The sequence below is a fragment of the Pongo pygmaeus genome, chromosome 19, assembly GCF_028885625.2.
Source record: "Pongo pygmaeus isolate AG05252 chromosome 19, NHGRI_mPonPyg2-v2.0_pri, whole genome shotgun sequence".
In the NCBI taxonomy this organism is placed as follows: Eukaryota; Metazoa; Chordata; class Mammalia; order Primates; family Hominidae; genus Pongo; species Pongo pygmaeus.
This window is the reverse complement of record NC_072392.2, coordinates 15,728,058-15,872,236: the sequence shown is the minus strand read 5'-3', so window position 1 is coordinate 15,872,236 and position 144,179 is coordinate 15,728,058. Positions and strand designations below refer to the sequence as shown.

The 144,179-nt window shown below is 38.2% G+C and overlaps 1 protein-coding gene, 1 long non-coding RNA gene and 1 other non-coding gene across 4 annotated transcripts in view; all 3 read right to left on the bottom strand.

Annotated features, from left to right (window-relative positions):
* LOC129016518 (uncharacterized) overlaps window positions 1-20,388 on the bottom strand; it is a 24,040-nt gene extending 3,652 nt beyond the window's left edge. The window contains exons 1-3 of one of the 2 annotated variants that reach the window (XR_008494862.2): window positions 14,120-20,388; window positions 10,216-10,346; window positions 1-7,251 (exon numbers count right to left, since the gene is read on the bottom strand). The exon at window positions 1-7,251 is cut by the window's left edge and continues 3,652 nt beyond it. This is a non-coding gene — a long non-coding RNA (uncharacterized LOC129016518). The remainder of the gene's footprint in view (window positions 7,252-10,215; window positions 10,347-14,119) is intronic. The other variant, XR_008494863.2, reaches the window with a different exon arrangement.
* Window positions 20,389-42,197: 21,809 nt separating this feature from the next.
* LOC129016517 (coiled-coil domain-containing protein 144A) lies at window positions 42,198-130,444 on the bottom strand. Its single transcript, XM_054455829.2, has 18 exons — window positions 128,677-130,444; window positions 126,391-126,461; window positions 114,233-114,481; window positions 112,076-112,149; window positions 109,924-110,760; window positions 107,735-107,871; window positions 99,280-99,313; window positions 98,852-98,993; window positions 92,148-92,361; window positions 87,846-88,029; window positions 87,163-87,291; window positions 84,174-85,127; window positions 82,464-82,601; window positions 60,684-60,977; window positions 59,895-60,115; window positions 58,255-58,465; window positions 50,431-50,473; window positions 42,198-48,943 (listed from the first exon to the last, which is right to left on the bottom strand). The coding sequence occupies exons 1-18, from the start codon at window positions 129,018-129,020 to the stop codon at window positions 48,807-48,809; spliced, it is 4,413 nt and encodes a 1,470-aa protein (XP_054311804.1). The 5' UTR covers window positions 129,021-130,444; the 3' UTR covers window positions 42,198-48,806.
* LOC129018471 (U6 spliceosomal RNA) lies at window positions 127,516-127,623 on the bottom strand. The gene has a single exon (XR_008495294.1). It is a non-coding gene; the product is annotated as a U6 spliceosomal RNA (small nuclear RNA).
* Window positions 130,445-144,179: the final 13,735 nt, after the last annotated feature.

The following is a 144,179-nucleotide window of genomic DNA, read 5'->3' as shown; positions in this document are numbered from 1 at the left end:
TGTCAACTATGTTGACTGTAACTGTCTTGATTCCATTTCCTTTGCCCTCAACCTTAGCAGTCAAATGGGGCATATTTGGACATGCTGTGGTTGATGTTGACAGATTTTTGGCTTATTAGTGGGCTTATCAACAAGATGGGCAGTTCTTTGCAACTTTTTGGTATCTTTTGTCTGCAGAAGACATGACAAATGACTACAAGAGTTCTCCATCTTTGATATGATGAAGTGTTTGCCATTGAATGCTTGTGTGCTGTTTCCCCAACACAGGCGTTAATGACTATGCCACAGCTTGTTGTCCATACAAACAAATCCAATGCTGTTCACTAGGGAGTGGGATGGAGTAAGGCACAGCATAAACCCGAGTCCTAGTCCCAGAAAGCAGAAGTGGCAGCAGCAAGAGCCAAGGGCCACCACAGAAAAGTGGGGAGGGGCTGTCCCTCCAATGTCTAGGGTCCACACCCATGGCAGCCACAGGCTGGCAACCAGGCAAGAAGAGATTTGCCCTGAGCTGGGAGAGTTTGGGGAGTGCCTTCTCCACCAGCAGCAGCTCACAAGATTCAGGACATAGAAAGGGCTGGGCAGCGGGTGCGTGGTCCACCCTTCTGCCTGACTCCATTGGTCACGAGTTTTCTAAGTGAATAATATGATTACAAAGAAGACGGTTTTATCACATTTCAAGCTTATACACCATTTACTTCAATTTCCTTTATATTATTATTTATTTATATTTCTTTACTCTTGCATATTAATAGTGAGTATGCTTGTGGTTCCCAATATAAATGGAAATGGTACTAGTATTTTGCCATTGTAGAATGACATTGTTTATTCATTTTTTGAAAAGTGTTTAAGTCATTTCATTCCATTTCTAGTATACTTTTTGTTAGAAATATCTATCAATTATTTTTCTTTCATCATCTATTGAGATGATTGCAATGCTTTTCTCTTTTAAAATGGGGATTGCACCATTGAGTTTTCTGAGACTGAATCTCTTTTACTATTGCATTTATTTGCTTAGGTTATATTTTTCTTATGTTTGGTGACTTGTCTTTGCAAATACATTATCCAGATGTTTTTCCATTTCCATTCATATGTAATATTTTGCACCATTTATATGTAATATTTCCATTTCCATCCATATGTAATATTTTGCACCATGAGGGTTTAGTATTAATGCTTTGCTAAATTAATAAAAATGAACCATTGAGAGTTCCATTTTGGTGCCCTGTGGTCTGGAATTATTTTAAAACCCATTAAAATTTAATGATATGTTCTGTAAAGGTTAGCTAGAACTCAGCTATGAAAATAATCTTATTGCCTGTATTACTGTAGCTGATACTCACCTTTCTGATATGATAATTCATCTATTCAAGCTTAACACTCCTGGAGTTATTTTTTATCTGTTTTAAATTTCATTCAAAAATACTCTCTCTTCTTGGTCCTTAAATTGATTGGTAAAAATTGCATGATGTATTCTTAAAAATTGCGTGATGTATTCTTAAAAATTGCATGATGTATTTATTCTTTTTTCAATCTCTTCTGTAGTTGTGGTTCTTTTTCTTTACTAATATTGTAGTTTCACTTGGCTTTTTTTTTCACTTACTGAAATTTGAGAGCAATTTATTTCACTTGTATTTCCAAAATTTCACTTTTGGTTATATTTATTTCTTATATTGGTTTTATATTTCCTCAGTTTTTCACTGTAAATAACATTTTAAAATATTTTAAGACAAGTGTTTTTATTTTCTTTTTCTTATTTCTTAACAGAAATACTGGGTTTAAATCTGAGTACTTCAGCTTTAAATAAAAGACTATCACTCTGTTTCTCTTTAGCCTTGCCAAGAAGGGTCCTTTTAAACCGGTTTCTCCATGACGTATTTTTTATTTTCTCTTTTTTCAAAAATGTGCTTAACTTCTAACATGTTTTTGTTATCTTTTACATATTTACTTCTATTTTTGTTGGAATGTAATTAAAGAATATGGACTATACACTCAGCTTTTTAAAATGTTAAACTTTTATTTGTGTCTAATACATGATCATTTTTGTAAATGTTCCCATGTATAGTTGAATAAAATCCATATTTTCTATTTGAGGTATTTAAAGTTCTACTACCTAATGCTATCATATTATTGCACCCCAAAGCCTAAAATTGTATAATACACAGTAAGAACTTAGTGGATACATAAATTCTGCTAATTTCTTTACTTTTTGGTCAACCAAATTGGTCAAAATCTGAATCAGATTATGGCAGAGAATGCTATTTGTCCTCTAATATCTATTATCTTTTTTGCTGGGCACATGGCCTCCAAGATAGAATCCAAATGCCCTAGCCTCCCTTGGAGTAATGTGAGGCCATTAAATTGTGTCCAGTAAGATGTCAGTGAAAAACATGTAAGGAAATTCTGTGCCATTTTCTTAGGAATAAGCTACTTTCCTTCTGCACCGTCTTTCTCCCTTCCCAAGTGATTAGTTTAGAAGAACTTGGTGGTGGTGAGCCAGCTTCTAGCATGCAATCCAGAGACTGCGAAGGTTGTAGAAGAAGCCCAAAATACAGGTTGACTTTCAGAAGCAGAGATAACAACTATCCTGTACGGTTTACCAACAAAAACCTTTTAAAAAATTGTGGCAGAAAACAAGTAACAGGGAACTCCCAGTTTCCAAAGCAGCAGATAAAAAGCTCAGAAGTCACCACTCCTGAACAGCAAGTAAAAAGAGAACAAAATGAAAAATAAACAATTCTAACACTTCTTAGATCATCAAGAAAGAAGAGGTACAAGATAAACCCATGCTCCCAAAATTGGAGCGACAGAGAGGCAGATACAAAAAAACCAGATCTTACAGGAGCAGAAGCCTCTGTGGGAACAGGCTCTGGTACAGAAAAACCTGAACTGTAATTGTTGAATTGCTGATGGCTCAGTGAGGACAAGTCTGAGAGTAAATGCTTCAGGCGGACTTGAAAATCAGCTCCCCTGCACCCCTCTCACCCACAGACACATACTTTTGTGTGTTTTATTGTCTAGAGTTCCCCCAGGCTGTCTGAGTGAATTTCAGAGAAAACTCACCCTTCTGCTTTTGGAAAGTAGTGGAAGGGCAGGGGATGGAGAAACAATTTTGAAATACAACAGAGCATTCTGTTCTTCATAGCATATTGTACTCTAAGGAGAAGCTATGTAACCAGAGCCTAACTTGCTGGGGTTTTATGGGAATCAACTGGTCTAAATTGAAGGCAATACCCAACTCCAACCAAATTTAGCATCCTAGGTGACTGCAGAAAAATATCTAACTCCAGCCCCCTCAACTCATCATGTTTCACCTAAAAAGAGGGTGTGGGTTACAAAAAGTACTCGTGAAGTTCACAGTCCAGAGGCACAGGTTCACCAAAATAATGAAATCTAACCACAGGACTATAGAACAATTCCTACCCCCCACACCTTATCACCACATTACCAAAGCCCTGTTTACAGCAGTTTGCTACACACAGTGCATCAAGCAAAAATTGCAAGGCATACTAAAAGGCAAAAACCAACCAATCAATCAATCAGGTTGAAGAATTATAAGACTGAGAATTTAAAACAACTGCAGTTAATATGCTATAAATATTAATGGACAAAACTGACAGTATGCAGGAACATATGAGTGAAATTTTTAGGGTTTTTCAGGTATACAATCATATCATCAGCAAAGAGAGATAGTTTGACTTCTTTTCCTATTTGGATGTCTTTTATTTCTTTTCTTGCCTGATTGCTCTGGTTAGGACTTCTTGTACTATGTTAAATGAGAGTAATGAGAGTGAGCATTCTTTTCTTGTTCTGGCTCTCAAGGGAAATACTTTCAAATTTTGCGTATTCATTATGATGTTTGGTCTGAGTTTGACGTAGATGGCTCTAATTATTTTGAGGTGTATTCCTTTGATGCCTAGTCTGTTGAGGGTTTTTTATCATGAACGGAGGTTGGATTTCATCAAAAGCTTTTTTCTTATCTATTGATATGATCCTATGGATTTTGCTTTTAAACCTGTCTATGTGGTAAATCACATTCAGTGATTTGCATACGCTGAATGAGCCTTGGATCTCAATAATAAAGCCTACTTGGTCATGGTGAATTAACTTTTTGATATGCTGCTGGATTCAGCTTTCTAGTATTCTATTGAACATTTCTGCATCTATGTTCATCAGGCATACTGGCTGGATGTTTTCTTTTCTCATTGTATCTGTCAGATTTTGTTATCAGGCTGATGCTGGCTTCATAAGATGAGTTAGAAAGGAGCCTCCTTTACAGATGCCCTCTCTCACCATTCCTATTCAACATAGTATTGGAAGTTTGGGCCAGGGCTATCAGGCAAGAGAAAGAAATAAGGGTATTCAAACAGGAAGGCAGGAAGTCAAATTGTCTCTCTTTGCAGATGAAATGATTGTATATTTAGAAAACCCCATCGTCTCAGCCCAAAATCTCCTTAAGCTGATAAGCAACTTCAGCAAAGTCTCAGGATACAAAATCAATGTGCAAAAATCACAAGCATTCCTATACACCAATAATAGACAAACAGAGAGCCAAATCATGAGTGGATTCCCATTCACAATTGCTACAAAGAGAATTAAATACCTAGAAATCCAATTTAAAAGGGATATGAAGGACCTCTTCAAGGAGAACTACAAACCACTGCTCAAGGAAATAAGAGAGGACACAAACAAATGGAAAAACATTCCATGCTCATGGATAGGAAGAATCAATATTGTGAAAATGGCCATACTGCCCCAAGTAATTTATAGATTCAGTGCTATCCCCATCAAGCTACCACTGACTTTCTTCACAGAGTTAGAAAAAAACTACTTTAAATTTCATATGGAACCAAAAAAGTGTCTGTATAGCGAAGATAATCCTAAGCCAAAAGAACAAAGCTGGAAGCATCACATTACCTGACTTCAAACTGTACTACAAGGCTAAAGTAACCAAAACAGCATGGTACTAGTACCAAACAGATATATAGACCAATGGAACAGAAAAGAGGCTGCAGAAATAATGCCGCACATCTACAACCATCTGATCTTTGACAAGCCTGACAAAAACAAGCAATGAGGAAAGTACTCCCTCTTTAATAAATGAAGTTGGGAAAACCAGCTAGCCATATGCAGAAGACTGAAACTGGACCCTTTCCTTACACTTTATACAAAAATTAACTCAAGATACATTAAAGACTTAAATGTAAAACCTAAAACCATAAAAACCCTAGAAGAAAACCTAGGCAATACCATTCAGGACATGGGCATCGGCAAAGACTTCATGACTAAAACACCAAAAGCAATAGCAACAAAAGCCAAAATTGACAAATAGGATCTAATTAAACTAAAGAGCTTCTGCACAGCAAAAGAAACTAGCATCAGAGTGAACAGGCAACCTACAGAATGGGAGAAAATTTTTACAATCTGACAAAGGCCTAATATCCAGAATCTACAAAGAACTTAAATTTACAAGAAAAAAACAAACAACCCCATCAAAAAGTGGACAAAGGATATAAACAGACACTTCTCAAAAGAAGACATTTATGTGGCCAACAAACAAATGAAAAAATGCTCATCATCACTGGTCATTAGAGAAATGTATATCAAAACCACAGTGAGATACCATCTTGCGCCAGTTAGAATGGTGATCATTAAAAAGTCAGGAAACAACAGATGCTGGAGAGGATGTGGAGAAACAGGAACACTTTTACACCGTTGGTGGGAGTGTAAATTAGTTCAACCATTGTGGAAGGCAGTGTGGTGATCCCTCAAGGATCTAGAACCAGAAATACCATTTGACCCAGCAATCCCATTACTGGGTATATACCCAGAGGATTATAAATCATTCTACTATAAAGATATATGCACACGTATGTTTACTGCAGCACTGTTCACAATAGGAAAGACTTGGAACAAACCCAAATGCCCATCAATGATAGACTGGATAAAGAAAATGTGGCATATATACACCATGGAATACTATGCAGCCACAAAAAAGGATGAGTTCATGTCCTTTGCAGGGACACGGATGAAACTGGAAACCACCATTCTCAGCAAACTAACACAAGAACAGAAAACCAAACACCCATGTTCTCACTCATAACTGGGAGTTAAACAATGAGAACACATGGACACAGGGAGGAACATCACACACCAGGGCCTGTTGGGGGGTGGGGACTAGGGGCTAGGGGAGGGATAGCATTAAGAGAAATACCTAATGTAGATGACGGGTTGATGGGTGCAGCAAACCACCCTAACGCATGTATACCTATGTAACAAACCTTCATGTTCTACACATGTCCCAGAACTTAAAGTATAATAATTAAAAAAAAGAAAGCAAGGAGCCTCCTCTGCAACTATCTTTGGTATACTTTCATTAGGATTGGTACTAGTTCTCTTTTTATATCTGATTGAATTTGGCTGTAAATCCATCTGGTCCAGGGCCTGTTTTGGTTGCTATTTTCATTACTGATTCCATTTCAGAACTTGTTATTATGATTTTCAGGCTTTCAGCTGATAAACAACTGTAGTAAAGTTTCAGAATACAAAATCAATGTACAAAAATTCGTAGCATTTCTTTTTTTTTTTTTTTTTTTTGAGACAGAGTCTTGCTCTGTCGCCCACGCTGGAGTGCAGTGGCGCAATCTCGGCTCACTGCAACCTCCACCTCCCGGGTTCAAGCAATTCTCCTGCCTCAGCCTCCCGAGTAGCTGGGACTACAGGCGCCCACCACCACTAATTTTTTTAATTTTTAGTACAGACAGGGTTTCACCGTGTTAGCAAAGACGGTCTCCATCTCCTGACCTCATGATCTGCCTAGCTTGGCCTCCCAAAGTGCTGGGATTACCGGCATGAGCCACCGCACCCGGCCAAAAATTAGTAGCATTTCTGTACACCAATAATATTCAGGCTGAGAGCTAAATAAAGAACACTATCCCATTTACAGCAGCTACACAAAATTGAAGTGACTAGGCATACAGCAAACTGAAGAGGAAAGTTACAAAACACTGCTGAAAGAAATCAGAGTTGAACCCCCACCCCCCCAAAAAAGGAAAAACATTCCATAGGTCATGGATTGAAAGAATCAATATCATAAAATGGCCATACTACCTGCGTTAGGCTGTTCTTGCACGGCTTTAAATATCTGAAGCTGAGTAATTTGTAAGAAAAAGATTTAGTTGGCTCACGGTTCTGCAAGTGATACAGGAAGCATATTGGCATCTGCTTCTGGAGAAGCCTCAGGAAGTTTCCAGTCTTGGTGGAAGGCAAGTGGGGAGCAGGCACATCACACGGCAACAATGGAAGCAAAAGAGAGAGAGAGACAGAGTTGGGGTGAGGTGCCATGCACATTTAAATGACCAGATCTCACAAGAAGTCTATCACAAAGACACCAAGCCATGAGTAATCTGCCTTCATGATGCAAGCACCTCCCACCAAGTCTCACCTCCAGAAGTGGAAATTACAAAGCAACATGAGATTTCTGTGGAGACAAATATCCAAACTATATCATTTCACCCTGGCCCCTCCAAAATCTCTTGTCCTTCTCACACTGCAAACTGCAATCATGCCTACCCAAGTCTCCAAATGCCTGAACTCATTCTAGCATTAACTCAAAAGTGCAAACTCCCATCTAAGACAAGGCAATTCTCTTTGACCTATGAGCCTCTAAAGTCAAAACCAGGTTATTTACTCCAAAGGTACAATGGGGGTGTATAGGCATTGGGTAAACATTCCCATTCCAAAAGAAACAAATTACCCAAATGAAAGGGGCTACAGGCTCCATGTAAGGCTGAAATCCAGCAGGGCAGTCATTAAATCTCAAAGCTCCAAAATAATCTCATTTTACTTTGTGTCACAAATCCAGAGCACACTGGTGCAAGGGATGGGCTGCCAAGCCCCTGAGGCTGCTCTCACAGGCTGGAGTTGAGTGCCTGTGGCCTTTCTAGGCACAGGATGCAAACTGCAAATGGACCTACCATTCTAGGGGATAGAGGAAAGTGGCCCCCTTCTCACAGCTTCACCACACAATGCCCCAGTGGCGACTCTGTGAAGGGTCTCCAACCCCACATTTCCTCTCCACACTGCTCTAGCAGAAATCCTCTGTGAGGCGTCTGCTCTGGTAGCAGCCTTCTGCCTGGACACCCGGGCTTTTCCATACATCCTCTGAAATCTAGGTGGAAGCTGTGAAGCTTCATTTACTCTTGCAGTCTGTGCTCCTGCTTAGGCAGGAGTGACAGTGGCTAAGATGTGGGGAGCAGTGTCTGGAGACTGCACAGGGCAGTGGGGCCCTTGGACTGGCCGACAAAATAGTTAGGTCCATTTAGGCCTCAGGGGAAGAAAGAAAAAGGCCTGCTAGGCCGGGCGCAGTGGCTCACGCCTGTAATCCCAGCATTTCGGGAGGCTGAGGCAGGCAGATCACCTGAGGTCAGGAGTTCAAGACCAGCCTGACCAACATGGAGAAACCCTGTCTCTATTAAAAATACAAAATTAGCCAGGTGTGGTGGCACACGCCTGTAATCCCAGCTACTCGGGAAGCTGAGGCAGAATTGCTTGAACCCGGGAGGCGGAGGTTGTGGTGAGCTAAGATCATGTCATTGCACTCCAGCCTGGGCAACAAGAGCAAAACTCTGTCTCAAAAAGAAAAAAAAGAAAAGAAAAAAAGCCTGCTGTGACGGTCTCTGAAATGCTTTTGAGGTCTTTTTCCCATTGTCTTGGCTGTTAGCACTTGGCTCCTTTATACTTACGCAAAAACCTCCAGTGCATGGTTGCTCTACAGGCTGACTGAATTATTCTGCTAAAAATGGTCTTTTCTACCACATGGCCAGGCTGCAAAATTTCCAAACTTTTATGCTCTGCTTCCCTTTTGAATGTAAATTCCAACTTTAAGTCATTCTGTTGGAAGCAGCCAGGCCACCTCTTGAATGCTTTTGCTGCTTAGAAACTTCTTCCACCACATACCCTATATACCTGCTCTCAAGCTCAAACTTCCACAGACTCCCACGGCAGGAACAGAATGCAGCCAATCTCTTTGCTAAGGCATAACACACATGATCTTTTCCCCAGTTCCCATTAAGGTCATCATTTCTATCTGAGACCTCGACAGCATGGTCTTCACTCTCATTATCAGCATTTCGGTCACAACCATTTGGGAACCCAAAATACCTGAGACAGGTCTCAGTCAATTTAGAAAGTTTATTTTGCCAAAGTTGAGGATGTGTGCCCATGACACAGTCTCAGGAGGTGCTGCCAACATGTGCCCAAGGTGTTTGGTTCTATACATTTCAGGGAGACATGAGACATCAGTCAATATATGTAAAATGTACATTGGTTCTATCTGGAAAGGCGGGATGACTCAAAGTGGCAAGAGGGATTCTGGTTCGTAGACAGATAAGAGATAGGTCATAAGAGGATTAGTTGAGTCTTGTGTTAGTTCAGTCCCTGCAGTTAACTTCTGTTCTGCTTGATAGTCATAAACATTTCAGCTTTCCATGGGAGCCCTGGAAGTTTTTTCCCTATTCTAGTGTCACTATCTCAAAACCTGCATTCCAGAGCACCTGTCAGAGTCCTATGCTGATTATAAAACCACCTTTTGAAAAGGACAAAAGTAAAACAACTATTGATGACAAAAATCTTTTAAAAAGTCATAAAGACACAGTAACAAGAAAACTTGGTTACTTCAGTGGCATACAGCAATTTTACACAGAAGAAAAGGCAGGTTTGCCCTAAGCAGTTCTGAGCTTGACTTTCCCTTTGGCTTAGTGATTTGGGGGCCCCAAATTTATTTTCCTTTCACATATTTAACCATTCTCTATGAAGTTCAAATTTTCCCTCATCTTCCTGTCTTCTTCTGAGTGCTCCAAACTCTCCCAAACTCTACCGATTACCCAGTTCTAAAGCTGCTTCCACATTTCTTGGTATCTTCATAGCAATGCCACACTACTCAATACCAATTTTCTGTATTAGCCCATTCTTGCACCGCTATGAAGAAATACCTGAAACTGGGTGATTTATAAGAATAGAGATTTAATTGGATTATGGATCTGCAGGCTGTACAGAAAGCATAGTGGCATCTACTTCCGGAGAGGCCTTGGGAAGCTTCATTCCCATCTTGGCAGACAGCAAAGAGGGAGCAGGCCCATCCCATGGTGAGAATGGGAGGGGACAGAGAGAGAGAGAGAGAGAGAGAGAGACTGAGGTGGGGGAGGTGCCACCGCATACCTCTAAATGATCAGATCTCACAAGAACTATCATGAAGACAGCACCAAGCTGTGAGGGATCCACCCTCATGGTTCAAACACCTCCTGCCAGGATCCACCTCCAGCATTGGGATTTATAATTCAACACAAGATCTGGGTAGAAACAAATATCCAAACTGTATCATTACACAGACAATTTACAGATTCAATAGTACTACTTTCAAAGTACTCCTTTCAAAAAAATATCATTTTTTGCCAAATTAGAGAAAAGTATTCTAAAATTCATATAAAAGCAAAAAAGAACCTGGATAGCCAAAGCAATTCTAAGCATAAAAAGCAAAACTGGAGTCATCACACTACTCAACTTCACACTACTCTATAAGGTAACAGTAACCAAAACAGCATGGTACTGGTACAAAAGCAGACACATAAACTAACGGAAGAGAATGGAGAACTCAGAAAGGAAGCTGCACACCTACAATCATCTGATCTCTGGCAAAGCTGACGAAAACAAGCAATAGGGAAATGATCCCCTGTTCAATAAATGGTGCAGGGATAACTGGCTAGCCATATGTAGAAGATTGAAGCTGGACTCCTCCCTTCCACAATATAAAATTATTTACTCAAGGCCGGGCACAGTGGCTCACACCTGTAATCCCAGCACTTTGGGAGGCCAAGGCAGGTGGATCACTTGAGGTCAGGAGTTCGAGACCAGTCTGCCCAACGTGGTGAAACCCTGTGTCTACTAAAAATCCAAAAATTAGTTGGGCGTGGTGGCACACATCTGTAATCCCAGCTACTCTGAAGGCTGAGGCAGGAGAATCTCTTGAACCCGGGAGGCAGAGGTGGCAGTGAGCTAAGATTGCGCCACTGCACTCTAGCCTGGGCGACAGTGTGAGTGAGACTCCATCTCAAAATACATAAATAAATAAAATGAAATTATGCACTCAAAATGGATTAAAAATTTAAATGTAAGACTTCAAACTGTAAAAATTCTACAAGAAAACCTAGGAAATATCCCTGACATCAACTTTGGCAAATAATTGTTGGCTAAGTCAACAAAAGCTATTACAACAAAACCAAAAATGGACAAGTAAGACCTAAGCAAATTAGAGCTTCTGTAGAGCAAACTGAACTATCAATAGAGGAAACAGACAACATACAGAATGGGATAAAATATTCACCCCAGCTATGCATCTGACAAAGTTGTAATGTTTAGAATCTGTAAGGGACTTAAGTCAACAATCAAAAAAAAAATAATCCTGCTAAAAGTGGGAAAAGGACACAAACAGACACTTTCCAAGAAAAACTATACAAGTAGCCCACAAACATGAAAACATGTTTATCATCACTAATCATCAGAGAAATGCAAATCAAAACCACAATGAGATACCATCCCACACCAACCAGAATGACTGTTACTAAACAGTCAACAGCAGACACTGGTGAGGCTGTAGAGAAATGGTAACACCTACACACTGTTGGTGGAAATATAAATTAGTTCAGCCACTGTGGAAAGCAGTCTGGAGATTTCTCAAAGAACTTAAAACAGGGCTACTATTGAACTAAGCAATCCCCTACTGGGTATCTACCCAAAACAAAATACTTCATTCTACCAAAAAGCCACATGCTCACGGATGTTCATCACAGCATTAATCACAATAGCAAAGACTCTGAAAAAGCCATGAAGATAGAATATTTGAAAAAATAAAAACACTGATTTTTGTTATTCTTGAATGATCTAACATACAACAGTTTGTTCAAAGTGATAGCAATGTATTTGATTATGTATGCTTATGTGTGTGGTAAACCAAGAGTATCTGGGACAAGTCTCAATCAGTAGGATGTTCATTTTGCCAAGGCTAAGGACACACCTGTGACACAGCCTCAGGAGGTCCTGACATTTTCCCAAGGTGGTCGGGGCACAGCTTGGTTGTATACATTTCAGGGAGACATGGGACATCAACCAATATATGTAAAATGTACATTGGTTCCATCCGGAAAGGCAGGACAACTCAAAGTGGTGAGGAGCCTTCTGGGTCATAGGTAGATAAGAGACAAATGGTTGCATTCTTTTGAGATTCTGATTAACCTTTCCAAAGGAGTCAAGCAGATATGCATTTATCTCAGTGAGCAGAGGGATGATTTTGAGTTCCTTGTCTACAAGGAAATTCCTTGTGGACAAATTGTGAGAAAGGTATGCAGCTTTTTAATCTTAGTAACTATCTTTTTAAGGAATAGAATGGGAGGCAGGTTTGCCCCAAGCAGTTCCCAGCTTGACTTTTCCCTTTCACTTAGTGATTTTGGGGTCCCGAGATTTATTTTCCTTTCACTGTGTGAGTGTATGTATTTTTTAAAAGAACATATATATTATATATTCTTATATTCTATATTCTCATATAATATATATATATTCTTATGCATAATTCCAATGAAAGACAGCAATGATATAAAAGACAGGGATGAGGATTTAGAATTATGTTTTTATCAGGTACTCACACTACCATGAAGTGGTATAGTATTATTTGAAAGTAAAGTTGAATTAGTTGTAGATGTATATTGAAAACCTTAGGGCAACCACTTAAAAAAGTAATGAAGTATAATAACATGCTAAGAAAGGAGAGAAAATATAGTCATAAGGAATGCTCAATTAAAACCACAAAAGGCAGAAAGGATGAAAGAGAAAAACAGAAACAAAGAACAAGGGGAAAAATTTAAAAAGTAACAATTTGGTAGATAGTAGATATTAATCCCACTATATCCATAACCACTTTGAATGTGAATGGTCTAAATGCATCTATTAAAACACAGATATGGTCAGAGTGGTTCAAAAAACAAGAACTAACTATACATTGTCTATAAGTAGCCCTCTTCAATATAAAGGCACATATAGATTAAAAGTAAATGGATGGTGAGAAACATACATTGTGCTAACACTAATGCAAAAAAAAGGCAGGAGTAGTAGATATTAGTTTTAGACAGAGCCAACTTTCACAGCAAGGAAAGTTATCTGGGATAAAGAGGGGCATTACATAGTGATAGTGGGGTTAATTACCTAACAAGATATAATAATTCTTCATGGATATATACTTAACAATATATTATCAAAATATGTGAGAAAAATGTTAGCAAGAACTGCCAGGAGAAACAGATGAACCCACCATGAGAGTGGAGACTTCAACACCCCTTTATCAGAAGTTAGCAGATCCAGCAGGCAGATAGTCAGTAAGCATAGTCGAATTCAACAAAACACCTTCAATCAAATAAATATAATGGACATCTACAGACCAATTCATTCACCATTAGAAGAACACACATTTCTTCTCAAATTCACAAGGAACACATCAAGATAGACCACATTCTGGGCTATAAAACACACTTAAACAAATTTTAAGAAACAAAAATCTTCTCATGACTGCTCTCAGGCCTAAACTAGAAATCAATAACAGGAAGGTAAGTGGAAAATCCCAAATACTTAGACACTAAACAATACACTTCTAAATAACACATGGGTGAAAGAAGAGATCTCAAGAGACATTTTAAAATATTCTTAGCTAAATGAAAATGAAAACATAACTTTTCAAAATTTGTAGGAGGATGCAATAGTACTTTGAGGAAAATTTATAGCACTGAATGCATATATCAGACAAGAAGAAAGTTCTTAAATCAGCCATTAAAACTTCCACTTTAGAAAACAGAAAAAGAAGAGTAAATAAAATCCAAAGCAAGCAGAGTAAAAGAAATAATGAAAATAAGAGATATCATTAAAATTGAAAACAGAAAACCAACAGAGAAAGTCAATAAAACCAACAGCTAGTTCTTTGAGAAAATCAGTAAAACCAATAAGCTACCTAAGAAAAAGGAGAGGGGACACAAACGTCTAACTTCAGAAATGAAAGAGGGAAATCACTACATCACCTACATACCTACTCGATGGATATTAAGGCCAGTTCCTAGAGATTCCTTTTCCTTTGATTGGGCCATGATCCCCTGGTTCTTTGTATGCCAAGTTATGCTTTGGCTGAGATTTGTCATTTAAAAAAAAACAACCATTTTTCTCATGACTGGCTTCATACAAGATAAGACCTTCACCAATGAGCCAGGCTATATATTCTGGAAGCTTCTCTAACCTCCCTGGGGATGTATCTTCTCTGGACGTGTGCGCATACTTTTCCAATCAGCAATGTTTGCTTGTTTCTTTCTCAGAAGCTCATAATCTCTTGCTCCTTTGGTGTCTGTATGCAGTCCCACAGGTTTTCTGGTGCTGCAACAGGCTGCTGAGATCTCCTTTCTTCTCAGTGGCCCCCACTTATTCAGAGTAGGTGGATTCCCCTTTAGTACTCCAAGTCATGCAAGACAGAAATCAGGCACTCAGGTAGCACCCTGAAAAGCCAGATTGTCAAACTTCTGTTCCCCTTTTCTCTTCCACTCCCAAGGGAGAAGCCAACAGTTGAACATTTTCTCCTGGTTACACCAAACAGTGCCCACTTGGGGAAAGGGCTGAAATTCAACAGCTTTTCTTGCCCATTCCAAGGCAGCTGTTCTTTGTTTTCCACTTGCCCGGGGTACTGATGACTTCTGGAGTTTTCATAAAGCCTTTTAGGTTGCAGTCAAGATGTCAGCCAGGGAGGGCTATAGTCATCCAACAGTTTGGCTGGGGCTGGAGGGTCCATTTCCAAGATGACTCAGTCCTATGGTTGTTAGCTAAAAGCCTCTCAGTTCCTCGCTACATGGACCTCCTCACAAAGCTGCTTCAAAGTCTTCACCACATAGCAGTTGGCTTTTCCTGGAGCAGTTGATTCCGGAGGAAGGTGGGAGGAGAAAACTGTAGTGCCTTTCCTTACCTCATCTCCTAAGTCACAAACTGTCACATCCACTTTTTTCTATTCACTAGAAATGTGCCCTAAATCTAGGCCATATTCAAGGGGAGACGATTTAGGCTCCACTTCTTAAAGGAAAAAAAAAGTTCAAATAAAGGTTAACACATTTTAAAATATACATAAAAATCACCACAAATATTAAACTTTAGTCATAAACATGTTCCAATTTACTCTATCCTTATATATTATCAAATGATTTACAAACCAAGAGAATGTCCAAATGCATTGGATTTAATATAGGCATTTGTTTTATTACTTTAACATCTATAAAGATAATCTAAAATGTGTACTTAAAAAAATTAGGCAGTTTTTGGATTCCTGTCTTCTTTCTAGTTTTCTCTGTGTCTGAAGAAAACAAGAGTTTATAATTTTAATTAAAGCTGGTAATTAATAAAAATAATAATTAAGACTATATTTGGTATAATAATTCAATCTGACGCCCACATTAAAAAATATATAAATAAAAATATAAAGACTATATTTGGTATAGTAATTAGAAAACATTAATATGTATACTGGCAAAGATAATGATAAGGGAAGTTAATTTACTAAAAACAGTAATTTAACATAAAAAGGTACATGTAACATATGTACTTTAAATTCAACTATGATTAATTATATCTTTAAATTAAGGTTGTAATTTCATTATGCATTTACATACTTATCAACTTATGCATGTCTAAACATATAAAAATATACTACCATTAATTGTTAAAGTCTGTGTGTGTTAAAGAAGAAATATGTTATACACCATATTAGTGGATTTACTCATTTTTTAAAAAGCTTACAAATGCAATAAAAATTGTTATTTGGATTACATACACAGAATGAAATTATACTTTGAATTTTTTTATATTGTGACCAAATTATTCTGTACTCAGATAACAGAGATTCCCTTTTAACAACAAAATTGTGTGGGAACTCTCTGTATTTCTGGTAAACTCTTCAAAGTTTTTGAATTTTTAAACAATATTCTAACATGAGTATTTAAAGATCATAGCTACTGATTATTTTTAAATATTGTTTAGAATACTTGTATTTTGTTTATGCAACTATGACTTACATTCATGTCTTGCTTCATCGAATTACTATTCTTGATGTTGTCTTTGCTTTATCTGGCCCTAAATATGCAATAATAAAATTGCCCAAATGAATTTTATGCCTGTACTATCACAAGATTTCCAAGAATAACCACCAGATGACACAAAATTGTGCTCTTTGACTTATAAATAGAAGAATAAAATAATGAGGTTTGTTTTGGCAACCTCCAAATTTACTCAAAAATGTTGTGAAAACTTTTATCAAATTTAAGACAGATCCCAGAGAAGAACATCAAACTCATTTCATTTTATGCCTGTGTTCTACCAGACCTCGAAAAAGAAATCATATGTCACTTAAAATTTTAAAAGCAAAGAAAAAGATCAAACATTTTAAAACTCATATAGGGAGTCTAAGATGATCATGACTGGATACAAAGTAAATACTGAAAAAAGTCAATGGCTTTCCTTGATATATGCTATAAACAAACAGAAAAAAGAAAACAGGATTATAATCACAATGGGAAAAACAGCTATCGAATTTATAGAAATGAAGTAAGAAATATATAAGATACACTTGAAGTAGTCAAGAAAACTTTCATAAACCTAAATCCTGAATTAGAAAACTTAAAAAATAGAGATGACCTTTGTCCCAAAGTTTATATCTAAAAGGCTGAAATTTTAATCACATGGCAGTTTGTGTGTGATTTGATAAAATATTTCAAAGTTTATGTAAAAAATAAGCCCATGTAAAAATAGCCACTTTTTGTCCAAAAGAAAAGAAAGAGAATAACAGGGAGTGGAGGCCTGCCTCTACTGGTTACCAGGGATATTACAATCCTAGGGTAGTGTGCTGATACAAAACACATTCATGGCAGTCAGACATGACTTATAGATAAGACTTTCAAAGACGACAAATGGAGCATTTGAAATCAGTAGAGAATGGAATTGTTTTGAGAAAGTTGGCTATGTGGAATTTGAGAAAACCCATAATAAATTCCAACTAACATAAAGACTTTGATATGAAAATAAAATCATTTCTACAAGAAAGTAATTCTTTATATCCTTGTAGTAAGTAATGCCTTTTACTTACGACATGAAATACAAATATCGTGAAGTTAAAAATGAACAAATTTTGCTACCTAAAAAGTAAAACCTCCCCTTTAAGCAAAATATTGATAAATAATGTTAAAGGCAAGTGATAGACTGGAAGGGATTATTTGCAATGTATGTAAAACAAAAAGGTAATATTTAGAATATATGTAGTTCATTCAAATTACTAAGAACTTGTAAAACACAGTGGGGAAATGGGCAAGAATATAATTAGGAACTGTACAAAAGAGAAAGCACAAATCACGTATTTACAAATGAAAAGGTGCTTCATCTGCCTAATGGCCAAAATGTGTGTTATAATATAACACAGAATTGCCCCATCTCATTGGTATACATTAAAAAATACATATCCAATACAGAAATGTATATGCCACTTCAGTATTTTTATGATTAATTAATATTACTTTTGTTATTCTCAAAACAAAAAAACAAAAAAAGTCAAAAAATGGAGTAAGAAAAAATATGGTAAATATTTGTATGATACGGGTAGGAGAAACCTAAATAAGACCCCAAAGGCAGAAGTTTAGAGGGAAGATTAATCGGTTTATCCATATGAGAATTTTAAAGTATTCTGCATGTTAAAAGGAATACTCGATTAGGAAGTGGAGAAAGATGGCTGAAGAGAAAGTTCCACTGATGGTAACCCCCAGGCAAGGACATCAAGTTAACATCTACGCAGAACAAAAACACCTTTATAAGAACCGAAAACCAGCTACCAAAACTGCCTCAAAGGGGTGGAGCACCAAGCCAGCTCTTGGGGTCCCAGATTCCAGGACCTGACCCTTGGATGGCATTTCTGGACCTGCCCTGGTCCACAGGGAGCCCACTGCCCTGAAGCATGAATCCCAGGCCAGGCAGCATTCACCACAAGCTGACTTAAGAGACCCTAGACCTTAAGGAAACATCAGTTTCTGGCAGTACTCCTCGTGGCTGGGGTGGTGATGGCTACAGCATGAGGCTTCTCTGCCTTTGGAAAGAGGAGGGAAGAGCAGGAAGGACTGTGTCTTGTGTTTTGAGGGCCAGCTCAGCCACAGTACAACAGAATAGCAGGTAGACTTCTAAGGTTTTGACTCCAGTCCCTGACCCCCAGACAGCACTTCTGGACCCACCCAGGGACTGGGAGAACTTGCCACCCAGAAGGGAAGGACACAGGCCTGGATGGCTTTGCCACCTGCTGACTGTAGAGCCCCCGGGCCTTGAGCAAACATAGGCAGTAGTCAAGGAGTGGTTAAGGCAGACCTTGGGCAAGACCCAGCACTGTGCTGGCTTCAGGTCTGACCCAATGCAGTCATAGCAGTGGTGGCCACAGGGCTGCTTGTGTCACTCTTCCCCCAGGCTTTAGGTGGCTCAGAAGAGACACCATGACTCCGTGTGTTTGCAAAAAAGTAAGGGAAGAGAACAAGAGTCTCTGCCTGGTAATCAAGAGAATTCTTCTGGATCTTTTTCAAGACCATCTAGGTGGTACCTCTAAGAGTCTACATGAACCCACATTACTGGGCTTGGGGTGCCTCCTAAAGATTGCGACACCCAAGTCATTTCAAATACATGAAAAGCCTTTCCAAGAAGGATGGCTACAAATAAGCCCAGATAGTAAAGATATAATAAATACCTAACTCCTCAATGCCCAGACACAGATGAACATCTACAAATAAGAAGACCATGCAGGAAAACATGACCTCACCAAATGAACTAAATAAGGCACTGGGGACTCATTCTGGAGAAACAGAGATATGTGACCTTTCAGACACAGAATTGAAAATAGCTGTGTTGAGGAAACTCAAAGAAACTCAAGATAACACAGAGATGGAATTCAGAATTCTATCAGATAAATTTAACAAAGAGATTGAAATAATAATTAAAAATCAAGCAAAAATTCTAGAGCTGAAAAATACAACTGGCATGCTGGAGATTGCACCAGAGTCCTTTAGTAGCAGAATGGATCAAGCAGAAGAATTAGCATGAAGACAGCCTATTTGAAAATAAACAGCCAGAGGAAACCAGAGGAAACAAAAGAAAAAAAAAAAAAAACAATGGATCTACAGGATCTACAAAATAGCCCCAAATGAGGCAAATCTAAGACTTATTGGTCTTAAAGAGAAGGTAGAGAAAAAGATAGGGGTAGAACATTTATTCACAGGGATGATATCAGAGAACTTCCCCAACCTAGAGAAAGGTATCATATCCAAGTACAAGAAGGCTACAGAACACCAAGCAGATTTAACCCAAGAAGATATTTCAAGGCATTTAATAATCAAACTCCTGAGGATCAAGGATAAAGAAAGGATCCTAAAAGCAGCAAGAGAAAAGAAACAACATGCAATGGAGCTCCAAAAGGTCTGGAAAAACTCAGAATAGTATAATACTGTAATTGTGGTGTGCAAACTACTCTTATCATAAGTAGAAAGACTAAATAATGAACCAGTCAGAAATAATAATCACAACAGCTTTACAAGACATAGTAAATATATACAAGACACAGTAAGATATAAATAGAAACAACAAAGTTAGACAGCATGAGGAAAAAGTTAAGGCAATTGCTATAGCAATTTTAAATATATACACACCCAAAATGGCAGCACCCACATATATAGAGGGAATATTATCAGAGCTAAAGAGAGAGATGGGCCTCAATACAATAATAGTTCGAGACTTCAACACCCCATGTTCATCACTGGACAGATCTTCCAGACAGAAAATCAACACAGAAACATCATACTGAAACCGCACTATAGAACAAATGAGTCTAATAGATATTTACAGAACATTTTACCCAAGAGCTGCAGAATGTACAAGCTTTACCTCAGCACATAGACAGATCATATGTTAGGTCACAAACAAGTCTTAAAACATACAAAAAAATGAAATAATATCAAGCATTTTCTTTGACCATAATGGAATAAAAGTAGAAGTCAGTAATAAGAGGATTTTGGAAACTATAAAAATACATGGAAATTAAACAATATGCTCCCGAATGACCAGTGAGTCAATGAAGGAATTAAGAAAGAAATTTTTAAAATTCTTGAAACCAATGATAAATGGGAAGACAACATACCAAACCCCATGGGATATAGCAAAAGCAATACTAAGAGGGATGTTTACAGGTGTAAGTGCCTACATCAAAAAAAGGACAAAAACTTCAAAGAAACAATCTAATAATGCACTTTATTAACTGGAAACGCAAGAGCAAACCAAACCAAAATAGTAGAAGAAATAATAAAGACCAGAGCAGAAACAAATGAAATGAAAAATAACATACAAAAGATCAATGCAACAAAAATATGTTTTTTTGAAAAGTTAAACAAAATTGACAAACCTTTAGCCAGACTAAGAAAAAAAAGAGAGAAGATCCAAATAAATAGAAATGAAAAAGGAGACACTATAACTGATACTGTGGAAATTCAAAGGATCATTAGTGGCTACTATGAGAAACTATATGACAATAAATTGGAAAATCTAGAAGAAACGGACAAATTCCTGGACACATAAAACCTGACCAGATAGAATCAGGATAAAATCTGAAAGCTGAACAAATCAATAACAAATAAAAAGATTGAAGCCATAATAAAAAGTCTTCCAGTAAAGAAAAGCCCAGGACCTGATAAATTCACTGCTGAATTCTACCCAACATTTGAAAAAGAACCAACACCAATCCTGCTCATACTATTTCAAAAAACAGAGGAGGAAGGGAAACTTCCAAACTCATTCCAGGAGGCCAGTACTACCCTGACACCAAAACCAGACAAAGACACATCAAAAAAAGAAAAACTACAGGCCAACTTCTCTGATGAATACTGATGCAAAAATCCTCAACAAAATACTAGCAAACCAAATTCTACAATACATTAGAAAGATCATCCATCATGACCAAGTGGGATGTATCCCTGAGATGCAAGGATGGTTCAACATATGCCAATCAATCAGCATGACATATCATATCAACAGAATGAAGAAAACCATATGATCATTTTAATGGATGGTGAAAAAGAATTTGGTAAAATTCAACATCCCTTTATAATAAACACCCTCAAAAAACTTGATATAGAAAGAGTGTATCTCAGCATAATGAAAGCCATGCAAGACAGATCCACAGCTAGTCTCATACTGAATGGAGAAAAACTGAAAAAGCCTTTCTTTTAATATCTGGAACACAACAAAGATGTGCACTGTCACCACTGTTATTCAACACAGTACTGGAAGTCCTAGCTAAAGCAATTAGACAACAGAAAACTATAAAGAGCATCCAAATTGAAAAGAAAGATGTCAAATCATCCTTGTTTGCTAATGATATCATCTTATATTAGAAAAACCTGAAGTTTTCACAAGAAAACTGTTAGAACTGATAAACAAATTCAGCAAAGTTGCAGAATACAAAATCAACATACAAAAATCAGTAGCATTTGTATATGTCAACAGTCAGTGAACAATCTGAAAAAGAAATTTAAAAAGTAACCCCATTTACAATAGCCACATATGAAAGTAAATACCTGGGAATTAATTTAACCAAAAGAAGTGAAAGATCTCTATAAGGAAAACTTTATAAAACAGTGATGAAGGAAACTGAAGAGGACACCAAAGAATGGAAAAGTATCCCATGTTCATGGATTGGATTAATCAATATTGTTAAAATATCCATTCTACATAGTCAATGCAATCCCGCTCAAAATACCAGTGACATTCTTCACAGAAATAGAAAAAAAAAATCCTAAAATTTACGAGGAACTACAAAAAACTCAGAATAGCCAGAACTATGCAAAGCAAAAAGGAAAGGGCAAAACTGGAGGAATCACATTACTTGGCTTCAAATACTACTACAGAGGTAGAATAACCAAAACAGCATGGTACTGCCATAAAAACAGACACACAGGCCAATAAAACAGAATAGAGAGCTCAAAAGCAAATCCACACACTTACAGTGAATTCATTTTTGACAAAGGTGCCAAGAATGCACACTGGGGAAAAGTCAGTCTCTTCAAATAAATGGTGCTGAGAAAACCAGATATCCATACGCAAAAGAACGAAACCAGACCCCTATCTATCACCACCTACAAAAATCAAATGAAAATAAATTAAAGACTTAAATCTAATATCACAAACTATGAAACTACTACAAGAAAGCATTGGGAGAAAATCTCCAAACATTGGCCTGGGGAAAGATTTCTTGAGCAGTACCCCCACAGGCACAGGCAACCAAAGTAAACATGGACAAATGGGATCACATCAAGCTAGGAAGCTTCTGCAGAGCAAAGGATAAAATCAACAAAGTGAAGAGACAACCCACAGAATGGGAGAAAATATTTGCAAACTACCCATCTCACAAGGGATTAATAACCAGAATATATAAGGAGCTCAAACAACTCTACAGGAAAAAATCTAGTAAGACTGCCAATAACAAATGCTGGTGAGGATGTGGAGAAAAGGAAACCCTCGTACACGGTTGGTGGCAATGTAAATTAGGGTAACCACTATGGAGAACAGTTCCTGAAAAAACTAAAAACTCAGCTACCACATAATCCAGCAATCCCACTGCTGGGTATATACCTAAAAGAAATGAAATCGGCCAGGCACAGTGGCTCATGCCTGTAATCCCAGAACTTTGGGAGGCTGAGATGGGTGGATCACGAGGTCAAGAGTTCAAAACCAGCCTGGCCAAGATGGTGAAACCCCATCTCTACTAAAAATACAAAAAAATTAGCCAGGCGTGGTGGTGGGCACCTGTAATCCCAGCTACTAGGGAGGCTGAGGCAGAGAATTGCTTGAACCAGGGAGGCAGAGGTTGCAGTGAGCCAAGATCATGCCACTGCACTCTAGCCTGGGCAACAGAGTGAGACTCTGTCTCAAAAAAAAAAAAAAACAAAGAAATGAAATCAATATATCAAGGAGATATCTGCACTCCCATGTTTGTTGCAGCAATGTTTACAATAGTTAGGATTTGGAAGCAATCTAAGTGTCCATCAAAGGACAAATGGATAAAGACAATATGATACATATACACAATGGAGTATGATTCAACCATAAAAAAGAATGAGATCCAGTCATTTGCAACAACACAGATGGAACTGGAGATCATAATGTTAAGTAAAATAAGCCAGGCATAGAAAGACAAACATCACGTGTTCTCATTTACTTGTGGGATCTAAAACTCAAATCAATTGAACTCATGGACATAGAGAGTAGAAAGATGGTTATAAGAGGCTGGGAAGGATGGTTATCAGAGGCTGGGAAGGATGGAGCGGGGTGAGGGTAGGTGGGGATGGTTAATGGATACAAAAAATAGAAAGAACACATAAGACATACTATTTGATAGCACAATAAGGTGACTATAGTCAATAATAATTGAATATTTTTAAATAACTTTAAAATGTAATTGGATTGTTTGTAACTCAAATGATAAATGCTAGAGGAGATGGATGCCCCATTCTTCATGATGTGCTTATTTCACATTGCATACCTATATCAAAACACCTCATGGATCCCATAAATATATACACTTATGCACTTACTATGTACCCGCAGAAATAAAAAAAACTCACAAAACAATTAAAAGGCAAAAAAAAATCAAGAAAAAATTATTTCAAAATCAATGCCACACCACAGCCTCAACCACAGTTGAGATTATTCTTAGTTCTACCATGAAGTCTAAATATATCCTTGGGCCTCTGGACTAATATGAGCTTAGTATACCCTAGAAAATTCAAGACTAGTAAATGCAGCCAAACTTACAAAACTGAAGGATATTATTACATAGGGCTCTCATTAAATTTGCTAAGATTTAATGTAGTACCTGTCACAGAGTGAGCCCTTCACTGTTGCTGGATGTGGTGTAGCATAGTACTAAAGAACTTTAGAATTAGGCCATGCTTTTAAGAGCTTTCCCACTGTTTCTCCTCTCATTTAATTTAAAAATCTGCATGCTTATTTTAACTGTGTAATTATTCACCACCATATTTGTCTTGTAACACTAGCCAATCAACAATAAGGGATGAGAATCTCTGCTAATTAAACAAATTCCCTTCCTTTCTTTGGGAACCCAATTGAGTAAATTATTCATATAATTTTTGGTATTTAGGAATAATTCCTACTACTAATTTATTCTCAGTGGAATTTTGCACTCTCCAAATAAGGAATCAACAATGACCATAATAATTGGAGAGTGTCTAATTTAACAAACCCTCCTTTTTGATCAGTGAAGAGATTTTTTTAAAAATTTTACTTAAACATTTTAGATTTAGCCTTCGGCAATAAAATTAGTTAATATAGGGAATGTTTACTAACACACGCACATGCACACACACATTATATATATATTAAATTATATATATAAACAAACATTGGCATTCTACACTAACAAGTCATGTCCATAAAGAAATGTTAGTTTAGCATGCCAATTTAATATTGATCAAAATTGCCTGAAATTTTCAGGAAGAAAAAATATATATATAAATAAAACTTTTGGGAAGTTTAAGACAAGTTTGACTACATCTTGTGTATAATCTTGTACCTCTTTTTTCACACCAACTTAGCATGCTGCATGCATTTTTTAAAGAATGTTTTAGGTGGATTATGGCCATTTCTCCCCTCTCTCAAGTCTTATTTGATTGTTCTTCCAGAAACAATTTTAAAATTTGCAGAGTTACATCTGGAACAAGGAGTTTGGTTAGAGGAATTTAAACCTGTAGATCATGAAAGAGCTTATTCTGAGTTGTCATAGCTGACATTGAGTCTATGCCTAATGATGTAAGTGACGTGGATATTGTAATGTCTTTGAAGTTTTTATTCATAAACTGGCTAACGAAGTGATGTACTCATCTGTTGATAACTGAAAGGAAGAATGAATAAAAGCCATGTAACAATCTTACAGAAAATTAAATTCATCTTGGAATTCTTTGTGGAAATAAATTCAATGAGGTAGAACTTGGGGAAAGTTTTCCTGTAATTTATTGAAACCAAACTTGACTACAGCTTGTTGAGAATTATTAAGAGTCAAGCATGTTTCAAGACACTCATGGATTTGTGGGTATTTGAAGAGTAAGTACTCCTCTTGTGGCTAAAATATTTTGAAGATGGTCTTTGTTCAGCAGTAACCCAAGACTCAAGGCTCCCCAGTTAACTGATGATCCAGTAAGACCACAGTTCCTGTGATAGTGGCAGAAGGTGTCCAGCAAGGAGTTAGCAGCTGCTTGGTTGGCTTGTGTCATACTCCCAATGAAGGCAGAAACCAATGACTAGCACATAAAATAATTAATTCCTGTCCTCTTGTCACAAAGTAAAATTTTATTTCACCAGCTACGTTGGGGCTTAACAATTTCTCTGACCAAGAGATGTTGAGAGCTTAATGGGGCCCATTGAGCAAGACTATAGCACTAAGAAATAAACTGATTTTACTCTTTGGAAAGATATTTCCTGTTGAATGTAATGTCTTTTCCACCTCAGAATGAAAAATGATATTACATTGTAGCCTGATAATTCAGCATTCTCCATTCTGATATTTTCAGCAACTGCATTTCTTTCAACTGCTCAGAAGGTGGATTTCTCAGTGAAATAATCACAACAAAACCATCTCCTTACTGTACAATAAATGTCACCATTTTAAATCAAAGGCCAGAGAGCCTCCTCATGCAGCATACACTCTTTTTGCCTTGAAGAGTTTCCTCTTTGCTCTACACATAGGTATTTGTGGAAGCTGACTTTCTGGAACATTGACTTTGCACACAGCAACAGGGATGGCCACACATATGAAATATCATAACAGAACAGGATTCACCAGTGCATTCTTTTGAAAAAGAGGGAAAATTAATTATTTTTCAAACTCATTGATTTTAGCTATGGACAAATCTACAGAACACGATCAGGCAGAATTTCTGTAAATCCTGGCTAAGATTTAGAATGTGGATATGAATGTGATTGTTAGAATTACACAATAATTACTGTAAAAATTCAGGTTGGGGTTGGACACATATGATGACAACATCTCAGAGGCAAAGAGGGCCAAAGAGTGTTTCTTTGATGAGTTTCTCTAAAGGTGGCAGTAAAATGAATGGCTGGCAGTGTTCTACTTTTGACACATGCCTAGGGAGGGTGAGAGAATCATGGCACCCCCAGACCATTTCCTTAGTAGCCAAGATCAGCACTTCACCTAGAATGAATCCTCCTTGCTGGGGGCAAAATGTAGCAGGCATGGAGAGATGTTTGTCATTTGGTGATACCTGTGAGTGAGAATGTCTCAAGCTCTTATGAAGTATGATGCATAAGGTCCATTTCTAAATACTAGAAACATCTTGCTGTGAAAGCACATGATGTCAGGAGTTAAGAATTCTGATGATGCCACACAGGAAATCATGTGGCAATGTGATCACCAATCTTCTTAAATGACCTTGCAGATGGCTATTACTGTACTGCTGAAGTCCAGTGCCAGGGATTTATGTTTCCCCATTGTGTTATCAGCCCAGTACAAAGTATTGCCACAATTACAGCTAAAGGTGCTAACAGGAAAATTATCTTCTGGATGGATGCATATTTCTTCAGTCTCAACTTCCAAAAATTGGTCATTGAGCAGTGTGAGTTTCTTTCTATCTCAGCTCTCACCTTACTTCATTGTAGAGATCTGAGGTGTTATAGGGTGAATACCTCAGAGTTCTGGTTACCCTTGTGAAGTTCACTATCATAAACCATTTCAATAAGAAAGTATGCCTAATTTCAGAAATCAATATTGTCCCCTGATCTACATAGAGTTCTGGGTAATTCTTGCCTTTACATTTAATAATAGCTTCTGCTAAGCTTGCAATGTTCTGTGGGCTTGTGTCACTAATATGTGTCATCTGAAATGTGACACATGGCACTCCCATCAAAGAGGTTCTTGTCATGCCTGAGAGAACAAGTCCTGGATCAATGTAATTCACATTTCTTATTTTTCTGTAAGTCAACACTGTCACACAGTAATCGATATTTTTGGACTTGAAGGCCAAGATAAGTTGGTGAAATGCCTCGCACCACTTTGTTAGGTATTAAAGAAGTGTTCCTGGGATCTCTTCGTTTAGTTTTTTAATTCCCCACATGAATAAAACACGATGGAATTCCTTGGTTTCAGTTTTCATCATAACGCCTACTGTCATCTCAGAATCTTGACTTATTTCTGATTCCTGAAATCCAATATACTTGGAGTCACAAGGTAAATATTTATCAAGCTATTGAGCTAGTTCAAATGCATCCGCAAGAACTAGTAATAAAGGCACTTCACCAGGGTTCTCAAGCACTTGAATCATATTTGCTTCCACATGTTTTCAAGAAGCAAGTTATCATTACATTGTGTTTAATATATGTGAACACAATCTCTTCTAGTCTTCATTAAATGGTACCATATTATAAAGAGCCCACACATGTCAAAGTAGTTTTCTGTGGATTTTACGACCTTCATGTATATATGCATTTACCTTGAATAACCTGTTGGGAGCTGTTTTCAAACCTTCATAAAAGCATGGCCAGTTAAGATTGTGGCCAAATTCAATTAGAGATTTTTACCAAATCAAAAAGTCTCATACCTTTTGGTTGTAAGCAGGAGGACATTAAACTTCTTCACCTATAATTTCCCTGATATTTCTTTGGAAGGCTCTCTTATGGGGCTATTTCAACAAACAAAGCATTTTTTTCTTTCATTGGTTGCAGTTGTGATAGCCTAGATGAAACCAACTGGCTCTCAAATGTTCCTGAACCAATATTTGCCAGTAGTAAAACCTTCTTCAGAAGCAGTTTTCCCTGCCACTGTTGAAATCAGTTGCATTTTGGGCTCCCTCCTCACCAGATTCCCAATGCTCTCTTCAATGTCTTTGAACATTGGATCCATCATATAGCTCATATACTGTGATAAGCAGCTGGAGCTGATAGGATGTGCAGAAATATGTTTTCTCGAACTCCTGAGCCGGCTCTTCATGACACTTGGCTTTAGCTTCTTCCTCTCCTGATGAAGTACAGAACAAAGACTGTTAAAGGCTGCACTGCACACCTTTTCAAAGGACTCTACAGCCCTCAGGATTTCTGTTCTGAGAACTGCGAAATGCTCTAAAGATAAACTCTATTTTGTAAAAATTTAAATAACTCTCTCCAGTAAACTGCTTTTTACAGTAAAAAGTGGTCTTTTGTGGTTCTCACATATTTTTCACTATGTTTAGGACAATATTGTAAACTTTAAATAACATCATGGAAATCAGTTGAAGTGCCATGAGTGATACTGAAGGGCTCCCAAGAAGTAAAGTTATGACATTACAAAGAAAAGTTGAATTGCTTGCTATGCACCACAGACTGAGGTGTACAGCTGTAGCTGCCCACCATTTCAGACAGATGATTCTTCATCTCGGAAGCAGATGATGTAAACTTATGGTATCAATAAATACAGCATGGAACTATAAATATATGTCCTCTTCCTTATGATTTTCTTAAAAGTTTGTTTTATCTAGGTTACTTTGTGTTAACTTTTATTTTAGGTTTGGGAGTACATGTGCAGGTTTGCTATATAGGTAAATTGTGTGTCATGGAAGTTTGGTGTACAAATTACTTTCTGTCACCTAGATAATAAGCATAGTACCCAATAGGTAGTTTTTCAATCCTCACCCTCCTCCTACCCTCCACCTCAAGTAGACCACGATGTTTGCTGTTCCCTTCTTTATGTCCATATATAAGCAATGTTTAGCTCCCACTTATAAGTGAGAACATGTAGTATTTGATTTTCTGTTCCTGCGTTAGTTTGCTTAGGATAACGGCCTCCAGCTGCATCCATGTTGATGCAGAGGACACGATCTCAATCTTTTTAATGTCTGTGTAGTATTCCATGGTGTATATATACCACACTTTCCTTATCCAGTCTACCAACCATGGGCTTATTAAGTTGATCTAATGTTTTTGCCATTGTGAATAGTGCTGTGTGAACATATGCACGCATGTGTCTTTATGGTAGAATGGTTAATATTCCTTTGGGTATGTATATGCCCAATAATGGGACTGCTGGGTCAAATGGCAATTCTAAGTTCTTTGAGAAATCGCCAAACTGCTTTCCGCAATGACTAAACAAGTTTAAATTTCCACCAGAAGTGCATAAACGTCCCCTTTTCTCCACAACCTTGCCAGCTTCTGTTAGTTTTTGACCTTTTAATAATAGTCATTCTGACTGGTGTGAGATGGTGTCTCACTGTGGTTTTGATTTGCATTTCTCTAATGATTAGTGAGTTTGAACATTTTTTTCATAGCCTTGTTGGCCATATGTTATGTATTTCTTTTGAAAAGTATCTGTTCATGTCCTTTGCCCACTTTTGATGGGGTTGTTTTTTTTTCTTGTAAATTTAAGTTCCTTTCAGATGCTGGATATTAGACCTTTGTCAGATGGCTAGGTTGCAAATATTTTCTCCCTTTCTGTGAGCTGTTTACTCTGTTGATAGTTTCTTTTGCTGTAAAGAAGCTCTTTAGTTTAATTAGGTCCCGTTTGCCAATTTTTTATTTTCTTGCAATTACTTTTGGCATCTTTGTCATGAAGATCATTTCCAGGTCCTATGTCCTCAATGGTATTTCCTAAGTTATCGTCCAGGGTTTTAATAGGTTTTCATTTTAGATTTAAGTTTTTAATCCATCTTGAGTTAGTTTTTGTATCTGGTGTAAGGAAGGGGTCCAGTTTCAATCTGCATATGATTAGCCAGTTATCCCAGCACCACTTATTGAATAGAAAGTCCTTTCCCCATTGCTTTTTTTAAGTGGAGTTGTTGAAGGTTGGATGGTTGTAGGTGTGCTGCATTATTTCTTAGCTCTCTATTCTGTTCCATTGGTATATGTGTCTGCTGTTGTAACAGTACCATGCTATTTCTGTTACTGCAGGTTTGTAGTATAGTTTGAAGTCAGCTACCAAACTACCAATGACATTCTTCACAGAATTAGGATAAACTATTTTAAAATTTATATCGAACCCCAAAAGAGCTGGAATAGCTAAGGCAATTCTAGCTTACTTTTATAAGAATATAGTATATAATACATAGAATATACAGCATATATATTGATCAACTTTGTTATGGGTAAGGTTTCTGGTCACCAGTAGGTTGTTAATCAGGTCAGTCAGCAGTTACAATACAGGGAAGTCAAAATTTAGGCAAATTTTCAGCTGTGTGGGGTTCAGCCCCTCTAACTTCCACATTGTTCAACAAAGGTCAAGAGTACTGAAAGGGAAAAAAAAACTAAAATGAGCCATGTGTGATTCAACTGGAATTAGAATCACCAGGAAGAACTCATGGTTTTCAGTACATGCTAATATAGAAATATCAATGAATATAAGCATGTATGTTTGTATATTTATCCATCTAGCGGTATTTTTCTGCTCTGTTCACTGAGGAAGCCTATGAGCAATGACAACTCCAATAGCCATACGTATCTACCACAATTACTGCCCAGATATTGGTTTCTAATTACTGTCCCCTAAAGAAAGTCAAGGCTTCTGGAAAAAAATGAAAATGGCCGAGTCGAGGGCTGGGGCAGAGAAAATACAAGGTACGGTTGAAACAGCTTATGCCAGAAAGTAAGGAAGTATTCAAAGAACAATAGGACAGTTCAAAAAGACATGAACTCAGCTTGAAATGGCTACCACTGGTCAAAGCTGAGGGAACCTGAAGAGCAAAACAATAAATTTTCCCTTCTCCCCTATTTGTTGGTTGGTTTTGTTTTGTTTTACTTATCCATGTAGAAGGAATGAAAGATGAAGACAATCATGATTTGGCAACCACCATAATAATAACTGACCCAGAGAGTTAAGGCCAAGATGGCCGAATAGGAACAGCTCTGGTCTACAGCTCCCAGCGTGAGCGATGCAGAAGACGGGTGATTTCTGCATTTCCATCTGAGGTACTGTGTTCATCTCACTAGGGAGTGCCAGACAGTGAGTGCAGGTCAGTGGGTGAGCGCACCGTGTGCCAGCCGAAGCAGGGGCGAGGCATTGCCTCACTCGGGAAGCGCAAGGGGTCAGGGAGTTCCCTTTCCAGGGGTGACAGACGGCACCTGGAAAATCGGGCCACTCCCACCCGAATACTGTGCTTTTCCGACGGGCTTAGGAAACGGTGCACCAGGAGATTATAGCCCGCACCTGGCTCAGAGGGTCCTACGCCCACGGAGTCTCGCTGATTGCTAGCACAGCAGTCTGAGATCAAACAGCAAGGTGGCAGCGAGGCTGGGGGAGGGGCGCCCGCCATTGCCCAGGCTCGCTTAGGTAAACAAAGCAGCCGGGAAGCTTGAACTGGGTGGAGCCCACCACAGCTCAAGGAGGCCTGCCTGCCTCTGTAGGCTCCACCTCTGGGGGCAGGGCACAGACAAACAAAAAGACAGCAGTAACCTCTGCAGACTTAAATGTCCCTGTCTGACAGCTTTGAGGAGACCAGTGGTTCTCCCAGCACGCAGCTGGAGATCTGAGAACTGGCAGACTGCCTCCTCAAGTGGGTCCCTGACCCCTGACCCCCGAGCAGCCTAACCGGGAGGCACCCCCCAGCAGGGGCAGACTGACACCTCACACAGCCGGCTGGGTACTCCAACAGACCTGCAGCTGAGGGGCCTGTCTGTTAGAAGGAAAACTAACAGAAAGGACATCCACTCCAAAAACCCATCTGTACATCACCATCATCAAAGACCAAAAGTAGATACAGCCACAAAATGGGGAAAAAACTGAGCAGAAAAACTGGAAACTCTAAAAAGCAGAGTGCCTCTCCTCCTCCAAAGGAACGCAGTTCCTCACCAGCAACGGAACAAAGCTGGACGGAGAATGACTTTGACGAGCTGAGAGAAGAAGGCTTCAGACGATCAAATTACTCCGAGCTACGGGAGGATATTCAAACCAAAGGCAAAGAAGTTGAAAACTTTGAAAAAAATTTAGAAGAATGTATAACTAGAATAACCAACACAGACAAGTGCTTAAAGGAGCTGATGGAGCTGAAAACCAAGGCTCGAGAACTACGTGAAGAATGCAGAAGCCTCAGGAGCCGATGCGATCAAATGGAAGAAAGGGTATCAGCCATGGAAGATGAAATGAATGAAATGAAGTGAGAAGGGAAGTTTAGAGAAAAAAGAATAAAAAGAAATGAGCAAAGCCTTCAAGAAATGTGGGACTATGTGAAAAGACCAAATCTACGTCTGATTGGTGTACCTGAAAGTGACGGGGAGAATGGAACCAAGTTGGAAAACACTCTGCAGGATATTATCCAGGAGAATTTCCCCAATCTAGCAAGGCAGGCCAACATTCAGATTCAGGAAATACAGAGAACGCCACAAAGATACTCCTTGAGAACAGCAACTCCAAGACACATAAATTGTCAGATTCACCAAAGTTGAAATGAAGGAAAAAATGTTAAGGGCAGCCAGAGAGAAAGGTCGGGTTACCCTCAAAGGGAAGCCCATCAGACTAACAGCGGATCTCTCGGCAGAAACCCTACAAGCCAGAAGAGAGTGGGGGCCACTATTCAACATTCTTAAAGAAAAGAATTTTCAACCCAGAATTTCATATCCAGCCAAACTAAGCTTCATAAGTGAAGGAGAAATAAAATACTTTACAGACAAGCAAATGCTGAGAGATTTTGTCACCACCAGGCCTGCCCTAAAAGAGCTCCTGAAGGAAGCGCTAAACATGGAAAGGCACAACCGGTACCAGCCACTGCAAAATCATGCCAAAATGTAAAGACCATCGAGACTAGGAAGAGACTGCATCAACTAATGAGCAAAATAACCAGCTAACATCATAATGACAGGATCAAATTCACACATAACAATATTAACTTTAAATGTAAATGGACTAAATGCTCCAATTAAAAGACACAGACTGGCAAATTGGATAAAGACTCAAGACCCATCAGTGTGCTGTATTCAAGAAACCCATCTCACATGCAGAGACACACATAGGCTCAAAATAAAAGGATGGAGGAAGATCTACCAAGCAAATGGAAAACAAAAAAAGGCAGGGGTTGCAATCCTAGTCTCTGATAAAACAGACTTTAAACCAACAAAGATCAAAAGAGACAAAGAAGGCCATTACATAATGGTAAAGGGATTAATTCAACAAGAAGAGCTAACTATCCTAAATATATATGCACCCAATACAGGAGCACCCAGATTCATAAAGCAAGTCCTGAGTGACCTACAAAGAGACTTAGACTCCCACACATTAATAATGGGAGACTTTAACACCCCACTGTCAACATTAGACAGATCAATGAGACAGAAAGTCAACAAGGATACCCAGGAATTGAACTCAGCTCTGCACCAAGTGGACCTAATAGACATCTACAGAACTCTCCACCCCAAATCAACAGAATATACATTTTTTTCAGCACCACACCACACCTATTCCAAAATTGACCACATACTTGGAAGTAAAGCTCTCCTCAGTAAATGTAAAAGAACAGAAATTATAACAAACTATCTCTCAGATCACAGTGCAATCAAGCTAGAACTCAGGATTAAGAAACTCACTCAAAACCGCTCAACTACATGGAAACTGAACAACCTGCTCCTGAATGACTACTGGGTACATAATGAAATGAAGGCAGAAATAAAGATGTTCTTTGAAACCAACGAGAACCAAGACACAACATACCAGAATCTCTGGGATGCATTCAAAGCAGTGTGTAGAGGGAAATTTATAGCACTAAATGCCCATAAGAGAAAGCAGAAAAGATCTAAAATTGACACCCTAACATCACAATTAAAAGAACTAGAAAAGCAAGAGCAAACACATTCAAAAGCTAGCAGAAGGCAAGAAATAACTAAAATCAGAGCAGAACTGAAGGAAATAGAGACACAAAAAACCCTTCAAAAAATTAATGAATCCAGGAGCTGGTTTTTTGAAAGGATCAACAAAATTGATAGACCGCTAGCAAGATTAATAAAGAAAAAAAGAGAGAAGAATCAAATAGATGCAATAAAAAATGATAAAGGGGATATCATCACTGATCCCACAGAAATACAAACTACCATCAGAGAATACTACAAACACCTCTACACAAATAAACTAGAAAATCTAGAAGAAATGGATAAATTCCTCAACACATACAACCTCCCAAGACTAAACCAGGAAGAAGCTGAATCTCTGAATAGACCAATAACAGGATCTGAAATTGTGGCAATAATCAATAGCTTACCAACCAAAAAAATTCCAGGACCAGACGGGTTCACAGCCGAATTCTACCAGAGGTGCAAGGAGGAACTGGTACCATTCCTTCTGAAACTATTCCAATCAATAGAAAAAGAGGGAATCCTCCCTAACTCATTTTATGAGGCCAGCATCATCCTGATACCAAAGCCAGGCAGAGACACAACCAAAAAAGAGAATTTTAGACCAATATCATTGATGAACATTGATGCAAAAATCCTCAATAAAATACTGGCAAACCGAATCCAGCAGCACATCAAAAAGCTTATCCACCATGATCAAGTGGGCTTCATCCCTGGGATGCAAGGCTGGTTCAATATACGCAAATCAATAAATGTAATCCAGCATATAAACAGAACCAAAGACAAAAACCACATGATTATCTCAATAGATGCAGAAAAGGCCTTTGACAAAATTCAACAACGCTTCATGCTAAAAACTCTCAATAAATTAGGTATTGATGGGACGTATCTCAAAATAATAAGAGCTATCTATGACAAACCCACAGCCAATATCATACTGAATGGGCAAAAACTGGAAGCATTCCCTTTGAAAACTGGCACAAGACAGAGATGCCCTCTCTCACCACTTCTATTCAACATAGTGTTGGAAGTTCTGGCCAGGGCAATTAGGCAGGAGAAGGAAATAAAGGGTATTCAATTAGGAAAAGAGGAAGTCAAATTGTCCCTGTTTGCAGACGACATGATTGTATATCTAGAAAACCCCATTGTCTCAGCCCAAAATCTCCTTAAGCTGATAAGCAACTTCAGCAAAGTCTCAGGATACAAAATTAATGTACAAAAATCACAAGCATTCTTATACACCAATAACAGACAAACAGAGAGCCAAATCATGAGTGAACTCCCATTCACAACTGCTTCAAAGAGAATAAAATACCTAGGAATCCAACTTACAAGGGATGCGAAGGACCTCTTCAAGGAGAACTACAAACCACTGCTCAAGGAAATAAAAGAGGATACAAACAAATGGAAGAACATTCCATGCTCATGGGTAGGAAGAATCAATATCGTGAAAATGGCCATACTGCCCAAGGTAATTTACAGATTCAATGCCATCCCCATCAAGCTACCAATGACATTCTTCGCAGAATTGGAAAAAACTACTTTAAAGCTCATATGGAACCAAAAAAGAGCCCGCATCGCCAAGTCAATCCTAAGCCAAAAGCACAAAGCTGGAGGCATCACACTACCTGACTTCAAACTATACTACAAGGCTACAGTAACCAAAACAGCATGGTACTGGTACCAAAACAGAGATATAGATCAATGGAACAGAACAGAGCCGTCAGAAATAACGCCACATATCTACAACTATCTGATCTTTGACAAATCTGAGAAAAACAAGAAATGGGGAAAGGATTCCCTATTTAATAAATGGTGCTGGGAAAACTGGCTAGCCATATGTAGAAAGCTGAAACTGGATCCTTTCCTTACACCTTATACAAAAATCAATTCAAGATGGATTAAAGACTTAAACGTTAGACCTAAAACCATAAAAACCCTAGAAGAAAACCTAGGCATTACCATTCAGGACATAGGCATGGGCAAGGACTTCATGTCTAAAACACCAAAAGCAATGGCAACAGAAGCCAAAATTGACAAATGGGATCTAATTAAACTAAAGAGCTTCTGCACAGCAAAGGAAACTACCATCAGAGTGAACAGGCAACCTACAAAATGGGAGAAAATTTTCGCAACCTACTCATCTGACAAAGGGCTAATATCCAGAATCTACAATGAACTCCAACAAATTTACAAGAAAAAAACAAACCACCCCATCAAAAAGTGGGCGAAGGACATGAACAGACACTTCTCAAAAGAAGACATTTATGCAGCCAAAAAACACATGAAAAAATGCTCATCATCACTGGCCATCAGAGAAATGCAAATCAAAACCACAATGAGATACCATCTCACACCAGTTAGAATGGCGATCATTAAAAAGTCAGGAAACAACAGGTGCTGGAGAGGATGTGGAGAAATAGGAACACTTTTACACTGTTGGTGGGACTGTAAACTAGTTCAACCCTTGTGGAAGTCAGTGTGGCGATTCCTCAGGGATCTAGAACTAGAAATTCCATTTGACCCAGCCATCCCATTACTGGGTATATACCCAAAGGACTATAAATCATGCTGCTATAAAGACACATGCACACGTATGTTTATTGCGGCATTATTCACAATAGCAAAGACTTGGAACCAAGCCAAATGTCCAACAATGATAGACTGGATTAAGAAAATGTGGCACATATACACCATGGAATACTATGCAGCCATAAAAAATGATGAGTTCATGTCCTTTGTAGGGACATGGATGAAACTGGAAGTCATCATTCTCAGTAAACTATCACAAGAACAAAAAACCAAACACCGCATATTCTCACTCATAGGTGGGAATTGAACAATGAGAACACATGGACACATGAAGGGGAACATCACACTTTGGGGACTGTTGTGGGGTGGGGGGAGTAGGGAGGGATAGCATTGGGAGATATACCTAATGCTAGATGACGAGTTAGTGGGCGCAGCGCACCAGCATGTCACATGTATACATATGTAACTAACCTGCACATTGCGCACATGTACCATAAAACCTAAAGTATAATAATAATAAAAATAAACAAATTAAAAAAAAAGAAAGTTAAAAAAAAAAAGAGAAATCAATACATCTACATCTGCGAAATTTAAACATTAGGTGGAAATCAACATAGAATCTAAGAGAATAAAAACAAATAAATGAAGAGATGAACTTCCCAGGGGACACTGCAAAAAAAAAAAATAACTGACCCAACAAAAATCATCAATGAAATGCTAAATCTAATGGGTGAGATATTGAGAGTAACCAGATATTTACAGAGCCTCAAACTATGTTCACATAAGACACTGGTGAAATACAAAGGGTAGATAGTCACTTTATCATGGACAGACCTGGCAGATTCTCAACCAAAGTCAACACTGGCCAGTAATGGAGCCAAGTAACAGCATATGCCTCCAGATATGCTGCATTGGGAAGAACTCAGCCTCACTTGTGTGACCTTCCTGCCTGAATGGTATAATCTGAACTGAATCATGAAGAAACATCCTATGAACCCAAACTGAGAGAAAATCCACAAAAAACTGACCCATACTCTTCAAACACATAAATGCCATGAAAATCAAGGAAAGACTCAGGAATCATCCTGGACTAAAAGAGACTAAAAAGACAGAATAATTTGACACAGATCGACCTCCTCCAAAAGTCAGCAACCTCAAAGATCAAAGGTAGATAGGCCCACAGAGGTGAGAAAGAATCAACGTAAAAACGCTGAAAACTCTCAACATCATGGATTATGAAAGTCAACATCATGGATTGTAAAATCACCCATCTTAAATTATTTGGCTATAAAAAATATTATTGAGACAACTGAAAAAAGTAAAATAAGGTTTATGGATGAGATATTAATAGTAAACCATTTTTAATTTCCTGATTTTGATAGTTATACTATAATTATGTAAGATAATGCCTTGTTTTTAGGAGACACACATAAAATTATTTAGAAATAAAGAGGCATCATACCTGCAACTTATAAACCATTCAGAAAAAGTCTATATTATGCACCTACATTTATATTTATCTAGAAAGAGAAGACGAAAAGGGGGAGAAAGGATAAAGCAAATACAGTAAAATGTTCACATTTGGGGAACAGTATCCAAGAATGTTTTGTAGTTTTCTTACTATTTTTCTATAAGTCTAAAATTGTCAAAATAAAACATTTCTAAAAAAAATTGTCAAATTATAACCTATTAAATGAAATAAACCACAAGTAAATATCAAATCAAGTAAATGAATAAATTGAGTTTGATGAAGAACAGAGATATCTACATAGTCTCAAATTACCTCCCCACAAAATATTAATACTAATTAATTACAAGGTGAAAAAGTAACATTACAGAGGAGAAAGCTAGCAGACACCACTCTTTGTGATCAATGCCAACATCACCAGTAAGAGGGCAAATCAAAATTGTAGGTCACTCATGTTCTATGGGGCTAACAGAGCTCTAATTTCTTCCCGGGATGGAGTGCCTGAGGAGCGGGGCAGGCTGCCACCTAGGCCTTTCAAGCTTCTCAGCCAGTTCAGCCTGTGGGCCTTTGGACAGCCCAAACTGAATGGGAGCTGAAGGGATCCCCAACACAGCACAGCTGGTCTACCAAAAAGTAGCCAAAATCATTCTTTAAGCAGGTCCCTTATCCCATTTCTCCTGACTGCGGGAGACCTCCCAACTGGGGTCTCCAGCCACCTCCTACAGGCACTTTCGAGCCAGCAATAGGTCAGTACCCTGCTGGGCTGGAGCTTCCAGAGGAAGTGGCAGGCAGCCATCTTTGCTCTTTCACAGACTTCGCTGGTGATACCTCCAGCTATGGGAAAAATTGAGGCAACCAGGGTATAGTGTGAACCCCCAGCAAACTGCAGCAGCCCTGCAGAAGAGTGCCCAGACCGTTAAAAGAAAAACAAGCAGGAAACAACAACAATAACAATTTAAAAAGCCACAAAAACCCCATCCTCAAGGTCAAAGGTTAAGATAGACCCACAGAGATGAGAAATAACCCCAAAATCCTGAGGACTCAAAAAGCCAGAGTATCCCTGCAACACCTCTCCAGCAAGGGCTCAGAACTGGGTTGAGCCTGAGATGGCTGAAATGACAGAGTAGGCTTCAGAATGTGAATAACAGTGAACTTCAATGACCTAAAGGAGCATCTTGTAACCCAATGCAAAGAAACTAAGAATCATGATAAAACAATACAGGAGCAGACAGCCAAAATAGCCAGTCTAGAGAAAAACATAACTCACCTGTTAGAGCTGAAAAACACACTACAAGAACTTCACAATGAAATCACAATTATAACAGCAGAATAGGCCAAGAAAAGAATCTCAGAGCTTGAAGATGATCTTTCTGAAATAAGACAGGCAGACAAGAATAGAGATAAAAGAATGAAAAGAAATGAATGTCACCATCAAAAAAAATGGGATTATATAAAGAGAACGAATTTGGGGTACCTGAAAAAGACAAGGAGAATGGTACCAAGTTGGAAAACATACTTCAGCAGAGGATCCAAGAGAACTAACTTCCCCAAGTTAGTTCTAGCAAGACAGGCCAACATTCAAATTCAAGAAATCCAGAGAACTCCAGTGAGATACTCCATGAGGAGATCATCCCCGAGACACATAATCATCAGATTCTCCAAAATCTAAATGAAAGAAAAAATGTTAAGGGCAGTCAGACAGAAAGGCCAGGTCACCTACAAAGGGAACCCCATCAGATGAACAGCTGACCTCTCAGTGGAAACCCTACAAGTCAGAAGATACTGGGAACCAATATTCAACATTCTTAAAGAAAAGAATTTCCAACCCAGAATTTCACATCTGGCCAAACTAAGCTTCATAAGCAAAGGATAAATAAGACGCTTTTCAGACAAGCAAATGCTGAGGGAACTTGTTACTACCAGACCTGTCTTGCAAGAGCTCCTGAAGGAAGCAGTAAATATGAAAAGGAAAAACCATTACCAGGCACCAGAAAACACACTAAAGTACAAAGAACAGTGACACTATGAAGCAACCACATAAACAAGTTAGCAAAATAACCAGCTAGCATCATGATGATGAAATCAAATCCACATATAATACTACTAACCTTAAATATCAATGTGTTAAAGGCTCCAATGAAAGACACAGAATGGCAAGCTAGATAAAGAACCAAGACCCATCAGTATGCTGTATTCAAGAGACCCATCTCACACACAAAGAAACACATAGGCTAAAAATAAAGGGATGGAGGAAAATTTACCAAGCAAACAGAAAGCAGAAAAAAACAGAGCTTGCAATCCTAGTTTCTAACAAAACAGACTTTAAATGAACAAAGATCAAAACAGACAAAGAAGAGCACTACCTGTTGGTAAAGGGTTCAATTCAACCAGAAGAGCTAACTATTCTAAATATATATGCACCCAATACAAGAGCACCCAGGTTCATAAAGCAAGTTATTGGAGACCTTCAAAGAGACTTAGACTCCCACACAATAATAGTGGGAGACTTTAACACCACAATGACAATATTAGACACATCATGGAGACAGAAAATTAACAAAGATATTCAGGACCTGAACTCAGCTATGGATCAAGCAGACATGATAGATATCTACAGAACTCTCCAACAAAAAACAAGTGAATATACATTCTTCTCATAGCCACATGACACTTACTCTAAAACTAATCATAAATTAGGAAGAAAAACACTCCTCAGCAAATGAAAAATAACTGAAATCATAACAAAGAGTCTCTCAGACCACAGCACAATCAAATTAGAGCTCAAGATTAAGAAATTCACTTAAAAGCACACAACTATATGGAAATTGAACAATCTGCTCCTGAATGACTTTGGGGTAAATAATAAAATTATGGCAGAGATCAAGAAGTGCTTTAAAACTAATTAGAACAAACAGACAACATAACAGAATCTCCAGGACTCAGCTAAAGCAGTGTTAAGAGGAAAATGTATAGCACTAAATGCCCACATCAAAAAGATAGAAAGATCTCAAGTTAACAACCTAATATTACAACTAAAAGGACTAGAGAACCAAGAGGTAACAAACTCCCAAGCTAGCAGAAGACAAGAAATAACCAAGATCAGAGCTGAACTGAAATAGAGACACAAAAAAACCTTCAAAAAAATAAATGAATCCATGAGGTTTTTTTAAATTTACTTTTTATTTCAATAGGTTTTTAAGGAACAGGTGATGTTTGGTTATATAAATAAGTTCTTTAGTGGTGATTTTTGAGATTTTGGTGCATCCCTCACCTGAGCAGTGTACACTGTACCCAATGTGTAGTCTTTTATTTCTCACTCCCTTCCCACCCTTTCCCCTGAGTCCCCAAAGTCCACCGTATCATTCTTATGCCTTTACATTCTCATAGCTTAGTTCCCACATATGAGAACATATGACGTTTGGTTTTCCATTCTTGTGCTACTTCACTTAGAAGAATGGTCTCCAATTCCATCCAGGTTGCTGCAATTAGAAGAATGGTCTCCAGTTCCATCCAGGTTGCTCCTTTTTATGGCTGAGTAGTATTCCATGTGGTGTGTGTGTACATATCACATTTTCTTTATCCACTCATTGATTGATGGGCATTTGGGCTGGTTCCATATTTTCACAATTATGAATGTTGCTGCTATAAACATGTGTGTACAAGTATCTTTTTTGTATAATGACTTCTTTTCCTCTGGGTAGATACTGAGGAATGGGGTTGCTGGATCAAATGGTAGATCTACTTTTAGTTCTTTAAGCAATCTCCACACCGTTTTCCATAGTGGTTGTACTAGTTTACATTAGTATCAACAGTATAAAAATGTTCCCTTTCCACCACATCCATGCCAACATCTATTATTTTTAAATTTTTTTAATATTGCCATTCTTACAGGAATGAGGTGATAGCACTTTGTGGTTTTGATTTGCATTTCCTTGATCATTAGTGATGTTGAGCATTTTTCCATATGCTTGTTGGCCATGTGTATATTTTCTTTTGAGAATTGTCTATTCGTGTCCTTAGCCCACTTTTTTATGGGATTGGCTTTTTTCTTACTGATTTGAGTTCTTTGTAGATTCTGAATATTAGTCCTTTGTTGGATGTGTAGGTTGTGAAGATTTTCTCCCACTCTGTGTGTTGTCTGTTAACTCTACCCATTATTTCTTTTGCTGTGCAAAAGCTTTTTAGTTTAGTTAAGTCCCATCTATTTATCTTTTGTTTTTGTTGCATTTGTTTTGAGCTTCTTGGTCATGAAGTCTTTGCCTAAGCCAATGTCTAGAAGGGTTTTTCCAATGTTATCTTCTAGAATTTTTAAGGCTTCAGGTCTTAAGTTCTTGATCCATCTTGAGTTGATTTTTGTATAAGGTGAGAGATAAGGATCCAGTTTCATTCTCCTAAATATGGCTAGCCAATTATCCCAGCACTATTTGTTGAACAGGGTATCCTTTCCTCACTTTGTTGAAGATCAGCTGGCTGTAAGTATTTGGCTTTAATTTTGGATTCTCTATTCTGTTCCATTGGTCTATGTGCCTATTTTTATACTAGTATCATGCTGTTTTAGTGACTATGGCGTTACAGAATAGTTTGAAGTTAGGTAATGTGATGCCACCAGATTTATTCTTTTTGCTTAGTCTTCCTTTGGCTATGTAGGCTCTTTTTTGGTTCCATATGAATTTTGGGATTATTTTTCATCATTTTGTAAAGAATGATGGTAGTATTTTGATGGGAATTGGATTTAAATTTGTAGATTGCTTTTGGCAGTATGGTCATTTTCACAATATTGATTCTACCCATCCATGAGCATGGGATGTGCTGCCATTTGTTTGTGTCATCTGTGATTTCTTTCAGTAGTGTTTTGTAGTTTTCCACGCAGAAATCTTTCACCTCCTTGGTTAGGAATATTCCTAAGTATTTTATTATTATTATTATTATTATTATTATTATTATTATTATTATTATTATTTGTAGCTATTGTAAAAAGGGTTGAGTTATTGATTTGATTCTTCGCTTGGTCGCTGAAGGTGTATAGCACAGCTACAGATTTGTGTATACTTGTGTGTAACTTTGTATCCTGAAACTTTGCTGAATTCATTTACCAGTTCTAGAAGCTTTTTGGATGAGTCTTTAGGGTTTTCTAGGTATACAATCATATCATTGGGAAACAGCAATAGGCAGACTTCTTCGTTACCACTTTGGATGCCCTTGATTTCTTTCTCTTGTCTGATTGCTCTGGCTAGAACTTCCAATACCATGTTGAATAGAAGTGGAGAAAGTGGGCAATCTTGTCTTCTTCCAGTTTTCAGGAGGAATGCTTTCAACTTTTCCCTGTTCGGTATAATGCTGGCTGTGGGTTTGTCATAGATGGCTTTTATTACCTTAATGTATGTCCCTTCTATGCTGATTTTGCTGAGGGTCTTAATAAAATAGGGATGCTGGATTTTCTCAAGTGCTTTTTCTGCATCTATTGAGATGATCATGTGACTTTTGTTTTTTAATTCTGTTTATGTAGTGTATCGCATTTATTGACTTGCAGATGTTAAACCATCCCTGCATCCCTGGTATGAAACCCACTTGATCATGATGGATTACCTTTTTGATATGTTGTTAGATTCAGCTAGCTAGTATTTTTTTGAGGATTACTGCATCTCTGTTCATCAGGGATGTTGGTCTGTAGCTTTCTTTTCTCATTATGTCCTTCCTTGCTTTTGGTATTAGGGTGTCTATTAGTCTGTTTTGGTATTAGGGTGTGTATTAGTCCATTTTCACACTGCTGATAAAGACATACCTGAGACTCGGCAATTTACAAAAGAAAGAGGTTTATTTGACTTACAGTTCCACATATCTGGGGAGGCCTCAAAGTCATGGTGGAGTCAAGGAAGAGCAAGTCACATCCTATGTGGATGGCAGCAGGCAAAAAGAAAGAGCTTGTGTAGAGAAAGTCCTGTTTTTAAAACCATCAGATCTTGTGACACTCATTCACTGTCATGAGAACAGCATGGAAAAGACCCGCCCTCATAATTCAATCATCTCCTACTGGGTCCTTCTCACAACATGTGGGAATTATGGGAGCTAAACGATGAGAATTGGGTGGGGACACAGAGCCAAACCATATCATGGTGATTTTGGTTTCATCGAATGATTTAGGGAAGATTTCTGTTTCTCTATCCTGTGAAATAGTGTCAATAGGATAGGTACCAATTCTTTGAATGTCTGATAGAATTCAGGTGTGAATCCATCTGGTCCTGGACTTTTTTGTTGTTGGCATTTTTTAAATTACCATTTTCAATCTTGCTGCTTGTGATTGGTCTGTTCAGAGTTTCTATATCTTCCTAATTTAATCCAGGAGGGTTGTATATTTCCAGGAATTTATCGATCTCCTGTAGGTTTTCTAGTTTATGGATGTGAAGATGTTCACAGTAGTCTTGAATAATCTTTGTATTTCTGTGGTATCGTGGTAATATCTCCCATTTCATTTCTAATAGAGCTTATTTGGATCTTCTCTCTTCTTTTCTTGATTAATCTTGCTAATGTTTATCAATTTTATTTATCTTTTCAAAGAACCAGCTTTTTGTTTCATTTATCTGTTGTATTTTTTTGTTTAAATTTCATTTAGTTTTGTTCTGATTTTGTTATTTCTTGTCTTCTGCTGGGTTTGGATTTGGACTGTTCTAGTTTCTCCAATTCTGTGAGGTGTGACCTTGTTTACTTGTGCTCTTTCAGACTATTTGATGTAGGCATTTAATGCTATGAATTTTCTTCTTAGCTCCACTTTTGCTGTATCCCAGAGTTTTTGATAGGTTGTGTCACTATTATCGTTCAGTTCAAAGAATTTTTAAATTTCCCTCTTGATATCATTGTTGACCCAACAATCATTCAGGAGTAGGTTATTTAATTACCATGTATTTGCATGCTTTTGAGTGTTCCTTTTGGAATTAATTTCCAATTTTATTCCACTGTGGTCTGAGAGAATACTTGATATAATTCTGATTTTCTTAAATTTACTGAGACTTGTTTTGTGCCCTATCATATGGTCTATTTTGGAGAATGTTCCGTGTTCTGATGTATACAATGTATATTCTATGCTTGTTGGGTAGAATGTTCTGTAAGTATCTGTTAAGTCCATTTGTTCTAGGGTATAGTTTAAGTCCATTGTTTCTTTGTCGACTTTCTGTCTTGGTGATCTGTCTAGTGCTGCCAGTAGAGTATTAACATCCCCCACTATTATTGTGTTGCCAACTACCTCATTTCTTACATCTAGTAGTAATTGTTTTATAAATTTGGGATCTCCAGTATTAGATGCATATATATTTAGGACTGTGATATTTTCCTGTTGAACTAGTCCTTTTATCATTATATAATGTCTCTCTTTGTCTTTTTAAAACTGCTGTTGTCTTAAAGTCTGTTTTGTCTGATATAAGAACAGCTACTCCTGTTCACTTTTGATGTGTCCATTTAGACGAAGTGTCTTTTTCCAACCCTTTGCCTTAAGTTTATGTGAGTCCTTATGTGTTAGGTGAGTCTCCCGAAGACAGCAGCAACTTGGTTGGTGAATTCTTACCCATTCTGCCATTCTATATCTTTTAAGTGGAGCATTTAGGCCATTTACGTTCAATATTAGCATTGAGATGTGAGGTACTATTCTATTCGTAAGGCTATTTGTTGCCTGAATACCTGAAAACCTGGAAGCATTCCCCTTGAAAACTGACACAAGACAAAGATGCCCTCTCTCACCACTCCTATTCAACACAGTATCAGAAATTCTCACCAAGGCAATCAGGCAAGAGAAAGAAAGAAAAGCTATTCAAATAGGAAGACAGGAAGTCAAACTATCTTTGTTTGCAGATGATATGATCCTATATCTAGAAAACTCCATCATCTCAGCTCAAAAACTTCTTAAGCTGATAAGCAACTTCAACAAAGTCTCAGGATACAAAATCAATGTGCAAAAGTCACTAGCATTCCTATACACCAACAACAGGCAAGCCGAGAGAAAAATCATGAATTAACTCCCATTCACAACTGCCACAAGAAGAGTAATACCTAGGAATACAGCTAACAAGAAAAGTGAAGGACCTTTTCAAGGATAACTATAAACCATTATTCAAAGAAATCAGAGATGACTCAAACAAACGGAAAAACATATGCTCACAGACAGGAAGGATCAATATCGTGAAAATGACCACACTACCCAAGGCAATCTGTAAATTAAATGCTAGGCCCATTAAACTACTACTGACATTCTTTACAGACCTAGAAAAAGCTATTTTAAAATTCACATGGAACCAAAAAAGAGCCCAAATAGCCAAGACAATCCTAAGCAAGAAGAGCAAAGCTAGAGGCATCATGCTACCCAGCTTCAAACTATACTACAAGACTACAGTAACCAAAACAGCATGGTGCTGATACAAGAACCGACACATAGACCAATGGAACAGAATAGAGAACCCAGAAATCAGACCACACACCTACAACCATGTGATCTTTGACAAACCTGACAAAAGGAAGCAATAGGGAAAAGATTCCCTATTTAATAAATGGTGCTGGGAGAACTGGCTAGCCATATGCCAGTTGAAACTGGCAAATTGAAACTGGACCCCTTCCTTAACCCATATACAAAAGTTAACTCAAGATGGATTAAAGACTTAAATCTACAACCCAAAACTATAAAAATCCTGGAAGAAAACCTAGGCAACACCATTCAGGACACAGGCAAGGGCAAAGATTTCATGACGAAGGTGCCAAAAGCAATTGCAACAAAAGCCAAAATTGACAAATGGGATCTAATTAAACTGAAGAGCTTCTGCACAGCATTAAGAACCTATCAACAGAGTAAACAGACAACCCACAGAATGGCAGAAAATTTTTGCACTCTATCCATCTGACAAAGGTCTAATATCCAGCATCTACAAGGAACTTAAACAAATTTACAAGAAAAAAAACTCAACCCCATTAGAAAGTGGTCAAAGGACACAAACAGACACTTTTCAAAAGAAGGCATACATGCAGCCAACAAACAAAAAAACCTCAACATCACTGATCATCAGAGAAATGCAAATCAAAGCCACAATGAGACACCATCTCACAACAGTCAGAATGGCTATAATTCAAAAAAATAAAAAGATGCTGGCAAGATTATGGAGAAACAGGAATGCTTTTACACTGTTGATAGGAGTGTAAATTAGTTCAACCAGTGTGGAAGACAGTGTGGTGATTCCTCAAAGATCTAGAACCTGAAATACCATTTAACCCAGCAATCCCATTACTTGGTATATACCCAAAGGAATATAACTAATTCTAGTATAAAGATACATGCACACGTATGTTCACTGCAGCACTATTCACAATAGCAAAGACAAAGAATCAACCTAAAAGCCCATCAATGATAAACTGGATAAAGAAAATGTGGTACATATATACCATGGAATACTATGCAGCCATGAAAAGGAATGAGACATGTCCTTTGCAGGGACATGGATGGAGCTGCAGAACATTATCCTCAGCAAACCAACGCAGAAATAGAAAATGAAATACTGCATGCTCTCACTTACAAGTGGGAGTTGAATAATGAGAACACATGGACACATGGCGGGGAACAACACACACAGGGGCATGTGGGATGCTGGCGGGTGAGAGAAGGGAGAGCATCATGAAGAATAGCCAATGGATGCTGGGCTATTATTAATACCTAGGTGATGGGATGATCTGTGCAGCAAACCACCATGGCACATATTTACCTATGTAACAAACCTGCACATCCTGCACATGTACCCCTGAACTTAAAAGATGAAAATAAAAAATAATAATAATTGCCGGTCACCTGATAGAATGCAGTAAGAAGATCATGGGATAACTTCTGTGATACTCTTGCCAAAAACATTATCATCTAAATCTTATCATAAAAAAAATTCAGAGAAATCCAATGGAGGGACATTCTGTATTATTGGACTTTACTCTTCAAAAGATTTAAGGTCATAAAGGTCAAAGAAAAACTGAGGAACTGTTCCAGACTGAAAGAGTCATGACAACTAAATGAAATTCATGGACCTGAATGGGATCCTTCTGCTACAAAGAACATTATAGACAATTAAGAAAACTTGAAAAGAAACTGAGAATTAAATGAATTTCAAATGTATTGATGTTAACTTTCTGATTATAAAGTAGTTATATAAAATGTCCTGACTTGTGGGAATACCCACATATCAGATGTGATGGCATAATGTCAGCAATTTACTCTCAAATGGTCCACAGGGGGAAAGTTGTTTTTCCTAAAATGTGGAAATTTTCTCCAATTTTAAGACTGTTTCCCAAAAGTTAATCTAATAAAGACATGAAACAATAAATAAAAAAGCAAAAAGCCTTAGACAAACCTTATTTTTCCACAAGGAAAGATCTAAATAAATCAGTGCTTAAAATTAAAATTATCTAAGTTTGATTGCACTATAACAATTGTAATACATCCAAACTTTGACAATGACCACAGTACCAGTATACCAAAATGATGTCTATCTAAACTTAAATCTATCACTATATATTAAAGATAAAATTATAAAATACAAACAAGCCATCAATTGACTCCACTAAATTATTAATGGCAACTTGATTATTTGGTTGTTTAAACAGCTAACATTTGGGCAGTTCGAGTATGTAAAACTCAATAATACTGGTTTTCATTTGCAAAATCCACTTAAAAGTTAGCTGAAGAGGCCAAGAAACATTATTTAAAATACTATATAAATTTTCATCAGACATGTATAATATAGAATATTTCCCTTTAGTAAAAATGTTCACATCATATACTTAATGGGAAACAAAATATCATGTGAATAGCCCAGAAATAAAATTGCCTTATCTTTCAGAATATGTATTTTCTTCTTAAAATCTGTACATATTCTTTTGTTACTTCCAAAACTGGATCTTGATTCAGATTTTCCTTGTGTGTAAATCCTAGAGGAGAAGCTATATAGGATCCAGGTTCATATTTAGCAGCAGCTGAAAACAAAAAGCAAGAATTATATTATTATTATTATTATTATTATTATTATTATTTTAAGATAGGGTCTCACTCTTTCACCTATGCTGGAGTGCCGTGGTGTGATCACAAGTCACTGCAGTCTCATCCTCCCAGGCTTAAGCAATTCTCCTGCCTCAGCCCCAAGTACTTGGAACTGCAGGCATGAGCCACTGTGCCTGGCAAGTTTTTGTATTTTTTATAGGGGCAGGGTTTTGTCATGTTGGCACAGGCTGCTCTCAAACTCCTGGGCTCCAGTGATCTGCCTGCCTCAGGCTCCCAAAGTGCTGGGACTACAAATGTGAGCCAACATGCCTGGCCAAATAATTATATTCTATATATTTCATAGTTAACTAAGTGCAAGTCAGTAAAAAAGAGTTGAGAGCTTTTTCAGTGTTAACAAGAATGAAAAGTATGTATGACTACAATGCTAACTTATTATTAGATAAGAATCTGCCCATAGTTGCACACTAAATTAATGATCATTGTGGTTGTGTATCACAGCTTCTGGTTTTCTCATTCTTCATTCATTTATTCAACAACCACATGCTAAGGTACTAGACTATGCCCTGGAGTTACAAGATGAAGATGATACAGTCCACCCCTCAGCAATCATATGCTATAACCTGAAAAAGCAGACAAATAGGCAATTTCCATACCAAGTCATAGATACCCTGACAGGTATAAAACAGGGCACTATTGGAATGCAAGAGGGACACCTATCCCAGTTTTGTCTCGATATCGTAGGCTTTTTGGTGGAGGCATGCTTAGTGGATACCTGAAGGATGAGAAAAAAAGGTTGGCAGATAGAGTAAAGAAGCAAGTGCAAAGAGCTGGAGGAGAAGGACGAGCACTGTGGAATTCTGTGCAGTCCAGTTTGGCTGGATCCTAGAGCAAAGGGGCAGAGTACAGTAAGCGGTGAGAGAGAAGCCTGAGTAACTTGACAAGAACCAAATGAACGTGGGTGTTTATATTACATGTTAAGGAATTTGGAACTTTTCCTGAGGGCAAAAGTAAACCAATGACACTGTAAATGACTGGAGATTTAAAGTGTTACCTCTCAAGCGACTGCTTATAAACTGTAACTGCTTGAATAGGTTACTAGATGAGACTGGGATGTTTTGGCCTTAAAAATCACTACCATAACCCTGAGAAGCTGATGATGCCTCTGTTTTCTGAGAACCGTTTCTGTGTGCTGGCTGACAATTCCATAGGGATGGCAGAAGTGAAGAGTAGAGCCAGACTTCTTGAGCTATTTTTTTCAAGCTATGGAACGTGATGAATTCATGAGGCATAAGTATGCTCTTCATTATACTTGTTCAAGTTTTCACATCTTTCATTAGATATATATGAAAGAATATTTAATGTAGTATCTACTAGCCCAAGAATGGAAAGGGATGTTGTCTGCAGTTTATTTCAGATACATATTACTTAATCTAAATTTAATTCATAAATTTTGGTAACATACCTGCTACTTCTGTAGTTAGATCATTTTGCAACTTCTGCTGCATCTGAAATAAGTCAAATATTATTTATAACATTTAAGAAGAGACATTATCATAGTAAGGAGCATTAATTACAAAATGTGGCCTTTAAATAATACTTTTACAGACTAGACCTAACTTGAAGATTGCTTAAATTTAAAAAAATCATATAAATTCCTACCTATTTTAAGTTTAGATAATGGAGAACATATATGTGTTATGCTGTTTAGATTAATCTTACAAAAGTACAATTAATATTGGTCTGTTGGATCTACGTCATTTCAAAAGTGTGATGTTTTCCCTTATTAGTACAGAGGTTAAACAATTCAAGTCATATTTTGCAATGAATGCATTACTTCCCCATTCTTATCAAAACTCTGCCCTCTATCAAGGTCTAATCAGTTTTTCACTTTAATGAATAGTTCCTTAAAATGAACTCTCCATTCTCTACTTTTAGAAAGTAATAATCTCAAAGTATGTTCTTTGCTATTAATTCAGCACAGAATCTTTAATACATACTTGAAGAAAGCAGTATTGTTGTGATGCCATGTGAAAGTTCCACTGGCAAAAGATTAAAAATATTATGCTATTATGATTAACATTTCTTTATTCACACGGACACAAAGATTTCAGAAAATTTACATGAAAACAAGGATAAATATAGGTTACAGCCAGTTTTCAATCTTAGTTTCTTTGATTCATGAGTGTCTAGAATTAAAAACTAGGAAAACAATATAGTTATTTAACTGCAACTTTGATTTCTTTTCAGAAATTAGTACCCATTTTTAAGCATCTGACAAGTTATAGTTATCTACTTAATTATGAAAGGTGTGGGTATATTTCTAACTTATTGCCAGTGTCCCTATCTAGAGTGCTCTTATTTAAATTTTTTTTAGAATAGGTATTCTCTCACTAAATGCCTAGAACAGGGTCTGAGATAGTTTATGGTGATAAAGATAATGATATCTAATGCCTTTACAAATTTTAGGTGTCAAGTCAATTTTTTTGTTTTACTAACAGGTTTACCAATATTTTGAGACTCCTTTCCATAACATTTCTGTGACAAAAACATTATAGATAGGCTTTATAGAGTAAGTAACATGACAACAGCATTACCATCCAGGCCTTATAAAAGTAATAGTTCAAGAAATGATCCTTTTCAAGCTATGTCCCACAGAAATCTAAGGTTCCACAGAGGATGCAGATGGATTAAGGGATAAGAAAGTCACAGCTTCAGAGCACTGATCCTTCCTTTAGTCAGGCGGCACTACTTCTGTTTTCTATAATGTGGTTTTATGCAATTTTAAAAAGTTCCATTCTTAAAAAAAAAAAAAAGAGCTTTACTTAAACGTATGAATGTCACTGATTTAGTCAAAGTCCTTAATTTTACATAAGAAACAAAACAGGCTCAGAGAGACTGCAGCTTGCCTGAGGTCACAAAACCAATTAGTTACAAGGTAGGAGTGGGCTTCAGATCTTTCACTGAGCCTGGAGTTATTCTATGCCAGCAGCTTCCTTCATATTCAGAAAAGAAATACAGATTTTTAAAAATAACTCAGGCTGGGCACGGTGGCTCACACCTGTAATCCCAGCACTTTGGGAGGCCGAGGCGGGCGGATCACAAGGTCAGGAGATCAAGACCATCCCGGCTAACACAATGAAACCCCGTCTCTACTAAAAATACACAAAATTAGCCGGGCATGGTGGCAGGCGCCTGTAGTCCCAGCTACTCAGGAGGCTCAGGCAGGAGAATGGCGTGAACCCAGGAGGCGGAGCTTGCAGTGAGCCAAGATCGTGCCACTGCACTCCAGCCTGGGTGACAGAGTGAGACTCCACATCAAAAAATCATAATAATAATAATAAAATGAAATAAAAACTCAGAGAGTCCGGGTGTGGTGGCTCACGCCTGTAATCTCAGCACTTTGGGAGGCCGAAGTGGGTGGAATACAAGGTTAGGAGTTCAAGACCAGCCTGGACAATATGGTGAAACCCCGTCTCTACTAAAAATATAAAAATTAGCCAGGCATGGTGGTGTGCACCTGTAGTCCCAGCTACTCAGGAGGCTGAGGCAGGAGAATCGCTTGAACCCGGCAGGCAGAGGTTGCAGTGAGCAGAGATCGCGCCACTGCACTCCAGCCTGGGAGACAGAGTGAGACTCTGTCTCAAAAACAACAACAACAAAAAAGAGAAAATGCATCTATAAACTCTCATGATGCTCTATAATGTTTAAGCATGAGACAAAAAATAGTAGCTCTCCAAATTGTAAGTTATGAATCAAATTTAAAGAACAATTAATATCATAACTTCTGGCTAGTACCAGTCAAGACACTCAATTTATAAAGAACACATTTTTCAAACCGCAGAACAGAAAACTTGAAGGAGAAAATCTTTAGTTGAACCAAGCAAGCAGAAATTAAGAAAACTGTTCCTTAAAAGAACTATTCATTCTCCTCCAAATAAGATGTGGTTTAGGAAAATCAATCAAGTCAATTATCCATGTTGTGAGTTATTTATAGAAAAACTGAAAACACAAAACAGATTTCTCTACCATCTAGCATACGCTGTCCAACTTCTCATCATTAATTTGTACATACAAAGACATGGGATTAATTTCCATTATCACTTAAATTCAGCCATAAATGATAGGAGAACCTTCATTTTCCTGGCCTCAGGTTTCAAGTGAGGACTTAGACTCTCTCTACCTATAGCTTCCTCTTGAGAGGATATCAGATCTACCTAATGGGTGAATTTGGGCAAAGCACACAGTGTGCTTGCTTGGCTCAGGGTCTCTTTCAAAAGATGTGTCTGCCCACAGTGACATGAGTTCAGGTCTGCTGTCATTCCTGCAGTAAGCAGCATGCACCTGCGATGGGTGTCAAGCCTTTGTTTTCTCCACTTAAAACTCTGTGGGTTAGTGCCTAATCTGGGATAAAATACTGTGGCTGCACATCTGAGCCACATTCTCCCATTAGTTATCATGAGTCTGTAATAGAGCTAGTGTGTTGATGTCCATCTATCTGACTCCTGTGTTCTGAACTCAGAAGGGAATGAGGAGCACCATTTGCTGCCTATCCACCACAGCCTGAACAAGAAAGATGACTGTATAATACTTATAGAAATAGTTTCTTCTTCCTTGACTTTTCTAATCTTACCATACATTCTTCACAACTACCTCCACTTTAAAGAGGGGAGGAGTTAGAAAATTTTTTTAAAGAAATATAGTGAAATCAGTACCAATGGCAAAGTCCAATAAATACAAAGTTCACTCTTCAGCAATAACTTATTGACAGGCTACTGCTAAATTATACTTGAGATTACAGGCTGGAAAATAAGGAGCCAATAAAACTATAAAAAGTACTTCTGATATATAGGACAAAGGATCCCAGGGTTAATCTAGAATGTGAAAACTGTAAGTAAAAATTAGTAAAACATAGGCATAGCAATCTATTATTACTACAATGGTGTTAAGTGGCAAGGCCATGTGGCAGGCCAGGTCTCACTAACGCAGGCCTCCATAACAACTGCTTTGGCACTGACTGAGTAGTTAAGTTAAATATTAAAAGCTGAAAGAGCCAGTGCCCTTATACAGGCTGGAATGTAACAAAAGCCCACCAAGAGTCTTGCCTAGGCCTTTCCTGGGCCTTAAAGTATGACAAAATAATGAAGGAATTCTTAATAGGACCGGTTTGGTATTAAACAAGTTTTTTGGGGGATCTGAAGAAACTCCCCAGGCCTCCACAAATAAGTTTATTGGGGGTCTAATGGAACTCCCAAACCTCCATGATTTAGCAGGAGACAAGATAAGGGTAATCGCCCCAGCACCTGGACCCATTTAGATTAAATAAATTTACTGAAGCTCCAGAGGAAGGTCTTCAGGACTTAGATCTTAGTGATAGATTAAAAGAAGTTAATCACTTATGTCTACAGACGAATGCACACTTACATGTAGATATATAGCTTAGAAGGTATATAAGCTCTGGAAAACTTTGTAATTTTGTATTGGTGTGGTAATAATTTCCAGGCCTTCCTTGTAACCCTGTAACCGGTTGCAGAAAATAAAACCTCTCTTCCCAATTCATCTGCATCTCATTACTGGACCATGATAAATAGCAGCCCGACTCTCAGTTTGGTCTGGGAACAGTCAGACTCTAGACTTCATATAATGGGGTGAGAGATGCAATAAATGCTAAATGTCATGAATGTAGAGAAAACTTGTTTCAACAACCAGTTATAATATATTATTTCTCTGGTGTGTGATTTCATACAAAATTATAACCATTTTTCTTGAGGTTAGAGAAAATGCTGTGTACGATAGCACTTCACAGTAGGAATAGTCCAAAGTGTTAAAATCTTGCAAATAAAGGAGATGTACAAATAGATCCAATATTAGTGCTATTTTTAACATTTTGCTTTTGAAAACTGTAGTTAAAAATTTCTAAATATCCTGTTTTGTAATGCCCCACCCAGAAACCCACCCCACCCCCCACCTTTTTTTGTAAATCTCAGTTTAGATGGTATGTTACCACCTCCTCCTTGTATTAGCTGATGTTTTCCCATAGGAAATACTTAAGTTCCTAGCAACTCTAGAAGGCACCTTCTTTCTAACTCTAAAAATTCTGTAGACAACAGCTATATAAGAACTCTTCCAAGGTGTGATTATGGAGACATGCCTTTGTATCTTTTCTTTTTTTTTTTTTTGAGATGGAGTCTTGCTCTGTCACCTGGGCTGCAGTGCAGTGGCACAATCTCGGCTCACTGCAACCTCTGCCTCGTGGGTTCAAGCTATTCTCCTGCCTCAGCCTCCCGGGTAGCTAGGATTATAGGCGCCCGCCACCACGCCAGGCTAATTTTTGTATTTTTAGCAGAGACAGGGTTTCACCATGTTTTCCAGGCTGGTCTCAAATTCCTGACCTCAAGTGACCCACTTGCCTCGGCCTCCCAAAGTGCTGGGATTACAGGTGTGAGCCTCCGCACCCGGCACTCATATCTTGATATAATCATGCTTTTAAATCTCTTTTAGTAAATCTAACATGATTGGGCAAAAAATGCCCCACAAGGAAACTAGGTATACCTTGGAACTACTACATTAACATTAACTTTAAAACAAACAAATTTTCTACTTATCTAGAAATACTAAAAAATGAACACCCCCTTCCCCACAAAACAGAAATTAAAAAAAAAAGTTCCTCAAAAATCTTCCCTTGCATCACATCTGCTTTTATTTATTTTATTTATTTTTTTCCCCCACCCATGAGATGGAGTCTTTGCTCTGTCGCCCAGGTTGGAGTGCAGCAGCGCAATCTCAGCTCACTGCAACCTTTGCCTCCCAGGTTCAAGCGATTCTCCTGCCTCAGCCTCCCAAGTAACTGGGACTGCAGGCACACACCACCATGCCCAGCTAATTTTTGTATTTTTATTAGAGACGGGGTTTCACCATGTTGGAGGTTAGTCTCCAACTCCTGACCTCAGGTGATCCACCCACCTCGGCCTCCCAAAGTGCTGGGATTATAGGTTTGAGCCACAGTGCCCGGCCTATATCTGCTTTTTATACTCTCTCAGCACCATCTTGTAAAATGATACATTACCTTGTTTCTCTGGTGAGTATTGTGAAAGGAAAATATCTCGGGCCTCCAAAATCACTAAGCTAAAAGGAAAACTCAGGCTGGAAACTGCTTAGGGCAAACCTGCCTCCCATTCTATTCAAAGTTACCTTTCTGCTCACTAAGATAAATGCAGATCTGACTGTCTCCTTTGGAAAGGCTAATCAGAAACTCAAAAGAGTGCAACTGTTTGTCTCTCACCTGTCTGTGACCTGGAAGCCCCCTCCCCGCTTCCAGTCTTCCTCCCTTTGCTTCAAGTTGTCCTGCCTTTCCAGAGTGAACCAATGTACTTCTTAAATATATTGATTGATGTCTCATGTCTCTCTAAAATGTATAAAACCAAGCTGTGCTCCAACCACCTTGGACACATGTCATCAGGACTTCCTGAGGCTGTGTCACAGGTGTGTGTCCTCAACCTTGGCAAAATAAACTTTCTAAATTAATTGAGACTTGTCTCAAATTTTGGGGGTTCATAGTACTAATGAGAACATTATATCTGCATCTTGCTTAACCATTTACAGACGTATTTAACATTCATTTCCCATTAGTACCCAGTGGTACAATTTCGTGACTGAGGCATTTGGACGCTGATGATCTCATTTTTTTCAGAAAAATAAAACCTAAGCGAACAATATGATTAAAAATATCAGCTAGCTGGGCTCTTGTAATCTATGTATTAAAACAATCATTTAATGCATTCCCTTTTAAGCTATTTGGCCACAATGCTATCTAAGAAACCTTAGATTTGCTCTTCTATGATTTGTTAGGACACGAAATAGCCAGGTAAACACAACAAGGTTGAGGTTCATTCCACGTGGGCCTGTGCTACTTTTCTGTGTGCTAAGGAGATCATAAAAACATCAAAACTATAAGCCAATGTGCATCGATTGAAAATTTTAAAAACAACAATATACACAAAGAAAACTATTTATTTTTGTTCAAACAAATGTTTTATGGATTTTGTAATTTTTTTAAGAGACAGAATCTTGCTATGTTGCCCAGACTGGAATGCTGCAGTAGCTACTCACTGGAATAATCATTGTGCACTGCAGCCTTGAACTCCTGAGTTCAAGTGATCTTCCTGCCTCAGCCTCAGGAGCAGCTGGGACTACAGGTGTGTGCCACTGTGCCCAGCTTTTGTAATTTTCCCTCAGTTGAAAAATGGACAAATGTTAGACAAATACCTTAATCTGGGTCAAGCATAGTTGAACTACGTTTTGTTTTTTTCTTCCTTACCAACTCTATAGTTGATACAGCTCGTCATTCTTGGATCCATTTTGAAATCGCCAGAAATAGACTCTTATTCTGAGTGAAACCACATGGTTGAACTAAAAGGTTCCTGTTACATGTCCAGGGGAGATGTCCATGTGCAGCTTTACATGGAATTTGGGGTATTAAGAATAGAACTGATTCTGTTTGGTCACATTTGCTATTGAAGGACTCTAGATATCATTGCCGTCTTAGTCATCAATTACTCAAGTTATGGCCAGGTAGAGAGACATAACTTATGTGAGCTTTACTTTAAAAATACAAATATTTATTTGATTTAACTATTTCAAAACCACTGTACTATTGCATAGCAATAGACACATTTTACTAAAATTGGGATTAAAACACTATTAAGTGCAATAGCAATTACAGATGTACTCATGTAAGAAAATCACAAAACTTTTAACTTAAAGAACAGATTAATCAAGTGTTGCAGGTTTATATAACATATAAAAGTATTCACCTTGGGTCCTTTTAAATAATAAACATCCATGGGTGGTTAGTGTTTGGACACCAATCATTAACATATGATGAGGGGCAGAAAACCTGAGATGATGCAGAAAAACTTTAAAAGTGACCCCAGGCACACTATACCCTTTAAAAGTGAACCCCAGACAAACTAAAATCAATTAGTAAGACAAAGCACATCAAAGTAAACCTTTGGTTAAAATCTAACTTAAATGCAGTTTTTAAAGAAATTTAAAATATGTCAGTTTGGTTACATTTATTGAATAAAGTTAACAAAGGAGTAATCTCTTATGAATGAGAGCTCCAGAGACTTAAAAATAACTAAAATTTCTGTCTCCTCTCTTTATTAACACAGGTAATTATTACTTTTACTTACCATACACAAGCCAATTAAGTAACTGAGTATTTTACCAAATAACATATAAGAATTATATCAGAAATCTGAACGCCAAAGGAAAAAACATAGCTAACCTTCAACAAGTAGCTCTCCACGCTCTTAAGAGCAGATCTCTTTTTTCTTGGAATATGTTTTCTGTTGAGACCTTCACTGTCATTAAGATTTCCAATGCAAGGTGACTCTAGGACTGGCCTTGTAGTATAAGCAGTGAATAGAGATCTGGATCTGGTCTGCTCTTTCTCCACAGTAAGTTGCGTACTGACCTCTGCTATCATCTCATTAGTTCTGTGAAGATTGCAAAAGACAAATGCTTAGTATTTCCTTTTTTCCTAAATGATTCCTAAATGAGTTCAATTGTTCTAAAAGTTGCCATTAAGAGTAAATGGAATATACCATAAGCCGTGTTTTAACTCTAAAAATGTGTTAGAGCATGCCTACTGTATCCAATTATAGTTTTAACATTGTTCTAAAGAAGTACATATATTTCTAGAGGGATTTCTAACAAACAAGTAGTTCAAAGAGAGGGAGGGGACAGAAAAGACTATCAATGATGTATGCCTTCATAGTTAACACTTGTTGCCCATCTGGAATGACTCTACTTATACGATTCTTAAGGATGCCATTAGAATTACTTGTATTTCAAGGGTAACTCTGTGAAATGATGAAGATATTAATTTCCTTGACAAAATAACCATTTCACTGCATATAAATATATCAAAACATCAAGTTGTACTCCTTAAATATATACAATAAAAAAACTAAAAGTAAAAATAAAAGCTAGAAATACTTGTATTTAGTAAACCAGTTAGAGATTGTCTAAAAAACTCTCTCTCAAAGACATTTTCAAACAATTGTTTTCACTGCCCTTGTATATTTCACCCATTATCTGGAAAAAATTGAGCATTTGGCATTGAGGAATCATTCAAGGCGACTTTTCCTTGGGGAGAATAAGACTGCTGAAATCAAAGAGAACTAAAGCAGCATCGAGGACAATCAGCTCCTAACACTAGCCCATGTATCAGAGGCGGGGCCTGCCCTTTCTGTCTTCCACATACCCTCTCAGGCTGACCAAGGTGTTATTTTTTATCACTTAGTAAGTTATACTTCCCTTCAACCCTAGTTGATCCTTCTCTGCTTCACAAGTGTGCCTTTATGTGGACTGGAAAAACTATACAGGGCACTTCTTCTCAAGGCACCCTCTAATGATCACAATCAAGCAAAGTGAATTTACTGAGTGCCAGAATGTGCCCAGAGTAGTCGTACTCGACCCTTTCGGTTTTCAGCTGTCATCTTCCAGAAATTAATTAAATTCATTAATATTTTGAATTAAGGGAATCCTCACAAGCCATTTTTATAATGGTATCACTGTCTAAATTATGACGCTTCATAAATATTTAGCTGAAACCCTAATAGATCAGGTTAACTATATAAGAATATTAAGGGGTGGGGGGGAAGCCCCACATAAAACCAAAAAACAGGAGAGACAGGAACTGTCCTGGACTAAGATTTTAAAGGTTACGTTCATTTACTATTTTCAATTTTACTTAAAGGTTAAGTTCATTTACTATTTATAATTTACAATTTTCCAAAATTGTATGATCTAGTTAGCTTTCACTTCCCACAAATCTCATGAACCTGTCTCACTGAAAGTCATGCTTTTGAAGGCAAATTAATGAGCTTAACTTATTTTCTATGATTCTGCATATTGACTTACCTACTGAGTTCATTTGACAAGGATTCTCTAACTTTTACTTCTTCTAGGTAGAGTTCCTTATATCTTTCCAATTCGGTTTTATTACAGTCGGCTTGCGAAGTTTTTATTCTGGAGATTTCAGATTCCAGATCTTTGATTGTGAGTTCCATCTGAGTTTTTATTGAAGTAGTATTATCCTCCCTTAACTGTGCTAACTGTTCTTGAGATACTGCTGCTTGTTTCTAAAATAAGTTAAAAGGGAACATTTTAAAAGTAATTACAACCTGAATAATTACTGTGTATTTGTTTCCTTTTGTTTGGAGTCAGTGATTCAGAGAACAATTTTAAGAAAAATGTGAAGAAAGAAAGAAGCTCAAGCTTAAAATATTTATCACTGGTACCAACTGAATTAATAACTGAATCTGAATTGTTGAACAATTCTCCAAAGAATGACAGAACCAAGTTAAAATTTTAAAAGTGAACAATGTAACTTAAAAGCAGTTCAAGAGTATGGTATAATTTCTAAATCACAATTTTTTTTTTTACTTTTTCTATTAGTCTTGTTTTATGCCAACTAGCTTTAGTAATTAAATGATTCTCTAGTGAGAATTATTCTTATGGAAGATCAATTTAGTTATAAGAATGATGGAAACGAAAATATTTAAATGGAGAAACAAATACCACCTTCCTTCTAGAAGTCTACCAAACAAATTGCTGTAAGGAAAGTAGAGAAAACATGTACAATGTATATATCTAAAATAAAATTTGCAGCAAAATGAATGAAAGCACATTACAGATAAATAAACCAACCTGCAAGGTGAGAACGGCTTCGTTTAATTTTTCTTCTGTCTCCTTCCTTGCTCTTTCTTCAATCAACAGTTTATGCTGTTCAGCTTCACCATGTTCTAACATATTTCTCTCCATATAACTTTTGAGGTTTACTACTTCTTGTTTCAGCTGCTTCTTATTCTTCTGTAGTGTTTCACATTGCTTTTGTATTGCTTTCATAGAGAATAATGTCTGTTGAAGTTGAAGAACTTCATTCTCTGCATCCAGATGTAGACATCGTGAAGGTACAGTTTCCTGTGCTTCTGTAAGGTCAACCTGCATGAGTAAAACAATATAATTTGGTAATGAAGAAGGTAGACTGAGAATGGTCTAACAAAAAACTAATAATATATATATATTTTTTGAGATGGAGTCTCGCTCTGTCGCCCAGGCTGGAGTGCAGTGGCGGGATCTTGGCTCACTACAAGCTCTGCCTCCCGGGTTCAGGCCATTCTCCTGCATAGCTGGAGTAGCTGGGACTACAGGCGCCCACCACCACCCCTGGCTAAATTTTTTTTTTATTTATTTTTTATTTTTAGTAGACGGGGTTTCACCGTGTTAGCCAGGATGGTCTCGATCTCCTGACCTCATGATCCACTCACCTCGGCCTCCCAAAGTGCTGAGATTACAGACGTGAGCCACCGCACCCAGCCAAAACTAATAATTTTTGAAATAAATTCAGTTGCAATAAAATGTTATCTATACTGTTGTAGATTCATAAAACACAGACCGTTGAATTACTCAGAAAATTAAAAACAAAGTTAAAACCACCAGAATTCACAAAAATATATCCTTTACTTTCATCATCTTTGCCACACAACATTTGGACTTGATCTTAGACTTCTGTTATCCTATGACTGTTTCATGGCTTTCCTCCTTAAGTCACCCCTTTAGCACAAAGTCTCTTATTCCTTTAACCCACTATCATTCTCCATAATTTGCAAAGAAGTTTTAGGGGCATCATATTGAATTATTGGGCCTGAGTCAATAAATGGCTCCCATAATAAGACTCTGAAAATAAGACTCTAATTAATACATTTTGGAAAAAAAAGGATTCCAATACCATAAGCTTTTTGCTGAACTGCAAATGTCTTACACTAATTTGAGTTACATTTCAAAGAGTAATGATACTTGGAGTTAAGAAGCAATCACATCTCCCAGTATAAAAGTTCAAAGGCATGATCCATACCATTTTTCTGAAGAAAAATGTCTTAATTCAGTAGCACAATCTTGTAATTCACTGTTACTTTACACAAAATAAGGGAGCACATTAAAGAATGACAACAAAAAATTGCACTGAAATTTCAGTTGTGCTGAGTTGGAAAGAACAGCTTTCCTTTAGAGGAAATAATTATGATTGTTTTTTATTTTATAAAGGTAAGTGAAGTGGTGGTTTTAAAACATCTACAAATTGCTTGCCACTTCTCCCATGACATTCCCTCTCCTGAATACAAGCTGGCATTGACAACCGGTTTCTCCTGAACACAATGTGGCAGAACTGCTGTGTGACTTCTAAGGTTGGTTACAAAAAGTCACACAGCTTCTACCTGACTCTCTCTCTCTAGGGATGCTTGTCCTTAAAATGCAGCCAACATGCCGTGAGAAAGCCCAAACCACACCGTGAATCCTCATGTAGGTAGGTGTTCGAGCTGACTTCCCTACCTAACGTCCCAGCCAAAAGCCAGCTTCAAATGCCGCACAGGTGAATAAACAAGCCTTTAGATGATTCTAGTCCCCAGCTTTAAGTCACCTCAGCTGATGCCAAGTAAAGAAAAAGTGAGTTGGCCCCACTGAGCCTTGCCTAAAACTGCAGATTGTGAACAAAATAGATGTTGTTTTGAGACACTGCATTTTGTTATATACCAAGAAATAACTGATACAGATATTGACACTACATATGGATTGCACAACAACAAAACAACAAAAACTACTAAAACATGTAGGATTACCACTGGACCAGGAGCTAATCGGAAGCTGAAAGGACCTACAGAAGAATAAGCATAAAAACAAGAAGAGTTTTAAAGAGACTGTTAGTGGAAGCCTGATGGTCCTCGAAGAAGCTGGTAGGAAGGGCTTCAAGGATAGTGAAGAAAACGATACTGGAACCTGAAGGAAAGGGCACTGTTACTACACAGCTCCTGAAAGTAAAACCAATGCAAAAGATAAGCTAAAGAAAGACTACTACATATAAAAGAACCAGGACTTTCTAGGTTCAATATGCTTTTTATAGCCTCTCCACATGTCAGATTCCCAAATATAGACAGTCCTTGACTTAGCACGGTTAGACTCACCATTTTCTGACTTTTTATAATACTGTGAAAATGATATGTGTTGAGTAATGAAATGATATGTGTAAGCCTTTTGGCTTACAGGGGTGGTTACATCAGGATAAAGTCACTGTAAATGGAAATTATCGTAAATGGAAAACCCACCCATAACTTCTGATATTTGCAATTTATGATGGCCTATAAATTGCAAATATCAGACACAACAAATGCAAATGTCATCCAGACATAAACCTATCCTAATTTGAGGAGCATCTGTATTGCTGAGATAAATGGCCTCTGAGATAAGATCAAATCCAGGGTGCTGCCAGGAGAAAGTCTGAAGGTGAAGCCAAGACTGTCAGTGTAAGGCCCTATTTTAAGACCTTAGAAAGATTTAAGGTGGTGCCTCAAATTCCCTTAAAGATCTTAAAGGTATACACATCTTAAGGCACTGTGCTACTACAAAGAACACTGTGCTTCCTTCACAGGAAGCACAAGCTGAAGTGCTTATCTCAAAGAGATCGGGACAAGTGGTTTTTCCAATGATAAGAACTCAAGTAAAATTCACAAGAGACTCTAAGAGAATTATAGTAACAATAGCACTGCTTGCTAGCTTGGCTTAAAAGACACCAAGACAGTAAAAATGAAAAGAGGCCTTAGGACCTAAGAGGTTCTACAGGGAGGAAGCTGGCTGAAGAAACTACTTAGCTGAAAACACAGGTCATTGCTTATGAAAAGGATACAACAAAGAGCCAAGAAGGTACCACAAAAAGCCACAGAGGATGGTTCCCATGAAGTCCAAATCAAGTAAGTGGAAGCACACAACAGGCTGTATTTCAGAATTTCTATGGTCTAATATTTCCTTTGTGACTCCCGTTTTCTCTTTGTTCAATAGGAGGGTCTCTGGCAGTTTAGGAGAATGCTGGGTGGGTGAGTAGTAGACAACTTGTCCCTTTAGTTCTTAAGTCTTTGTGTTGACAAGAAATGCACTCAAGGGGTTATACCGCAGAAACCACAACCCAGGGTGCATCCCTACCAGCAGTGATAAAGACGGTAGGATCTTGCACTTCAAGCCTGAGCATGCTGCCATATTAAATGAAACTTGTGTGTGTGTGGTGGGAGGTTAGGATCTTGCACTTTAAGCCTGAGCCTGCTGCCGTATTAAATAAAACCTGTGTGTGGGGTGAGAGGTAATAATTAGAAATTAGTGTGTTTTTCAAGTGGTAGAAATCTTTTAAATTATAGTTATAGGGTCAATTGTGCAGGTTTTAAAACATGTCTATACGTTCCTTAATATGCACAGCATAGACAGAGACATCATCGAGATGGCTGACTGGGAATACCCAGCACTCACCTCTTTCAAAAAGAAAAACCAAAACAGCAAGTAGGTAACCACACCTTGAGGAAAACATCAGAGAGTATACTGGAATTCAGCAGGAAATTGATAGGGATCCTCTGATGACAGAAGGAAAGGGAACTGAGGTAGCCAGCCCAGCCAGTATCATCTCAAAACCAGGACCGATTCCCCCAAATCCCTAGCCCCACAGCACCATATACCTGCGCAAATAGGTGGTCACCTAATAGCCCACCAGCGAAACTACTCTAGGTCAAAGCGATCCTAAGTGTGTGCTCTCTAGAGCCTAGGAGCCACCTGACTGACACCACTGCCACCAACAGCAGCCCTATCCCCTTCAGGGGCAGTGCTGTGCATACCTGTACATACCTTTAGGAGGCTGGAGGACTGGCCCACTCAAGTGTACCATGCAGGAGCCTGAGAACAAGCCTGCCAAACCCACCGGGGCGGTGCCCATGTGAGCCATATGAGAGCCTGAAGACAAGGCCACTTTGCTTGCTGCTGCTATTGTTGCTATCAGTGCTCACATACACTGTCCAGGACCCTGAGAAGCAGCCCACCCCACCCAGGCCTCTGTGCCTTTACCCAGGCCCCGTCTATCACTAATACCAAGGAGAGTCCTACTGCCCCACCGGCACCTGCACATGGCATCCAGGAGCATAAAGACAGGGCTGCCTCACCAGCCACTGGCAAAGGCTCCTGCACGTGTCTTCAGTGAACCTGTGGACAAGCCTGCTCCACACACTGCCTTAGGTACCCACCTAAATGTTCCTCATAGGGGGCCAGAGAAATGCCCATGCAGCCTGCTTTCACCACTATCAGTGCCCATGCATGCTACCAAGGGATCCAAGGTCCGGCCCCCAGCTGCTACTGTCATCTCCAGTGCCACAAGTGTCACCAAGGTCCTTTGGGCTAGCCTGCTACTGCCACCTCTGATCCCAGCACACACCACCTGGAGGCCCAAGGGCCAGCCCACTCAGGTAACCCGCTGCCACCAAAAACTGGGAAGCATGGCCTGGTGCTGCCAATCACACATACATCCTTGTGTATGCCATCAATGTGCCTGAGGACTGGCCTGCTGTCCTCCTCATCACCATCAAGGCCTCACCACAGCATCCCCTGCTACTAACAACCACACCGTAAGCCACTGAGGAACTTACAGACACTGATGTTGATTACAGCAGAAGAAAGCATAAGTATATGGAGACCACACCAATGTACCCACCCATCATCAATGCCAGAGCACCATATTCAACCAACAACACAGATATATCTACAGAAAAAAGTCAACGTCTAAAACTAGATGAAGTGACTGTTACACCAGCTGCACAGTTATCAACATTAAGGACACAAGAAGTATGAAAAGTCAAAGAAACATGACACCTCCAAAGGAACAGAGTAATTCTCCAGTAACAGATCCCAAAGAAAACAAAACCTATAAAATTCAAAATAATGATCTTAAGGAAACATAGTGAGATACACAATAATACAAAGGAATCAGGAAAGATTCCTGATAGGAAAGATACGTAATACAAATGAATCAGGAAAACAATTTATGATCTAAATAAGAAATTCAACAATGAAAAAGATAGCATTAAAAGGAACAAAACAGAAATCCTGGAACTGATAATTCAATACATAAAATAAAAACAACTGAGAATGTTGGCAATAGACTAGATCAAGTAGAAGAATGAATTTCTGAACTTGAAGAGAGGTCTTTATATGAGGCCAGGCAAACAAAAAGCAAAAAGAAAAGAAAAAGAATGAAGACAGTGTATGTGATATATGGGCCATCATGAGCCAAAATTTTTTCGGATATTGGGAGTTGCAGAAATAGAAGAGATGGGAAAAGGCACAGAAAACCTATCTAATGAAATAATAGCTGAAAAACTACCAAGTCTTGTGAGAGATGTAAACATCTGGATACAGATGTCTCAAAGATCCCCAAAGAAATACAACAAAAAATGTCTTCTCTGCGGCACATCAGATTCAAATGTCAAAAGTCAAAGACAAAGAACAAGAGAAAAACACCAAGTCACATACAAGGGAATCCATATCAAATAGCATATTTGTCAGCAGAAACCTTAGAGGATAGGAGAGAATGACATGATATATTTAACATGCGGGAAGAAAAAGACTGCCTGTCAAGAATATTATACCTAGCAAAGCTATCCTTTAAAACTGAAAAAGAGGGGCCAGGTGCAGTGGTTCATCCCTGTAATCCTAGCACTTTGGGAGGCCAAGGTAGGGGGACTGCTTGAGCTCAGGAGTTCAAGACCAGCCTGGGCAATTTGGCAAAACCCTGTCTCTACTAAAAATATACAAAATTAGCCAGGCATGATGGCTCACGCCTGTAGTCCCAGCTACTCAGGAGGCCGAGGCACAAGAATTGCTTGAACCTGGGAGGCAGAGGTTGCAGTAAGCTGAGATTATGCCACTGAACTCCAACCAGGGCAACAGAGTGAGACTCTGTCTCCAATAAATAAACAGATAAAACTGAAAAAGAAATAACATCTCAGACAAGCAAAATCTGAAGGAATGCATCACCGCTAGACTGATCCTACAAGAAATGCTTACAGAAGTCCTCAATCTGGAAGCAAAAAGACAATGTCTACCACCATGAAAATCAAAAAACTGTATGACTCACTGGTAGAGTAGGTACAGAACTGAAAAAGAGAAAGGAATCAAACATTATCACTACAGAAAACCAGCAAATTGTAGAGGTAAACAATAAAAGAGGAAGATAGGGACAAATGATAGACCAAACAATCACTAAACAATCAATAAAATGAGAGGAGTAAGTCCTCACCTATCATAAAAACTTTGAATATACATGATTTAAATTCCCCAATTAAAGATATAGACAGAATGAATGGATTACAAAAAAAGACCAAATAATATGCTGCCAACAAGAAACTCACTTTACCTGTAAAGACACATAGACTGCAAGTGAAAGGATGGAAGGATATTCCATGCAAATGGAAACCAAAAGCACACAGGAGTAGCTATATTTATATCAGACAAAATAGATCTTAAGTTAAAAAAAAACATAAAAGAGAAAAAGAAGGTCATTATATAATAATAACAGGATCAATTCAGCAAGAGGATACAACAGTCATAAAGGTATATATACTCAATACCTGAGCACACAGATATATAAGGCAAACATCACTGAAACTAAAGAGACAGATAGTCTCCAGTACAATAATAGATAGGGACGCCATCATCTGACTTTCAGCATTGAAGGGATCATCTAAACAGAAAATTGACAAAGAAACATCGAAATGAACCTGCACTATAGACCACACGGACCTAGCAGACACTTACAGAACACTGTATTAAGAAGCTGCAGGATATACATTCTTCTCATTAGCACATAGAACATTCTCCAGAATAGACCATATATTGAGTTTAAAAGCTCATGTCAAATATCTTCTCAAACCACAATGGAATAAAAATGGAAATCAATAACGACAAAAACTTTGTAAACTGTACAAATGCATGGAAATTAAACAACATGCTCCTGAATGAGCAACTGGGCCAATCAATAAATTAAGAAAAAATATTTAAAATACCTTGAAACAAATGAAAATGGGGAAAAAAATCAATCCCTATAGAAAGTGACAAAAGAAGCACTAAGAGGGCAATTTATAGCAATTAACAGCTACATCCAAAAAAGAGAAAGACTTCAAATAAACAACCTAACAATATACCTGAAGAAACCAAAAAAGCAAGAACAGACCCAAAACTCAAATGTAGTAGAAGGAAAGAAATGATAAAGGCAGGGCAGAACTGAATGAGGTAGAGTAATAAAGCAAAACTGCAAACTATATTAAACAAGAAAAAAGAGAAAAGTAAATAAAGAGAGAAACAGAAAAGGAGATAGCAAAGAAATACATGGGGTCATGAGAGACTATTATGAACAACTATATGCCAACAAACTGGAAACGTATGGAAAATGGATACATTCCTGGAAATGCATAACCAGCAAGAATGAACCAAGAAGAAATGGAAACCTGGACAGACCAATAACGGTAATGTAATTGAATCAGTAATAAAGTTTACCAACAAAGAAAGGTCTAAAACTGGGTAAGTTACTCTGAATTCTACTAAACTTTTAAGGAAAAACTAACACCAATTTTTCATAAATTATTCCAAAATCTTCCTAGTTTATTCTAAAGGTCAGTATTACTCTAAGGCCAAACCCAGACAAGGACACAACAACAAAAGAAAACTACATGCCAATATCCCTGAAGGACGCAGATACAAAAATTGTCAGAGAAATAAAGGGGATCCAGATTGGAAAACAGAAAGTCAAACTGTCTCCCTGTGCACATGACCTGATCTCATATACAGAAAACCATAAACACGCCACCAAAAAAGCCTGTTAGAACTAAAGAATTCAGCAAAGGTGCAGGCCACAAAATCAGCATACAAAAATAATGCCAATAGCATGTGTAACATTTCTATACACTAATAATCAACTAGCATAAAAAAACATCAAAAAGGCAGTCCCACTATTCTAGCTACAAAATAATAAAATGCCTCAGAATAAAGTTAACCAGAGAGATTTTGTAAAGAGCTTTACAAAAAAAAAAAAAAAAAAAAACTACAAAACACCGATGAAAGAAATTGTAGAGGACACAAACATGGAAAGATATTGCATGCTCACGGACTGGAAGAATATTGGTTAAATGACCTTATTACTGAAAGCAGTCTACAGATTGAATGCAAGCTGTATTAAATACCGATTTTGATGTTTTTAGGGGAAGACAAGATGGTCACCACATGCAGCCAGGAAATGCCTCTCTGTGAGAGAGAAACCAAAATATCAAGTAAATTATCACACTTGGAGTAGGTCTTTGGAGAGAAAACACTGAAATGTGATAGGTAATGCAGGCATCAAGGCTGAAGAGGAAGAAATCTGGGAAGCCTGCACAGAGTCACCAAGCACTAGGATTGCTTCCCAATCCAGAAACTAAGGAAGGGGTGAGTGAAGGAACTGTGCAGCACCACACTCCCACCAAGGAACTCTGGGATACTAGCTCCCAGAGATCCCTGGACCCACACAGACATCTGAACTGGCAAGAGGAACTGGCTGGCAAATAGGCAGAGGCAGAGCTCAAACCCACATACAGCCCAGAAGGTTTTGCCCCTGGTACAGCTGCAGCAAAACATGACCATAGGCACCCATCCCCCAAGGCTCTCCATCTTGCTCTGAGTGACTCTAGCTCCTGCTTACTGCCAGGCCAGAAGACAGTAGGGCTGCATCTACCGTGGGACTGCAGCATATCTGGTCTGTGTACCTTCTTGTCCACCAGCCCCTCCCAAGGCCCCTGCCTAGCTACTCACGCAAGGGTAAGCACACAGCACAGCCTCCACTGCCCCATCTGAGTGCTTTGCCGGAGGCCTGGGAGCAGTTCAGCCCCCACCCTCAGCACAACCAAAGCTCAACCCCATGGGACCAGAAGACAAAGTCATGAACCTGGTCTCAATACCCCCAGGATTCAAGCACACTGCTCAAGTATACTGAGCTGGTATCTGTGGCCTGAGCTCAAGAAGAGGAGTAGCTTCCTCTCTCACAATGCCAAGAAGAGAGGGCCCAAGTTCATATGCCAGTGTGGGAGCCAGGTGAGCTCCCTCTGCAACAGCAGTCCCCAACCTTTTTGGCACCAGGTGCTGGCATTGTGGAAAACAATTTTTCCACAGATGGTGGGGGTGGGGATGGTTTTGCGATGAAACTGTTCCACTTCAGATCGTCAGGCATTAGATTCTCATAAGGAGCACGCAACCTAGATCCCTCACATGCACAGTTCACAACAGGGCTCGCGCTCCTATGAGAATCTAATGCCGCTGCTGATGTGACAAGAGGCGAAGCTCAGGTGGTAATGCTCACTCACCAGCCCTCCCCTCACCTCCTGCTGTGTGGTCCAGTTCCTAACAGGCCACAGACCAGTACTGGTCTGCCACCTGGAGGTTGGGGACCCTGTTCTACAAGACCTGTCCAGGAAGGGTGTAACCTGTCTGTCCACAGCCTCTGCCTGAGGGGGCACCACTGCCTGAAACAGCTAACAGTCCAGTTGATCTGGGCACGGAAGGCTGGGGGACAAAACTACCTAGTTGGGCCTGCCCTGGGGGCAGACACTGGAGGGAGGCCTGGTTGGGTGAGTGCGAGCTGAGTGGTCCCCACAGCCATCTGCTGGGCAAAAAACCCTGGGCTGCAGGCACCACACCAGGTGCACACCCACAGAACCACAGCCCTGCCCGGGGATCCTCCTCCCTTGACCCACATTATATCAACAGACCACCCCACAGATCCGCAGACATACTCTACAACCTGCTCTGACTCTACCAAGCCCAGACGACCAGCATGTCCCTAGAGAGTTGTAGGTGTCTCGGCAACCTAACTTTTGGCTTGGGCCGCTGCCCTAAGGGTGGGAGGTGTGCAGCCCTCAAAATTCAGGTGTGGCACCAGTGATTGGAGGGGGCTCTCCCAAGTTCCAGGAACTGATTTGGTGAGGGGGTTATCTCTCACCTTCCCAATCCTACTTCTCCCCCTTCCCCGGAGCACTGCTGCCAACAGGCTGAAATAGAAAAGAGGCATGCCAGCCCGTACTCTAGAGCACCATCTCCTGGATTGCAGGCTGAATTACACCACCAAACAAAAATCATTATATACCTTCAACACACATCTGTGAAACCCAATGCAGGAAAGTAGCCACAAGGAAGGAACCTGTGTAGAGTCCTGGCCATCTGAAACCACCCAGAAAAAAGGCCAATCAACCATACACAATACACACCACAAACCCTCAAGAGAAAAAAAAGAACATAAAAACAAAAATCCCCATCCAAATGACAGGAATTTCAAAAAGATAAAGAAACATCAGCATTTTCAGAGGAGGAATAATCAGCACAAGAACTCTAGCAATTCAACAAATCAGAGCATTTCATTACCTCCAAAAAATCACACTAGCTCCCCAGCAATAAATCCTCACCAGATTAAAGTGTAATGACATGCTTTATGACAGACATGTGATTCAGAATCTCAATGGCAACAAAGCTCAATGAGATTAAAGAGAAAGTTGAAATCCAATCCAAGGAAGCCAGTATAACCATCCAAAAGTTGAAACACAAAAGAGCCATTTTTAAAGAGAATCAAATTGAACTTCTGGAGCTGCAAAATTCAACACAGGAGGGACCTTCAAAACCAGATGAGACCAAGTGGAGGGAAGGATTACAGAGCTCAAAGACCAGTCTTTTGAGTCAGCCCAGTCAGATACAAATAAAGAAAAAACAATTTTAAAAATGAACGAAACATCTGAGGAATGTGGGATTTTGTAAAGACACTAATCTATGACTCACTGGCATGGCTGAGAGAGAAGGAGAGAGAGGAAGCAACATGGAAAACATACCTGAGGATATAGTCCATGAAATTTCCCCAATCTCATTACAGAGGTTGATGGAAAAATTCAAGAAATTCAGAGAACCTCTACAACCATCCCCAAGATACACAGCCCATCAGACTTTCCAAGGTCAACATGAAAGGGAAAATCTCACAGGCAGCTATAACAGCTGCATCAGGTGAACAGCTGACCTCTTTCGGGCAAAAACCTTACAAGCCAGAAAGTGGGGCCTGTTGTCAGCATCCTTAAAGAAATTTCAGCCAAGAATTTCATACCACTCCAATCTAAGCCTCATCAGTGACAGAGAAATACAATCTTTTCCAGACAAACACTAAATAAATTCATTACCACTAGACCAGACTTACAAGAGATTCTTAAGGAGTTCTAAATATGGAAAAGAAAGAACAATACCCACTACCACAAAAACACACTTAAGTACATAGCCCACAGACCCTATTACACAACTACACAATCGAGAGTACAAAGCAAACAGCTAAAAACATCATGGCGGAATCAAAATCTCACATATAAATATTAATATTGAATTCAATGGTCTAAATGCCTCACTTAAAAGGCACAGAGTGGCAAGTTGAATTAAAATAAAACCAACCAACAAGAACCAACAGTCTGCTATCATCAAAAGACACATCTCACATGTAATGGCACCCACAGGCTCTGAGTAAAGGGATGGACAAAGATCTGTCATGCAAACAAAATGCAAAAAGCAAGGGGTTGTTATTCTTAGATAAAACAGACTTTAAACCAACAACAGCCAAAAAAGGATGAAGAAGGGCATTACACAATGATAAAGGACTCACTTTGCCAAGAAGACATCCCTATCCTAAATACATACTCACCCAACACTGGAGCACCCACATTCAAAAACAACCAAGTACTTCTAGACCTACCAAAAGACTCAGTCACACAATAACAGTGGGGATCTTCAACATCTCATTGATAGTGTTAAGGCAAATCATTGAGACAAAAAACTAACAAAGAAATTCTGGGCTTAAATTTAACACTTGACTAATTGGACCTAACAGACATCTACAGAATACTCCACCAGACAACCACAGAATACACTTTTTTTCTCATCTGCAAAAAGAACATACTCCAAGATCAACAACATGTTTGACCATAAAGCAAGTCATGATAAAATTTTAAAAAATGAAATCACACAACACCATTCTCTTGGACTACAGTGCAATAAAAATAGAAATGAATACCAAGAAGATCTCTGAAAACCACACAATTACATGGAAATCAAACAACTGGCTCCTAAATGACTTTGGGAAAAGAAAGAATTTAAGGCAGAAATCAAATAATGATTTGTAATAAAGAAAAAGAAACATCATACCAAATCTTCTGGGATACAGCAAAAGCAGCATAAGAGGAAAGCTTATAGTGCAAAACAAATATGTTGAAAAGTTAGACAGATCTGTAATTAACAATCTGAAACTGTGCCGAGAGGAACTAAAAAACAAGAAGAAAATAACCCCAAACTGGCAGCAGAAAAGAAATAACTAAAATCAGAGCATAACTGAGAAAACTTGAGGCCCAAAAATCCATACAAAGGATCAATGAAACCAAAAGTTGGCTTTTTGAAGGGATAAAAATACTGACAGGCTACTAGCTAGATAAATAAATAAATAAATAACAGAGAACATCTAAATAAGCACAATCAGAAACAACAAAGATGACATTACAACCAATCCCATAGTAATACAAAAGATCCTCAGAGACTACAATGAACACCACTGTATACACACAAACTAGAATATCTAGGAGAAATGGATAAATCCTTGGAAACCAACAAAGATTGAACCACGAGGAAATTGATATCATGAACAGACAAATAACAAGCTCTGAAATTGAATCAGTAATAAAAAACCTACTAGCCAAAAACAGATTCAGATCAGACTGACTCATAGCCAATTTCTACCAGACATACAAAGAAGAGCTGTTAACAAACCTAATGAAACTATTCCAAAATATTGAGGAGATACTTCTCCCTAACTCATTGTATGATGCCAGCATCATCTTGATACTAAAAGCCAGCAAAGACACAATGAATAAAGAAAACTACAGCCCAATATCCCCAATGAATGTAGACAAAAGTCCTCAATAAAATATCAGCAAACAAAATCCAGCAACACATCAAAAACTTACTTCACCACAATCAAGTCGGCTTTATTTTTGTGATGCAATTGGTTCAAAGTACACAAATCAATAAATGTGTTTCACCACATAAACAGAATGAAAATGAAAAACCATATATCAACTCAAAAGATGCAAAAAAGCTTTCAATAACGTCCATCATCCCTTCATGAAAAAAACACCCAACAAATTAGGCATCAAAGAAACAGACCTCAAAATAATAAAGGCCACTCTATAACAAACCTACAGCTAAAACCATACAGAATGGGCAAAAGCCGGAAGTGGGGGCTAAGTGCAGTGGCTCATGCTTGTAACCCCAGCATGTTGGGAGGCGAAGACAGGAGAATCACTTGAGGCCAGGAGCCTGAGACCAGCCTGGGCAACACAGTGAGACCTTGTCTCTATAAAATAGTAAAGAAAAAAGAACAAAAACAGTTGGAAGCATTCCCCTTGCCAGCTGCAACAAGACAAAGATGCCCACTCTCACCATATGTATTCAACATAGTACTGGAACTCCTAGCCACAGCAATCAGGAAAAAGAAAGAAAGAAAAGGCATCCACCAAAAAGGAAAAGAAGCCAAACTATCTCTCTTTGCTGATGATATGATTCTGTACCTAGAAAACTCTAAAGAGTTTGCCAATTTATCCTGGAACTGATAAATGACTTCAGTCATTTATCAATGTAAAAATATCCGTAGCATTTCTATATACCAATAAAGTTCAAGCTGAGAGACAAATCAAGAATGTAATCCAATTTACAATAGCCACACACAAAAAAGCAAAATACTTAGGAATGCATCTGACTACGGAGATGAAAGGTGGTTACAAGGAGAATTACAAAACACTGCTGAAAAAAATCATGACATCAAATAGATGACACCAAAAAAATGGCAAAACATTCCAAGCTCATGAATTGGAAAAATCAATAGCATTAAAATGGCCATACTGCCCAAAGCAATCTGCAGATTCAATACCATTCCTATCAAACTATTAATGTCATTTTTCACAGCATTAGAAAAAACTATTCTAAAATTTCATGTGGAACCAGAAAAGAGCCCAAACACCCAGAGCCATCCTAAGCAAAGAGAACCAAGCCTGACGCATCACATTACCCAACTTCAAACTATACTACAGTAAACAAAGGCTACAGTAAACAAATCAGCACGGTACTGGCACAAAAACAGACACATAGACCAATGGAACAGAACAGAGAGCCCAGAAATAAAGCCACATGCCTACAACCATTTGGTCTTTGACAAAGCCAACACAAATATGCAATGGGGAAAGGACTCCCTATTCAATAAATGGTGCTGGGATGACTGGTTATCCATACACAGAAGAATGAAACTTGACCCCTAGCTATCACCACATACAAAAATTAATGAAAGCTGAATTACATTCTTAAAAGTAAGACCTCTAACTATAAAAATCCTACAAGAAAACCTAAGAAATACACTATTCGAAATCAGCCTCTGAAAATAATTTATGAATAAGCCCTCAAAAGCAATTGCAACAAAAGTCAAAATGAAAAATTGGGACCTAGTTAAACAAAGGAGCTTCTGCATAGGAAAAGGAACCATTCAAGAGACTAAATAGGCAACCTAAATAATGAAAGAATGTATTTACAAGCTATGCATTGAACAAAGTTCTAATATCCAGAACCTATAAGGAACTTAAATCAACAAACGAGAATTTAAAAAAATATATAAAAGCGGGCAAAATACATTAACAGACACTTCTCAAAAAAAGACATAAAAGTGGAGAGCAAACATATGAAAAAATACTCATCATCACTAATCATCAGAGAAAAGCAAATGACATACCATCTCACACCAGACATAATGGCTATTACTAAAAAGTCAAAAAATAAGCAACAACAACCCAGATTTTGGCAGAGCCGCTACAGCGAAAAGGGAATTCTAATACACTATTGGAGAAAATGGTAAATTCGTTCAGCCACTGTGGAAAGCAGTTTGGAGGTTTCTCTCACGGAACTAAAAGTAGAACTGCCATTCAACCCAGCAATCCCATTAGTGGGTTAAATATCCACTCCCCACCACCAAAAAATCATTCTACCAAAAAGACACATGCACCCAATGTTCACTGCAGCACTATTCACAATGGCAAAGATATGGAATAAAACCAGAAGCTCATCAACGATGCATTGTATTAAGAAAATGTAGCACATATACAATATGGAATATTATGCAACTATAAAAAGAACAAAATATTGCCCTTTGCAGCAACATGGATGCAGCTGGAGGCCATTATCCTAAGCAAACTGATGCAGAAACAGAAAACCAAATACTACATATTCTCACTTATATGTGGGAGCTAAACGTTGTGTACACATGGACATAAAGATGGGAGCAACAGACACTGGGGACTATAAGAAGGGGGACTGGGTTGGACAATGGTTGAAAAATGACATGCCGGGTATTATGCTCATTACCTGGGTGATAGGTTCAATTGCACCCTAAACCTAAGCATTATGCAATATACCTGTGTAACAAACCTGCACATGTACCCCCTGAATCTGAAAGTTAAGAAAGAGAAAGAATAAATAAGATAAAAATAAAATGCCCTTTATAACTTGCAACAAAAAAACACCAATAACATTCTTCACAGAAATGGAAAAAACAATCCTAAAATTCATATGGAACTGCAAAAAAGCTAGACAATACAAGCCAAGCCTGAGGGAAAAGAACAGAGCTGGAGGCATCACTCCACCTGACTTCAAAATATATTACAAGGTTACAGTAACCAAAAGAGCATGGTCTTGGTATAAAAATAGAAAATTAAACCAATGGAACAGAATAGAGAACGCAGAAATAAATCCACATATTTACAGACACCTGATTTTCAACAAAAGCATCAAAAACATACATTGGGGAAAGAACCCTCTCTTCAACAAATGGGGCTGGGAAAAGTGGGTATCTGTAAAAAGAAGAATGAAACCAGGTCCCTATCTTTCACCATATACAAAAATCAACTCAAAATGGATTAAAGACTTAAACATGAGATCCAAAATTATAAAACTACTACAAGAAAATATAGGGAAAATGCTTCAGGACATTGGTCAAGGCAAAGATTTTATAGCTAAGTTATCACGGGCACATGCAAAAAAAAGCACAGGTATAAAAACAAAAATACGTAAGTAAAGCAATATTAAAATTAGGTTTCTTCACAGCAAAGGAAACAATCAACAGAGTGAAGGAAACAACCAACAATTGTAGACTAGGAGAAAATATTTACAAATCTATTCATCTGAGAAAGGTGTAATATCTAGAATATACCAGGAACTCAAACAACTCAACAGTAAAAATAGTTAATAATCCCCCCTGAAATGTGGACAAACAATTTAAATAGACATTTCTAAAAAGAAGACATATGAATGTCCACAAATGTATGGAAAAGTACTCAACATCACTAACAGGAAAATGAAAACAAAATCCCAAATGAGATATCGTCTCACCACAGAATGGCTACTATCAAAAACACCAAAAAACAAACAAAAAAAAAAACAAAAGTAAAAAATCCTGGTGAGGCTGGGGAGAAAAAGAAAACTCTTATGCACTCGTGGAGGGAATGTAAACTAGTATAACCATGGAAGTTTCTTAAAAAGCTAAAAATAGAAGTGTCATATGATCCAACAATCCCACTACTAAGTATTTATCCAAAAGAAAGAAAATCAATATATCAAAGGGATACCAGTATTCCCATGTTTACTGCAGCACTATTCACAACAACCAAGATACAGAATCAACCTAAATGTTCATCAACAGATGAATGTGGTTGATGAGTAAAGAAAATGTGGTATATGTCCACAGTGGAATACTATTCAGCCATAAAAAAGAATAAAATCATGTCATTTACAGCATGGATGAGGACATTAAGTGACACTAAGTGAAATAATTCAAGCACAGAAAAATAACTACTGTATGTTTTCACTCATGTGGGAGCTAAAATTTTTTTTAAAAGTTCATGGAAGTAGAGAGTAGAATTGTGGGTATTAGAGGCTGAGAAAGGTGAAGGGGAGTGGAAGATGAGGAGAGGCTGGTTAATGGATACAAGATTACAGCTACATAGGAGGAATGAATTCTAGTGTTCTGTTGCATTGTAGGGTGAATATGATTAACTAATTTTTTTTTTTTTTTTTTGAGACAGAGTCTTGCTCTGTCACCCAGGCTTGGCGTGCAGTGGTGCAATCTCAGCTCACTGCAATCTCCGCCTCCGGGGTTCAAGCCATTCTCCTGCCTCAGCCTCCCAAACAGCTGGGATTACAGGTGTGTGCCACTACACCTGGCTTGGTTAGCTAATATTTAAAAAGCTAGAGGAGAGGATTTTGAAAGTTCACAACACAAAGAAATGGTAAATGTTTGAGGTGATGGAATATATTAATTAGCCTGATTTGACCATTATACATTGTTTACACATATCAAAATATCACTGTGTATACCATAAATATGTACAATTACACAGGTCCACAAAAAATCAAAGGAAGCCAGGTGTGGTGTCACATTCCTGTGGTCTCAGCTACTTGGGAGGCAAAGGCAGGAAGAATTCTTGAGCCATGGAGATCAAGGCCGGCCTGAGTAACATAATAAGACATCATGTCTAAAAAAACTACATCAATAAAAATAAAAGCAAAATCATTCATCCTATATATAGACTATGGGTGAAACTTAGTGACTTGCTTCTAATGAACAGAAAGTGTTAAAAGTGATAACCATGTGGCTTCCAACATTAAGTTAGAAGAAGCTCTCTACCGCAGACTGCTCACCCTTGGACCCCAGCCCCCATGTTGTGAGGCAGCTTAGGCCACAAAGAGAGCCTAGGAGTGCCAATGTAGATATTTGGGCAACCTGCCCCAACTAAAGTTCCAACCAATAGCCGCCATCAGGAACAGACATCTTAGTGAACAAACCTTCAGATGATTCCAGTCCCTTAGCCTTTGATTTATCCCAAGTGAAGCTGAAGGGAGCAGAGGCAAGCTGTCCCGGCCAAGGTTTTCCCAAGCCACAGATTGGTGAACTAAACGAATGTTGTTCTTAGCCACTCAACTTTGGGTAATTTGTTAGCAAAAAATAACACCAGAAAAATAAATTTAAACAAGGAGACAATAAGAAATACAATAACATACCCAGTAGAAATTAGTCTTCTTTAAAGTAAGATCTAAAAAATGTTGAGGTTAATTTATTAATGACAAACAACTCTAATGGGAAGCAGCAGACAACCAGAAGAAGGATGTAAGAACTACTGCAGAGAAGTTTAGAAAAAGTTCCTTTCGATGACAAATTCTGATGACTAAGCCAGTAAGGCTTTTAGAATTTGTCCCCCGAGTTATGAAATAAGGAAGATGAAGAAGGAAGGAGATATATAATTCGAAGTATAAAGTTGAAAAAACTAGAAATATTTGATTAATAACCAAAAATCAGACATTGTACCTGATTTCAATGAACTGAAATTCTAAAAGTGATAAGCAGCTTTGGATATTTATTAATCAATCTAGGATTCAATCTTCATTTCCATTTCCTCAATGAGAAAATTTTAAAAAATTATGGAATTAGTTTTAACAATCTCAGAAGTAAAACAAATGTAGTGTCCTTTGAGTGTTTAGCTATTAAATGCAATTTCCCCTTTACCTTACTTCAAGCTCATTTGTATGGAGAAGGGAAGAGCGTCTCATCTTTATGTTGTATCAAAATGCTTCTCCATATCATACAAATTGGCTCTGAAATTTTGAAATTCATACAACTAATTCAACTATTTGTTTCTGATAAATGCCTGGACATGACCTGATTTCCAGTTGCTGCACTCCTGGAAGTTGTTCTTTGAATGGGTTGAAGTATTTATTCAATGAATTATGTATTGAACTATAAAAGCATAGCTATGCATCTCTATTTAAGCAAAAGGAGGTAAATGCAGGGAACTCTGGTTTCTGAGAATGTAGTATCTGTGCCAAGAAGAGGATTCAGCTCCGGGAGTGTACAAGAGGACCAGGTGCTGGGTCAAAAGAGTATCTAACTGTAAACTGGAACATGATGAATTAGCTCAATTTCCAATGAGGAAAGATGACAGCCTAGACTTAATCTTGCCCTTCATAAGATAGTTAAAATCTACACATGACTCTATGACTTACAATGAGTTAATAAAAACATAATGCAGTAAATAGTAGACAGAGTCAGCATATCCTGTGACCAAGATTTGATGGAAATGGGAATGAAGAGAGAGGCACTGGGTGAGAGACAAAAGGTATGACTGGAGAAAAAAAATTAATGGGATCTGTCTTCGTAAGCCTGACTCTTATCATATCATGGAGTCAGCAAGGCATAAGCTGGCCATACACTCCTTCAAGAAGCAAAAAAGTGAAATTAAAGACATTCTACTACTTGAATTTCTATTCTTACATAAGACAACTGGTAATAAGCAACAGGACTGAAAATGAATTTTCCTAAAATGTGATTTGCTACTGGCATAAGGATAGACATAGCTCAATATATTAGAATTGAGAATCCAAAAACAAACACACACTTTTATGGTCAACTGATTTTCAACAAGGGTGTAAAAAAAATTAAATGAGAAATGAATAGATTTTTTTCAACAAATGGTTCTGGGAAAACTGTATATCCACATGCAAAAGAATAAAGGTGGACTTCACCAAATGTCATATCTAAAAGTAACAAAATAGAACCGCTAAATGTAAGAACTAAAACTATAAAATTCCTAGAAGAAAACATAGCCATAAATCTTTGTGACTGCAAAACAAACAAAAAAATTAACTGGACTTCATCAAAATGTGAAACTTCTGTGCTTGAACAGAGACCATCAAGAAAGTGAAAAGGAGGCTGGGCATGGTGGCTTACACCTATAATCCCAACACTTGGGAGGCCGAGGTGGAAGGATTGCTTGAGCTCAGGAGTTCAAAACCAGCCTGGACAACATAGTGAGACCTTCTCTCTACAATTTAAAATTATATAAATTTTAAAAACATAATAAATCATAAAAAAAAAAATAAAAAGGAAAGCCATTGAAAATATTTGGAAACATATCTGATAAGGGACTTACACCTAGGGTATATAAAGAACTCTTAAAATTCAGAAATTTAGGACAACCCAATTTTAATGTGGGCAAAGGATTTGAATAGACATTTCTCCAAAGAAGATATACAAATGGCTCATAAGCACATAAAAAGAGGCTTAAAGTCATTCATCATTAGGGAAATGTGAATCAAAACCACAACGAGGTACCACTTCATACCTCTAGGTTGGGATCCTTTTTCAATCAAAAATATGAAAAATGTTGGCAAGGATGTGGAGAAATTAGAACCCTCATACAATGCTGATGGGAATGTAAAATGGTGCAACCACTTTGGAAAGCAGACTGGCAGCTCCTCAAAAGGTTAAGCATAGAGTCACCATATGACCCAGAAATTCAACTCATATGTATACACCCAAGAGAAAGGAATACATATACAAACAAAAACTTGTAAATAAAAGTTCACAGCAGTATGATTAATAATAGCCAAAACATGGAAACAACCCAAAGGTCCATCAACTGATGAATGGCTAAACAAATTAGTGGTATGTCCATACAGTGGAAAATTACTCAGCAATAAGATGAAATTAAATACTGATACATGTTACAACACAATGAACCTTAAAAATGTTATGCTAAGTAGAAGAAGCCAGTCACAAAAGACCACCACATATTGTGTGATCCAATTGATACGTGGTGTCCAGAATGGGCTAATCTATGGAAACAAAGTAGATTGCTGATTCCTTTCAGGGTCATGAAAATGTCCTACAATTGCTGATGGTGATGGTTACGCAACTCTGTGAATATACTAAGAGACTATGAATTGTACACGTTCAATGGGTAAACTGTATGGTATGAGAATTCTCTCTCAGTAAACTTGTTTTTAAAAATTCAGTGGTAGAATCTAGATACATCTCTTAATTCTCTACTTTGGATGTACATACTATACATGATTTGTAAAAAAGCACAATATATTTAAAATGAAAGGAAAATGAAGGAAGTACCTAACATTTCAAGTAGTTTGTAAATTAAAACATTTGCATTTTGGAGAACAGTACTATGGCCTTTCTGTACAAGTTATCCTGAAATTCATGAAACAAATATACACAGGTTCTGTACCCATTCACAAAAGTAAAGATAAGATATAAGACAATTTTCTGGAACATTCTACTAAACATAATCCTATAATTTAATCTGGCTTACCTCACCATGGCAATAGAGAAATCACTAAAAAAATATTACTTCACAGGAAAAAAAAAAAGCCTCTCAACTTCTGTGAGGAATACTGAATAATTCCCAATTTTCCTAAGGATCTTTGGAAATGATCCTTATTTTTAAAATGTACGTACTTATGAGGAGAAAAGGACAGAATGAAAGCCAGAGGTTAAGAAACAAGTGTATTATAAAGATAATTAAATTGTAATAAAATGAATTATAATAAAAATACAAAAGAAAGCTATCCACTGCAATCAGTATCCTAAAATATCTGACATTATTTCACCACCTATAGATTAACTGTTGACATGTTATGTTTCATACATACTTCACTTCTGATTTGACCCAATTTCTTCTTTGAATCCTGTGTCTCATCTAAATTAATGTGACAACGTGAGGTAGCCTCTGATGTAGGTTGTTGTTTTAGGAGATCGGTCCATTCTTGGTGGAATTCTCTCATGACTACCTGTGAAGGTATTTTTTGTTACTGATTTATAAATCACCTTATTATTAAATTATGGTAGTAAGATTTAACTCTAACATATATACTTTGAAAAATATCAACACATATATAATTCGCCTTCTTTTCCTCATGTGCACACATTCTTGTTTATTACTGAATTTAGTTAAGGACAAAGAAGGTGTTATCTTCCTGCCAAATCAGTTTTCTGTTAACGTAGGCAATAGATTCAGCCCACTACTCACTCTTCCCTGAAACATCTGCAATGTTTAACAACCTACTGAAGTCTCAAAAAGAAATTGGTATGTGGGTGGGGCTGCTGGTGGTACATCCCACACTGTAAAATGTTTTCCCTGTTTTTTATTAGAAGCTCAAATCAACTCAGAGTTCCTTGCATATTCAATTGCCTGCTCAGATCCTTCTAAAAGATTCCTATCTCAGAATACAAGTAAAATTCCAATGGCCTTTGAGGCCCTAGGTAACCTGGCCTCTACCTCCCTCCTGACCTCAGCTCCTACAATGTCTCACCTGTTCAGTCCATTCCTGCTATATGTGAATCCTGCCACTTCTGATTAGTTTGAAAATGGGACTCAATGCCAAACAAATAAATCACAGATAGCCACAATTACCTTTGTACTGTCAAAGTTATATCCGAATGATAGGCAGTGAGCCTTGAAATGAAAATTATGAGCAAATTCTTTGTAAAAACATTCAAAGTAAATTATAAATACCAGTGGTAAGATTAAATGTAACATGGCTTTGCTGAAATTCACATCTGTCCCAAATTATGATTTAATAAAAAGTAAATGCCTTTAGGCCAGGCACAGTGGCTCACGCCTGTAATCCCAGCACTTTGGGAGGCCAAGGCGGGTGGATCACCTGAGGTCAGGAGTTTGAGACCAGCCTTGCCAACATGGCAAAACTCCATCTCTACTAAAAATACAAAACTTACAGAGCAAGACTCCATCTCAAAAAAAAAAAAAAAAGGAAATGCCTTTAAAGAATTGAGAGGTCATAACAAGTAATTTGAGACTGAAATCATCTCAGATTTAAGTCAAATTGATATGAATAAAAATAAAATTATACCAACTTAAATACATTACAAAACTACTGAAGGAAAAGTATTATGAGATACAGCAGTATACTTCAGTTCACCTGGGAAATCTGGAATTAACGGTCAAAGCAACCCTCCCCACTAAATCTTAATTTCAAAATACTCATGTCAGGTATGAGCATTTCTGTTTATCTGCTTCATCATGGTATTAAAACATGGCCACATAAAGGCACTGCAATGATCATTTCAGCAGCATAAGACTACATTATGAGTATTTGTCTGTACCTATTAACACTGTAACTGAACTTAAAATTTCATAGGTGACACAATTTCTTTACGCAAAGTAAAGCATCTTTCAGGTTTAACTTCTTTTTCACTGGTACATTTCTAGGCTGATACAGCAAATACATTTATGATCTATATATTTTATATTCAACTAGATACAACATTTAGCCATAACCAAATATTACTTTACATTTTCTTTCAGGAAGGTTGAAAAATATTTTATCTTTCTTAATACTTACTTTTCTTCCTGCTTTGTCTTTCTCACATTGATCCATTCTTTCTTTTAAATGATTATATTCATCCATCAGCTCCTTGTTCTTCTCTTGTAGTGAAAGAATCTGCTTTTCACTCTCAGCTCGAAGATTTTTGGCAGCAGAATGAAACTGGTCTTGGATAGTACTGATTGTCTTTTCTTGACTGTTAGCTTTCTTGTGAGCATCATCCAGTTGCTGTCGAAGCAACGTATTTTCACTTTGTAGTTGAGATAATCTCTCCTCTACAGATTCCTGCTTGGCAATGTATTTCTTCAGTTTGCTTTGTTCAATTTGGTACATTTGTTCAGTTTCTTTCTTCTGACACTGTGTTTGGCTGAGGTCTCTTTGCACACGTTCCAAAATCCAACTCTCTCTTCCAAGAGCATCTCTTGTGTTATGGAGCTGAATTTGTAGGCTGTTGAATTTACTTTCAGCATTAGAAAGTTTTTCAGAAAGAATCTCATTCTTAGCTTGTAGGCCAGACATATCAACCTTCATTTTGTCATGTAAACGAACCCACTCTTGTCTTGTTCTCTGGAAATCAAGTTTTAGGTCTCTTGCTGTCTGACTTTGATCACAGTCACATAGAGCAGCAGCCAGTCTACAACGGTATGATTCCATTTCTATTTCCAGTCTTTCTTGGTTCTGTTTCCCATTCTCCAGTTCAGAATTGAGTATTTTGTTCTCAGTTGTCAGATTGTTCAGCTGTCCACTGTACTGGAGTATTGTTTCTGTTAATGTTTCCTCATTTAGTTTTATAATTTTTTGAAGGTTATCATTCTTTTCTTTCAAAACCTCAATGTTCTCAAAATATTTCTTTTCCTTTTGCTTTTTCTGATGTTTTATTGTATCTATTTCCAGTCTCAGCAAGGCAATTTCTTCCTGCAACATGCAATTTTCATGAAAGAGATCCTTTTCTTTCAGATGCCTATGAGAAATCTAAGTAAGAAAGGAAACATTCAGTAGCACTCAATAAAATGACATATTATGATTTTCTCTGAACTTAAAGAATAACCTATACATGTATTCAATGAAAAGATTGCCATAAGTGGATATCCAACTGGAAAAAAATATTCTATCAAAACTTCAAACCTCATAGAGCATAAATTCCCAAAACTTCATAAGTTTATTTGAAGACAATGAATCCATGAATATAAAACATAAATAACTAGAGAATTTTTAAGCATCTCAGAATTGGAAAAGACTGTCTCCAAATTACAACAAACTCAAAGGCATTAAAGATTAATAAATTTGACTACATTAAAAAATTGGCTTTACACTCTGACATCTAACCTATACACCACCCTGTAGTAAAAGCTGTAGCTTTGCATATATCTGGACAGAGGAAATGTTCCAATGTTCTTTAAGTTATTTTTTTCCTGAGAATATTCTATAGCCATTTATTTTTCTAACATTTTTCTCATCAGTTATATAAGAATTACATTTATTCATAAATGCTAAATCTAAGCATTATATTAGGCTTTTTTTTTTTTTCGAGATAGGGTCTCCACTCCATCACTCAGGTTAGAGGGCAGTGGCGCAATCAAGACTCACTGTAGCCTTGGCCTCCTGGGATCAGGTGATCCTCCCACTTCAGCCTCCTGGGTAGCGGAACTAGAGGCACACACCCCCACACGCAGCTAAATTTATTTGTACTTTTTGTAGAGATGGGGTTTCGCCATGCTGCCCAGGCTGGTCTGGAACTCCTGGGCTCAAGTGATCCACCCACCTCGGCCTCCCAAAGCGCTGGGACTACAGGCGTGAGCTGCTGCACCTGGCCTTGTACCAAGCACTTGTACATGTATCACTGAACTCATTTATATCACAATTCTGAAAGGAGAGGTCAAAAAACATGCAAGTTGCAGGATTTTCCCTAGGTCCCCTTACTTTACTTCTAGTGCTCTTCCACCAAACCACAATTACTTCTGTGTTGTAAATATATAAATATAAAAGAGGCTTATTTCAAAACACCAGTGGTAAAAAAGAAGTTACAGAGCTTTTCTTAGAAAATCATGAGATTATCTGTTATTACAATAACTTATGTTTCCTCTTTATAATGTCTGAAACAGAAATAAGCATGAAACAGGGTGAAATACACTGAATTATTTTTCTTTTCTTTTTTTTTTTTTTTTTTTTTTTTTTGAGATGCAGTCTCGCACTGTCACCCAGGCTGGAGGGCAGTGGCCCAATTTTGGCTAACTGCAAGCTCCGCCACCCAGGTTCACGCCATTCTCCTGCCTCAGCCTCCCGAGTAGCTGGGACTACAGGTGCCCGCCACCACGCCTGGCTAATTTTTTTTGTATTTTTAGTAGAGATGGGGTTTCATCGCATTAGCCAGGATGGTCTTGATCTCCTGACCTCGTGATCCACCCGCCTCAGTCTCCCACATACTGAACTATTTTTCTAAAAAAAAACACTTACCAATAAATTATCACCAAGTTTATATTATGGCATATCATTGTCTTCAAAGCTCTTTGCACTGAAATGAGACGCTACTTGGAGCAAACTGCTACTCTCCTCAAAAGTAAGGGAAATGGCATCTGAAGTACAGCCTCTGAACTGGCTATACATTTCATCCTTACTACAAGTGGAAATAATAATCTAACCTCTCCATTAATATATTAGGAAGATGAAATAATGTCTGAAAACTAGAACGTCTGTTGTTAGTAGCAAGGATTTTGAGATTGTGCAAAGATCATTCATTCTATGAAAAATAACAAATGTCTCTCCTTTGGATAAGGCCACTGTGAATGTCACTACTTGATTCTTGCAAACAAATGGAGTTGAATTAAGAACATGACTTTATTCAATGAGCCAAAAATGCCAGAACCACTATCACCACCCCCAAATGTGTGTGTGTGTGTCTGTGTGTGTGTAGTTCAAAAATCCATTGTACTTTCCAAGTTGCACAGAGTTGTTTTTTAAAAATATATTCACATACAAAAATATATTTGAAAATGACTAAAGAAAATACCTCAGAATTCATTTTCTTTTGAGCCATTTCTAGTTCCTTTTCTTTACTCGTCAGAATCTGATCTTGTAATATTCTCGCATTCTGTTCTTCAGAAAGTTGCTTCTGGGCATCGTTTCTCTCCTGCACAACCTAGAGATAACATGGAGGTTTTGGTCTAATAGCACTGAAAAAGAAAATCTAAAAGGTTAAGAGCAGAGCCTCTCTTATAAAATGGTTAAAAAGAAGTAGCCTGTTAAAACACAAGAACTTTTATCCCTCAAGAATCACTCAAATCTTAATTGCATACATGACAGCTAAATCTGTCAAAGAGGAAAAACAGTTCTTAAATATGGGAAGATACAGCATTGTGAAATAAAATTTCTTTCAAAACATTTAACTAGTGTCCTTATAGCTTCAAAGCTATTTAGCCTGTATTTTAACATAAAAAATGTGTAAATGAACAGCTATGTTAGTGATTAAACTCAACTTATCCTCCATTCTAAAAACACAGACTGAGCATCTATTAGATGACAAAATTTACAGTAAATAATTTTATCTATAAATGTCATAGTTCATTCTTAAGAGGAAATAACAGTTTTGGTTTGTTTTAAACCTAAATGATATACATGAAGCCAAAAAATTATAAGTAATACCGATGAAACATAAAGTTAGAAAAATGAAGTTTACACCAAAGATTAATTTACCAGATCCAAGTTATTTCTTACTGTCCTCAATTCCTTAACAAGTCTTCTCAGATTCCATTTAAGTTGTTGCTTTGTTTCAACCACTTTCCCACACTCCTCTTCTTTTATTCTTAACCGTTCACTATCTTTATTATACAACATATTGGCATTTCTTTTCTCCTCATTTTCTTGTTTTAAGGCAAGTCTGCAGTTAAACATGGATTACATTAAAATGTGTTTTGTTAAAAAATAAAAAAGTTTATTTTGTGATCTGGCTCTTCCCATGTGGGTTTATTATCCTCATAAAAACTCCTATGCTCTTGTTTCCTTTCTAGTTCTCATGTTTTTAATTTCTCACTTCGGTCTCTTCCAAGGGACATATATATTTGAGAGGTAGTGAGGAAAGAAATATTCCATTAACTGGTAATTTTCTGTTACTAGTAACCCTGGTAAATATTATGGAAAAGCATATTTGAAAATTTTCAGTAAAGTTACAAGTTGAAAATTACTTCTTTTTCACGTTATGCAAGTTGAAAATTAATTAGAACAGATCATTTAGAGTTAGCTAATTTAAAAGAAGTTACTGTTTACAAACAAGTTTAGAAATTAACTAGAAATGCATTTTCATCTTCATGAAATAGTGTATGTGTAGTCATAAAAATGATTTACAGTGTAAGATAACACCTTCAGATGTCATTCACACAACATGTATCTGCAGATTACTATAACCCAAGACTAGCCTAAGCTGTCTATAACTGTTACCTCATCCTTTTTATATTTCTCTTTTTGGTAACACTTTCAACTTATCTTCTTGATTCTTAAGTATTTCATCACCAATTTTAAAATCCCTTTTTGGAACAAGACAGGATCTAATATTTAATTTAAAATTAAAGGATAATATGTGTTTCAACAATGAATTTGGAATTAATTTTATCTGCATATGAGAGATATGGAATAAAATAATCATCAATTACTGTCCATTTTACTTCTTATTTCATGCATATTTAGAATAAAACTGGGAAGTCCTAGCCAGAGCAATCAGGTAAGAGAAATAAATAAAGGGCAACCAAATTGGAAAAGAGAAAGTCAAACTATCTCTGTTTTAGCTTAGAAAACCCTAAAGACTCCTAGATTTGATCAATGAAATCAGTAAAAGTCTCATGTTACAAAATCAATGTACACAAATCAGTAGCACTAGTAAACATCAAGAATGACCAAGGTGAGAATCTAATCAAGAACCTAATCCCTTTTACAATAGCTGCAACAACAACAACAACAAAAACCTAGGAATATACTTAACCAAGGAGGTGAAAGATCTCTAAAAGGAGAATTAGGAAGCACTGCTGAAGGAAATCATAGATGACACAAACAAATGGAAATATACCCTATGTTCATAGATTAGAAGAATCAATATAGTGAAAATGATCATATTAACCAAAGCAATCTACAGATTCCATGCAATTCCTATTAACATACCACCGTCATTCTTCACAGAATTAGAGAAAGTACCCCTAAAATTCACAGGGAATCAAAAACGAGCCTGAATAGCCAAAGCAATCCCAAGCAAAAAGAACGAAGCCAGAGACACCACATCACCAGATCTAAAACCATATGACAAGGCTAAAGTAACCAAAACAGCATGGTACTTGTATAAAGGTACATATGTAGACCAATGGAACAGAATAGAGAACCTAGAAACAAAGCCAAATATGTATAACCAGCTGACCTTTCACAAAGCATACAAAGACATAAACTGGGCAAAGAACACCCTATTCAATAAATGGTGTTGGGAAAATTGAATAGCCACATGTAGAAGAATGAAAATGGATCCCTATCTTTCACCATATATAAAAATTAACTCAAGATGGATTAGGCCTAACATGTGGCTCACATCTGTAATCCTGGTACTTTGTGAGGCCAAGGCAGGAGAATGACTTGAGCCCAGAAGTTTGAAACCAGCCTGGGCAACATAATGAGACCTCATCTCTACCAAAAAAAAAATATATATATATATATATATTATATATATATATATATATATATATATACATCTATCTCTCTCTACATATATGAGAAACTACCTACTGAGGTACAATGTGTACGACTCAGGTGATGGGCGCACTAAAATCCCAGACTTCACCACCATACAATCCATCCATTTAACCAAAAACATATATATATATATATATTATTTTTTTTTTTTTGAGACAGAGTCTCGCTCTGTCACCCAGGCTGGAGTGCAGTGACACGGAGGCCAAGGTGGGAGAATCACCTGAGGTCAGGAGTTCAAGACCAGCCTGACCAACATGGAGAAATCCTGTCTTACTAAAAATACAAAATTAGCCAGGCGTGGTGGCAATGCCTTTAGTCACAGCTACTCAGGAGGCTGAGGCAGGAGAATAGCTTGAACCCGGGAGGTAGAGGTAGCCATGAGCCGAGATCACGCCATTATACTCCAGCCTGGGCAACAAGAGTGAAACTCCGCCTCAAAAAAAAGAAAAGAAAAGGCTTCTGCACAGCAAAAGAAATAATCATCAGAGTAAGAGACAACCTACAGAATAGGAGAAAATATTTGCAAACTATGTATCTGACAAAGGACAAACAAATCAGCAAGAAAATGCAAATAATCCCATCAAAAAGTACACAAATGACATGAACAGACATTTTTCAAAAGATGCACAAATGGCCATCAAACATATTTAAAAATGCTCAACATCACTAATATTTACGGAAATACAAACTAAAACAACAAGGAGATATCACCTTACTCCAGCCAGAATGCTCATTATTAAAAAGTCAAAAAACAACAGATGTTGGTGCAGATGTGGTGAAAAGGGAATGCTTATACACTGCTTGTGGAAATGTAAATTAGTACAACCTCTATGAAAAACAGTAGAGAGATTTCTCAAAGAACTAAAATAGAGCTACCATTCAATCCAACAATCCCCTACTGGGTATCTACCCAAAGGAAAAGAAATCATTATATCAAAAAAGACACCTGCAAACGTATGTCTATTGCAGCACATTTCACAACTGCAAAGATATGGAATCAGCCTAAGTGTCCATCAACCAATGAATGGAATAAATAATATGTGGTATATATATATGTCATGGAGTACTACTCAGCCATAAGAAGAATGAAATAATGTCTTTTGCAGCAACTTGGAAGGGACTGGAGGCCATTATTCTAAATGAACTAACTCAGGAATGGAAAGCCAAATAAAACCACATTCTCAGTCATAATAGGGAGTTAAGCTATGGGTGCACAAATGCAGACAGAGTGGTATAATGGACGTCGGAGAATCCGAAGTGGGAGAGTGTGGGAGGAGGGTGAGGGATGAGAAACTACCTACTGAGGTACAATGTGTACTACTCGGGTGATGGGCACACTAAAATCCCAGACTTCACCACCATACAATTCATCCATTTAACCGAAAACCACTTGTATACCTAAAGCTATGAAATTAAAAAAAAAGTTTTCAAAAAGAATAAAATTGTATAAATTTTTTGAAAATTACTTTGGGTTTAGAAAAGTGACCAGTTCATGCTCTGTTGCTTGAACTATAAATTAACACAAACATTCTTGTGAAAAATTAAGAAATATTGATCAAAGGTCTTTTTAAAAAGTTCCTATATTTCAACCAATAATTCTATATTGGAGAATTTATTCAAAGCAAACAGTTTAGGAATGTAGAAAAACATTTATATAAAAAATGTTCTGGGCTGGGCATGATGGCTCATGTCTGCCATACTAATGATTTGGGAGGCCAATTTTGCAAAAGGAATTCTTGAGGTTGGGAATTGGAGATCATCCTGAGCAACATAGTGATACCCCGTCTCTACAAAACACTTAAAAAGTTAGCCAAGCATGAGAACGTGCACCTGGAGTCCCAACTACTTAGGACAATGAGGCAGGAGGATGGAGTTCAAGGCTGCAGGGAGATATGATCACACCAGTGAACTCCAGTCCCAGGCACAGAGTGACACCCTGTGTCTACAAATAATAGTAATGATAAAAGATGTTCCTTACATCATTAATTATAAATACAAGATAATTTTAAAACCCAAATTACAATTTGTTAAATGAATAACAAGATTTTATATGGTGGACTTCTATAAGGCCATTTAGATTGCAAAGAATATACATTTATTTATTAGAAGAGTTCACAGTTAATAATTTGTTTTATTATTTCCAAGAATTTCATATTCCACAAGACCAAAAAGGTTTCTCCCCATTAATCTGCAGAAGGTAAGTCAGCAATTACAAAAATTCTGATATATTGTCTTTAGTATAAATATTTCTTTAGAACTAGAACGTCATACCTCAAATTGTACAGCTCTTTCTCCCATTCAATTTTTTGAAGTTCTAACTGTAATTTTGTCTTTTTTGTTTCAGATAGCTCATTTTGTAGTACACTGACCACATTTTCCATTTGTTTAATTTTTACTGTAAGTTGGTCACAGTGATTATTCTTAAGTTTCAGTAAGCGTTCACACAAACAAAATGTGTCTTGGATTCTTGGTAGGCTAACAGAATCTGTGTCAGGGAGAAAACAAGGTAGAAATAAAATATATGAGTACTTTTTAGGTATTAAAAAACTGTGCATTTTTAACATTGTCTCCTTCATACATTGAACAAATATGCACTGAGTGCCTACAAAGTGGCAGACATTCCACTAAGCTCTGTGGATAAAACAGACAAGACCTCTACTCTCATTTAGCCTTAAGTGAAGTGAGGAACAAACACAACAAAAATGACAATTATAAATTCAGATATATGGTGTAAGAAAACAGAGTTCTATAATCACATAGGAGAATTTGATCTATAATGGGCCCAGGGAAGATTTCCCTGAGGAAGAGATGGCTACACTGAGAAATGAAGGGTGAGAAGGAAGCAGTTAAGCAAAGGGGTAGAAAAGCATTCTTGCCAGTCGACAGCAGGTGCTGAAGCTCTGCTGGAATCTGCTTCTGGTCACGATGGACAGCAAGTACTGATTTATCTTCTTGCCTGAAACAACCAAAAAGAAAACAGACAAAATATACTATACAATGATTTACCAGGCAGTGGACTTCAGGTAATGAAGACAATGATCCCCGTAAGACAGGAAACAAAGGAAATTCATCCAACACTCCAGCTCCCTGCCTTCATGGAGTTTCCAGGCTACCACACAGAGAGAAAAAACTGAGAGTCCACCAGATTCCCTGAGATGAGATGATGAAGCTGAGAGTCTGGTAAAGCCAAGGCAGACAGAGATCACAAAACAGAACACCGGAAAGGAGACAGAGTACCGGGAAAGAACACTGAAGATCTGCAAAAATACCTCCTGGGTATCTAGCAGAGTAACAAACAGCACATGTGTGCCAGAAAACCGCCCCAGACCAAGGGGAAAAAAACATCTAAAAAACACTGGAAAGAAACATGTCTGGTGCTCACAATGTGCCAAAAAGAGTGTCCATTCCTATGAGTGATGCTGGGAAAACTCAGACTTCGCATGGCAATGAATAGAGTCATCACAAAGATCTTGCCTCAAGAGCAGGAAATTAGACCAAATCACAAAAGCAAGATCAGAAAGATCAAGCTGTTCATATGGAACTCAACTGTATGTTAAAATTAAGCTCAAGCAGACAGGCAGAGGCATGGAAGATTTTTCTTTAAAGCAAATTACACTTGTAGAGATTCAAATTACAATGTCAGGAATGAAAGCTAAAATGGATGGAAGTGAACACAGATTAGACATCACCAAAGAGAAGATTCATAAATTTGAGACATCAGTGAACTATGAGAAAACTTGAAGCAGGAATAAGTCCCCAAAGAGGGAAAAAGAGAGACAGAAAAATAAAAAAAGAATGGCCAAAACTTTCTAAATGTAAAGAAAACTATAATCCTACAAATCCAGAAGTATCTGGCTGGGAGAGAGGAAATGAAAGTATACTATTCCAATTTTCTTTCTTAAAAAATTTCAATAGGTTTTGGGGTAACAGGTGGTCCTCGGTTACATGAATAAGTTCTTTAGTGGTGCTTTCTGAGATTTTGGTGCACCCATCACCCAAGCAGCATATACTGTATCCAATCCGTAGTCTTTTATCCCTCACCCCCCTTCCACTCTTTCCCCACAAGTCCCCAACCTCCATTGTATCATTCTTATGCCCCTGCATCCTCATAGCATAGCTCCCACTTACAAGTGAGAACATACAATGTTTGGGTTTTCATTCGTAATTTTCTTATGCCATATATGATATGCCATAATATTTTTTGAAGATGGACTACGATAAGTTAAAATCATATACTATAAATTGTAGTGCAACTGCTAAGATAGAAAAAAATAGTTATCGCTAATAAGCCATAAAAGGGAGATAAAAATAAATCATAAAAATTACTGGACTAATTGAGAAGAAAGCAGAAAAAGAAGAGAACAAAGAACTGGGGGGACCAATGGAAATCAAACAGCTTGATGACAGACAAACCTCACTGTATCAATAAGCACATTATAAATGGAACTGGCCTAAAAATCTCAATTAAGAGGCAGATTGTCAGACTGGATAAAAGGCAAGAAGCTACTCCATGCTTCCTATAAAAAAAAGCACTTTAAATGTAAAAACATAAATTGTTCAAAAGAACGGAAAAAGATATACCAGGCTAAGAGTTGACAAAAGAAGCCTGAGAAGAAATGGCTATGTTAATACCAAAGTAGATTTCACACCAAAAAAAAAAAAAAAAAAATTACCAGCTATAAACAGTCATTTCCTAATGACTTTAAAAAGTTCTCTTAATCGGCTGGGCGCGGTAGCTCATGCCTGTAATCCCAGCACTTTGGGAGGCCGAGGCGGGTGGATCACGAGGTCAGGAGATCGAGACCATCCTGGCTAACATGGTGAAACCCCGTCTCTACTAAAAATACAAAAAAAAAAAAGTTCAGTTAATCAAGAACATATAATCTCAAATGTTTGTGCACCTAATAACAGCTTCAAAATATATGAGGCAAAAATCAATAGACGAAATAGACAAATTCACAAGTACAGTCTGAGATTTGAATATCACTTACTCAATAAGTGATAAAACAAGGGAGAAGCAAATCAGCAAGAATGGAGTACACTTGAACAACACCATGCTTCTCAAGTACCCAGTGAGCACTTACCAAACAGACCACATTCTAGGTTCTGCAATCAATCTTTTTTTTTTTTTTTTTGAGACGGAGTCTTGCTCTGTCGCCCAGGCTGGAGTGCAGTGGCGGGATCTTGGCTCACTGCAAGCTCCGCCTCCCGGGTTCACCCCATTCTCCTGCCTCAGCCTGCCACCACGCCTGGCTAATTTTTTGTATTTTTAGTAGAGACGGAGTTTCGCTGTATTGGTGAGGATGGTCTCGATCTCCTGACCTCGTGATCCACCCTCCTCAGCCTCCCAAAGTGCTGGGATTATAGGCGTGAGCCACTGCACCCGGCCTGCAATCAATCTTAATGAAACAATTAAGTCAGAAAGATTTAAGTCATACAAAGTATGTTCCCTGACCACACGGCAATCAAATCACAAATTAGTAACAAAACATCTCATCAAAATATTCAAATATTTTAAAACAAAGTAATACATATCTAAATAACCCTAGGTCAAAGACACGATGCAAAGAGAAATTAGAGAGTATTTTGAACTGAATGAAAATGAAAATACTACATATCACGATTTGTGGAACACAGCTACAACAGTACTTAAAATTTTTTAGCACTTAATGTCTATATTAGAAGACTCTCAAGTCAATGGTCTTGACTTTTATCTTAAGAAACTAAAAAAAGAGAAGAAACTAAAAAAGAAGAACAAATTAAACTCAAAGCAAGCAGAGGAAATGATATAATAAGCATCTGTTATGGTCTGACATTTGCATCCTCCCAGAACTCGTATGCTGAAACTTAATCACAGAGGTGATGTTATCAGAAGGTGGGGCTTTGTGGAGGTAATTAGCTCATGGGAGCCAAGCCCTCATGAGTGGGATTAGTGCCCTTATATATAGACCCCAGAGGGCTCATTCACCTGTTCTGCCATGTGAGGACACAGGGGGAAAAAACAGATCTATGAACCAGGAATTGGTCCCTCACCAGACACCAAATCTGCCAGTACCTAGATCTTGGACTTTTGTGAGAAATCTATTTCTGTTGTTTATAAGCTACCCAGTCTATGGTATTTTGTTATAGCAGGCTGAACAGACCACAACATCAAAGATGAAACCAATAAAACAGAAAAACAATAGGAAAAAAATCAATAAAACCACACACTTTGAGGAGGTCAATAAAAGTGATAAAACTGTAGCCAGGTTGATCATAAAAAAGAATATGCAAATTACTAATTTCAGAAACATAGTAATATGACATTTTTGTAGATTCTACAGATACTAAAAGAACAGCAATATAATAGTAAGCTTTATGTGACTAAACATGACAACTTTGATAAAATGGACACTTTCCTTGAAAAACAAAAATTACCAAGGTCCAATTTAATAAGAAATAACATGAACTGTCCTATATCTATAAAAGAAAGCATAAGTAAAGCCTTCCTAGAAAGAAAACTCCAGGCCCAGACAGCTATGCTGGTGAATTCTACCAAATATTTAAGAAGCAATATAACAATTTTACATAACCTCTCCCCCTGCCCTCAAAAAAAAATAGAGGAGAAATACAACTCATTCTGTCACTCTAGCATTACCCTGAACCAAAATCTGACAATGATATTACAAAAAGAGAAAACTCCCTCATGAACATGGACGTAAAAATTTAACCAGTTTCTCAAGAAACCAAGATATCCTCCTTCGGGTGAGTGAACAACTTCTGGTACAGCCATGCGATAATGAGCTATCATGCCATGAGAAGACATGAAGGAACCACAAAGGCATATTACCAAGTGAAAGATGCCAGTCTAAAGGCTACACGCTGTCTGATACCAACTATACGACATTTGGAAAAGGCAAAACTATAGACACAGTAAAAAAAGTCAGTGGTTGCCAAGAGTTGGGGAGAGAAGGTGGGAAAAGATGAACAGATGAAGCACAAAGGAGTTTTAAAGCTCTGAAACTACTTTGAATAATACTACAATGATAAATACATGTCCTTATACTTTTGTCCAAATTCACAGAATATAAGACACTGAGACTGAACCCTAATATAAACTATGGACTTTGGGTGATTATGATTATCAATTCAGGAATATCAATGAGATAAAGTGTACCACTCTGGTGAGGATATTGATAATTGTGGAGGCTATACACGTGTGGGGGCAGGGAGTACAGGGATAATCTCTGTGCCTTACTTTCAATTTTGCTGTGAAGCTAAAACTACTCTAAAAAATAGTCTTTTAAAACGTTCTAAATAAAACTTTGGCAAATCAAATCCAATGATATATTAGAAGGATAATACATCATAAACGAGTGGGGTTTATCCCTAAATACAAGGTTCGTTTGACATTAAAATATAAGTTATTCACCACATTAAAAGACTAAAAGAGAAGAACCATATGATCATCTCAGTAGATAGAGGCATTTGATAAAATACAACATTCATTCCTGATTTAAAAAAAAAAAAAATCCCTCTCAGTAACCAAAGAATACAAGGGAATGCCATCAGCATGATAAAGAGCATCTCTGATAAACCTACAACTAACATGTGTCATGATGAAAAACTGAATGCTTTCCCTGTAAGATCAGGAACAATACAGGAATGTCTCCTTTCACTATTTTAGTCAGCATTGTACTGAAGCCAGTGAAGTTAGGAAAGAAAAGGAAATAAAAGCTACCAGAGTTGAAAAGAAGTAAAACTGTCTTTATTCACAATCATGATCACATAATAGGGATAGGTAAAATCCAACCTGTGGGGCAGCTTCTTATTTTTGCAAATAAAGTTTTAATGGAATGCAGCTGTGTTTTTTAACATACGTATTATCTATGGCTGGTCTCATACTACAATGGCAGAGTTGATTGGCTGTGACAGAGACCATTTTGTCACAAGTTTAAAATACTTACTATGTTTAGTAAGATAACAGTTTGAAAATGAAAAGGTTTGACTATCTTTGGTGTACGTAAAAAAGCTGATTGAATCGAATCTAAATTTTAAATGTTCATAAGCTACCCAGATTGGAAAAGACAGTTCACAGGTGGCAAATAAGCATATACAGGATGCTCAACATTATTAGTCCTTAGGGTAACGCACATTAAAACCATAATGATATGCATAATACACACCCATCAGAATGGCTAAAATTTCAAAATTTACAAACAGCAATAATAAGAGCTTGTGATGATACAGAACAACAAGAAATGTCATATACCTCTGGTTGGAATGCAAAATCAATACAAATACTTTGGAAAACAATTTAGCAGTTTCTTAATAAAGAAATACAAAGGGACAAGAAGAGATTTTTATGGATGATGAACATGTTAACTCTCTTGATTATGGTGGTTTCAAATGCGCACATGATTGTATATTTTATATACGTGCAGTCTATCATATATCAGTTATACCTCACTGAAGCTATCAGTGCTGGAACAAATATATAAGACACAGGGTGGGACACAGAGAAAGAGAAGAGTAAAAACAACGCAGGATAAAGCTAGAGGATTCAGATCTCTAACCTTATAGCAATAAGAAGTAGTAGCAAAGGAGTAACATGATCAGATCCAAATTTTTAAAAATGTATTATTATGATTGCAGAGTAGACCATGGTTTTAGGAGGTGGAGTATTTGGGAAAACAGTTCTAAGATTCCTAAGATTCTTGCAGCATTCCAGGTGGAGAAAAAAATGGTAACCTGACATTGGGGGAAGGAATAGGAGAGAAACAGAGTCAACAAAAAGACTGGGAGTGCCACTCACACTGAGAAAAGTACAGTGGAGTTATCATAGCTCTTTGGTGTAGAGTATAAGTTAGTTCTCTATTTTAACACTGAGCATATTTCTGAGATGAGCTTCATTATCACACGTCAGTTCTCAGCAATGTATACACACATTACTGCAGGATACATCAAAAGGCCTTGCATTTATGCAATGGTCCTACCTTTACACTCCATTCTAAGTTGTTCAATCAGCAACATAAAATTCTCATAAACAGAGTGAGACAACTCACAATCCTCTGAGGCTATTTCAGATGGCTCCATTGAGTCAGCAAAGTCAGCCTCAGGATATATTTGGTTTTTGACCTATAAGATAAATAATACTGTTTCAAAATGTCCTCGAAAGATTTATAGCATATACTAAATGTACAGAAGCGGTATTTCTCCATTTTTTTTTGTATGAGCAAAAATACAGGTACTTCTTAAAGCAACAGATTGTTCTTCAAAGGTACCATTATCAACGGTTACTGTTTCTTCATCACTTTCTCTAAGCAAACAGCTTTACAACAAAACATCTTGTTTTTTTCATTTTTACCTTTTAGAACTTGTTTTTTAAAAACAATATTTTAGATCATTTACTTTTTTACAATACCTCGTTCTTTTCATTAGATGCTTTATCTGCAGGCCTGAAAAAAAAAAACAATTCCTTTTAGAAAAATAGCAAAGACGTAAAATACAAAAAATATCTAACACTACTGTTTTATCATATAAAATGTCTGCATTTGTGTTACTTCTATTCATCAAGTGTATAGGTAATTTTTTTACAGGTAATGTAAAATGCAGTAATTTTCTACAACAGACATTAAACTATAAACAGAAACAGCAACATTAAGGGATAAAGAAATTTACTACTACTAATATCATTACAAATAATTAAATTTAGGTCAAGATTTCTCATAGTAAAACCAAAAGAAAAAAACATGTTACCTGCATTACATGATAAAAATAAATATACCAGGGTCTTCTCATTGTTGTCCTTTTCAATAAAAACAGCTTTTACGGGCACTAAAACCTATTTGGAAAATATTACTCACATTCTTATATAAGGGAAACCCTTTTTTAATGATATTAGTTAGCTTTTTCTGGACTTACTATGCAGGTACTGTGCATCATTCTGAGCACCGTCCATGTGTCAAACTCATATAATCCTCATAACAATTCTGTGAGGTCAGTAACATATTAAGAATTTTATAAAGAAAGAAAATAGGCACAGAAGGGCCAAGTGACTGTCCTCAGCCCATACGGCTGGTCAGTAGCAGACCCAGAACTCAAACCCAAGAATTCTGCCTCAAAAACATGTGCTTCATGATATGCTGTGAAGGTAACATCTATTTTCAAATTTTAAAGAGAGATGATAGCAGATGAACCCACATTGTCATTCCATTTCTGACTACAACTATAAATAATGTCAGAATCTTGCAATTTTTTTCTAATAAAAAAACTTTATACAGAGGCAAGTTCAGAAACCTACTTTCGAAAAACTAAAAAGTATTTTTCATGAAATCCATCAACAGGTGTTCATTCATGTATTCACCCATTCATTCACACATTCAACAAATAAATACTCATTGAGCACACAATACATGCTGATGGCAATGTTGGTCCAGGGAAACATGGTTTTGATACTTCAGAACTTTATAATCCATTGTAGGTCAACTTGATTAAATATTTTTTTAAAAAACTTTATAGGCCAGGTGCAGTGGCTCACACCTGTAATCTCAGCACTTTGGGAGGCCGAGGTGGATGGATCACGAGGTCAGGAGTTCAAGACCAGCTTGCCCAAGATGGTGAAACCCCGTCTCTACTAAAAATACAAACATTAGCTGGGCACGGTGGCGGGTGCCTGTAATCCCTGCTACTCAGGAGGCTGAGACAGGAGAATCGCTTGAACCTGGGAAGCGGAGGTTGCAGTGAGCTAAGACTGTGCCACTGCACTCTAGCCTGGGTGACAGAGCAAGACTCTGTCTCAAAAAAAAAAAAAAAAAAAAAAACTTTATAATCCAGAAGTAATAATCTGATAGACTGTCAACAGTTAGCTTTTCTGAAGTACTTCAACAAAACCCTCCCCTTCTCCCCAGAATCTAAACAACTATAAAGTTGATACTCCTGACATTTTAGAGTACCTCAGCAGATCATACCTATTCATCAGGGATGTTTAAATTCTATTCATATGGCCTAAGTGTTTGCATGTTTATTATTTCACAATTAAAAACAATCTGCATATGATAGTTTAAATTTTAGGTCACCATTTACAGGTTCAGTTACGCTAATATGTTACACTTCTGAACCAATGCTGAAGAAACAAACTCTTACCATAAAACTCTACATGAATAAACACTTTAAGGACAATTAGTTTGCTAAAAACCTATGAAAGATAATGAATCGAGCTTTCAAACACAGACATACAAACAAAATTAAATCTCATAAACATGCTATCCTTGTCCCTATCATTCCCAGCAGCATACAAACACACTCTAAAAGCTTCTATTTTGAAATAAAAAAGAAAGAAAATTCCCTTGAATCCCACATTCTTCTTCAGTTATCACTAATTTCTCTGTTGCCTTTCCCAATAACGGTTCCCTCAAGGGGTATGCATGCTTATCCACTACAGTCAGGATTCCACAGCAATTATTTACTGAAACTGCTCCTTGTCAAAGTTACCAGCCCTCATCATACTCAGTCTTTCAGCACTGATATAGTTGAGTATTCTCTAGCTTTGGCAGACTACACTATTTTCTATTTCCAGAAAAAGTAACCACTGGGAATATTCCTTCTCAGAGAAATAAAGAACTTACACATTTTAACTTCTTTCAACCTCATCTATTTCACTTAAACTGCTGTCATCATCTCCTTGTAGCAGACCACAAGTTACTAAATTAGCCTTCTCAAACACTGGTGTAATCAGAGATTATTTTGAGGTACATTTTTTATTTTCATTTTTCTTTACTTCCTTCATATGTAACGCAGAACCACAACTTTAAAAAATCCACAAAAAGCCAATGTTTTATAATAATTCTACTGATAACAAATAAAAAAACAATTTTGTAAAATTCCAACTCTTTCCCATCTCAATTCATTAATTTAAAAAACACAGTTATGAATTATCAACAACATATAAAGAAATATATATTTCCTGCCTCAAAAACCAGGTAATATGCAATTATGATACAACGTGTAGTTTAAGAGTTGATATATGGAAAGTTATATTTTAGCACAAGGAAGGCATTACAGAAGAGGCAAAATATAAGAGGAGCTCACCAGGGAAAAAATAGAGAAAACTACTCCACTTGGAGAATGGAATGATAGCACAAAGATTAGTCCCATGGAGTCTAGGTGTTTCCTAGGAACTTGAAAGGAAAAGTGTAAAACACAAAGAAAGTAAGAATGGAAGATGAATGCCACACTAAAAAGCTGGAGTCAGCTGGGCGCGGTGGCTCATACCTGTAATCCCAGCACTTTGGGAGGCTGAGGCGGGCGGATCATGAGGTCAATAGATCAAGACCATCCTGGCCAACATGGCGAAACCCGTCTCTACTAAAAATACAAAAATTAGCTGGGCATGGTGGCGTGCCTGTAGTCCCAGCTACTCGGGAGGCTGAGGCAGAAGAATCGCTTGAACCCGGGAGCTGGAGGTTGCAGTGAGCTGAGATTGCCACTGCACTCCAGCCTGGTGACAGAGTGAGACTCTGTCACAAAGAAAAAAGAAAAGAAAAAAAAAAAAACAGCTGGCCGGGCACGGTGGCTCACCCCTGTAATCCCAGCACTTTGGGAGGCTGAGGCCGGCGGATCACGAGGTCAGGAGATCAAGACCAAATCCCATCTCTACTAAACCCCGTCTCTACTAAAAACGCAAAAAATTAGCTGGGCGTGCTGGCGGGCGCCTGTAGTCCCAGCTACTCGGGAGGCTGAAGCAGGAGAATGGCGGGAACCTAGGAGGCGGAGCTTGCAGTGAGCTGAGATTGCACCACTGCACTCCAGCCTGGGCGACAAAGCGAGACTCCGTCTCAAAAAAAAAAAAAAAAAAAAAAAAAAACAGCTGGAGTCCACTGCACACAGGCAATGACTCTCACACATGAAACTCATATTTAGATCTGTGCTATGTTTTGGGTTTTGTTTTTAAATATAATAATGTTTAAACAGATTAAACAAAGTTTTAAAAATAACAGGCATATATTACATGAAAGAAATCAAGGAAATGTCTTGGGAAGAAAAAAATCTTAGTGTTAAAATTCCTAGATGTCATTATAGTCATTATATATTGTTCAAAAATAGCAATATTCTGATTAGTTATGTGTTTGTTTGAAAATAAAATAATTTGGTAAATTTCCCACATATTTAGTACTTAGTCTTAATATAAAAAGCTGGATTTGCCAGCAGAAAATTGTAATTACTTTTTTATAAAGCAAATACACATTATATCACTATCATTGCATGAAAGAGAAAGTGAACAAAAAAAGATTAAGGAATAAAAAAAAGAAAATCACTATCATATAACTACATACATTAGCAAAGAGACAAACATTTCCCACCGGAGATTATGTTAGGAGTTTAGCAGAAGTCTCTGAAAATACTAAAAACTGAAACAAAATTAATAATTGCTTTTTGTTTGTTTGTTTGCTTGTTTTTTAACTATGTAGCGAATTCTTCTGGTTAAGACTAAGCATCAAAAAAAGAGATCTTCTTGAGAGCAATTATTAAATAATTCCTCCTGACCCACACTTCCAAATTAAGTCTATAGTTCTGGAATATGAAATCATTTTCATTTTAAACATAGTTGATGGAAGGCAACTTTTAAACAGAAAACTGCAGTTTAAAGTTGCCTCAAACTTAGTAGCCATATTTGTAACAAGCAACCACCCACAGCCAGCTGTAAATACAGTCAATCATCAGTGACCATTGGCCTCTCTCACCAACCAGTATCAATGTGGGCCACTTGCTTCGGAAAGACAGCCAATTAAACACAAACTCACTCCAATCCACAAGCCTGGGAGTGTTAACCAACCCACAGCAGCCTCACTCAGATAGCCATGTTTCTCCAGATGATGTCAACCCTCTTATGCCGCTGAGAGTCTGCCAATGCTTCAAGTCCGCTCCTCCCACAACCCTATGTAAGATCAACAGCTGCTCTGTCAGAATAGAGTGCCTGATGAGCATAGCTCTCTTATAGAAAGCAACACATTCCAACTTGGTCTTTTAACTTCAAATTCTGAAGGTTCATAATCGATTGGAAACAATTTTTAAGTCCATTAAATTTACCACCCTTATATTTTAATTTTCTTTATAAATTACCAATGAACTATGTAATTCCTTTGATCCATTTTATCATAAGTAAAACTATCATGATTATTAGTAAAAGAATAAATAGTGAGTAAGCACAATATTGAGCTTTTCTCTCTAAATGGAAAACTATTAATACAAAGAATGTAGCTTATTACAAAGAGGCAAAAAATCCAAAAATGCATATAATTTCCAGGCAAAAGTGTTAGAATGAACCCATGTGAAACCTTTTTTTTCTTTTTTTTTTTTATACCTGAGAATCAATCTAATGTTTAAAACAATACACTGAAGGGTAAACTTCAGTTGCTCATTTAATAAATATTTATTGAGTAGCTACTTATTGCAAGCTAGGCCCTTTTCTAGGCACACAAAAATCCTACTCATGGGAGTGAAATAAACACAATAACCGTAGATAGATTAGGCAAAATATACAGTGTTAGAGGAGAAAAACTAAAGCAGGAAAATGAAATGTTTACAGGTTTGAGAGGAGGGGTAGTGGGAATTCTAGGATGGCCAGAAAAGTCCTTACTGAGAAAGGGGCTTTTAAGTAAAGAATTGAAGGAATGGAAAAAGAAAGCCAGGAGGCTATCTGAGGAAAAGGCATCCCAGACACAGGGAACTGCCCAGTACAGAGGTGTGCCTAGAGTGTTTAAGCAACTGTGATAGATAACGAAGAACAAGAAGTTCAGTGTAACTGAAGCACAGCAAAGGGAATAAGAAACAGAAGTTTAAGTGAGAGAGAGAACAGGGCATATCATGTGTTGCCTTCTAGGTATGAGGAGGAACCCTGACACATACTCAGAGTGAAATGGGAGGCAATCAGATGGAGCTGAGCAGAAGAATGACATCATCTGACTTATGTTTTAAATATGGCCACTGAGTTAAGGATTAATGAAAAGAGGGTTCTTTAAAAAAAAAAAAACAGATCAATTAACAGTCTATTACATGCATCTAGACAGCAGATGGTGGTGGCTTGGAAATGGAAGATATGACTGGCTTCTGGATATATTCTTCAGGTACTCCTGACAAGATCTGCTGACAGATTAGATGTGAGGTGTCAGAGAGACAGGTGAGTCAATGACGACACCTTAGTTTCTAGCAGAGCAACTGCAAGAGTTGCCATTAATGCAAGTAGGAAAGACTATGTGAGGGGTAGGTATGAGAAAGAATATCGGTACCCCAATCTTGGACCTGGTAAGTTTGTGACACCCAACAGTTTGTGACCAATCAAACAGAGATGTCAAGTAGGCAGGTTGGTATAGAAGTCTGGAATTAAGGAGAGAGATCTAGGCTGGAGACACGCATTTGGAAATCATTAGCACACACAAGGTAGTAAAAGTCATGAGAAAGAAGATTGAGGACTGAGTCCTGGGACATATCAGTCCTGGGACATATCAATGTGTAAAAGGTGGGATATGAGAAGAAAGCAAAACAGACTATGACAGATGGACTAGAAAGGCAGGAAGAAAAGCCAGGTGAGTGAGTGAGATCCTGAAAGCCAAGTGAAGACACTGTTATGGAGGAGAGAGTTTTCCATTGAGTCCAATATTGCTGACAGGTTAAATAAAATGAGGTCTAAGAAACAATGTCTAGATTTACAAATCAGTGGTAAACTTGAGAACAACAATCTTGGAAGAGTGGTGGGAGTGAAAATTACTGGTGTCAGCTCAAGAGTGAATGGACAAGAAATCTGAATCCATGAGTATAAACCATTCTTTCAAGGCCAGCATACCTAGAGGCATGACTGTAGATGATCTAATTTTCTTCTTGTTTAGCTGTATTTTTCAATTCTTATACAACTATATACTATATTTTTATCCTTTGAAAATTTTTTTTAATCATATCTATATGGCATTTTTGAAATGACAGATGAAGGTATTAAATAAAAATTCATTAACTTATAAAACCAAAAGACCTCTTGAACATTTCTAGATTATATAAGCTGATTATAATTTTGCTCATGCTTATACATAAAGACCAAGGAAGACTAAAAGTTTCAGGAGAAGTATTTCTTGCTTGATAAAAATCATCTAACTCTACAATATTTTATACTCATCAAATATACAAAGTAATAGTCAAAATATGGAATTCTATAACAAGAATAAAAGGGGACAAGTGCAGAAAATAATCTTATTTTGTAAATCAAATTTGTCTAAATTATATGAAGCTACTGTTGAAATATATGGTGTGTTTCCTACTGAAATACCTTATCTTTTAAAAGAAAGGATAATAGCATGCATGTAGGGTACCTTTAAAAAGAGGATTCACTGCATAACAGCACCTTGGTTTCAGCACAAGGATCAACAAATTGGTGCTTGTGGACCAAATCCAGCCCACTGCCTGTTTTCATAAGGAAATTTCCTTGAAATACAGCCACACTTATTCCCTTTATAATTCACAAGGCCTAAAATATTTACTAACTGGCTCTTTACAAAAAAAGCTGTCCAATTCTTGGCTCAGTAGAGCTAAGATCCTCTGTTGTATTTTAGTAAGTTTTACCCAGTATATTGAAATGCTTACACGGAACATGAATCCCCATGTGCAATCCCTTGGCAATATTCAGATTAATTTGAGGATCTGGTATTTCAGCACTCACACATTGAGAACAAAAAACAAAAATTTAATAACTAGAATTCTGTTGCTAACAAGGTACACTGTCAATGTAGCATGTAGCTAGCTTCCTTTTGTAACTCAGCAGATATTACAAGAATTCCAACAAAACTGGCTTAAGATGTGTCATCAAACTAAAGGCTTTAAATAGACTTTAATTGTGAAATAATCAGTACGCTCCTGGTCTAACAACTTCTTTTATTAAAATGATTACATGCTACATTATTTTCTGGGTATGACAATTGTACTATTTCCTTATTGCTAAGGATTTAGACTATCTCCAACTTTTTGATATTACAATGCTATAATAAATATCCTTATACATAAGTATATGTGTAACATATATAAATATCCTTAACATAAATATATCATATATACTTAATATTATATATATTTAACCTATTAGCCTATCGTATGTTACATACTACATGTAATAAATGTCCTTAACACATATGTGTATGTGTTTACACAAGTCATATTTTCCTGTAGGATCTCATCCCAAAAGTGAAGTTGTTAGGTTAAAGTGACGTACTTGAAATTTTGATACATGCTACTAAATTACCCTGCAAAAATGATTCATCAATTTCATTTAACAGGTGTATGAAAATGCCTTTTTCTTCACATTTGCCAATACTTCCTATTTTTTAAATAAAATATCAATATGATTGGAAAACATGTTGTCTCATTGTTAGTTTGCATTTTTCTGATAACAAAGGAAGGCTGAATATCCTAGTAAAAGTATAAAATTTGTTCATCATGAATATTAGCCCAAATTAGGATTCATTTCATAGCACATAATTGTCTCCTGTTTTTTGTTTTTGTTTCTGTTTTTGCTTTTTTTTTTTGAGATGGAGTTTCACTCTTGTTGCCCAGGCTCGAGAGCAATGGCATGATCACGGCTCACCACAACCCCCACCTCCCAGGTTCAAACGATTCTCTTGCCTCAGCCTCCTGAGTAACTGGGATTACAGGCATGCACCACTACAACCGGCTAATTTTGTATTTTTAGTAGAGATGGGGTTTATCCACGTTGGTCAGGCTGGTCTTGAACTCCTGACCTCAGGTGATTCACCCGCCTTGGCCTCCCAAATTGCTGGATTACAGGCATGAGCCACCGGGCCTGACCAATTGTCTCCTGTTAAACGTTGCTATAGGCTTACCTGTCATGCTCTCCATTTTCCTTCCTAGGAATCTGCTGATTTAGTCCATCATCATCATTGCCAATAGTAGTGCCATCAGTTAGGGTTCCTGATAATTCTGTGCTATTACATCTGTGCTTCTCCATTTCTTCTTCAACCTTGAGTGAGAGTTTGATGTTCAGGATGATTGTTATTGCTTTATTCAATACAAATAACTTTTTTCTGTTTTCATTGATTTCATCACTTGACTCAGTTTAATTAGCATAATTTTAGTCATTAAAATATTTGGTGCTTACATTAATTTTATCACATCTGGAACTATCATCATATAATTATAATTATTATAATTTTATCATCAACATTTTTGTAAAGTCAGCTTCATTTCTGTTTCAATGAATGAGACAGAATTTTCCAAAATTTCAACCAGGGCCCTTCTTAATTTTGTGCTCTTATTCCCAACCACCCTTCACTATGTATTATGAATTTTTACCTCATTTGACTGGCACAAACATGGAAATAAGAAGACAAAGACACAAAGCGTGTCTTCTTCTGTCTTTGCCACTTGACTTTCATATTAAACAGCCAGATTGAGAGTATACGACACTGTGGGGTTTCAGGAAAAGAAAGGAAGCTTTCCCTTTTCTGCACTAAGCTATTCTTTTCCCTCACTAACTTTTGTCTTTTTTTTTTTTTTTCATTTGAATCCTGGGATATCAAAAAGGTGAAGGTGCTTACTGAAATACAAGTCTGCCACAACACAAAAAGCAGAGTGAAACTGCTGAGCTAGGGTGGAATTCTGGAAATGAGATGCTTCCCAAATTTCACATTCAATAGCCATAAAAGTTTATAGCTGGAGGATATACAGTATAAGAATCTACTTTAGCTCACTGTCTATTGATAACTGGGCTAAAGCCAAAAAAGATTAAAATGATTGATCCAAAGCCCCTAAAGTGCCATTACCTAGCATTTTGTGGCACCAAAAGAGACAATACAATTCCATAATGCTGAATCAGACAAATTCAGCAAATTAATCAGACAGGTTAAAAGTGTGACTTGGGCAAAATAATTTAATGCCTTAGCAGAGGGTGGGAGGCCTGCCCTAATCAATGTAGAAGACTCAGCTTTCTACTTTGGCATCATATACTGTTTGGCTGAGCATTTATGCTACTTATATGGAAAAAATATATATGCCAAAACTTACTGTACTTTATTAAGCAACATAACATAAAGGTCTGATTCAACAGAAACAGTGGAGAGTGGTTATATTAACAAATATATTAAAGTGTATACACTTGTTGTTGAAAAATATTTAAAGTGGTCATGATGCAATTCTAAGTTCCAACAGTTTGAGTTAAACAGATAAACCTGAAAAGCACAATAAACAGATTCATTGGCCAGGAATATTTGCTGCAGCTCTCAGGGCTGGATACTTTTTTTCCTTTTCTTTTTTTTTTTTAGTAAGAGATGAGGTCTCACTATGTTGCCCAGGCTGGAATGCAGTAGCTATTCACAGGCACGATCCCACTACTGATCAGCATGGGAGTTACTTATGACCTGCTCCATTTCCAACCTGGGCTGGTTCACCCTTCCTTAGCAAATCTGGTGGTGCCCCGCTCCCAGGAGGTCACCATATTGATGCCGAACTTAGTGTGAACACCTGATCGGCATAGCACACTACGGCCCATAACGCCCAGCCTCAAATGATCCTCCTGCCTCAGGCTCCCGAGTAGCTGAGAGGAGCTGAGCTACTCTCCCGAGTAGCTGAGGTGTTTGCCACCATGCCTGCTAGATACATTTTTATATCTCTTCTTAGTCATTGCTTCCTTTCTACTGTATTCCCATCTTATTGTTAGACACAACTCATCTTTAAGTCAGTAAAAGGAAAAAGCCCTCAAGCTCATCACATTTCCTTTAGCGATTTTCTTGACACCTCTCCTGGTTCTGAAGGTCACATGATATATGGCTAAATGAGTTTCACAATCCATACACCACTTGGAAGACTGACAGAGAGACTTAGGTCGATTAAGAAATAAAGATTATGAGAAAGTTTCCCTAAACTCCTATTACTTAGAAATCATCTGTTTCTACACACAATTACAGATTTAGACAACCAAACTGTATGCTTTTCATATGCTTTTCCTAAGTGGAAAATCAGAATGGACCAGATAATTAAGAGTAAAAACAAAGAGTGGCAGCAAGTAAAACCCTACCTCTTTATGAAGTTGAACATTTTCTTTCTTCAAAGCCAGGAACTTTTCTTTTAATGTGTCGACCTCATTCTTAAACTTCTGCATGTCTTGCTGTAATTCTTCATGTAGATATACTTCTGATGTTCTGTCAGAATCTGGTGGTAAAGAACTCAGATTTTCTAATTTAGGTTTCAGGCTTTTATAGTTATTTGTACTGCCACTGTCACTATTTTGGTTCATATTTTTTGTCATTTGCAAATCAAACTCTTGGTCTTCTTTCATTTCAACTGTAACCACTTCTGGGTTCCTTGCTTTCTTAGTGCTTGCATCATTATGAAAGTTCTTATCTGTACTAAAAATATGTCCAATGCCTGGTTTGTTATCATTGTCGCAGTCTAATTTATTTTCATGTAAATGAAACTTAGATGACTGGCAAACATGTTCCTGCGACCCAGAGTATGGATGATAGTATGGATGGATGATATTTTTGAGATTGGGTTCTTTTTGTTCAGGAAATGTCTCAAATACCACTGAGACAGATATTTCAGATGCACCTTCTTCCTCACAACCAGGTATGTTATTTGTCAAATTAAAGGGAATATCCTTTACATCTATTCCTCTTGTAGAGTTATCAAGTAGTCGCTCTTCCTCAGGACAAGCCAGAATTTTGTATTTTTCACAAATTTCACCAAACCTCTGCTTTAACTCATTTGTGACGAGTTTTAATTGGTTTTTCCACTCTAATTTGCCTTGTTCAATCCACATTTCCTCAGATTTTTGCACATGAGGAAGTACTGGATATATAGGTATATCCTCTCTCTCACAATCCTTAGCCATTTCTGGTTCTTGAGATGTTTTCTGCAGATGCAAAAGTGGAAGATTAATTTGCTTGTTTTGTTTCTTGGGTGTCTTCTCTGTTGGGCTACATGTTTTAAAAATAGCTTTGTCCTTAAATAACAGGTATGAACAAAGAAAAATTCACAAATAATTAAAATGAAAATTTAACTGTTAAACTTCTTCATCTAGGTTTAGCTACTCCCAAATCACTGGCTTGTAACTAAGAAGTTAAAAAAAAATTGTCTTAGCTGAAAGGAGGAGAAAAATATGAACCAGCAAACTTAACTTTGTCACTGTTTGTTTGGAATAAACTTAATTCATTATGTGTTAAATCTACCAAAAATGAATTAGCAGATGATTTCTAGTGTTACAAAGGCTTCCTCACTTGAAAAGTGAACACCTACAGTACATGTAAGTACTCTTTCTATACATTACTAACTGGAGGGTAGGCAATCTTTAAATTATTAGGAGCCCAAATCAACACCAATCAGAAAGAAAAGCAAATTATTAATTTTTAATTCAAATTATATACTGTAACATCATAGGGTTATATATCTAGACTATCTTCTTCAGTTCAGTTCTAATATATACTACAGTCCCCTAATAACACTAACTAAAACTTCAAAGATAGTTCTTACTAAGTTTCTGCATCTAAAAAGTTAGAAAGTTATTGTTTGTACCCTAACACCAAAGATCCCATTCTGCAAGGTATGATTCCCTTAATAGGCAGTTGGGTTGATTTCATAACCCCACTCTCACTGAATGTAGACCCTGAAGTCAATGAAAGGCCACAAGGCAGAATACATCTTTAACCTAGGCATTAGTAACTGGCAATATAAAACTGCAAAATTTGAGCCACTGGCCATGATTACTCTTTTACCATGAATCCAACTCAGTGGCCATCACTGTTAAATTGTTCATAATTTCTGTTGCTTAATAATATAAGTCAATAATTGACATTACCTTCTTTATCCTGCAAGGATACTGTAAGAATGGAAGAGCAAACAAAATTCTGGAATGTTTGCCTCTACTCCAAGGGTAAAGATTAACTATAAGTTATGATAGATTCTAACAATATTGTGTTTTATAACTAGTTTAAATGTATTTAGATTCTAACAATATTGTGTTTTATAACTAGTTTAAATGTATTTAGATTCTAACAATATTGTGTTTTATAACTAGTTTAAATGTATTTAAAATTAAATATTAAGTAGGGATCTATTGATTCTCAAAGGCTAGTCTGAGAAGTAATTTCATTTGGGCTAGCTTATATTATTAAAGCAAAGAAAAGAGTATTAAACCAGAAATTTAGATTTTAGTTTAAATGTTTCCACACCTGTGGCTGCTTATTTTCACATCCTTTAAGTCTTTCTTGCTCTTCCTCTGATGTCAGCTCCAAGTCTTGTTCTGCTGCAAAATCCAAACGTTCAGTTAAACTACTTAGAACAGTTAGATAAAAGACATAGTCTTTATAAAAATAGATTTTAAATTACATTTCATTTTATTTCATAAATTGAGAGTTTAAATGAAGCTTGATCTTTAGTGGAATACTTACTTCTTTAAGAAATACTTCTAATTCTCCAAAACTTCAACAAACCACTTTCTGGGAGATACTAGATGCCACCAGGTTAAAGAAATACAATCATGTTGAAGATTCACTCACAGATTCATCCATCCAACATCAATGAACAAAGCCATCACAAACACAACAAAATTTTGGAATGCAGTAGCAATATTATTAGGCAATGCTGCATACTGTTCTCCAATTCATAATAGTACCTTATTAATGATTTCCAAAATGACTGTGGACACCTTTATTGGTGTACAACCTCTTCCTAACATCTGAAATGTTTCCCTGTATTATTCTGACAAACGTATTAATATTTTCATCTTTTAAAACAGACTGCTAAAAATAAATAAATAAAATACATAAAATAAAAAACAGACTGCTAGGTGAAGTTTACCCTCATCCTCATCTTTCCCCAGGTAAATAGGTATCTAGGTATCTCCTTCCTCAGGGCTGACCTAGAACTTTACTGATTTTTCCACTGCATCTCCACCACCCGAACTGTCAATTATTGCTTTACATGTCTATTCCCTTTGCTCCTTGACTGTAGGGAAAAATCTTGAAAATCATCTTTGTACAAACAGTCATTATCTATTTTACTCAGCAATTATGTATTGAGTCTTGCTATGTGCTAGGCACTAGGATTTAAAGAGTGAAAAGAAAGCATGTCAGAGATGACTTTTCTAGAGATCCTGCCCGAGCTGAGGCTTAAAGAGTGAGGCTAGCCTAATTAGAAGGGGTAGGGAACAGGAAAGAATGAGAGCATGACAGGCAGCAACAAAAGGCAGAAAGAGGCCTGAAAGAGTATATGTGTTTGCCGGCAATCGAAGGATGGGTCAGCAGGACAGGACCAGCAGTTCAGGAAGGCCAGAGAAAGGGCACACGGGGGAAAGGGCTAAAGATGGAGAGCTGAGCAGAAGTCACATTATGAAAGCCTTATGTATAATGTTAAGATGCTTGGACATTAATGTTCTCAAGAGTGGTCCCTGGTCTTATTTGCATTGGTGATAGAACACTGTCAATGCCAAAACCAACATCCCTAGTGAACACATTTATTAATGCAAGGTGGTAGCTCATGTGGACACAGCCGAGGAGATACTATGCAGCAAATTCTCAATAAGTCTTATTAATTACTGACTTGGAAAGTCAATTCTATAATACATAAAGTCATAGAAACGATAGGCAGTCACTTAATATTTGCTTTTGGAAGGTGTTTTTTTGTTTTTGTTTTTGTTTTTGTTTTTTGAGATGGAGTCTCCCTCTATTGCCCAGGCTGGAGTGCAGTGGCGCAATCTTGGCTCACTGCAACCTCCACCTTCTGGGTTCAAGTGATTCTCCTGCTTCAGCCTCCTGAGTAGCTGAGATTACAGGCGTTCACCACCATGCCCGGCTAGTTTTTTTTGTATTTTTAGTAGAGATGGGGTTTCACCATATTGGCCAGGCTGGTCTCGAACTCCTGACCTCGTGATCCACCCGCCTCGGCCTCCTGAAGTGCTGAGATTACAGGTGTGGGAAGGTGTCTTTTAAGTTATAGTGCATATAGTTATAACTAACAGCTGTGAATTCAGAGCTGTAAAAATAAAGCAAAGAAACCACATTGTGTTTGAGTCAGCAATCTTTAGGTCTCTACTAAGTTATCCTAAATATAATCCTATGTTAGTCCCTAAACATACTTAGTCCCTACATTCTAAATATAATCCTACTTCCTAAAGAAAATCATGCTTTCCCCTAATTCTCTGTTATCTAGATGTCGCTTTGGTTAAAGGAAGAATACAAATATCCTGCCAAAAGGTATTCTGTTCAGTGCAAAAGGTGAGTAAACACAAAGCACATTTTACCAGAAAAAGTTTTTTTAAGTCAGAACTATAGCACTATGCAGCCAAGCAGAGGCACTCTAGGACTGAATTCTCTATGCTTCTTTGTTACCTTCTTTCCTCTCTTTGTTTTCTGGTAGCTGTGATTGGCACAGGTCATGGAGAGTATCATTCCCTGAGAGAAGTACAACTCTAATGTTCATCTTTTCTCGTTCTGTTAAGTTCATCTGTCCCAATTCTTTGGTTGCTGACTGATTTTCAGGCATTGATGGTGATACAGATGGACATTTATCATCAACTTTCAGATTCTTGGATCTCTGACAAGTCTCATCACTAAGGGTCAAATTAGTAGGATGCCAATCTGAAAAATCCGAAAATGAAGTTTTCATTTTTAGGATATAACTAACACAATAATTTGACTAACTTGTATGCATGCTTTCTTCACAGAAACAGTCCCACATCCTGCTCTCTCCCACAACACACTACGCATTCACGCTTATTATATTTTACATGTTCTATGCTTACAATTCATTCAGGTAAGTTTAATTAACTATCATCTCTCACTTTGCTACATTTTTACTGTTTACTATTACTTACTTTTATTCACTCAGCAGTCTCTATTACATATTTTGCTTTCCATTAAGATTCTTCATGGATATAAATTTTTTAAAACAGAATTTATGTCTAACCATTTTAAGCTTAAATATATGACAGCATTTTATGTATGTATTGTAGAGACACAGGATTTACAAAAACTCATAATAAATATACTTTTAAAACTATTTTAATTATAATGAGATGGGCTTTCCTCAATGCACCACTATCTTCAGAATTTACTTTCAAATACTTGGATAAACTTCATACATTTATTTGCAAAATAAGAGCTGTAAGGGCCCTAACTGTTCCCATGTAAAAACAGGATTAGTCTAGGACCACACTAGATCCAAAGAGCACACAGTGCCACGAGACAGGAAAGGAATACATAACAAAAGTATTTTCCTTTTTACTATATAAACAAAATTGTTGGGATTTAAATTTTTTTTTTTTTTTTTTTTTTTTTGAGACGGAGTCTTTCTCTGTCGCCCAGGCTGGAGTGCAATGACGCAATCTCGGCTCACTGCAAGCTCCGCCTCCTGGGTTCACGCCATTCTCCTGTCTCAGCCTCCTGAGTAGCTGGGGCTACAGGCGCCTGCCACTACGCCCGGCTAATTTTTTGTATTTTTAGTAGAGACGGGGTTTCACCGCGTTAGCCAGGATGGTCTCAATCTCCTGACCTCATGATCCGCCTGCCTCGGCCTCCCAAAGTGCTGGGATTACAGGCGTAAGCCACTGCGCCCGGCCTGAGATTTAAATTTTTTAAGACAAGTGAAAGAAAAAAGCCAAAAACACAGAAGTGAAACTTTAAAGTCCATTTCATCAGAAAGGGTGCATTTATCCACAACCACATATGTGGTTTAAAATGTTGACTCTAAATTATAATCTGAGAATCCCTGGAGTTCAAGCCAGATGAGGGGCCAAGACGTCAAATAATACAAAATGTTATTTGCTATTTTCACTCTCATTCTGTTTCACGTGTACAGTGGAGCTTTTCATAGACATGATGTGTCATAACATCACATAGCTCTAATGGTGAATGGGTCATAGTTGTAAAGGCTATTGGAATGTATGGCTGTGCATGCTTGTTTTTGTTGTTGTTGTTGTTGTTTTGAGACGAAGTCTCGCTCTGTCGCCTAGGCTGGAGTGCAGTGGCGCGATCTCGGCTCACTGCAAGCTCCGCCTCCCGGGTTCACGCCATTTTCCTGCCTCAGCCTCCCGAGTAGCTGGGACGACCGACGCCCTCCACCACGCCCGGCTAATTTTTTATATTTTTTAGTAGAGATAGGGTTTCACCGTGTTAGCCAGGATGGTCTCGATCTCCTGACCTCGTGATCCGCCCGCCTCAGCCTCCCAAAGTGCGGGGATTACAGGCGTGAGCCACCGCGCCCGGCTGCATGCTTCTTTTTAAAATATTTTAGTTTTTATTTCTAAAATAGTAAATATCAAAAGACACAACTGACTTAAATAAAAGCTCTTTGGAATCTGCAATCATTTGTCTTTATTTTAATTATTTATTTATCATTATGAAGAGAGTTTGAGATCCAGTCATTTGATAGAAAACCAGAGTTTCCTGTGTCAATAAGGACTGACCTCAAAAATGTAATGTGACCAGACAAAAGAAAGTTGCAAAATATGTAGAGTGTAAAACAATTTACATACCATTTTAGGACATGAAAACAAATTCTACATATTATTTATGACCATACACACGTGATAAAATGTTTTAAAAGGGAATGGACATAATAAATTCTTAATTCAGGGTGTCAGTTATCTCTAGGCAATAATATTTAATCATATAAAAGGAACCCCAGGCCAAAAAGTTTCAGAATCAATGTTTTAAAAGACTGTGTCCACCATATAGTTATTAAGGGTGATTAATTGCTTTCTTCGTTTTTGATAATCAAAACACACACACACATGATTTGCTGACCAGAATATCTGACTGGCTTAAAATCATCAGTATAGCCACACTATGATGAAATAATTATACTTAAAGCACAACTCACATGTTGGCAAGTAAAGTTTGTCTTATCTGGTAAGTTTTGGTGCTGCACGTTCACCTTATATTTTTTCCACCTTTCTAATACTCCACTCTTCTTTTGAAGTATTATCTCATTTTACCACCCTCCATCATATCCACCTGCTTCTTTTCCCTTCATTTACTCCCTATACTCTCTGCCTTCCACATTCTTTATTCCCCCTTTTACTCTTATCCTCTTCCTTCTATCCTGACCTTGCATATCTAGGGTTCAGTACTATCCACAGTTCCAGGCATTCACTGAGAGTCTTGGAACATATCCCCCATGGATAAGGGGGGAAAACTGTACATTTTGTTGTGTAGATCTATGGGTGCTGTGCTATGTTATGTGGCCAAACATAGGGAAGAGACCAGGGACAAGGATCTTTGCAAAGACTTTTCAGCTGCCAGTGGAGAAGAGCTCAAGGGAGATCAATGTACTCACTCTCACTAATCCTCTTCTGGGGCAGATGCTGGTAATGTTTACTGAGTTCTAGCTATTTTCTCTAGCACAAACAAGGCTCAAATTCACCTCCCATTTTACCTCCTATGGACAGAACCACTGGAAAGATCACTCCCTTAAAGAGCTTATTCACTCTGAGCCACACCATTCATTCAGAGAGAAGCTTAAGAAGAAACACTGCCACAGTGGTGGCAGGTTGCCAGGGAGTACTATCTGGTATGAAAAATATATATGAACAGAACTATCAGCTCACTCAAGCTGCCAGAATGTGCCAACAGTTGTTACTCTCTCTGGTGAAAACAAAATTATTTTTCATTTCTTGTAAAGAAAAACACGGGCATTTCCTATGACAGAGCATCTAGTTGTAGATGAGCCATATTATAATAATATAGACTGTTTTCAAGCTCATCCCTAAAAGGAAGAGAACCAGAGAGGAACATATTTATTCACCTGTAGTGTTCACTGCCTGATCTTCTTTTTAAGTGCAAGGTAAGTATGCAAGACTTTGTGATTCTAGTTTTATAAAGTCCAGTTCTTGAGATTATCCCGTCCCATCGCTAGAGTCTATCTGGACCCATCTCCTAGAGCATGATGGTCCAGTTAGTGCTGTGGAATACTGCATGATGCCATTTTTCCCCACCCTCCCCATTAAGTGGCAAATGTCTACAGAAATCACGCTTTCTCAGCCCGTCAAATCATATGCCATCAGATCCTGTTCTGATGAACACAACATGAGGAAAACAAAGGCAAGGACAAAGAACATCTAAAATGACAGAATCAAATTACCATGGAACTTTATTGTTTAAATATTCAAAAAGATATCCACCACTGTTTTATTCCAACTATATGACTAGTCTGAAAAAAGCAAAACTACTGAGACACCAAAAAGACCAATGGTTGCCAGAAACCAGTGGAGAGGAAGAGATGAAATGGTGGAGGACAGAAGATATTTAGGGCAGTGAAACTATTTTGTCTTTGATACTACAAGGGTATATACATGCCATTACACATTTGTCAAACACCATAGAATGTACAACAACAAGAGTAAACCCTAACGTAGACTGTGGACCTTGGGGGTGATGTGTCTGTCAAGGTAGATTCCTCAACTGTAACTCTGATGAACTCTGACGGGGGGTACTGATAATGAGGGAGGCTATTCATATGTCAGGGGTCATGGGGAATATGGAAAATCTCTGTACCTTCTCAATTTTGCTGTGAATCTAAAACTGCTCAGAAAATAATATTATTAATTTTAAAGCACATACTCACTGAACTTGCTATTACCCTAAATTATAAAAAGACAGAGTCACCTTGAAAATTGCAAATCACTAAAGATCAAGGTAACAGAATATGAGTACTATCTTCCAAATTGAAGCATATAAAAACACATAAAGGAATTAATTTTAACTGCATACTTAGGCAAAAACAATTCACAAAAATGATTGAATATCTAATCTTATTTCATAATTGTAAACAGGGATGTAGTACAATATGAATCAAAACTGGTCCATGCACGAAAATAAAATGAAAGACAATTTTTATTCTAATTTTAAATCAGAACTTATTATGCCTACTTTATCCCACAATTTTACTGAAAGGTTAATCAGGTAAGAAGGACAGATTATAATTACTTAATATTGCCATAGTAACTTATGTACCAATACCTGTTAAGTATTCACCAAATGTCAAAACTATAAGCAGCCTTGCTATTTAATATGAATGATGCAACTGAAACCAGTACCATGTTATGGTCTATCATATTATTTGCTATTATATTACATAAAATTTTAAGATAACACCAAAAATTTAGTCAGGGGCATAGCTGCTGGGCAGCAAAGATTTCATATAGCAGGCATGAGACACCCATTCTTAGAAAGGCTTGCTTGCAAGGCTAGTCCTTGGCTGGTGTTTGGGACCTCGAATTTGGGAGGGTTCCCAGCATTCTCTAACTTAGAAGAAGGGAGTGGCTCACTGTGCCTAAACTGTTTGTGCAAATGTGGTTTACTATGAACACTTAATTTCCTCCTGGGAGTCTAGAGTTTTGTTACATGTGAGGGAGAGGAGAGGTTGCCTATGTGACTAGCCTCCATCGAAAACATGGGTGCTGAGCCTCTAATGAAACTCTGGTAAGGTAGACAACGTTGCACATGTGTCATCAAAATTTGAGGCTGAGGGAATTAAGCATATCCTGCTAGCTACACAGGAGATGACTCCTGTAGCTTGCGCCTGGCTTCCTCCAGACTTTGACACATGCACCTTTTCCCTTCTCGAATTTTGCTTTGTGTCTTTTTGCTGTATTAAATGTAATAAAGCCCCAAGTATGACTATCTGCTGAGTCCTGTGAGTCCTTCTCAGTGAATTACCAAACCTCAGTGAAGGGGGTCTTGGGAACCCCTGATACAATTGCATTATACAGTTTTTTATTGTTTAAGTTGATGTGTTGCATGTGACTACAATCAGAAGGTAATTTCACAGAATACCTTTCCCTAATCTGCTTATTTTTTATTTTTTGACATTTGCCTTGGAGATTCCTGTACTTCTATATCCACTGGACTAAAGGCATTAAAAATGCATGAAACAATGATGTCAGAAAGTAATTTTAAAAAGCAACAATCCTATTTTAACCCAATTAAAAATAGAAAACCTTAATGATTGACAATATATTCTACAGTATAAAAGTTTCTGGAAAAAAAATTATAAGATCAGTCAATTTTCTCTCACTAGGTAGGATTTAATTCATTTTTATAATAACTGTGCAGCAGGCCAGGTGCAGTAGCACACATCTGTTGTTCCACCTACTCAGGAGGCTGAGGCAGAACGATTGCTTGAGGCTAGGAACTAAAGCTGCAGTGTGTTATTATCACACCCATTCAAAAAAAAAGTCCAGGCCGGGCGCGGTGGCTCACGCCTGTAATCCCAGCACTTTGGGAGGCCGAGGCGGGTGGATCACAAAGTCAGGAGATCAAGACCATCCTGGCTAAAACAGTGAAACCCCGTCCCTACTAAAAATACAAAAATTTAGCCGGGCGCGGTGGCGGGCGCCTGTAATCCCAGCTACGCAGGAGGCTGAGGCAGGAGAATGGCGTGAACCTGGGAGGCAGAGCTTGCAGTGAGCTGAGATAGCACCACTGCAGTCCCGCCTGGGTGAAACAAGACTCCGTCTCAATAAAAAAAAAAAAAAAAAAAAAAGTCCAAAAAAACCCTGCAAATAGTGGAACTGATCAATAAGGATCAACAGGACTTTTAACTTATCTGGCCGGGAGAAGGGACATCTTATGTATAGGTGGTTAAAAGTGTGGTAATCCAATTGACCACATATTCTAGTTAAATCACAGATTACCAATTTCTGAAGAAATGTAATACCAGAAAAGCACTTCACATTTAAACTATGACAGATAAAACAATTTGTATTTGACAACCCAGAAGACACTTAAAATCTTGGCAGACCATCATCATTGTGTCATTGTAGTGCAGATATAAAGAAGTGCATTTGAAATGTGTTCTAATAGTATTTTCTTTAGGGATGGAATTCAAAAGGAAGCAGTAAAAGCAGAAGTATCACAAGAGGGTGAATGAAAAGGGAACTGCACTAACAAAAGGAGTCAGGCACTGACTTTTCTACTGATGTGACCAAAACCCCAAGTACTGAGAACTGCTATATTCAGCATTTCACTTTATATTTTTCTCCAGGACATATTAGTTTCCTGCAATAAAATATTTTTAAAATGTCAGTTTGTCTAAACTGCTGGCCTGTAAACTCTTTCTAATCAAAACCTGATATGTCACAACATGGCTATATTATGATTCCATGTCAGAGGAAGGATATATACGTGCATCTGGTGGTGGCTTCCAGTTGTTGCTGTCAGATGTTTCTTTGGGAATGCATCCAGAAGAGCTTATCAAGGACTTGAGTAGCAAACAAGCATTTCCACAAAAAAGCAGGTAAGAAAGACTACACTTTTCCTCACATATGACCTTAGGTTTAGACAATTCTAGGAAAATGGTGGTACATTAACTCACCGGTCTTGACCATTTTCCCTGATCCTGTACAGGGAGCTGCTGCAGTTACAAAAGTTAGGTAGGATCTTGGTAGGTGTATTCTTCCACATTTGAACACTGGAAGTACTGATCACATAAACAGCGAACCCCACAACTCTGACTGTTCTTTAGAAGAGAGTGACATTGAAGGCTTTTAAAAGGTTAACTCACTTTACTATTTAGTAATCTTACTGGTTAGAATTGATACTCCCTCCTTGAAATTCTCACCTTTGTAAATTTTTGCAACATCACTTTATGATTCCTCTCCTCTTTTTCTTTAGCCACTGCTCAGGCTTCTTTCCTAACTCCTCTGGGAAATGCTGATATTCCCAGGGTTCTGTCACTGGCCCTCTGCTCATTCTATACCTTTCCCATCATGGACAAGCTCACTCAGATCTACAACTTTGCCTCAGTTATTCCAAGTCTGCAACTCCAACCTCAGAGTTCCATCTCCAGCCATAAAAATTTATCCAATTACCTACTGAAAATATCTCACATGGACATTTCAGAAAACTCAGCAATGCGGAGAAAACTGTTAGTCGTGACTGCTGACCTGCTGCTCTCCTCTATACAGCTGAAAACTGCCTACTCCCTCATGTCCAGGTTAAATGCTAGGGCACAAGCCAGAAACCTGAGAATCATCTGAGATTTCTCCCTATCCCCTATCTTTTTACATTCAACAATCACTAAATCATATTAACTGTACCTCTTTTCTGCATCTGCTTTATATTTCCACTGTGACATGTTTATTTTATGTTTATATTTCCTAGTTAAACATGGGCTCTTAAGTAGTGGCTTTTATAGGGAAAAAACAACTATTAATGTTATTTCTTAAATGAAAAAAAAGTTTAAGTAAAATAAATGAAAAAGGCATCATGCCAAGAAAAAGACCAACATTTTTAAATGAATAACTGAGATCCTTAACCTTATTGATTTCACCATGGATGGGTGAAAACCTCGCAACAGACTGACACTAGTCTGAGGACAGCACAAGGAAACTATAGCTCTGATAAATGCAAATGTTTCTTTTGTTTCCCTGTCTCTTTATGTGGTTATCTTCCAGCTGCTCTCCATATGAGGGGTCAGCAAACTAGAGGCCATGGAGCAAATCCAGTCTGCCTTATAGTTTTGTAAATAAAGTTTTACCAGAGCTCAGTCATGTATATTTGCTTACCTCTTATCTATGACTGTTTTCATATTTCAATGGCAGGGTTGAGTAGGAATGACAGACCACATGAAAAAGCCCTGTACAGAAAATGCTTGCCAATCCCTGCTTTATGCCATAACCAGAATGTCCTAATACTCAAATCTAATCATGTGACTCCCCACTCCAATGAGTCCCTACAGTAAACATTGCTGTCTCCCTACCCAATAGCGATTCCCTGTTCTGTCTTGCTGGAGAAACACACATCTATTTGGATATTTATCATGCCAATAGCCCTCCCAACTCCAAAAGAAGAACTGATTGTTCTAAGCTCATCATAGTAACTACATTTGCTTCCCCAGTGCCTGGTTTAGGAACGAACATGTGGTAGGACCGAGCCAATAAAATGTTACAGGAAGTCAACTGCACGCTTCTGAGTCTTCTCCCTAACTAAAAGAAACATGTAAAGAAAAGCCACCCTTTCAGCCTTCAGATATTGTCGGTGAGACCATGATGTTTGGAGCTGTTGCTAATTAGTCAGCCATGAAAACAGACATGAACAAAACACCGTGTTATCACTGAACCATCAAAACAACCCTGGTCCCTACTGTTTTAGCCACTGTTAGTTAGGTCATCTAGTATTTACAGCCCAAAGCATTCCACCTGGTAAATTTCCCATGGCCTACAGGAAAAGTTCTACTCATTTCTTTGTTTTTTCTTTTTTTTTTTTTTTTTTTGAGACAGAGTCTTGCTCTGTCACCCAGGCTGGAGTGCAGTGGTGCGATCTTGGCTCACTGCAGCCTCTGCCTCCCAGGTTCAAGTGATTCTCCTGCCTCAGCCTCCCCAGTAGCTGGGACCACAGGCATGCTCCACCACATCTGGCTAATTTTTCATGTGTATTTTTAGTAGAGATGGGTTTCACCATGTTGGCCAGGATGGTCTCGATCTCCTGACCTTGTGATCTGCCCTCCTTGGCCTCCCAAAATGCTGGGATTATAGGCATAAGCCACCATGCCCAGCCCAAGATCTACTCATTTCTATAGTATTAAAAAGTCTGGGCAGGGAGTGGTGGCTCATGTCTGTAATCCCAGCACTTGAGAGGCCGAGGCGGGTGGATCACTTGAGGTCAGGAGTTTGAGACCAGCCTGTCAAACATGCCAAAACCCTGTCTCTACTGAAAATACAAAAATCAGCTGGGCATGGTGGCTCGCGCCTATAATCCCAGCTACTTGAGAGGCTGAGGCACGAGAATCACTTGAACTTGGGAGGCGGAGGTTGCAGTGAGCCAAGAGAACGCCACTGCACTCCAGACTGGGTGACAGAGTAAGACTTTGTCTCAAAAAAAAAGTCTGCCATGAGCTTGCCTTAGGTATTCACTTCATTCCCAACCATTCACATCTCATACGTTTTGCACTGGCAAAACTGAACTGCCCATAAACCCTGCAAAGTTCACTCAACTTTGCACTCGCTGCTCCTTCTGCCAAACACACAATCTTCTGCCCACATCATCCTTCTGCCTCTTTACCTAGAAAAGTTCTACTCACTCTTCATGCTTACCTTAAATCTTACCCACTTTTTTACAGCTTTCGTTCCTCACCACATAAAGTGTCTGGCACATATTTCACATAATAAGTGATCACTACACACTTCCAGAGGGCATCTAACACAGTAGTAGGCACTGAATAAATAATTCAGCAAATAATTAAAATGACAATGACAATAACAAGCTCCTGGGTTTTGTTGGTTTGTTTGTTTTTTTCTTTTTTGAGACAGGGTCTTACTCTGTTACCCAGACAGGAGTGCAGTGGCATGATCATAGCTCACTGTAGCCTCAAACACCCAGGCTCAAGCAATCCTCCCACCTCAGCCTCCCAAGTAGCTGGAAGTACAGGCACCTGGCACCATGCCCAGCTAATGTTTTATTATTTTTTTAAAAATTTAGTAGAGATGAGGTCTTGTCATGTTGCCTGGGCTGCTCTCGAACTTCTGGGCTCAAGTGATCCTCCCATCTCAGCCTCCCAAAGTGCTGAGATTACAGGCATGCACCACTGTGGCTGGCCCCAACAGTATTTTTAAATGTTTGTATTCTGTAACATTAGAAAAAAAATGCTTAGTACTAAAAGACATTTGAGAATTATTTGTTAAGTGGACAAATGAATAAATGATTTCCTTGAAAATTCTGTTGAGAAAAACACAGAAATTAAATAGAGAAAGCTCTATTCTATTATGAGCACCTCAAAGACCCAAAACTATGTCTATTTCATGTTTGTCTCCCATAACGTGCAAAACCTAACTTAGAGAAGTTCTTTGATTAATATGTACTAAATTAAAGGTGTCCTCTTACAGTTCAGATTGTCCAATGCATTAGGCATCACATCTTGGTAGTACAGAAGCATTTTTTGTTATTGTGAAACATTTTTATACTTTTATTATAATTTGTTGAGCCTAGAGTTGGGCTATTTGAATATTTATTATGATAATCTTTTGGCTAATGGTAACAGCATATCTTGTTCTAACAAAATTACTGTTAACATAACAATTAATCAGCAGGTAGAAAAACACATCTTGTTCTAATGAAGTAAATATACCTCATTCGATTTCAAATTAGGGGGAAAGTCAATAATAGTGACACCTTGTTGGTTTATAAGTATGTAACATGACCTGTTCTTCTCAACAAGGAATTGCTTTTCTGACTTCTGCACTCAGAAGGTATCTTTAAAAAATAATTTCCCATTAGTATTAGTGCACATTGGGTAAGTTTGGCAGGGTTTTGTTTTTGTTTTTGTTTTTTTCTGAGACAGGGTCTCACTCTGTCATCCAGCTTTTGATCATGATCACAGCTCACTGCAGCCTTGACTCCCAGGCTCAAGCAATCCTCCCATCTCAGTCTCCCAAGTAGCTGGGATTACAGGTGTGCACCAAAACACCCAGCTAATTTTTTATTTGTTTTTGTAGAGATGTGGTCTCACTATGTCACCCAGGCTGGTCTGGAACTTCTGGACACAAGCGATCCTCCCGCCTAGGCCTCCCAACTTGCTGGGACTACAGGTGTGGGCAGCACACCTGGCCATTTCACAGTTCTTATTGCCATTTGTTTATGGTGCCAGAAAGGTATTGCTGAGTTTCCAGTTTTGAAACTAATTTCTTTTTTTTAGTGACACAAATCACTATGTAATATAGTTAGCCTTTGAACAACACGGATTTGAACTGCAGGGGTCTAGTTATAAGCAGATTTTCTCCCACCTCTACCACCTGAGACAGCGAAGGCCAATCTTCCTCTTCCTCCTTCTCCTTAGCCCTCTCAGCTTGAAGACTATGATGAAGAGTTATATAATGATCCACTTGCATTTAATGAACAGTAAGCATATTTTTTCTGCCTTATGATTTTCTTAACAGTTTATTTCCCTAGCTTCCTTTATTGTAAGAATACAGCATATTAATACATATACCATACCAAACATATCTTAATTGACTGTTTATGTTATCAATAAGGCTGCTGGTCAACAGTTGGCTATTAGTAGTTACGTTCTTGGGGGAGTCAAAAGTTATACACAGATGTTTGACTGCAGAGGGAATCAAGCATCCCTAAATTCCACGTTGTTAAGGGTCAACTGTGATTGATATTCATTTACTAAACATAAGTCATTTATTTTAAAAATTAAATAGAAGTTCCAATTTCATAACAAGTCTAATTCATTATAATGTGACTATAAAGAAAACATACAACTTACTAACTTAAAGATATCTTTTTCTTATTTATACAAAAATATCACATAGGATTTTAGGGACCATAATTAAATTTTTTTCAGACCAGATTGTTTGAAAAAATAAATGACCTACAATTAACTTTTTAAATAATTGTGAAATCTAACCTACCAAGAAATGTAACCTACCAAGAAAGAAATAAAGATTTTTTTTAAACTGCTCTTTCATGATCAAAACTTCCTTATGCTTACTTCTTTTTCATCTATGGTAGGACCACCAAAAATAATTCACTATCAGAAGTCTTACCTGGATTGTTATTTTGAGGAAGATTTTTAGGTGTCTGTTTTTCCTTATATTCAGGAACTAGTTGCTGAATGCTATGGATAAAAATGTAATAAACGAAATTACTATTTTAAAACAAATGAAAAATACCAAATATATTAAATTTTTAGAGTATTTCAAACAATATCACAGTTAATATCAGAATTTTAATTATCCCATATGCTTCAATTTGTGAGTTCTACCAACTTCTCTTTAAGCTTCTAAAGAAGAAAAAAAGACAAAGTACTCATGAATTGGAGGGAGTATAGCTCAGTAAATTAACTCACATTAGCTTCGCATAATGGAAAGCATCCTAGCTCTATTACCAGCAGCTATTTGTTCTCTGACAAGTCGCTTCTCTTAGGCTCAATGTATTCTTCTAAAAAGCAAGGATTTTACTGCCATATTTAACGAGATAACGTTTTGTAAATGCTCAGAGAAACAGTGAAGCAATGAAATAATTTGTTCTTGAGCTTTATTGCCGAAATGGTTTTGGAATCACAAATAAAACCCAATGTGTATTTTTTCCAGAGGTTCTAATATTCAAATGTTGCAGTTTTCCAAAACTGTTATTAAGTTCTTGTTTTATTAGTTCTATTGTTTGTGGCCTATAATTTGGGGCATCACAGCTATTTCATAGTTTGTAACTAAATTTACTTATAAATATATTATTTCATCAAACTAGATAACATCACTGTCCACTATTACTAAGCTCATCAATCACGCCAAGGGCAGAAAGCTAATAGATGTCAAGACCTAGCTTGGACTACTGTTCCATACAGACTCAAACTCTGAATCGGCAGATCTTTGTTAGAACGATGCTCAATCCCCACGTTCATCTCCAACTGACATGGAAAACGAAATTCTACTCTTTTTTTTCAGTTCCATGAAAGCGGTGCAAGTTGACATTCTCTCATTTCTGAGATACATACTAACAATATGTTTGCACACAACATCCCACGTGTTACTCAGCTCCACTGATCACCTTACTGCATATTTTTGTAGTGAAAAATCACAATTTTAATATTAGGTGATACCCAGTTTGCTTTGACTCACACTGTTTCTTTGGAACTAGTCAGCAAATAGTCAAATGAACTTCTAGTGACTGCGCAAAATATGGACCACTTCAAAAATCTGTGCCTCATCCTCATGCAGGCAGGGGCCATGCTAATTTCTCTCCATTTTGTTCCGATTTTAGTATATGTTTGCTGCTGAAGCAAGTTTTTTGTTTGTTTGTTTGTTTTTTTGAGACAGAGTCTCGCTCTGTCACCCAGGCTGGAGTGCAGTGGCGCGATCTCGGCTCACTGCAAGCTCCACCTCCCAGGTTCATGCCATTCTCCTGCCTTAGCCTCCTGAGTAGCTGGGACTACAGGCACCCGCCACCACGCCCGGCTAATTTTTTTTGTATTTTTATTAGTGACAGGGTTTCACCGTGTTAGCCAGGATGCTCTCAATCACCTGACCTCGTGATCCGCCCACCTTAGCCTCCCAAATTGCTGGGATTACAGGCATGAGCCACTGCGCCCTGCCAAACCTCTCCTTTTATACATGGATATTCATGAGTCATGGATGAGGCTTAGCTCTGTTAAATCCAACTAACATACTTGAGACTCAGAATTCTGGTGATGGCTTCCTGCCACAAATCTGGGAAAGGATAATATGGGACATTCCACGATCTAAGAAAAGGGTCCTCAGCATACAGATCTGGTAGCAACGAAAAAAGGAAACTCATCTCTTTCTGCAACATTATTTGAACTGAACCCCGAGGGCCTAAAGGATAACTTATCATGAAGGGCTTAGCTAAGTCTAGGCTGAGATAAAAGCAAAACAGGCAGGGTTTCACCATGTTGGTCAGGCTGGTCTCGAACTTCTGACCTCGTGATCTGCCCTCCTCGGCCTCCCAAAGTGCTGGGATTACAGGCATGAGCCACCGAGCCCGGCCAACATGAAGTTTTTAAGGATGGAAGGAACCTGAGCGACAGTAGAATATGTCTGCTGTATAATAGGTATTCAGCTTATGTTTGATGAATAAATTGAGAAAATGGATAAACACAGTTGGGAAGTGCAATATTTTTAAAGAAAACTCCTGTAAAGTAGACCAACACTTTTGCAATAGTAATAATCATTTATATTTGATCCCGTCTCACTAAGAGGCCTGGACCCCTGACCCCTCTGACGTTTCCCCATCCCGGGTGCCGTGGGGCCTGCGGGCACCAGAAAGCCAGTGTCCCCGACAGGACGGCGCGCTCGCCTCCTTCGCCTGGCCATTACCTCTTCTTCCTATCCCTCTTGTCCACGCCAGTGTCTCCAGGAGCCAAGACGCGCTCCACTCCAGGGACGTCGCCCGACCGGGCAGCTCTGTGGAGCTCGCCAAGATCTTCCAGGCGGACGTCGTGCTGGGGCTGGTCTAAGGCGCCCTCATCGTGCTTGCTCTCGCTGCCAGCGCTGTTTTTCCACCAGCTGGAGGAGAAGCCTGAGGACCACTGGTCCCCCGGGTAGCCCAAGTACCACTGGTCCTCCTGGCTCCCGACACTAGGGGTCTTCCTCATGGCGGAGACTGCCGGCTTCGGAGACCCCTCAGCCCCTCCCCGCTTTTCTCCACCCCAGGAGGCCATCAGTAGCGAGCTACTACCTCGGCCACAACCTCCCAGCAGGATAGCCTGCGGTTTCCAATCTGCGAAAGGAGCACTGCCAAGCCAGAAATGCCAAGCCAAGCGATCACTGCCACTCCAAGCCAAGCGACCACCGCCAAGCCAAGCGGCCACCGCCAAGCCAAGCAACCACCGCAAAGCCTCGCGGGTAGGGCCAAGCCACGCGGGTAAGGCCAAGCCAATCCGTTACACACCAGTGCGCCTGCGCACCTGTGACGTCACTGAACCTGTGCCTTCACTGCATCTGCAGTTCCAGCCTCCCAGAAAAAGACTCCTTGGCCTGCAGGTGGCGCTGCAGCTCCAGCGCCAGCCTGGGCTGGCTGGTCGTCCCTCGGAGGTTTCGGGGTGGCCACGCCCAGCCTGCCTGTCCTGAGTGCCGCTTCACAGCGCCGCCGGCGCACCTGCTCCTAGGCTTGCTCGGTTCAGGGGTGCGGGCCAGTTCCGCCCCCCGGCCTGGCCACCGCAGCAAAGTTGCCGAGGGTCCGCGCTGCCAGGACGCAAGCGGAGTCGGATGGCTGGGTCAGAGCGGGCTGTCCGCCCGGCTGGAAGGGCCTGCCCGACGCCGCTGTCCGCCCAGCTCCTACTCGGCCTGCGCCCGGAGCCAGGGACCAGCTCTGGGCATTCTGCTGCCTTAGGATGGGGCCGAGCAGCCGCTCCCCGCCCTGTGCCGCAGCCGCCGCGCGCTTCTGTCCAGGGTCCGTGCAGCTGGCGACCCGTGCGGGTCGGGGAACGCCTGGTGCCACCGGGATTGCTCGCCTCTAGTCCGTCCTGACCCTTCAGCCCGCGAGCACCAGTGAGATTTAAGAAAAGTGACGGCCGGGCGCGGTGGCTCACACCTGTAATCCCAGCACTTTGGGAGGTTGAGGCGGGCAGATCACTTGAGGTCAGGAGTTCGAGGCCAGCCTGGCCAACATGGTGAAACCCAGTCTCTACTAAAAATACAAACATTAGTTGGGCGTGCTGGTGCGCGCCTGTAGTCCCAGCTACTCCAGAGGCTGAGACAGGAGAATCGCTTGAACCCAGGAGGTGGACATTGCAGTGAGCTGATATCGGGCCACCAAACTCCAGCCTGGGCGACAGAGCAAGACTCTGTCTCAAAGAAAGAAAAGAAAAGAAGGAAGGAGAGAACGAAGGAAAGAGAAGGAAGGAAGGAAAGGTGACAAAGGAGGATCACTCAAATACTAATGGTAGGACAAAGGCACGGGTGACAAGGACTGCAGTTTCCCTAGTGTGAAAGCCACTGGCCGCTTGGGAGCACACAGACTGCGGTGGCAGAGGTGTGACAGGACGCCTCGCAGGGGCTCCAGCAAAGCATCCAGGGGCCCCCCTTGCATTCTCGCCAGCTTTCCTTTTGCTACAATGAATCAAATAAAGGACTGTGAGAGCTAAAAGTGAATCAAGCTGTAGGTGTTAACATTGTTACCTAGAACTCCCATCTTCCCCCAAAAGGCTGAGAGCCAGGTTGCCCTAGAACAAATATTTATTTTTTGTGGTTTTGTTGTTGTTGTTGTTGCTGTTTTGGGGTGGAGCGGGAGAAGGGAGGATTCACAAGGGCAAAGTTTTGGGTTTTGTTTATTGTTTTTTTTTGAGATAAGGTCTGGCTCTTTCGCACAGGCTGGAGTGCAGTGGTATGCTCGTAGTTCACTGCAGCCTTGAACTCCTGGGCTCAAACGATCCTACTGCCTTGGCTTCCTAAAGTGCTGGGATTACAGCCATTAGCTACCACATCCAGCCGAGGGCAAAGGTTTCATAAAGGCAAAGCCAGGATATTTTTAACAACAACAACCAAAAGACTGATTTGGAGATGCTGTTTGTCTGAATTTCTGCAGATGATGTGTTCAGCCACCCAGTGTAATAAACAAAACAAGCTTGGATGTGGGGTCTTGGTCTGGAAGGAGGGAGGCTGCCCTCTTTAGAAGCATCCTAGGCCGGGCGCGGTGGCTCACGCCTGTAATCCCAGCACTTTAGGAGGCCGAGGCAGGCAGATCACAAGGTCGGGAGATCGAGACCATCCTGGCTAACACGGGTGAAACCCCGTCTCTACTAAAAATACAAAAAATTAGCCGGGCGCAGTGGCAGGCGCCTGTAGTCCCAGCTACTCAGGAGGCTGAGGCAGGAGAATGGCATGAACCCAGGAGGTGGAGCTTGCAGCGAGCCGAGATCGCGCCACTGTACTCCAGCCTGGGCGACAGAGCGAGACTCCGTCTCAAAAAAAAAAAGAAGCATCCTGCGGGAGATCAAAGAGTCCCCAATTTACAGTCCAGCTGCGTTTGCATTTGAGACAGGTACACAGTGGGACCTACTCTGTTTCTTATTTGGGTGTTGGTCCGCTTGGATTGAGCCTGTCTTTGAAGTCTAGGCAGCTGGGTGGTGGGCAGAGCAGGGTCAGTGGACAGTCATCAGGCACTTCCAGGACAAGCTGCAGTAGGTGACAGTGGTGGCTGCTCTGGGCCCTCCAGGGTTACGTCTCAAGAGTACTTGTAGATTTGGGCCACGTACTGCATCACGCTCTGCCAGTCAGGCTGGTCCATGTACAGCATCTCGCTGAGTTCCTGCAGGGGAAGGGAATGGGGGACAGATCACAAGGCAGGACATCACAGACCCCTTCCCCTTAAGGACTTCAATCCAGGTTAGGGCTTAAACTGCCTGGAAACCCTCCACTTACTCAAACGGAACGTGAAGGCCAGCACAGGTGGTGCTGAAAGCGATGAGTTAAAGGCCTTTTCCTCCCACTTATTCAGGAGATACTATCCCTTTCCAAAAATGGAAAACATGACCTCCCACCATTTTTACCTTTTAACCATATGACAGCATTTTAACAAGTTTTAAAAAGCAAAAGTCGCCCACGATTTCACTATTAAAATGATTTCCAAGTTTCTAAATTACATTTGAATCGACATTTGTAATTCCCCAGGCTCCCAGCACAGTACACGTGCTACTATGTGGGCTGTGCTATTATGTGGGCTGAGCATTTCACACCCGGGTCCCGGTGCTGCTGTGCCGTTGTGCGGGCTGCCATTCTAGTGGATGCGCACTGACCAGGGAAACTGCTGTCCAAAAGGGACATGGCGTGCAGTGTATGCTCACCTCATCACCACCACAGACTTTGCGATCAGCATCTTTGTGCAGTATTGTTTCCTTCTGTCGAACTAGTCCCTCAAGATAACTTCCTAAGAGTGGGATTGTCACAAAAGCCTTGAACCAATTTCAAATGCAACCATTTATTTTACCAGCATTAAGTGTTACCATTTAATGTGATTTTTTGTTGTTATTTAGTATAGTTGGGTGATTTGTTTGCTTATTTTTATTTTACTTTTGCTAATTTGCTGGGTTTTATTGACTGATTTATTTTTGTTCATTTCACAAGCAAGCTTGTAATGAGCTTGCAAAAAGTCCAGGCCAGAAAGCGAAGGGCAAGAAGTTAGGCATCTTGTCAGGCACTCAGTCAAACTTTTCTGAAATTTGTGCCACTGGACATATTTAATAATTAACTTTGGGATTGAATTTGGATTCCTGTGTGGTTACAAGAGAGTAGTAGGGAAGAACCCTGATGTAAAGCCAGAAGCAGAGATGCCATGGAAGTAAGGCTGAACTTAGCACATCCATTCCTGGGGGTTGACAGAGCTGGATGAGGCTGTTAATGAGCCATCCGTCCCTTGATTCACCATCTGAACAGACTTCACTTATTCTGCTCCCTGGTGATGCTTAAAAATTATCAGCATATCATTAATCATGGGAAGGGAGTGGAAGAGGAGTTGGTAGAACATTCCATGCAGGTATACCTAGAACAATTTTAAAAGAAAAACAAACTTTCATAGAATACAAGGATAGATTGTCTCCTTCTACCTACACTGCTGTAGTTATGACTGCACACAGACTGAAGCCTGGCAAGCTAAAATCCTTACCAAAGAGTGTTGCTAACATGACTCACAGAAAGGAAGTGATGAAGAATTGAGCATGCAATTTGGGAGACAGATGAGCTCTGGGAAAAGAAGGGATACCTACAAACTCAAGAGAGATGGCACACTGCACACTTTCCTCTGTACGATGGAAAGGGTGTGTCTTTAATCTCAGAGAGGACTCAGAAGTCCAATCAATATTCACAGTTTTGAGCAGACAATCTTACATGCTTGAACTTCAAAATAATTGAACTAAAAATATTTAGTACATTGTTAACATCATATTTGAGAATTTGTGAAAAGATATGTTATACATTTCAGAAGACAGAGTATGCTTCATTAGTAACAATCTTATAGTGCATGACATTTGTTTGAATTAGTAGTTAAGACCCTCCAAAAGATACCAGACCCAGATGATTTCACTTGTGAATTCTATCAAATATTTAAGGAAGAAATAATACCAATTCTACACAATCTCTTCAAAAAATGGAAGAGGAGAGAATACTTCCCAACTCATTCTATGATCCCAACATTATCCTGATACTAAAACTAGACACAAATATTACAGGAAATCTACATGCCAATTTCTCATGAGTACACACTTAATCTATTAATCTATAAAAGTATAATACATCGTGAGCAAGTGAGGTTCATCCCAGGAACACAAGGCTGGTTCAACATTCGTAAACTGATGTAATTCATCACATTAATTCATTAGCTAACTGAATGAGAAAAACCATATGATCAAATCAACAGATGAAGAAAAAGCATTACACAAAATTCCACAACCAAGGCAGTTTTTATATGTGGTAACTCTCAACAAACTAGAAATAGAAGGGAACCTCTTCTACCTAACGAAGAATATGTTCAAAAAACCAACAGCTGACATCATACTTAATGGTGAAAGACTTGAACACTACCCCCATAAAATCAGGAACAAGGAAAGGATTCCCTTTTTCATCTGTCCTATTTAAAACTGTACTGGACTGTAATCCCAGCACTTTGGGAGGCCGAGGCAGGTGGATCACCTGAGGTCAGGAGTTCAAGACCGGCCTGGCAAACATGTTGAAACTCCGTCTCTACTAAAAATACAAAAAAATTAGCCAGGCGTGGTAGCAGGTACTTGTAATCCCAGTTACTCAGGAGGCTGAGGCAGGAGAATCACTTGAACCCAGGAGGTGGAGGTTGCAGGGAGCCGAGACCACGCCATTGCACTCCAGCCTGGGTGACAGAGCGAGACTCCATCTCAAAAACAAAACCAAAAACAACAACAACAAAAAATGGTATTGGAAGTTCTAGCTAGTGCAAAAAGGCATGGAAAAGAAATAAATGGCATGCAGATTGGAAAGGAAGACATAAAACTGCCTTTATTTGCAGATGACCTGATTGCTTAGAAAATCCCAAAGCATTTATATGCAGGTTTAGCTAAGTCTCAGCATACAAAGTCAGTATACAAAAGTCCATTGCTGTCCCATATACCGATTGAACAACTGGAATTTGTAATATGAAAAACAATACCAATTTCAATAGCACCAAAAAAAAAAAAACCCCACTAAGGTCTAAATCTAACAAGATATGTGCAGAAGGCAGACATGGCTGTCAGGGTGGTTGAGGGCATGGGCTCTGGAGCTGCCTGGCCTTGCCTCTTGCCTTTCCTGCTCATAAGCCATGTGTCTGTTTCCTCCTGCAGAGTGCATCCACCTCACAGGACCTCTGTGAGGGTCCAGCAAGTCCATACATGAAAAATGCCCAGAATGGTAAACAGTAAATACATACAGTAAATATGAAAAAAATGCTTTCACACAATCAAGCACAAATTAGCTATTTAAGCACAGCTCATCAAGTTTACGCTTGCAGAGTAGGCCCAGCCATGCCTCAGGAATTGCTGTGTGGTGACCTCCCTCCACAGGGACATGCAGCACCCAGTCCTGCAGCGGCTGTCCTGGTGGGCACACTGGCACTCAGTGAGCAACACCCCTCACAGACTACATGGCCTCGTAAAGACACAGCAGCCCTAGGGACACATGTTATGGCCATTTTTATGACAGTGATGTCACATATCGTCCCTCACCTAATTCCTTTTCTGGGGAGTCACTCGCACCTGCAGTTGGGCTGGTTAAGATGCTCTCCTTACACGGTGGCTGAGGAAGAACACTTTCTAATATCTGGGGAAGACTATAGAGCTTCACTTTTAAAGATTTCATCATCTCACATCAGTCAGAATGGCTATTGATAAAACGTCAAAAAGTAACAGATGCTGACAAGGCTGTGGAGAAAAGGGAATACGCTCTTGGTGGAAATGTAAATTAGTTCAGCTACTGTGGAAAGCAATTTGGAGATTTCTCAAAGAACTTAAAACAGAACTACCATTTGACCCAGCAATCCCATTACTAGGTATATATCCAAAAGAAAAGAAATCGTTCTACCAAAAACACGTGCACACTTATGTTCATCACAGTGCTAGTCACAATAGCAAAGACATGAAATTAACCTAGGTGTCCATCAACAGCAGACTGGATAAAGGGCCGGGTGCGGTGGCTCACACCTGTAATCCCAGCCCTTTGGGAGGCTGAGGCGAGTGGATCACCTGAGGTCAGGAGTTCGAGACCAGCCTGGCCAACATGGTGAAACCCTGTCTCTACTAAAAAAATACAAAAAATTAGCTCAGTGTGGTGGCATGTGCCAGTAATCCCAGCTACTCAGGAGGCTGAGACAGGAGAATCTCTTGAAACCAGAAGGCAGAAGTTGCAGTAAGCTGAGATCGTGCCACTGCACCCCAGCCTGGGCAACAAGAGCAAAACTCCATCTCAAAAAAAAAAAAAAAAAATCCAGAGATCGGACATTCCTTTGAGCCACCACTCCAAAATGATTTCTCACCTACTCACTCCAACAAAATTGCTCTTATCAAAGCACAAACCATGTTCACATTGTTAAATTATGAATTAAAACATAATTCCTCAGCCTTTGTCTTAATTTATGTATCAGCAGCATTTGACACAGTTGATCTCTCCCTCCTTTTTGCAAAACTTTCTTTGATAGAATTCCAGAACATTTAACCTACTTTCCCCAACATTTTTGATAATTACTCCTAGTCATTTTTTGCTGGTTTCTTCTCATCTTTACTACTTTTTTAATGTTAGAGAACCGCTAGGCTCAGGACTTGGACTTATCTTTCTTATCTTTGCTTTCTTACTAATTTTTGTGTCTTTAATTCCCTGATATTTCATATTACACCTCAACATTAGACTACACCCAACACTGTCTGACTTCTTCACTTGGGTATCAGTTAGGAATCTCAAAATGAATGTCCACATGGAGCCACCAGTACTCCCCAAACTTGGTCTTCCGCTTTCTGTTTAGCGGCAACTCCCATTTTATAATTTCTCAGCTGAATATTTTTGGTGTCCCCTTTTAGTTCTCTCTGTATCTGTCTGGTTCTCATTCCCTCTCTATCTCTCTATCACATACACACACACACATTTTCAGATCTGACGTGTAAGGAAAACCTGCCAGCTTTACCTTTAAAGTGCAATAATTCCAAATGGTGTTTTCAAATTCACCTTCCCTCCCTCACCACTTGTATTTCCTTCACAAGGTCAGTACTTCCCTCACAAGGTCAAAATCTCTACTGCAGAGATTAGGGAGATAATGAGAACTATTATACATTCTTTTTTTTTTTTTTTTTGAGACGGAGTCTCACTGTTGCCCAGGCTGGAGTGCCGAGTGGTGCAATCTCGGCTCTCTGCAACCTCTGCCTCCTGGATTCAAGCAATTCTCCTGCCTCAGCCTCCCTAGTAGCTGGGATTTCAAACTTGAAATAAGTCCCTTGAAGAAATAAATTTCAAAATGCAACCCCCTATCTATCTATATCTTTATCATCTATTTCTGTGTTAGGCCATTTTTTGTATTGCAAAAGCAAAGGCATCTTTCTAGACATTCTAAATTTTATAGAATCACACAAATATTGACACAATGGTGATAGGCGAAGGTAGACATTAATATTATTTGGAAAACAGTTTAATTTATACTATTATGAGCAAATTATTAGAATTGGGCTAGAGAAATATGAAGTCACCTAGGGACTGATTGTATACACAGTGCTTTTCACTGACGAAACCATTTCATAATTTCTGTTGTCTATTTTTACTACAATAATAAATTATTGGTTTGAGTTTCGATATGTTCATTAAATATAGGTTAATGTTACTGTCTTTTGCCAGGTTATACAAATTGTTTCCATTTTGCATTTGTTTTGTTTCTCACTTTTATTGTTCTAATAGGAATTTATTTTAGGCAAACACAAGCATTTCATTAGAGAAATTTTGACATGTCCCAGGCTTGGGGTTTTTTTTTTTTTTTAAATTTTGAGACGGAGTTTTGGTCTTCTCCCCCAGGCTAGAGTGCAATGGCACGATCTCGGCTCACTGCAACCTCCACCTCTCAGGTTCAAGCCATTCTCCTGCCTCAGCCTCCCAAATAGCTGGGATTATAGGCATAAGCCACCATGCCCGGACGACATGTCCCAGGTTTATCTGATCTACCAAACATACACATAAAATCAGAGGAAAGAAAATGTGCAATTGATGCCACACATCAGGGATACCAATAAGGGTCACAGTGACATATTTTACCTCCAATTTGTGGGCAAAGGTGCCAGTAAATTCTGATAGGAGGCAGCAATACTTTGTCTACATTCCTATTAAAAATCGTTAAGTTCTTTTAAAAGCTGGGAAGTGGCATGGTTGGGGGGATGTGTAATACAAAACTGTAACTCATGAAAATTAGCTATAAATCTAGGCTATGACAGGAGCAGCAAGAGTAGATGTAGCTTTTTTAAAAACTGTACTTGAAAATTATTTCATCATCATCTATAGATCCTTTAAAATAATATTTAATTGGCATATATCTTAATAAAGGGCAGAAGTACAGTCAAAATAATTTTTATATAAGGTAAATATATGTATATTTACCTTATATAAAAGTATATATGTATGTTAATACATATGGTTTATTCTTGTTCGTTTTGTTTCAGGCTGTCTCAGAATTGTGAAATAGGTAAGTGAATGATAGAAATATTCTCATAGTTAAAACTTAGAATGATTATCCCTTCAAAAATATTACCTTACTTTTGGTTTCAAAGGTAAAGATAATATATCCATATCCACTTGAATTTTACTTTGAAGAGTAGGGACCAATATGTCTCCACACATATTTTATTAATCATGGGCGTTTTGCCAGACTGATGGGATGCATCTGGTAAATTCACTCTGTGTGTGTGTGTGTCACTGATTTACCACATGTAATGATTAAATGATACATTTAATTACATTATTTATTTATGGTATTTGAAGAGAAAGTACTACTAAGGTAATTACTGACTTTCCTAATATCAGACCACTTATGCTCAGAGCAGGACACAGAACTTACAGAATAATGCCTATTTTGTAACCCAGTATTTCCTTCTCAAATTTTGAAAAACAATTTGAATAATTTAAATGATATTTTAAATCCTATCATTTTAATGTAACCCTTTAATAAACAAAGAGGTAATGATAGTCCAGGCAAGGTGGCTCACACCAGTAAACCCAGCACATTGGGAGGCCAAGGTGGCAGATCACCTGAGGTCACGAGTTTGAGACCAGCCTGGCCAACATGGCAAAACCCCATCTCTACTAAAAATACAAAAATTAGGTAGGCTTGGTGGTGGGCACCTGTTATCCCAGCTACTCGGGAGGCTGAGGCAGGAGAATCACTTGAACCCAGGAGGTAGAGGTTGTAGTGAGCTGAGATCGTGCCACTGCACTCCAATCGGGTGACACAGCAAGACTGTGTCTCAAAAAAAAAAAAGTGATGATATAAATATTTTGTATTATTTAAAATAGGTCTTTTAAAATATCCCCTTCACATTAAATGCAAACATAAACATTTTTGTAAAAATGAAAACATTGCAAATAATTCAAAGATCATTTTATCTTCTATTCCAAGTGTTGCTCTTCTTACCAAAAGTAACTTTTTCCAGCATGATTTCACCTCTGAGTTCATGCTCTTAACCACCTTATTATCCTGACTTTATGCTTTATAAAACATGATATGGTATGATATATGCATTACTTCAGTTGCCTAATTTAAAATGATAGAGGGCGGGGGACGGTGGCTCACATTTGTAATCCCGGCACTTTTGGAGGCGAAGGTGGGCAGATCTCTTAAGCTCAGGAATTGGAGATCAGCCTGGACACCATGGCGAAACTCTGTCTCTATAAAACAATATAAAAATTAGCCAGGCTTGGTGGTACCCACCTGTAGTCCTAACTCCTTGGGAGGCTGAGATGGGAGTATCACTGCAACCTGAAAGGTTGAGGCTGCAGTGAGCCCTGGTAGCACCAATGCACTCCAGCCTGGGTGCCAGAGTGGGACCCTGTCTCAAAAAAATAAAATAATATGAAGTAGGTCTTCCTAGTATTATCATTTTAAAGATAATAAAATCAACATATAGAGATCATACTAAAAACACAAGATTATGTAATCCCAGCTACTCGGGAAGCTGAGGCAGGAGAATCACCTGAACCCGGGAGGCAGAGGTTGCAGTGAGCCAAGATCACGCCATTGCACTCCAGCATGGGTGACAGAGCCAGACTCCGTCAAAAAAAAAAAAAAAAAAAAGCAGAAAACAAACAACAAACCCCACGAGATTATTTATTGGACCACATTGAAGAGTTCAAGGAAAACTGCTAAGTTACTGATTTTATCACTATTTTTCTTTTTTCTTTACTTTTTTATTTTTGAGACAGAATCTCACTCTGTCATCCAGGCTGGAGTGCAGTGGCATGATCTCAGCTCACTGCAACCTCTGCTTCCCAGGTTCAAGGGATTCTCCTGCCTCAGCCTCCAGAGTAGCTGGGATTACAGGTGGACACCATCATGCCCGGCTAATTTTTGTATTTTTAGTAGAAACGGAGTTTCACCATGTTGGTCAGGTGGGTCTCAAACTCCTGACCTCGTGATCCACCCACCTCAGCCTCCCAAAGTGCTGGGATTACAGCCACCAGGCCTGGCCTGTCGCTACTTTTCTGTAATTTTTGGCATAATATCTACCTTGACTTATGTTAGGATAAAAAAAATGAGTGATAACTCAAAAGTGTGGAGAGATGAAGTAGCAGGCCCCATGCTTTGACATTAAGAAGAATGGGGTTAAGTGTGAGGCTTCTGTGAATTGTCTGATCTATCTAGATACCAGTGATAATGACCTAGAGGCACGTTGTCCAATAGCCACACATGGCTACTACATTAAAATTTAAATTAATTACAATAATATAAAAATTTGGTTAGTCACACTAGCCACCTTTCAACTTCTCAAAAGCCACGTGGGTAGTGGTTAGCACATTTCGTAGCACAGAGAACATTTCCAACATCAGAAAAAGCATTGGTGAATGCTGTCTGGACACTTAAGCACACACAGAAATGTCAAATTGTGTTAAGATGCTATCAAAAGCTAATGCTTGTACTTGCCATTAGACAAATACACGTTATCAATGCCCTGCTGATATGAGAACTGAGAATAAAATGTGTGTTCCGGGTGGACTGTAATTAAACAGTTGAATGCCTGACTACAAACACTTAAATCTAAGTTCATGTATTTGGTGATTTGGACCTGGAATGTATCCTTAGTTTGGTTGAACATGGAAAACATTCTTCTCTTTCTGACCTACTTATTAAAGATGTTTGAATGATAGCATTACATATATTATGCAAAATCTTTCTGAAGTATCACAAGATATACATAGTATAGGAAGCAACTACTATATGACTTTATTAGCATTTTCACTGCTTAATAAATGCATTTAGTATTACAAAATTAATAAGTACCCATAGTATAATTAGGGTATTCCTCCAAAATATTATAAATAATAACATTAAACAACTTTGGAAACGGAAAGAAAGGGTCAGCAGTGTGTGTTACGGCATGAACATTTGTTTTCCCCAGAATGTATATGCTGAAGATCTAACTCTCACTGTGATGGGATTTGGAAATAGGGCCTTTGAAGGTAATTAGGTTTACATGAGGTCATGAGAGTGGGGTCCTTATGCTGGAATTAATGCCCTTATAAGAAGAGGCCAGAAAGCCTGTTCAAGAACCAAATCAGCCATTGTCTTGGTCATAGACTTCCCAGCCTCCAGGGCTGTGAAAAATAAGTGTCTCTTGTTGAAAGCACCCAGTTTTTAATATTTTGTTATAACAGCCTGAGCAGACTAATACAGCAGGTAAATATTATATAATGACGACAGAATAAACAATGTGGCTAAAAAACAAATAACAAAAGAATCAGGGACCATTACATCCTAAAGTCTGTTACAACTAAATAAAAAAATTTAAAAATTAAAAATGCACTTTCATTATGTCAAAAGCAGGGGGAAAAATATAACAATTATTTAAGAGTGTTTGTATCCAAGCACATAGTATAAAATCTCTACACAGCTGTATTCAGGAAACCCATCTCACGTGCAGAGACACACATTGGCTCAAAATAAAAGGATGAAGGAAGATCTACCAAGCAAATGGAAAACAAAAAAAGGCAGGGGTTGCAATCCTAGTCTCTGATAAAACAGACTTTAAACCAACAAAGATCAAAAGGGACAAAGAAGGCCATTACATAATGGTAAAGGGATCAATTCAACAAGAAGAGCTAACTATCCTAAATAGATATGCACCCAATACAGGAGCACCCAGATTCATAAAGCAAGTCCTGAGTGACCTACAAAGAGACTTAGACTCCCACACAATAATAATGAGAGACTTTAACACCCCACTGTCAACATTAGACAGATCAACGAGACAGAAAGTTAACAAGGTTACCCAGGAATTAAACTCAGCTCTGCACCAAGTGGACCTAATAGACATCTACAGAACTCTCCACCCCAAATCAACAGAATATACATTTTTTTCAGCACCACACCACACCTATTCCAAAATTGACCACATACTTGGAAGTAAAGCTCTCCTCAGCAAATGTAAAAGAACAGAAATTATAACACACTGTCTCTCAGACCACAGTGCAATCAAACTAGAATTCAGGATTAAGAAACTCACTCAAAACCGCTCAACTACATGGAAACTGAACAACCTGCTCCTGAATGACTACTGGGAACATAATGAAATGAAGGCAGAAATAAAGATGTTCTTTGAAACCAATGAGAACAAAGACACAATGTACCAGAATCTCTGGGACACATTCAAAGCAGTGTGTAGAGGGAAATTTATAGCACTAAATGCCCACAAGAGAAAGCAGGAAAGATCCAAAATTGACACCCTAACATCACAATTAAAAGAACTAGAAAAGCAAGAGCAAACACATTCAAAAGCTAGCAGATGGCAAGAAATAACTAAAATCAGAGCAGAACTGAAGGAAATAGAGACAAAAAAAAAACACTTCAAAAAATTAATGAATCCAGGAGCTGGTTTTTTGAAAGGATCAACAAAATTGACAGACCGCTAGCAAGACTAATAAAGAAAAAAAGAAGAATCAAATAGATGCAAAAAAAAATGATAAAGGGGATATCACCACCGATCCCACAGAAATACAAACTACCATCAGAGAATACTGCAAACACCTCTATGCAAATAAACTAGAAAATCTAGAAGAAATGGATAAATTCCTCGACACATACACTCTCCCAAGACTAAACCAGGAAGAAGTTGAATCTCTGAATAGACCAATAACAGGATCTGAAATTGTGGCAATAATCAATAGCTTACCAACCAAAAAGAGTCCAGGACCAGATGGATTCACAGTCGAATTCTACCAGAGGTACAAGGAGGAACTGGTACCATTCCTTCTGAAACTATTCCAATCAATAGAAAAAGAGGGAATCCTCCCTAACTCATTTTATGAGGCCAGCATCATCCTGATACCAAAGCCGGGCAGAGACACAACCAAAAAAGAGAATTTTAGACCAATATTCTTGATGAACATTGGGGCAAAAATCCTCAATAAAACACTGGCAAACCGAATCCAGCAGCACATCAAAAAGCTTATCCACCATGATCAAGTGGGCTTCATCCCTGGGATTCAAGGCTGGTTCAATATACGCAAATCAATAAATGTAATCCAGCATATAAACAGAACCAAAGGCAAAAACCACCTTATTAGCTCAATAGATGCAGAAAAGGCCTTTGACAAAATTCAACAACCCTTCATGCTAAAAACTCTCAATAAATTAGGTATTGATGGGACGTATCTCAAAATAATAAGAGCTATCTATGAAAAACCCACAGCCAATATCATACTGAATGGGCAAAAACTGGAAGCATTCCCTTTGAAAACTGGCACAAAACAGGGATGCCCTCTCTCACCACTCCTATTCAACATAGTGTTGGAAGTTCTGGCCAGGGCAATTAGGCAGGAGAAGGAAATAAAGGGTATTCAACTAGGAAAAGAGGAAATCAAATTGTCCCTGTTTGCAGATGACATGATTGTATATCTAGAAAACCCCATTGTCTCAGCCCAAAATCTCCTTAAGCTGACAAGCAACTTCAGCAATGTCTCAGGATATAAAATCAATGTACAAAAGTCACAAGCATTCTTACACACCAATAACAGACAAACAGAGAGCAAATCATGAGTGAACTCCCATTCACAGTTGCTTCAAAGAGAATAAAATACCTAGGAATCCAACTTACAAGGGACGTGAAGGACCTCTTCAAGGAGAACTATAAACCACTGCTCAATGAAATAAAAGAGGATACAAACAAATGGAAGAACATTCCATGCTCATGGGTAGGAAGAATCAATATCGTGAAAATGGCCACACTGCCCAAGGTAATTTATAGATTCAATGCCATCCCCATCAAGCTACCAATGACTTTCTTCACAGAATCAGAAAAAACTACTTTAAAGTTCATATAGAACCAAAAAAGAGCCCGCATCGCCAAGTCAATCCTAAGCCAAAAGAACAAAGCTGGAGGCATCACGCTACCTGACTTCAAACTATACTACAAGGCTACAGTAACCAAAACAGCATGGTACTGGTACCAAAACAGAGATATAGATCAATGGAACAGAACAGAGCCCTCAGAAATAACGCCGCATATCTACAACTATCTGATCTTTGACAAACCTGAGAAAAACAAGCAATGGGGAAAGGATTCCCTATTTAATAAATGGTGCTGGGAAAACTGGCTAGCCATATGTAGAAAGCTGAAACTGGATCCCTTCCTTACACCTTATAG

Excerpts from the sequence above, each read along its gene's own strand:
- LOC129016517 (XM_054455829.2), bottom strand. The coding sequence starts at position 129,020 with ATGGCCTCCTGGGGTGGAGAAAAGCGGGGAGGGGCTGAGGGGTCTCCG. Across the intron at positions 87,292-87,845 it reads TAAGAAATAACTTGGATCTG|GTTGTGCAGGAGAGAAACGA; the intron begins GTAAATTAATCT and ends TGTTATCTCTAG. Across the intron at positions 85,128-87,162 it reads AAAAGAAAATGAATTCTGAG|ATTTCTCATAGGCATCTGAA; the intron begins GTATTTTCTTTA and ends TTTCTTACTTAG.